General features: G+C 38.2%; 1 protein-coding gene and 1 pseudogene across 3 annotated transcripts; one reads left to right on the forward strand and one right to left on the reverse strand.

Moving 5' to 3' along the window:
• Nucleotides 1-849: 849 nt before the first annotated feature.
• VCAN (versican) lies at nt 850-116,297 on the forward strand. 3 transcript variants are annotated; one of them, XM_036846077.1, is made up of 15 exons: nt 850-1,346; nt 13,199-13,274; nt 27,810-28,187; nt 31,325-31,499; nt 31,584-31,711; nt 45,944-46,237; nt 53,095-56,079; nt 74,401-79,632; nt 82,974-83,087; nt 85,695-85,808; nt 90,698-90,856; nt 92,120-92,202; nt 109,573-109,717; nt 114,838-115,020; nt 115,167-116,297. In XM_036846077.1, the coding sequence occupies exons 2-15, from the start codon at nt 13,205-13,207 to the stop codon at nt 115,292-115,294; spliced, it is 10,188 nt and encodes a 3,395-aa protein (XP_036701972.1). In that variant the 5' UTR covers nt 850-1,346; nt 13,199-13,204; the 3' UTR covers nt 115,295-116,297. The 3 variants fall into 3 exon arrangements, with proteins under 3 accessions (XP_036701972.1, XP_036701974.1, XP_036701973.1); XM_036846078.1 differs by lacking the exon at nt 850-1,346 and adding an exon at nt 2,442-2,511; XM_036846079.1 differs by lacking the exon at nt 53,095-56,079 and having other exon boundaries at nt 863-1,346.
• A 14,656-nt stretch (nt 116,298-130,953) lies between these two features.
• On the reverse strand, nt 130,954-131,394 carry LOC118892495 (annotated as a pseudogene).
• Between the last annotated feature and the right edge of the window lie 7,970 nt (nt 131,395-139,364).

Genomic DNA, 139,364 nt, shown 5'->3' on the forward strand with positions numbered 1-139,364 from the left:
ACCCTTGCTCTGTCAGGTCCCATTGGAAGTCTTTTGTAACACAATGCAGGGGACTCTTCCATGTGTTGATGTTGTTTACATAGTCGGGTGGACCTGGCTAGATATAAAAATCACATAAACTCATGAAAGATTATGGTCCCGTTTCCTGACCACAAGGATGGTGATTGATATATCCAAGGAACCTCTGTTACTCAGAAAAATTGTTAAATGTTCTACCATGAGGGGCACTTTGAAACACTGAGGGAAAGAAAGAAAGAAGAAAGCCGAATCTAGACTTCTGTAGGTTTGTGGCAGGGGAAGAGGATCTGTTTGAATCCGGCAAGGGATTTGCTTCGGGGAATTTCCTGTCCAGCCCATTATTACCGGGGTCTTTGTAGATTGCGCAATGACGTTGGGTTCCCCATTGGGCAGCTCCCGGGGAAAGCAGTGGGGAATTCTTACACTCTCCCTCTAGGTCTCAGAAGGATCTCGTTTTCTCAGTGTCTCTTTCAGGTTGGCAGAAGCCAGGAGCCTGACACTTCCCTCAGATGGGACAGGCAGGCTCGCTGGCCGCGTAAACACGCTGTAACCAAGTTCTTTGCTGATTTTACAGAGTTTCATTTGCTCCCAAGAAGAACTGACGGTACTCAATTGTCTAGTGCTGGCCTGCCCCACAGGAGCCTGGGGGCTCCTTTCCCCTAACCCAGAACTAGCAGCACGGGGGGCGGGGAAGCGGGGGTGGGGAGGGGTGGGAAGGCAGTGGTTTCCTTGCGCACAGCGCGATGTTACTTAGTGAGTCGCTGAATGGGGAGCGCTGCTGTCCCCAAGCCGATTGGTACTTCTTGTCAGGAAGAAACGCCGAGAGGTGGGAGTGCCTGGGGAGGGAGGCAGGCGGTCCCTACCGCAAGCGCGGGGAGCTGCCTTTCCGCTCCTTTGCCTGCTTTCCAAGCCTGGGCTGTTAGGAGTGGCTGCAGCTGCGGAGCGCTCGAGGAGCCTGTGAATGAACCCTCCTCCTCTTCCTCCTCCTCCTCCTCGCTGAGTCTCCTCCTCGGTGCTGACGGTACTGTGATATAATGATGATGGGTGTCACAACCCGCATTTGAACTTGCAGGCGAGCTGCCCCGAGCCTTTCTGGGGAGGAACTCCAGGCGGGCGGGCGCAACAGCCGCGAACATTAGGTGCTGTGGACAGGCGCTGGGACCGGGCTCTGCGGTCAGCCCCGCATCCTCCCGCATCCTCCAGCACCATCCCGCACCCTTCCCCAGGCCACCGCGCTTCCTATGTGACCCGCCCCGGCAACGCCGAGCCCATTCGCGCAGCGCTGAGGTCAATTTTTCCCCTCAACTGCAGTAAAGCCGCCTTTCAAGGTAATCACGTTTCTTTTGTTCCCCCTTAAAAAAAAGAAAAGAAAAGAAAAAGAAAAACTTATAGGAAAAAAAAAATCGAGTTTAGAAAAAAAAGAAGTACGTTGTAATTGGTAGAAGGCTTTAATTAAGGCTAAGAGAACTAGCTCTGAGAAATTAAGAAAATATGTGCACTGTAAAAAATGCAGGTAACTTTCAGAAGGATGTTTGGAGAGAAGAATACAGAGGGACCTTGGTGCTGAAAAAGATCCAGACAAAAGAAGCCCGGGGTGGGGTGGGAGTAGAAGGACAAATGGAATTGGGGGAAGGGAGGGAAGGGAATGCAGAGAACCCCTAGAAACGTCGTGGGGTCTTGAGCTGGAGAGGAGGGACCCGTGGCACCTTGATCCTTTTTTCTTTTTTTTTTTTTTTTTAACCTGCTCGAGGCAAAAGTTTGAATGGGGACCACCGAGACTTGCCCACATGCAAGTCCCCGAAGCCGCCCTGGTGCAGGCCACCTGGTTCCCGGCCCCTGATGTGTGGTCAGTGCCCGGCGTTCCTGGAAAGCTGCTCCCAAGCAGCTTCTGACAGGGCGATCCGGGACCTGCGCGGACGTGACCCCTTCAGCCCGCGGGCGCTCTGGGAGGAGGTCCGGTCGGGGAGGTGCGGGGTCCCCGGTCCGCGTCTCTTCGGCGACGCGGGGGCTGTCAAGGCTCTCTCCGGTGCCCCTGGGTTCTTTTGTCCTACGCGCGGTGCGCCGGAGCCGGCCGGGAGGGGGCAGGGGATGGGGGTGGGGTGCTTGGAGCGCCGCGGAGGTCTGCGAGGCGCCAGGGCGGGAAAAGCTTGCCCCGAACCAGTAGGGATGTGCAAGAATTTTATCTCGCCCTGCGGAGCGAAGTGGAGGCTTTTGCTCTCAACGAGCAAACCAGCGCTCAGATCGCTCTTCAGACAAAGGTGGCGCGGGGACCCGAATCTGGGGCCTCTAGGACCAGCCCTCTCGCCCGGACTACTGCAGTCCTCCTTTTCCTTCCATTTCCCCACCCCCTCCCAGCCCGCGGCCCTAGTTGAGCAACTTTACTGGCGGGTCGTGCGGCGGCGGAGAGCGAGTGGCGGCAGCTCCGGGGGACGCCCTCGGCTGGAGCGCCCCACCGCCCTGCGGAGGCGTGGGCGCCGCCGGTCTACATCCCTGGTGCGTGAGGGCTGGGGGGCATCAGGGTTGTCCAGGCTCACTGTCTGTGTCACTGGGCGTGGAGCAGTCAGTGGGTTAGGCAGCGGAGAGCGAGGTAGAAAACTAGTGTCATAGCTTAAACTATTTGCTCTCGGATCCAGCTGCGCCGTAGCAAGTCCTGCAAGTCCCCGGGAGATGCTACGGGAGGGAGGAGAAATCTACGCGGCGCCTGGAGAGCTGTCCCGCGGTGCGCACACCCACAGGCGGAAAGACAGTCTCGCTATCTGTGTCCCGTTTCTCATCTTTGTCTCTCCCTCTCTGTCTCCATCTTCTCTGCCTCTCTTCCCCTCTTCCAGCCTCTGCTCGGTCTCTTTCGCTCCTGCGTCCCCTCCCCCCACGGCTGACAAATGAATGGCTAGTGTGAAATCCCTGCCTCCCCTGTCCGCGGAGGCTGGCAAGGAGGGAGGAGCGAGGGAGGCGGTGCGCTCCTTCGGATCTACCCCCACTTGCAGTGCTTCGAGCTTGCAGAACCCAGATGTCTAGGAATAGGGAGTTTCTTGGTGGGTGTGGGCGCCCCCTGATGGAGAAATGCAGCACATGTGGAGGACAACGAGCCCCCCGCCACCCCAAACCAAATGAGCCGCTTTCACAGCCATGTATTCAAGGATGGAGCACCCTAGCTTCCCCTTTAGTTGTTAGTTTTCTACTTCGGAATCTGCGACGTAAATCTAGGGGTTTGGAGGGCCCAGGAAGGAGACTTGTCTTTAAGGGCCGAAGCGCCTTCTCCCCAGTCAGCTGAGACATGCGCGGCACTCCGGGCCAAGCCTGCAGTTTGGTGGACTAACGCACGTGGCCAAGGGAGGATCCAGGTTTCGGGGGGCTTGGCGCTCAGTCTTTCTTGGGCGTCACTTTAAGAAAGATCATACAGAATGCCGTACTTTTGGAAATTTTATTATGGCCCACGACCACTCGAACCCAAAGCTAGGGCCCCGCCTCAGACCATTGCCTAATAAGGGACCCTAATCCAACGTTTAAATTTTCTCAATTTCACAACACTCGCCGAACGTGGAAATTTGGGAGGAGGGCGCCGGGAGGAAAAAGGAGAGAAAGGAAGGAAAGGGACGGTGGGGAGAAAGGAAAGAAGAAAGGAACAGAGACGGGGCACATGCACGCAAACAGCCGGGAGCGGACCGGCCGGGTTCCTTTCAAGGTTTTGGACTAAATTTCGCGTCTCCTTTTAAGCCATTGTTTAAATCCCCAAAGCGATAACAAACCCTACTGAAGCGGCGTGCTGGGAGGGATGGCGGAGGAACTAGCCCCTTAGAGAGGCTGGGGCTGGGGGCATCTCTCCACTCCCCAGCCCGCGCGAAGGGAAGAACCGCACCGGGCGCTTCCCGCAGCGCCGGGGCTCACCAGCCGCCGCCACGTGGGCTGGGGCTTCAGCTCCCGGCCCGAGACGGGTGTGACTTCTTGGGCTCGGAGACAGCTGCACTGCGGGACCGGCAGTCGCTCAGCGCAGAGGCTGGCGGGGCGCCGCCTGGGTCCCCGCCCAGAGGCCAGTGGGGGCGTGGCTTTAGTCCTTCCGCGGGACAGGGGCGGGGCGGGGAGAGCTGAGCCGCTGGGCGGGGAGAGCGCAGCGGCGGCGCACCCAGCGCTTAGGCTCCGGGACGGTGCTGGAGCCGACCAGACTTCTATCCTGACGGCGCTAAACACTCTTATTAAATAAAAAAACCATTTGAATTTTTTTTTGCCTTGCTTCTTGGGAGTGGTAGGAGGAGTTTTCCCCTTGCGACAGAAAAGAAGTAAAGATTTACTCCAAACAAACATTTTTGGCAGAAATATGAGACGAGTTTATTCTGTGATCCATATATTGACTTTAAAGATCACTTTTAGTCAATTACAGGATAATCACATTCCATACGTCCTAAAGAGTTCGTCTAGCATGGCAAACAATTGCCATTGACAGGACTGATAGATTCCATGAGCGCAAACCTTAGGGGCTGTGAGTGTAACCCTGGTCCCTTCGCATCAGGAGCTTTAGCTCGGGCCCGGCCCATAGTGGGAGCTCAGCTCATATTTATGAAATCACTGAGCGAGTGACTAGGGGGAATGCGGCTCAGAGTTGATGCTGCCACTTAGTGCTACATTTTAGACTCTCCTACTTCTTCGCTTTATCTTGGAAGAACAGAGCTTTAATGATCTATTCCATCTCCAATTCTGACATCTAATTGATCCCCTTTCCCTTCCTTTTTGACTCCTAAAAGCTGTGACCTAAATTCTTTTAAACACTGCTTGGCAATTGTGCCAACCCTAGAGTGAAAATATTCCTCTAAAGACCTAAAATGGGATGTTTTGAGTCTAATATAAAAATAGGAAGGCGTCAATGGAAGCAACAACTAGTTTTCTGAGATAAAATCTGTTCCAGTTTGGGGAATATGTAACTTGGGATGTGAGGGCATATCAAGCAGAAGGTCTCGGAGGCTGACTTCTGGTTCTGAGTTCTATGTAAAAAAAGGAAGATTTTACAATTGTATGTGCCTGTCCCAACTAAACTGCAAAAGGCATGGACTCCAAAGTGGCTGAACAATTACTTGCTCCAGCAGGAAGTCCACGGTCCTTCGTCTTGTGGGTGGTGGGAAGAAGGAGGAGATTCAAGACAGTCGCTAAAGATTTGTGTAAGAATTCAAAGTTTCGCTTTGTTTTCCTTAGTAGATTAAAAAAAAAGAAATATAAAGTTAGCCCTAAATTGTATTTCCTGCTTTTAGTTTAAAGTTTAAAAAGAATGTAAATTTAATTTTAACTTTAATTCAAATTTAAAGTTTGAAAAGAATCCCCCTAGATTTATATGTTTACAGACATAGGTTTCTTCTTTTTCTCTGTGCCTACAAACTGGAAGGAAATACCTGTGCTATCCTAAGATACCTATGTCTGCACCCTTGTGAATTGTTTGGAAAGGCCCTAAAAAGTTAATTTAAGGCTGAATATGATTAATGTTAAAGATATGGTCATTGTTCTTTCTTTCCTCACATTATTACTCTTAAATACTTTGTGGTTAATGATTGGTCAGTAATTGAACATGAGAGCCTTTGAGAGCACAAAGATCAACCAACACTGTCACCCAACAGCCATATAAATAAGCTCTTTTTGCCTAGTGGGATTCAAACATTTTTGTTGACTTTATTCATGGACAAACATCACTAGATACTGTATTTAAAATGAGATATTGCCCTGTGACTGAACAGAACTTCTCCAGACCCATAGTTCTTTTGAGGAAGAGAATGAATGACTGTAGTAGGCTATTATTCCACCACCCACCTAGAGAAACCAGTTAGGACTCACAAATACTCATTGTTGGGGGTTACTGGCTCTGGTATGAGAAAACATGCTGATTGTTGCATAGGTCTGTACTTTACCAGAAAACACAAGGCCCGTACTCTCTCTGATTTGGAATCAGAACAAGGAGAAGTAGAGATAAATGTCCTGGCCAAGCTCCACTTCAGTTAGTGAACGTTTGCCAGTTTCCTCTGGTAGCCTAAATGTGGTTAATTACATATATATACATTTATATGTTTATATTATGTATATGTTCTCCAGGGTATTTGACTGCCGTGTTCTTATCACTGAATGTGCCAGGGGTGGTTCTATTTCAGTGGTCAGTGCAAAGCATCCTTATGTAATGTGTTTGTTTGTTGTGTTTCCCTGAAATGCCTCTGGATAGATCTATCATCTTTAAAAGGGTGTAAATGCAGATCTACATTTAAGTTTACCTTTTTCTCTGTATACATCCTTCTTTTTTCTGTGTACATCCTACTTCATTCTTCTTAAGAATTTTAAGAGGTGTTTATGTCTATAAACATGAGATTACATAGTTTATGATAAACACATATATAATATGTAAGTTATAATGTTTTTATTATTAAATTACTGAGTTGGTATTACCTGTGGTGTAGTGGAAGGAGCATTAGGCTTAGAATCAGAAAGTTTGCGTTGCATTTCCTAGTTGAGAAAACCAGGTCAGACACAACTTTTAGACATTTGGTGTCAAAAATCTATTAAATGGATATGCAGTTATAAACATCAAAAGGGTGAATACCTGTGAAAGGGCTTTGATAAATGAGAACTCCACAAATAAATGGTGTTAAGATATATCCCTGGGGCTCATATTGATCTAATTCTATGATCTTAATAATAACAGCATTGCCCAAATCATGTATTTCCTACTAAACCTACAAAATGTATTAGAGAGGGACATACTGTTTTAAGAATTGTCTAGTTTCACACTTGTATGTGGAATCTAAAAAAAACAATACAAATGAACTTATTTACAAAACAGAAATAGACTCACAGACATAGAAAACAAATTTAGGGTCACCAGAGGGGAAAAGGGGAAAGGGATAAATTAAGAGTTTGGGATTAACAGATACACACAACAGTATATAAAAGAGATGAACAACAAGGACCTACTGTATAGCACAGGGAACTATATTCAATATCTTGTAATACCTGTAATGGAAAAGAATCTGAAAGAAGAATATATATATGTGTATATCTATATCTATATATCTGAATCACTGCTGTGCACCTGAAACTAACACAACATTTTAAGTCCACTATACTTCAATTTAAATAGAAAAAGAATTGTCTAGTTTCATTGAACAGAAGACAGAGTCCAGAAATAGGCTCAAACGAACACAGAAATTCAGTGGAAATGAAGAATTATTCAATAAAGGGATTGGGCACAGTGGATTGGTTCACTCAAAATACAAGTCAATCTTTACCTCATTTCTTATCCCAAAATAAAATTAAGATGGATCTAATATGAAATGTAGGGAATGACATTTAAAAAAATAACTAGAGGAAATTATAAGATTTTTAAAATAATAATCTAGGAGTAAGGAAACCCAGGCTAAGGAAAAGGTGAAACCCGTGCTAAGGAAAATGTAAAACCCAGAAGCCATACTAGAAAAGATTAATAAATCTGACTAATAACAATTAAATTATTTACATGAAAACAAATAACACATCTGGAAAATATTAGCAAAATATGAGAGACAAAGAGCTAACAACTATTTTGATATGCCAGGACCTTTTACAAAAACTAAACCACAATCTATCCAAAAGAAAAATTGGCAAATGTTTTATGCAGGCTGCTGGCAGAAAGAGAAAAATAAATGTTTTAAAATCATCTGAAAAATTGCTCAGTTTCATTCATAGTTAAAGAAATAGTAATTAAAACAACAATGATATTCTGCACCATTTTTTCATCAATAAGAGCCGTAAAGATAAAAAAGGTTCAATGAAAGTTTGTGTTGGTCAAGTTGTGGGGAAACTGGATCTCTCATATATGTAAATAGGTTCATCTTTTTTAGAAAGTGATTTGGTAATAGCTATCAAAAAAATTTTTAAATGCATATACCTTTTGACCCAGCAATTCCTCTTCTAGATATTGTCATATAGACATTGGTATGAATGTCACCCAAAACAAATGGCCAAGGATGCCCTTTGCAGCATTATTTCACAGCAAAAATTTGGAAACACCTTAAAGGCTCATCACAGGAACTGGTAAAATGAAAGATGCTACATTTATCTAGGGGAAAACTATGCAGCTGTTAAAAATGACACAGACACACTGTATTAGCTGATTCAGAATATTCTCTGAGATAAACTGTGTTTTAAGTGAAGAAAGTAATGTACCAAATAGTGTAAAATATGCACCCAATTATGTACAAAATGGGCATATTCATTCATTCAACAAATATTTACTGCGTGTCCTAGGCATTGTGGATACAGCAGTGAACAAAACATCAAAGGCTACGTTCCTGGAGCTTATATTATGGAGGGTAGAGAAAAGCAATTCCCAAATATTCATATACAATGGGGAGATGTGCTATGATGTAAATAGAGCATGAGAATGGGAATGGAGAGTGCAGTGTGTTTTAGATCGAGGAGGAACAGGTTCACCAGGCAGAGAACAGAGCAATACTAAGGAACAATGACATGAAAAAGCTTAGCCAAGTCCAGGTGCAGGAATCCAGTCACATGTTAGTGGTATATTCACATGGTGCCATTATTCCTGTGAAGCAGATTCATGACACTTCATGTTTAAACCATGATATCTCTCTCTGCATTACAGCGTTTCCTCCTTTGAGAAAGCACTCCGTAGCAACATGATAGACAATGCTCTTTACATCTACTTTGTGGCTGAGGTATCCTGGACAATTGGTTGTCTAGGGTAACTAATTCAAAAACTAGAAGACAAACCACTGTGTCTGCATCCTTAAGTCACCCTTTGCTCAGTGGAGCTTCCCCAAGATCAAGGGAGAATACTAAATATCTGTTTACTAGAACCTTGGATCTCTCTTTCTCTGAGGCAGCCCATCACCGGCCTGACCGTTATCCCCTCTGCAGACATCTCTTATGGATAGGAATCCTGTTGACCTTGTCTCTTGTGTCTCCCAGGCAATTAAACAGCTTCAGTCAGCTGTGACTTGATTGTTCAATGACTTTTTCCTCTTCTCATTGACTTCACTGGAATAGAAGACTAAATATAGGCACTGGCTGTCATATCTCCCAGGTCTTTCTGTGCAGACAGACTTGTTATCACTAACAAATAATGCTTACAAGACCCACACAGAAGAGCAGAAGAATAGAGATGGGGGTCGGAGTGGTGCTAAAAACAGAGAAGCTCCAGAAAGTTTCTCATTTAGTAAAATCAAAGAAGGCAAATGGTGTGCTTTAACAACCATGACCATGAACACAGTCTTATAAAAATTAGAGAAATGGAATGACATCCCTGGACTCTAAGGAAGAGGCAATGGAAATATAGTTCTGAGGTCAGAACTGTGGGCATTTGAGTTGCAAACTCTGGTGACTACAGGGAGCAGGCATGGAGTGGAAATGGATGAGAGGCCAAGTGGGGCCAGTGATAAGCTTGGATGCACGGAGCCAAGGCCAGAGGCTGCTGCTTGCTTAGTGCTAATGATTGGCCAGCTAGAATATGGACCTTGAGCTGCTAGGTCTGATTTTCCAAAAGAAGGCAGAGATCTGGGACTTAGTGTGAACTCTCCAATTTTTAAACGTTGGCAACTTATTTAAACATAGTTTTGCAAATGTATTTAAAACATGACTGGGCTTCCCTGGTGACGCAGTGGTTGAGAATCTGCCTGCCAATGCAGGGGACACGGGTTCGAGCCCTGGTCTGGGAAGATCCCACATGCTGTGGAGCAACTGGGCCCGTGAGCCACAACTACTGAGCCTGTGTGTCTGGAGCCTGTGCTCCGCAACAAGAGAGGCCGCAACAGTGAGAGGCCCGTGCACAGCGATGAAGAGTGGCCCCCGCTCGCCGCAACTAGAGGAAGCCCTTGCACAGAAACGAAGACCCAACACAGCCAAAAAAATTAAAAAAAATTAAATTAAAAAAAAATAAAAGTGCATTTCCATCACATTTAAAAAAAAAAAAAAGAGTTAAAAACATGACTGATCTCTCCCTTGCACTTTTAATGCACTGGCTCCTTCCCTAGCCTTGTCTTAGTGACAGTCTTACTTGAGCAAATGATGAGTATACTTGTTATATAGATGAAGAACTGTTTCCTCCCCTCCCTCAAAAAAAAGCCACTTTTATAAGGATGAAGTATGGCACAAAGAGTTAGACTTTTGAGTATCTGCCTTGGACAGGAGATCAGGAGGCAGAAGACCCATTCCTGGTCAGGATTACATCTTCCCCTCTGGTTTTGTTATAAGGGCCAACACTCCAGATATTGACAAACATCAGATATTATTGAGTCACAGTAAATATTAAATGTATTTCGGGTGTTAATTGGCCCACTCACCCATGTTTAAAGAGAGTGCTGACACTTCTCTTCAAAGTGTATTTCTGAATAGGAAATAGGGGCATTGGTCACACATTTGGTCAACAAACCTACCTCAAGGGTCTACTCTGAAGCTGGCACTGTGGGTGAAATATTGTGGGAATTAGTAAGCTGAATGTGATACCGGCTCTGCCTTCCAGAAGCCTACTGTTCTACATAGGAGATAAAACATGTTTCTAAATAATGATTCAGAACACATAGAAATAAGTTATAGGACAATTTACTGTGAGCATGAAGTTGTACACAGCTATAGTAGTAACCCAGGTTATAATTTTCAAATCTAAGAGCTTTAAATACTTTTCTTTTTACTACTAGTGATATGAAACCAGGAAGAGAACACTGGTAGAAAGCTTGAATTAGAAATTTTAATAATAAATATTGAGTACTGAATATGCTGTGTATCACTGAGCTATATTTTATATGCATTCTTTTATCAATTCTCATTGTACTGCTTTTCACTATTAAATAGCTACTGGAAATGAGAGAGTTAGTAACTTACCCAAAACCACAGAGTATAAGCAGAAGATTTGGAACTTGAATTCAGGGCTATTTGACAATGGAAATAGACTTTTAACATTAAGCTTATAAAAGTTTCCTGAAAAAAAAAAAAAGAAAAAAATTAAGAAAAATTTTTCTTGAAGGACAATAGGAGATTATTGTTTGTAAGCACAATTAAAGAAAAGTTTCTTATTTGGATTCAGTTAGTACTCATGGAATACACTGTCTTTAATAGCATTGTATGATACAATCTAAAATTTCATTTTGTTGAAAACTGTAGGGTATGTGAAATTGATATCTTAATTTTTCCCTGAAATATTGTTATAGTATTGAGATACAGGTATATACTTCCTGCTTGCTGTGGTATCTTATTTAAAAAAAAGAAATGTAGAAACCTAATTTCCCAGTTAGTGTGTAACAACATCTATTAGCATATCTCAGTAATTATATGATAAATAAACTTAATTATCAAGGTTACTTTAGGATTATCAACTGTATACTTTTCATTGTAAGTTGTCAAATGGCCTATTGATGGAAAATATGAGACATATAATGTATTAGGTAAAAAAATGGTCTTCAGGACATATCTAGAATTTTATAATTTTTTTTAGAAAGGTTCTAACACTTATTTCAATATATATAAAATAAAGCAATCAGTTAGAGAAGAATATCAAGAGTAAAGGTATAGCTGTCATAAATTATGAAATTGAATTTGAGCCCAAATTGGACTTGGATTCATTCTTATAGCACTTACTTCTTTTTAATCTAGGTTTTCTAAATCATACACAATTTAGATATTTTCTAAGGCAGTTATGCAGGGCACCAACTCAAATATGTGTCGGTTAGGATGCCTTCAGCAACAAGCAACAAAAATCCTTGATTTTATTGGTTTAAATAATAAAGGAATTTATTATCTACTATAAAGAAAGTTCAAGGTTATGGTTGGCTATAGGTCTAATGCCTGAGCACTTCAGCCCTGCCTCTCCTGATTCTTTCTCAGCTTCATCAGAGAGGGTATCTTATATACCCATGGGTGCAAGATAGATACAACAGTTTCACGAGATATATCCTATCCTGATAATGTCCAGTGAAGAAAAGCAACCATCGCTTCCTTTTTTCTCTTCTTAAAATGAATATACCTTTCCCAGGAGCAACCCCTCCACGCAAGATCCTCTCACATCTCATTGGCCAAAATTGCATCATATACTCATTCCAAAACCAGTCATTGGCAAAAGAAATGGGACCAATGTAATTGACATAGAATAATCAGGATCATCCCCTTGGGCTGGGGTTTGACCCAGGTTCCACTAAAGTATATGGCTGTGTGAAGGAGGGTAGATACTAGAATGGAATTAGAGTTTTGTTAGAAAAGAGAAAGAGGAATGGCTACAGGATAGCCAACCAACAATGGCTGTTATAGAACAGTCCTAAATGTAACTGAGAAGGGAATAACTGTGGAGATCAAATAGCCTTCTGCAGTTCTTCTGAGCTTAGCTCTTTGATTTCTAGATGGTCCCCAACAATGGTACTTATCCTCCTCATAATGATAGCTTCATAGATACTTGAACTGCAAGGGAACCATGCTGAGACCCAGATTTGTTAAATGTCTTCACACAATAAATTAATGGCAAAGCCAGGGCAGGGTTTCTTGACTCTCAGTACAGGGTGCTTTCTTTCATTCTTTACCCTTCAGACAGTTGGAACTGCTTTAAAACTCATGGCAAGCACTGGCTTTTTCTGTAATTAACAGCTTCTTATAATATATTTATTTTGTTTGTTCAGCCTCCTAGAAACTAAATTGAGTTTGTGCTTTAAAAAGCCTGCTGAGATCCTTGTTCTCTGTTCTGATACCATGTGCATGAACCACCAACGGGTTTCCTCCTATCTCACATTTGATGTGAATCCCTTTCTCTCAACATCTTTCTCAATTGCTTCCCCATCTTCTCTTGCTCCATCTATGACCAACTTCCTGTTTCTAAATAGATTTTGTGGTCGCCCCTCCCTCCTTGTGCCAGCTCCTAGCCACTAGTTACTTGGGCTGTGGTCTATATTGTTCTTCCAACAGCCTACCCTGTTGTGGTTGCCCCACACATCCACATTGTTATGTGTCCCCAGTTTGGGTTCTGGGATTATTTTGGTAACTACCACATTGGGTGAGAGTCAAACTAATAATTTAAGTGTTGGGACAACTTCTCCTATTGCAAGTCTCCTCCTGTTTTTACAATCCAAGAGGAGCTGCTTCTTGTACTCTTATTCCCTATAATGCACAAATAGAATGTGATGTATGGCCTCCCACAAACCTGAATGCTTATGATTTACTTTGTGTTTTTCTTCATTTCTAGGACAAGATGTTGATAAATATAAAGAGCATCTTATGGATGTGCTCTACCTTAATAGCAGCCCATGCACTACAGAAAGGTGAGTGTGGTAACAATTTTTTTAGGACTAATTGAAATAAAAATTGAAGTACTGGGGCATGGAATGGAATTATGGAATCATTAAAATAAAGGATGAATTTTTGATCTATTCATTGCTGAACACTTTTAGCTAAAATATTATTAGGTTGAAAACAGTGGTTTTAAATAAATCAATCATAACAAAATAATGAACCAGGTGCTAAAGAAGCAAGTGGGCTTTCAGTAACTTCCCAGGTTACTTTCAGACTGTGCAAAAAGGCTCACATGTGGGCCTGGGCATATTTTTAAGTTCTGCTTTCTTCAACACTGCTCAAAAATTTTCTATATTAAAAAAAAAGACTATTAAACATTCAGGAGGATAGAGTTTGAAAAAAGTAAAGAAGATAGAGAGAGGGCTGATAGCCAAGTTTTTCCCCCACCTCCGTTTCTTTTTTCCTTCCCTCCCTTCCCCTTCCCTTCCCTTCCCTTCCCTTCCCTTCCCTTCCCTTCCCTTCTCTTCTCCCCACCCCCTTTCTAGTAACTGGATAAGTACACATCCACTGTTTTTGTTAGCTGTAAATTATATATCCATCTAATGAGGGTTCTGTGATTCCAAATTTGTGGACTCTGGTCTATGAAAAAAGATACTGTGCTGAGTTTCAGTGATCTGCTCCCATCAAGGGTCTCTCCAGACTCAGCTTCCACTTCTTTCTCATACTCATTCTATGCTTCTGAGTCTCTGCAAGAATTTACAATTCCATTCATAGACCTTCTTATTCCCTTTTTTTTACATGCAGTTCCTTCTGCTTGACAGTCCCTTCTCTTGTTCTCTACAGTTCCACTTCAGTTCATTCTTAAGACTCAGAATTTAAGTATCATTCCATCTATTCATCCATCCATCCTTCCACCTATCCGTTCATTTTTCCATCCATTGACAGTATTGTTTGAATACATTCTATGTGCTACATGTTAGTCTGAGTCTCCAGGGATATATCAGTGGATGAGTCATACATTGTCTTGGATTTCTTTAAACCTAATCTCCTTAGTTACATGAGGTAAGCGATAAACAAGTAAACAAACAATCCAAGTACTTCCAAATAGATGAATATAAAGCAGAATGACATCATAGGAAATGGCATAGGGTGGGGGGCAGGGGGGTGATAAAGCGTCTTTGAGAAAGTCATACTTAAACTGATGTGGGAATGACGAGGAAAAGCCAACCAGCTAAGATCTGGCCCAAGTTAGGTAGTGTGTTTGAACAACAGAAAGTTCACTGTAGTTGGAGAGCAGTGATCAAGAAGAAAGTAGGAGATACAGACAGAGAGATAGTCAGAGGTCAGTTCATATAAGTAGTAACAATATCTAATACTTAGAAAAGAGCTTCCTATGAGCCAAGAACAGTTTTAATGCTTAACATTAACTTATTGAAACATTCATTATCTATAGAGGAAACTGAGAACCTAAGAGACTTGCTCAAAGCTACACAACCAGTAAGTAGCAGAACTGGGAGATAAACCAAGGCTGTCCCAGGAGTGTGTGAGCTTTACCTCTGTTACATTTCTCATCTATATAGGGCATTGTAGCTTTAGAAATGACTAGATTTTATTTCCAGGAAGCACTGAAGGAAGCGCTGAAGGGTTTCAGCAGGTGAAAGACATGAGTTGATGAATGTTTTCAAAGTTCCATGTTTGCTATTCTATGTAGATTTGATTGTAGGAGAGCAAGAGTGGCAGCAGGGAGATCATTTAGGAGGTTATTGTGGTCACCTGTGTGTGAAATGGGGCATGGCAGAAGAGCTGGAGAGAAGTGAATTTGATACATGGAGATGGAGGATTCAGACCAACAAATGGATTGGATGTGGTGTGGTGAGGGCAACAGAGAAATCAAGGATGAGCTGACTTCTGAGATGGTTCCCACCTCTCATTCCCCTTTCCAGCCAATTTAAAAGCCCTTTCTCTATGTTCCCGTTGTCCCCTGTGCTATGACATCTATTATAGCCCATAATAGATGGGCTATAATAGCTATGATAAGTTATTCTTCATTTTTCTTCCCAAGGGGAGTGTAGTTTCAAGAGAGCTGTTTTTTATTTTCTAGCAGAGTTCCTGACACACTGCTAGCACTTAATCAATTTATGTGTTGAGTGAATAAGTGAATGAATAAATAAACAATGTGTGAATACCACAGTGAATGACCTGGCTGGCCATCAGAGTCTAGGCTCCACCACTCCAAGAGCCCAGGAGCTGTCCTCTTCAGCATTTTCAGGAAGTAAACGTTGAAGGTCACAGAGAGGAAAGGACAACGGCATCCAGTGAAGAGGGAAGACATAGAAAGGAGATAGAGAAAAGGAGTTGGTTTGGGTGGGAAGTAATAGGAGGGAATTATAGAGAAAGTAGTGGGAGAACCTTGAGGAACAGGGCAACTATCCCTCCCCTTAAAACAAAGAAAGAACTCATACAAACAGTAGGGAAACAAACAAACACTTATGGTATAGCTCCTTGATGGTATTTTAAAATAGTAATAATAGCTAACAGTACTGAGTGATTTCTACGTTAGGCCTCGTTCTAAGTATTTTACTTTGTTAACCTTTTTTAATCTTAGCTCTCCGATGAGACAGATGCTTTTATTCTCCCCATTTGGCAAATGAGGAAACTGCAATACCAAAAGATTTAGAGACATAGCTAATGTAGAAGATCATACATCAATTTAGTGATTGAGCCTGGAGGTGAACCCAGGCAGTCTGGCTCCACAGTCCATGCTCTCAACCACTGTATTGTACTTTACCCCAAGCATCAAGTTCTTTGCAAATCTGTAATCACTGTTAAGAGATGTCATTAGTTTGGGGCTAATTTCAGAAGAATTTTTACTTTTTCATGTGAGGGGTAAAAATTGAAAATGTAAGATCCATATGAAACAGATTTGCCAAGTTCATAGTGAATCACAGAGCAGTAACTAGTTGAGTCAACACAAGTACTCTTATCTTAAGGTTTTCTCTGTTTATGTCTAGGCACGCAAAAGGTCAATAACTAATGAACACTCTGTCTATTGGTTTCTGGATTTATTTTAATGCATGAAGAGCTCTTTGCTTTAAAAATACCCTTTATATTGATTATCTAGCATTGACCCAGTTATTTGGATATTCCTCTAATATTAATAAATGGAGCCATGCACAGTTATTAGTGAATGAACAAGAGAGTGACATTAATACGTGAGAGGGTGATAAATTCCCCTATACTCACTCTGACATTTATTTGGCCAAGGTCTGTGTGTGTGTTTGATCAAATTGTGTAGATAGAATTTGCATCATCCTTGCTCTGCAGAATTTATTGGCAGAGAATGAAACATAACTGATCATTCATTGTTCAGAGATTTCTCCCTTACTGTATTCATTTAGACCACAAACTATCTGGTGGGAATAGTGAAATTTTTCTTTTAAAGCAATTATTATATATATTTTTTGAATTTTATTTTATTTTTTTATACAGCAGGTTCTTATTAGTCATCAATTTTATACACATCAGTGTATACATGTCAATCCCAATCTCCCAATTAATCACACCACCACCCCCACCCACTGCTGCTTTCCCCCCTTGGTGTCCATACGTTTGTTCTCTACATCTGTGTCTCTATTTCTGCCCTGCAAACCGGTTTATCTGTACCATTTTTCTAGGTTCCACATATATGCATTAATGTACGGTATTTGTTTTTCTCTTTCTGACTTACTTCACTCTGTATGACAGTCTCTAGATTCATCCATGTCTCTACAAATGACCCAATTTCGTTCCTTTTTATGGCTGAGTAATATTCCATTGCATATATGTACCACAACTTCTTTATCCATTCGTCCATCGATGGGCATTTAGGTTGCTTCCATGACCTGGCTATTGTAAATAGAGCAGCAATTGGGGTGCATGTGTCTTTTTGAATTATGGTTTTCTCTGGGTATATGCCCAGTAGTGGGATTGCTGGGTCATATGGTAATTCTATTTTTAGTTTTTTAAGGAACCTTCATACTGTTCTCCATAGTGGCTCTATCAATTTATATTCCCACCAACGGTGCAACAGGGTTCCCTTTTCTCCACACCCTCTCCAGCATTTGTTGGTTGCAGATATTCTGATGATGCCCATTCTAACCGGTGTGAGGTGATACCTCAATGTAGTTTTGATTTGCACTTCTCTAATAATTAGTGATGTTGAGCAGCTTTTCGTGTGCCTCTTGGCCATCTGTATGTCCTATTTGGAGAAATGTCTATTTAGGTCTTCTGCCCATTTTTTGATTGGGTTGTTTGTCTTTTTAATATTGAGCTGCATGAGCTGTTTATATATTTTGGAGATTAATCCTTTGTCTGTTGATTCATTTGCAAATATTTTCTCCCATTCTGAGGGTTGTCTTTTTGTCTTGTTTGTAGTTTCCTTTGCTTTGCAAAAGCTTTGAAGTTTCATTAGGTCCCATTTATTTATTTTTGTTTTTATTTCCATTACTCTAGGAGGTGGATCAAAAAAGATCTTGCTGAGATTTATGTCAAAGAGTGTTCTTCCTATGTTTTCCTCTAAGAGTTTTAAAGTGTCCGGTCTTACATTAAGGTCCTTAATCCATTTTGAGTTTATTTTTGTGTATGGTGTTAGGGAGTGTTCTCATTTCATTCTTTTACATGTTGCTGTCCAGTTTTCCCGGCACCACTTACTGAAGAGACTGTCTTTTCTCCATTGTATATCCCTGCCTCCTTTTTCATAGATTAGTTGACCATAGGTGCATGGGTTTCTCTCTGGGCTTTCTATCCTGTTCCATTGATCTATATTTCTGTTGTTGTGCCAGTACCATATTGTCTTGACTACTGTAGCTTTGTGGTATAGTCTGAAGTCAGGGAGCCTGATTCCTCCAGCTCTGTTTTTTTCCCTCAAGACTGCTTTGGCTATTTGGGGTCTTTTGTGTCTCCATACAAATTTTAAGATTTTTCTGTTCTAGTTCTGTAAAAAATGCCATGGGTAATTTGATAGGGATTGCATTGAATCTGTAGTTTGCTTTGGATAGTATAGTCATTTTCACAATATTGATTCTTCCTATCCAAAAACATGGAATATCTCTCCATCTGTTGGTATCATCTTTAATTTCTTTCAACAGTGTCTTATAGTTTTCTGCATACAGGTCTTTTGTCTCCCTAGGTAGGTTTATTCCTAGGTATTTTATTCTTTTTGTTGCAATGGTAAATGGGAGTGTTTCCTTAATTTCTCTTTCAGGTTTTTCATCGTTAGTGTATAGGAATGCAAGAGATTTCTGTGCATTAATTTTATATCCTGCAACTTTACCAAATTCATTGATTAGCTCTAGTAGTTTTCTGGTGGCATCCTTAGGATTCTCTATGTATAATATCATGTCATCTGCAAACAATGACAATTTTACTTCTTCTTTTCCAATTTGTATTCCATTTATTTCTATTTCTTCTCTGCTTGCCGTGGCTAGGACTTCCAAAACTATGTTGAATAATAGTGGCAAGAGTGGACATACTTGTCTTCTTCCTGATCTTAGAGGAAATGCTTTCAGTTTTTCACCATTGAGAATGATGTTTGCTGTGGGTGTGTCATATATGGCCTCTATTATGTTGAGGTAGGTTCCCTCTATGCCCACTTTCTGGAGAGTTTTTATCATAAATGGGTGTTGAATTTTGTCAGAAGCTTTTTCTGCCTGTATTGAGATGATCATATGGTTTTTCTTCTGCAATTTGTTAATATGGTGTATCACATTGATTGATTTGGTATACTGAAGAATCCTTGCATCCCTGGGATAAATCCCACTTGATCATGCTGTATGATCCTTTTAATGTGTTGTTGGATTCTGTTTGCTAGTATTTTGTTGAGGATTTTTGCATCTATATTCATCAGTGATATTGGTCTGTAATTGTCTTTTTTTCTGGTATCTTTGTCTGCTTTTGGTATCAGGGTGACGGTGGCCTCATAGAATGAGTTTGGGAGTGTTCCTCCCTCTGCAATTTTTTGGAAGAGTTTGAGTAGGATGGGTGTTAGCTCTTCTCTAAATGTTCGATAGTATTCACCTGTGAAGCCATCGGGTCCTGGACTTCTGTTCGTTGAAAGATTTTTAATCACAGTTTCAATTTCATTACTTGTGATTGGTCTGTTCATATTTTCTATTTTTCCTGGTTCAGTCTTGGAAGGTTATACCTTTCTAAGAATTTGTGCATTTCTTCCAGGTTTTCTATTTTAGTGGCATAGAGTTGCTTGTAGTAATCTCTTATAATCCTTTGTATTTCTGCAGTGTCAGTTGTGATTTCTCCTTTTTTATTTCTAATTTTATTGATTTGAGTCCTCTCCCTCTTTTTCTTGATAAGTCTGGCTAATGGTTTATCAATGTTGTTTATCTTCTCAAAGAACCAGCTTTTAGTTTTATTGATCTTTGCTATTGTTTTCTTTGTTTCTATTATTTCTGCTACAATCTTTAAGATTTCTTTCCTTCTGCTAACTTTGGGTTTTGTTTGTTCTTCTTTCTCTAGTTCCTTTAGGTGTAAGGTTAGATTGTTTATTTGAGGTTTTTCTTGTTTCTTGAGGTAGGCTTGTATTGCTGTAAACTTCCCTCTTAGAACTGCTTTTGCTGCATCCCGTAGGTTTTGGATCATCGTGTTTTCATTGTCATTTGTCTCTAGGTATTTTTTGATTTCCTCTTTGATTTCTTCAGTGATCTCTTGGTTATTTAGTAACGTATTGTTTAGCCTCCATGTGTTTGTGTTTTTTACGGTTTTTTTCCCCCTGTAATTGATTTCTAATATCATAGTGTTGTTGTCAGAAAAGATGCTTGATATGATTTCAATTTTCTTAAATTTACTGAGGCTTGATTTGTTACCCCAGATGTGATCTATCCTGGAGAATGTTCCATGCGCACTGGAGAAGAAAGTGTAAACTGCTGTTTTTGGATAGAATGTCCTATAAATATCAGTTAAATCTATCTGGCCTATTGTGCCATTTAAAGCTTGTGTTTCCTGATTAATTTTCTGCTTGGATGATCTGTCCATTGGTGTAAGTGAGGTGATAAAGTCCCCCACTATTATTGTGTTACTGTCGATTTCTTCTTTCTTTTTCTTTTTTTTTAACATCTTTATTGGAGTATAATTGCTTTACAATGGTGTGTTAGTTTCTGCTTTATAACAAAGTGAATCAGTTATACATATACATATGTTCCCATATCTCTTCCCTCTCACATCTCCCTCCCTCCCACCCTCCCTATCCCACCCCTCTAGGTGGTCACAAAGCACCGAGCTGATCTCCCTGTGCTATGCGGTTGCTTCCCACTAGCTATCTATTTTACATTTTGTAGTGTATATATGTCCATGCCACTCTCTCACTTTGTCACAGCTTACCCTTCCCCCTCCCCATATCCTCAAGTCCATTCTCTAGTGGGTCTCTGTCTTTATTCCCGTCTTACCACTAGGTTCTTCATGACCTTTTTTTTTTTTCCCCTTAGATTCCATATATATGTGTTAGCATACTGTTTTTGTTTTCCTCTTTCTGACTTACTTCACTCTGTATGACAGACTCTAACTCCATCCACCTCACTATAATAACTCAATTTCATTTCTCTTTATGGCTGAGTAATATTCCATTGTATATATGTGCCACATCTTCTTTATCGATTCATCCGATGATGGACACTTAGATTGCTTCCATGTCTTGGCTATTGTAAATAGAGCTGCAATGAACATTTTGGTACATGACTCTTTTTGAATTATGGTTTTCTCAGGGTATATGCCCAGTAGTGGGATTGCTGGGTCATATGGTAGTTCTATTTTTAGTTTTTTAAGGAACCTCCATACTGTTCTCCATAGTGGCTGTATCAATTTACATTCCCACCAACAGTGCAAGAGGGTTCCCTTTTCTCCACACCCTCTCCAGCATTTATTGTTTCTAGCTTTTTTGATGATGGCCATTCTGACCTGTGTGAGATGATATCTCATTGTAGTTTTGATTTGCCTTTCTCTAATGATTAATGATGTTGAGCATTCTTTCATGTGTCTGTTGGCAATCTGTATATCTTCTTTGGAGAAATGTCTATTTAGGTCTTCTGCCCATTTTTGGATTGGGTTGTTTGTTTTTTTGTTATTGAGCTGCATGAGCTGCTTGTAAATCTTGGAGATTAATCCTTTGTCAGTTGCTTCATTTGCAAATATTTTCTCCCATTCTTAGTGTTGCCTTTTTGTCTTGTTTATGGTTTCCTTTGCTGTGCAAAAGCTTTGAAGTTTCATTAGGTCCCACTTGTTTATTTTTGTTTTTATTTCCATTTCTCTAGGAGCTGGGTCAAAAAGGATCTTGCTGTGTGATTTATGTCATAGAGTGTTCTGCCTATGTTTTCTTCTAAGAGTTTGATAGTGTCTGCCCTTACATTAAGGTCCTTAATCCATTTTGAGTTTATTTTTGTGTATGGTGTTAGGGAGTGTTCTAATTTCATACTTTTACATGTACCTGTCCAGTTTTCCCAGCACCACTTATTGAAGAGGCTGTCTTTTCTCCACTGTATATGCTTGCCTCCTTTATCAAAGATAAGGTGGCCATATGTGTGTGGGTTTATCTCTGGGCTTTCTATCCTGTTCCATTGATCTATATTTCTGTTGTTGTGCCAGTACCATACTGTCTTGATTACTGTAGCTTTGTAGTATAGTCGGAAGCCAGGGATCCTGATTCCTCCAGCTCCATTTTTCTTTCTCAAGATTGCTTTGGCTATTCAGGGTCTTTTGTGTTTCCATGCAAATTGTGAAATTTTTTGTTCTAGTTCTGTGAAAAATGCCAGTGGTAGTTTGATAGGGATTGCATTGAATCTGTAGATTGCTTTGGGTAGTAGAGTCATTTTCACAATGTTGATTCTTCCAATCCAAGAACATGGTATATCTCTCCATCTGTTTGTATCATCTTTAATTTCTTTCATCAGTGTCTTATAATTTTCTTCATATAGATCTTTTGTCTCCTTAGGTAGGTTTATTCCTAGATATTTTATTCTTTTTGTTGCAATGGTAAATGGGAGTGTTTTCTTAATTTCTCTTTCAGATTTTTCATCATTCGTGTATAGGAATGCAAGAGATTTCTGTGCATTAATTTTGTATCCTGCTACTTTACCAAATTCATTGATTAGCTCTAGTAGTTTTCTGGTAGCATCTTTAGGATTCTCTATGTATAGTATCATGTCATCTGCAAACAGTGACAGCTTTACTTCTTCTTTTCCGATTTGGATTCCTTTTATTTCTATTTCTTCTCTGATTGCTGTGGCTAAAACTTCCAAAACTATGTTGAATAATAGTGGTGAGAATAGGCAACCTTGTCTTCTTCCTGATCTTAGTGGAAATGGTTTCAGTTTTCACCATTGAGGACGATGTTGGCTGTGGGTTTGTCATATATGGCCTTTATTATGTTGAGGAAAGTTCCCTCTATGCCTACTTTCTTCAGGGCTTTTATCATAAATGGGTGTTGAATTTTGTCGAAAGCTTTCTCTGCATCTATTGAGATGATCATATGGTTTTTCTCCTTCAATTTGTTAATATGGTGTATCACGTTGATTGATTTGCGTATATTGAAGAATCCTTGCATTCCTGGAATAAACCCCACTTGATCATGGTGTATGATCCTTTTAATGTGCTGTTGGATTCTGTTTGCTAGTATTTTGTTGAGGATTTTTGCATCTATGTTCATCAGTGATATTGGCCTGTAGTTTTCTTTCTTTGTGATGTCTTTGTCTGGTTTTGGTATCAGGGTGATGGTGGCCTCATAGAATGAGTTGTGGAGTGTTCCTCCCTCTGCAATATTTTGGAAGAGTTTGAGAAGGATAGGTGTTAGCTCTTCTCTAAATGTTTGATAGAATTCGCCTGTGAAGGCATCTGGTCCTGGGCTTTTGTTTGTTGGAAGATTTTTAATCACAGTTTCAATTTCAGTGCTTGTGATTGGTCTGTTCATATTTTCTATTTCTTCCTGGTTCAGTCTCGGCAGGTTGTGCATTTCTAAGAATCTGTCCATTTCTTCCAGGTTGTCCATTTTATTGGCATAGAGTTGCTTGTAGTAATCTCTCATGATCCTTTATATTTCTGCAGTGTCAGTTGTTACTTCTCCTTTTTCATTTCTAATTCTATTGATTTGAATCTTCTCCCTTTTTTTCTTGATGAGTCTGGCTAATGGTTTGTCAATTTTGTTTGTCTTCTCAAAGAATCAGCTTTTAGTTTTATTGATCTTTGCTATTGTTTCCTTCATTTCTTTTTCATTTATTTCTAATCTGATCTTTATGATTTCTTTCCTTCTGCTAACTTTGGGGTTTTTTGTTCTTCTTTCTCTAAGATTTCCTCTTTTAGAGCTGTTAGCAGTTGCCGTATGTATTGAGGTGCTCCTATGTTGTGTGCATGTATATTTATAATTGTTATAGCTTTTCTTGGCTTGATCCCTTGGTCATTATGTAGTGTCCTTCCTTGTCTCTTGTAACATTCTTTATTTTAAAGTCTATTTTATCTGATATGAGTATTGCTACTCCAGCTTTCTTTGGATTTCCATTTGCATGGAATATCTTTTTCCATTCCCTCACTTTCAGTCTGAATGTGTCCCTAGGTCTGTAGTGGGTCTCTTGTAGACAGCATATATATGGGTCTTGTTTTTGTATCCATTCGGCAAGCCTGTGTCTTTTGATTGGAGCATTTAATCCATTCACGTTTAAGGTAATTATCGATATGTATGTTCTTATTACCGTTTTCTTAATTGTTTTGGGTTTGTTTTTGTAGGTCCTTTTCTTCTCTTGTGTTTCCCACTTAGAGAAGTTCCTTTAGCATTTGTTGTAGAGCTGGTTTGGTAGTGCTGAATTCTCTTAGCTTTTGCTTGTCTGTAAAACTTTTGATTTCTCCATTGAATCTGAATGAGATCCTTGCTGGGTAGAGTAATCTTGGTTGTAGGTGCTTCCCTTTCATTACTTTAAGTATATCATGCCACTCCCTCCTGGCTTGTAGAGTTTCTGCTGAGAAATCGACTGTTAACCTTATGGGAGTTCCCTTGTATGTTGTCATTTTTCCCTTGCTGCTTTCAATAATTTTTCTTTGTCTTTAATTTTTGCCACTTTGATTACTATGTGTCTTGCCGTGTTTCTCCTTGGGTTTATCCTGTATGGGACTCTGCACTTCCTGGACTTGGGTGGCTATTTCCTTTTCCATGTTAGGGAAGTTTTCGACTATAATCTCTTCAGATATTTTCTCAGGTCATTTCTCTCTTCTCCTTCTGGGACCCCTATAATGAGAATGTTGTTGCGTTTAATGTTGTCCCAGAGGTCTCTTAGGCTGTCTTCATTTCTTTTCATTCTTTATTCTTTAATCTGTTCCGCAGCAGTGAATTCCACCATTCTGTCTTCCAGGTCACTTATCCGTTCTTCTGCCTCAGTTATTCTGCTATTGATTCCTTGTAGTGTATTTTTCATTTCAGTTGTGTTGTTCATCTCTGTTCATTTCTTCTTTAATTCTTCAGATCTTTGTTAAACATTTCTTGCATCTTCTCGATCTTTGCCTCCATTCTTTTTCCGAGGTCCTGGATCATCCTCACTATCATTATTCTGAATTCCTTTTCTGGAAGGTTGCCTATCTCCACTTCATTTAGTTGTTTTTCTTGAGTTTTATCTTTTTCCTTCATCTGGTACATAGCCCTCTGCCTTTGCATCTTATCTATCTTTCTGTGAATGTGGTTTTTGTTCCACAGGCTGCAGGATTGTAGTTCTTCTTGCTTCTGCTGTCTGCCGTCTGGTGGATGAAGCTATCTAAGAGGCTTGTGCAAGTTTCCTGATGGGAGGCACTGGTGGTGGGTAGAGCTGGCTGTAGCTTTGGTGGGCAGAGCTCAGTAAAACTTTAATCCACTCATCTGCTGATGGGTAGGGCTGGGTTCCCTGCCTGTTGGTTGTTTGGCCTATGGCAACCCAACACTGTATCCTACCCAGGCTCTTTGGTGGGGCTAATGGCAGACTCTGGGAGGGCTCACGCCAAGGAGTATTTCCCAGAACTTCTGCTGCCAGTGTCCTTGTCCTCACGGTAAGACACAGCCACCCCCCGCCTCTGCAGAAGACCCTCCAACACTAGCAGGTAGGTCTGGTTCAGTCTCCTATGGGGTCACTGCTCCTTCCCCTGGGTCCCGATGAGCACACTACTTTGTGTGTGCCCTCCAAGAGTGGAGTCTCTGTTTCCCCCAGTCCTGTCAAAGTCCTGCAATCAAATCCCACTAGCTTTCAAAGTCAGATTCTCTAGGAATTCCTCCTCCTGTTGCCGGATCCCCAGATTGGGAAGCCTGACGTGGGGCTCAGAACCTTCACTCCAGTGGGTGGACTTCTGTGGTATAAGTATTCTCCAGTTTGTGAGTCACCCACCCAGCAGTTATGGCATTTGATTTTATCGTGATTGCTCCCCTCCTACCATCTCATTGTGTCTTCTCCTTTGTCTTTGGAGTGGGGTATATTTTTTGGTGAGTTCCAGTGTCTTCCTGTTGATGATTGTTCAGCAGTTAGTTGTGATTCTGGTGTTCTTGTAAGAGGGAGTGAGAGCACGTCCTTCTACTCCGCCATCTTGAACCAATCTCTCCGGGAATAGTGAATTTTTGTTAGCATTCATTTTTATTTCTTGCATTGTCAGAGTTTCAGACAAGTTCTTGCAGGTAGCAGTTTTTTTTTTTTTTTTTTTTTAGCTTGCATAGTTGGTAAACATTATCCTGTGAACTAAATTTCTAAATTTCTACTAAATTTCTCTCTTAAAATATTTAGATTTGGTAAACTTAGTTCTTGTTACCCAGTGCATTATGACCCAAGATTTCATACACAAAAGTCTTGGCCACACAGCTTTTTGTTAATCCTGTTGTTAAGATGGGATTCTACATGAACATTTATTTACATCCAACTGAAGCTTTTAATTTTCTTGTTTAATTTTCTTGTATCTGTAAACATCCAGAACAATAAATAACCCTTGGGAAATTGCCTGCTGATGTAAGTTTGTTCTAATATATTTTTTCCTTACAGCACAGTTATTGAGTAATGCTCTAAGTGTCAGAAACCTCCCAATCAGATAGATAGAGGTGGATCTCATATCTGCCCCTATACCTCTAAAATTGTGAAAAGAACTGTAATTTAGTAATAAATATTAAGGAATTGAAAGTCACTTATCTTAAACTCATTTTAAAAGAAATCATAAAGGGTCTTATAATTTATATCATAATTGATGTTGATGGTAAAGATGTTTATTCTCCATTTAAAAAGCAATCTTTTATTTGTGAAGTTAATATTCTATAATTCTTCAGGAAGGAAAATGGGATTTCCTAGAACATATGATGAATATAAATTAGGAGATTTTTAGTTCATAAAATTTTCACCCCTTCATTTCTCAGGACCCCTTTTCTTGGCAAAAAAGTACAAAATATCTTTTTGTTGTCTTCATCTCCCTAATGGGATCTAATCTTTTTGAAGTTAAACTTCATTCCTTAGCATCTGTATCATTTCTAATGCATGTCCATTTTGAGATGTGTGTTACTAATGCCTTTAAGCACTAATACACCAAGTGTTAGATACATATCATTTTGTTGATTAACATTATTTCACTCCACCTAGAGGCTACTATTACTATTCATCATATTTGCATGAACTGGGAGTTCCTTGTGCACTAATGATAATTTCTATTCTTATTACCAACACATTGTCTACCCAACTAGTAGAGACTGGAAGATGGGGGAAAAAGGGAGAGGAGAGGTATAGATTCCTATAAGAGTGAAAGAATGTGGGTTTTTTGCATGTAATGGTATTAAATTGTAGTCAATGTGTTCTTTCTCATTAAAAGTTTAAGGGCTTAAACAGAAAGGCATTCTGTAGATGGATACTTTAGAAGGTTAGGTGAACAGACACTAACTTCCCCCCCCCACCCCGCCTAGGCCAGGATATAATCTAGAGGTAATGTTTCACTGCAAAGTGATTGCAGCTGGATTTCTCATTACAATGAAAGTCTTTGGTTCAAACACTGAACCAAAGAGCGTTCTTCAAGTGCTGGACTTCCCCCTGTTTTACTGAAGTATGTTTTAAAATTTTAAAGTCTACTGAAGTATGTTTTAAAATTTTCACTTCCCCTTTGAGTTGTTTTCATTTCCTCTAAGGTAATGTGGCAGTTAACTTAATCATTTTTCTTCTTCTGACCTGTAGACTTAAATTTGTTTTTTAACTGTTCTTCCTAACATTGGTCCAGTCTTTTAAATCTGCATTGCTTAAGTCTGGTCTTCTCTTGCCCTTGATTCCTTGTCTTCCTACACTTGCCTTATTTTATCACTTATTTTGTTCATGTTAAACAATAAGTTACAAATACTTTAAAATGAATACCATATTTTTAGCACATAAAAAAATAAGCATTATTAATCCCTGTCTTTGTTATAAAACATTACTGAAATTGTGTACTATTCTCTGTATGTAAAATCATTCTAATTATTTCACATATTGAGGATGTAACCAACCCCCTGTAATGGTTCTTATCCATTCACATATTTAATAGACTCAGTTTGTTAATTTAGTATTTTCTCTTTCCTCTAGTCAAAGTGGAAAAAAGCCCACCTGTTAAGGGCTCCCTCTCTGGAAAAGTCAACCTACCTTGTCATTTTTCAACCATGCCTACCTTACCACCCAGTTACAACACCACCAGCGAATTTCTCCGAATCAAATGGTCTAAGATTGAATTGGACAAGAGTGGAAAAGATTTAAAGGAGACTACTGTTCTAGTGGCCCAAAATGGGAATATCAAGATTGGTCAGGGCTACAAAGGGAGAGTGTCGGTGCCTACACATCCCGAGGACGTGGGCGATGCCTCACTCACCATGGTCAAACTGCTGGCCAGTGATGCAGGCCTCTACCGCTGCGACGTCATGTATGGGATTGAAGACACACAGGACACGGTGTCATTGGCTGTGGAGGGTAAGGCTTTGGGAATCTAGAAGAAGGTAGTATAACATGATACCTGGTTCAGAAGTGTGGTGAAACAATATTCAAAAGTAGCCATTGCTCAGGGTTTGGACAAGGGGAAAAACATCAATCAACCCAAAAGTCCATGTCTTTCACCAAAAATGAACTGTTATTTGTTCAGGAATCAAGGAAGGTGACTTTATACTAGATATAATGAATACCTCAAGACATGGTTTATAGCTCAAGAATCATTACTTCATTATTGAGACCTATCAGTGGTTATTTTTTAAGACTGTAAAGACTGTTCTACATTTTGTTTTAATTTTTACATATGTGTATATGTGCATATACATGCATACACATACACATACACACATACAGATATATACATACACACACACAGGAAAAAACCCCTTTCCTCCTTTTTCTCACTCTCCTAGGATGATTAGTAAAATCTTTGAATTTGCTTTTAAGAAATATAAATAATATCTTAACTTACATTGAAGAAATAAGGCACCTAATAAGTACCATGGTCTATATCATAGTGCTTTGAAAAGGCTAGGACTCAATAAACAGTTGAATTGGATCAAAACAAGAACTCAGTGAATTTTTTTTAAGGTCAATGCACTGGTTGTTATCCACTGTCTTGCAATGAGACATTTTAGTTTTAGCCCATGTTCAGTGGTGGTTTGTATGTCATTTGAATTTAAGTTAGGAGACAAAGCAAAGAAAAATTGCTTTAATTGGGTACACACATAATGCCATAGCTCTTGGAAGAAAAATATTTTGGCAAGTTATTAAGCAAAATTCTAATACCCAGACATGATGGAACAGATTTTTCTTCCAACCCTCCACTTCCCTATAAAATATTTACCTTACAGAAATATATACAAAGGGTTTTATTAAAACTCTTTCTTGTGTAGCCAAAAGGAAATATTTTGAATTTCAGATGTGACAGATTAATTTTCTGAACATCCTTTTCCATTCAGATTCTATCGCTCCCTTCTATAAATCTATTTTTATGTTTTCCAGGCATCCACTAAACACCCTGGGCTCTTTGCTCTTTTAACCTTTTTATCATTTACTTTGGTTTGTCTAGTATTGTTTTTTCTACTGATCTCTCTCTTCCTCTTTTTGTATAATGTAACATACTATATATATATATATATATATATATGGTGTTAGATACACATTGCATATAAATTTATATATACATATATGTTTTTAAAATCCCACAAGAAGTTTACAACTTCTTACAATTTTCATCATTAAAGAATTAGCAGTGGATTTGCCCCTTGCCCCCTTTGAAACAATGAAAATCCTCCACTTAATCTCCTTAGCCCCATGAGGTCTTCAAATTATCCCAGCAATTGCAGATACTTATACAGCCTGGTATTCCCTGCCTTGGTCATGGAGGCCCCTTTGTGCCCCCTTACTGCCAATCTTCAGTGCACATGGAAGATTTTTAATTACCAAGAAGGCTATTTGAAGCTTTGATCAACATAAGACTAATTTAAAACCATTCAAAGTCTGGCTTAAACTTTAGAGATCATTATAAACTATCTTTCATACTTACTAGATAGTACCATATATACTTCCTGGCAATTTTAGAGTCATTCTACAAAGCTACAGATTTTATGAAAGGCATTTGATCATTTTTTTCTTAGCAATATCAGAAATGGGAAAATGAATGTTAGTTGTCAGTGCATCTACTTGGTGCCTCTGCAGGTCTTTCTGTATTGACACTGATCAAAGGTGTTTATCTATGACATGGCTAGTCTGTTCCCTGTAGATACTTTATTGGCACATACCTGTTTTGGAAGAGAGAGACAATCTAAGGATAGGCATGTGGGAGACAGTCTTATAGCTAGAAGTCAGGCTGTAAGAGAGAGAGAAAGAGAGAGAGAGAGAAAGAGACTTGTTGTCTACTCCAGGAAATTACTAGGAATAAAAGGAGAGTGGAAGATACCTTGGAAACCAAAATTAATTCCGCCTAACAAAAAAGTGGTCTTAAATGATATGACTTAATAAAATCTCATCCATAAGACCCAGTTACCCCAATTTCTATTTTACAGTGACTTCCTAGGCACATTAGCTAGACTCACTTTGCTCTTTTATGAAAATGAGTCACCATATTTACTCCAGTTAAAAATGGAGATGCTCTTGCTAAAATAGGAGAAGAGGACCAAAGCTCCACCTCTTCAGCTGCTCTTTCCTCAGGGCTTTGACAATTCTTTGAGCCCTGAAACACAGTTCAAGAACCACTAGTTTATGTAACTCCTAAAATACAACAAAGTGGAATTTGAGGCACATATCTGGATGCCTGGCTTCTGCCCATGGGAGTCTGGAGAATTTTATTTCAGGCCTCCTTTGGGATAAAAATCATACATCTTACCTGTCAAAGTGGAGACCCTAAATTATAAATATGATAAACATTTATCACAGCAGCCTATCTGACATTTTAAAATTCTTTATCTCATTTGACCTTCCTATCAATCAAATAACCTAAGCAATATTAGTTATACTTTATGAAGGGGGAAATTAAGACTTATATATGATTAAGGAGCAAATTAGGAATTGGAACAGGCCTTCTCACTCATACCTAGTCCAGCGTCTTTTCCATTTTAGTATATTGTCTCTGGAAGTAAATATTACAATGTTTCATGTTTGTAGGAAGTGGTGCTGGTGAAGGCTCCATGTGCTTCTACTGAGTTGACCCTGTGTAAAAACATGAAGTAGGAGAAGTTGACCTTGTGGCCCCCTTAACTCTGTATCTCTTGCAGCACCTACTCCATTTAATTGTCCAAGGTTCCCATAATAGCCTGAATACCACCTGCAATTAGGACAACTAGTCACCATTTGGGATTTAGTGGCTTAAATCTTTTTTTTTTTTAGATTGTTTACATGGGAACAGAAAATTCTTGAAACTCTAATGGAGCAGAATAGGACACCTAAGTGAACAACATTTCTGGGGCTCCTCAGATCACCATAATTTTGCATAATGCTACATAAAATAAAGTAAAAATAAAGAAGTATCATGATGTTATTACCGAGTTAGCAAGTAATTTGACGTATTACTCCAACGAGAAACTGCACAGTATGGTGGGAGACTTGACCTTGCCCATAATTGTTTGCTGCTATCTTTGCAGGGGTTGTGTTTCACTACAGGGCAGCGACCAGCAGGTACAGTCTGAATTTTGAGATGGCACGGAAGGCTTGTTTGGATGTTGGGGCTGTCATAGCAACCCCAGAGCAGCTGTATGCCGCCTATGAAGATGGATTTGAGCAATGTGACGCAGGCTGGCTGTCTGATCAGAGTGTTAGGTGAGCGGTCTGGGGGCCACTAGCTTTAATTCATCTATTTGGAGCGAGAATAAAGTGCTACCTACTAGTCCTTTATTTCCCCAGGTATCCCATCCGGACTCCCCGAGAAGGCTGTTATGGAGATATGATGGGGAAGGAAGGAGTCAGGACCTACGGACTCCGTGCTACTCATGAAACTTATGATGTGTATTGTTACGTGGACCATCTGGATGGTAAGATGTTCAAATTTCTATAGCTTCATTTGACCTAAGAAAATTGAGGAAAGACTGGAAGCACATGGGGATAGAGCAAGTCTTCATGCTTGTTTGGATTCCAAACAGCAACATTTAGTTTAAATAACCGTATGATTCTGTGGTGAAATAAGCTTAAATTAAAGTGGAAAGAGAACGAGGGCTGTGTAAATGGTTATGTAGGTTTGAAATGTCTTTAGTTAATGGCAGGTTTGCTTTCAGTCATGCTGCCATTGGCCTGTTTCCAATACACTTTTAGAGCATTAAGAATAGAAACCCGTAAGGGTGGTACCTATTCTTGTAAGAACTTCAGGTAAAATCCTGTGATGACAAACCACTGTGAATCCAAGTGCTGATAAACACCCCGAAGTGCGGCTGAGTAAGGCAAACTAGCCCAGGAAGGATTTTCATGGTTTGCTTCTCCTTGTGTTCACTTTGCTACACTAATATTTAGAGCAATCATTCATTCATTCAACCAATGAACACATTAAAAGAAAACACCTACTGTGTGATAGTTACTCTGCTCGTGGTTAGGACTATGAAGCCAAGTAAGATATAAGCCTCGCTTTAGAGATGCTTAGAGTCTGATTGATTCTGGCACTATCATTTCTCACTTAGCATGAGTTAGATTCTTAGAGACAAGTTTGAGTTCTCTTGTGACGATGTTATCTAAGGACACAGTGCAGTTTTATTATAAGAATAGAAATTTCTGTGACTTTTGAAATGGAATTTCATTTGTAGCAACAGGTATCTTAGAAGCCTAAATATATAAATAGAAGTATTGCATTGAGTTATACTTTTAATTTTGGCTGGCTCCACAAGAAAAGAATGATCTCAATTTTCTTATGTGTAAGATAAGGAAGTAGGACTAGATAATTTCCATAGTCCCTTCCAACATTAAAATTCTATGATTCTATGAATTGAAAAAACAACCTCAGAGCCTGAAAGCTAGAAAATAAGCAGCTTATATTTGCCTAATGCCCTAAATTTGAATAGGATGGCCTGCTTCCAAGAAAGCTGCTAAGTGTGGTTCTCTAGCATCTTAACATTCTTATTATAACTATTATTTAAGACTGATAAATGTATTTTCTAAACCATAACTTTGATACTAACAATTTCCATTTTTTACAGGGACAAAGGGAAAAGATATGTAAAATCCATGCTATGAGATATAGATAGATATAGCTTAGCTCCTTCCTTTAAATTTAATTTTATTTTAAATTTAGTTAACTTTTTTCATAGAATAGGAGCTGGTTGGTAGGGGATGCTGGTTCTAGGAAATAAATTTGGTTACTGCTATCTCAGTAAGATGGAAATTTGTATTCAAATTCACTAAGATGGAATATGTTTTATCACTGTGGTTCTCCTTTGGAATAATATCTATTAGAGTGATAGTTATAAAAATTTCTGGAACACTGGTAATGCTGGAACTAAACCAGAGATAGTTTTTGAAAAAGTATACATAACTTCTAATTACCTAAAAGATCTTTACCAAATATAATTGAAATGTGGTTTTCAAGTATAAATCCGTGGCCAATTTGATCCCAGTATGAATAAGCATCACAAGCCAGACTCCTTGATGGAAAGACAGGCTTAAGTATTTACAATGCTACCGGAAGGAGCACCGAGGGGCCCCTCTGCATGTCTCTTCTTCAGTCTTACCCTGATGGAGCTACTGAAACCCCAGTCTCTAAGGCTGCAGAATCCCTAACTTCTTTGAAGGCCAGAGGACTTTCTGCTTCTGCAGAAGTTCCAGAAATTCCACGCCCTGTACAAATTCTGTGTGAGATACTTTTGACAGGTCTTGGTGGTAAAAGCCCTACCAAGGATTCCTAGCCACATTGTACCCATTGAGAGCTGGCTTCCCAAAATCTCTTCAGAGGATCATAACTAGTGTTCAGGGAAAATTGAACTCTGTCAGAAGAGTCATTCTGAGGATGTACGCGTACACCACAATGAGAAGGATTTATTAGTCATACAGGAATTCTTCTCCACCTCCATAAACATCGCCACTTCTAGGGCAACTGGTATTGTTCAAACCAGTCTCTCCTCCAGTGTAACCCAACTGTATTTCATACAGTTGTATATTCACTTGGGATAAATGTTCCACATATTTGATAACTGAAAACTTGTAATATGTAATATAGCATAACTTTAGTTGGATTATTTATACCAAAACAACAGAATTTGAACTTTTTTGTCTTATCACATAACAGCTGGAAGAAAAAGATAAAAGAATAAGTATAAATAGGAATTCAAGCACTGGCTGAAATTTGTGTCAGCAGAGTAACAAGACGCCCTGACATGGGCAACCTTGGTAACCTATTGCCTCTCCTTCTCTGGCCTATATTTTCCATGTTAGCCCTACCCTTTGGCTTTTCTTTCACCTGGAACAACTACCACCCTACTATTCCAATTCCCTGACCTTCACACAAGCTTCCCAGCACTTGGATGTGTCTGTACTATGGGCTCTCACACTGATCCCATATCCCCTTCCTAAGTCCTAGTTGGTCTCTCTCACCTTTACCATCTCCAATCTTTGAATGTGTGACTATAATCACCCTCCTGCAAATGTTTGCTTATTCCTCCATCTCTCCTACTAGACCATGGATTCTGGGAGGGAAGGAATCATGTGTATCCCCACTATGTCCTTGGCACATAGTAGGTGCTCCATAGATTGGGTTGAATAAAATGAGTGAATTAATAAATTAACCTCCAAACTAAGTGCCCACTCTACTCACATCGCTTTACACTTGCCCTTTGGATAACTTCACACAACTCCGGGCTTCATCACAATTCTACTTCCCAGTTTTTCATTGCTCCAATGCCCTTACTGGTTCATTTAATTTCACTTTTGCTCTTTTGTATGTAAATAAGTCAAATGCCTTGTGGGATGAACAGGGCACAAAGAGACACCAAGCAAACAAAAAAAATGAAAAATGATAGTTTTTAGTTTTGCATGTCTAGCCCTGAACTCTCTTCTGAATTCCATACCCACAGTTCTAGTTTGTGAATCATTTTTTTTAATAAATTTATTTATTTATTATTATTATTTTTTTTGGCTGCACTGGGTCTTCGTTGCCGCACAAGGGCTTTTCTCTAGTTGGGGCAAGCGGGGCTACTCTTCATTGCGGTGCGCGGGCTTCTCAACGCAGTGGCCTCTCTTGTTGCGGAGCACGGGCTCTAGGCGCACGGGCTTCAGTAGTTGTGGCACGCGGGCTCGGTGGTTGTGGCTCTGGGGCTCTAGAGCACAGGCTCAGTAGTTGTGGCGCAAGGGCTTAGTTGCTCCGTGGCATGTGGGATCTTCCCAGACCAGGGCTCGAACCTGTGTCCCCTGCATTGGCATGCAGATTCTTAACCACTGCGCCACCAGGGACGTCCCTGTGAATCATTTGTGTGTCTCATCTCTGGTTTTCTGTTTTATCTCACAAATAATCCCCAAGCCTTTAACAGTTCTTCAGGGGACCTGTTTTATGACCATCAAAGCATGTAAACACCATGGCCATATCATTCCCCTACTCAGCATTGTGTAGTGTGAATTTCCTGTTGCCTTCCTCCTCAGGCAAACTCTGCCTGACCTGCAAAGCCCCTCAGTCCTGGCTTGGGAGTAACCTATTCAACTGTGTTTCCCTCTCTTCAGTATGATGCTACATATGTGCACCAGTCATCCACAGACCCTCTGCTACCTCCTGCCAGCATTTCTGCTTTGATCCTCTCTGAAAACACAAGCCTCTCACCTTTCCAGCATTTTACTCTTCCCTCTGCCTATGAACAGACTGCCTCCAAGAGCCCATCTTTACCTCTTCCAGCTCACACTGACATTTCCTGATTCTGAACTCCCACTTTTCTTAGAGTTAGTTCCACATATCTGGTGCTTAATTCTTCTCTGGTTGCTTTATATTCATCAGACACAAACTATTACTTGTTATTTTTGTTTTGAAAAACTTCTGTAAGCTCCTGATAGAGATAAGGCCATAGTCATCTTCTGTAACTCTCCCAACCACAATGAAGAACCTATTCTAGTAATAGACACATAATAGTTACTCAAGAACTACTTGGTGGTAATTGCAGTATTTCTCCAGACTTTGTCTCTTTCAGAGGCTCTCTCCACCATTCTACCATTTCTACAGTACTTGAAAAAAATGCCAAGCTTTGTCCACCAAACTTACTAAAGATTTTTTTTTTTAATTGGATCACCATGATACTAGTTTTTTTCTCTTTGAATTTCTCCTCTCACTCTTTTCTGTGGTGTCTCTTAGAAATAATTCCTTCCTAGAGACACTCTTTTCTCCTTTCCAGCCTCTCACAGTCATTGCCTTTTCTTGCCTTCCCTGCCAATTGTCCTCTCTGGCACTGGTTCCTTTGTCCCTATTCACAAATTACAGGTTTATTTTTCTACTGCTTCCTCATGTCAAATCCATGATAGCTCTATCACCTCTATGACTTGTCTAATGCCTCCATGTCATGCTTGTGTCTGACCTAGAACCAAAAACAACCTTTCCTTTTTCTCTTAATGAGCTCCTTTAGATATGAAAAGCTAAAAATTTAGGTAAAAGCCTGAATGCCGTTAAACATGTCCTAGAGCAAGGCTTAGTTCCAGCTTCTTTAGAGTCTTTGATAGGATCAAAATCAGATATATCAAATCTGGAAACTGTGTGATTTCCTGCCTGTGGATGCTCAGATTGACTTAATTTTAATGGAATTTACAGCATGTAATCTACAGAGTGCTTCACTAATGGGAGTTATTTAAGAATTAGTGATAACTGGGTTTATTCAGTTAAAAAGCCCCATGTCAGCTAGAATAGCTTTCTGCACACTCTGGTTCAGCACACGGGTTCAAATATTGATTTTGGATTATAGAACCTCTCCACATTGGTTGAGGGTGGTGCTAGAAGATGCTGAAACTTTTTAGTTATTCTCTGTAGAACTCACAGAATCATAGATCACAGTTATGGCTGTGGGTTCCCAAATAGACTTTAGATATTAACGCACCTTGCTAAGGGTTTGAAACTGAACTTGGAGTTGTTTTTGTTTAAGTGTTTGAATGGTCTAGCTAAGAGCCACTGAGGAAGGTGACCAGGCATGGCACCCTGCAGCACCTGTGGAAAATGTGTCCTCATTCAGTATGGTGACTTGAATAGATTTACTGTGAGGTAGCTCCATAGGTAGGGTAAGGAAAGAAACTATTTATTGTATGGTTGCATTGCCATTTAACTTAATTCTCACAAAAACCTTGACAGGCATTTATTTAAAACCTTTATTTTTACACATAAGGAAACTAAGGCACAGAGGTTAAGTGACTGGATATACCCTTTTTCCTGTTCTACTGTAGTAACTTTTCAGGACCACCAAAGATTCCCCAGTAGAGCAACAGGCAGTCTTACAAACCAAGAGGATGTAAAGTGCTCTTAAAGCTCCCCCAAATCTCTGATTTCTCACATAAAAATATCCTAATTCTTATTTGAGTAATGATTGCATTCCTGTTTGGATTGCAGTGATTGGAATTGCTGGGTTAAATGATAACTCTATTTTTCACTTTTTGAGGAACTGTTTTAAAATTCTTACCAGCAGTACATTAGGATCCTGATTCTTTCATTCTTGCCAACATTTGTTTTCACCTGACTTTTTGATTATAACCATCCTAATGTGTGTACAATGCTATCTCATTGTGGTTTTGATTTGTATTTCCCTGATAGCTAATTATGTTGAGCAACTTTTCCTTTATGACTATTGGCTGTTTACATATTTTCTTGGAGAAATACCTATTCAGAACCTTTGCCCATTTTAAACTGGGTATTTGTCTTTGTCTTATTGGGTTGTAAGAGTTCTTTGTATACTCTAGATTCAAGAGAGTCTATTCAGATACATGATTTGTAAATATTTTCTCCCATTCACCGATCTGCATTTTTACTTTTTCAATGGGATCCTTTGACACACAAAGTTTTTAATTTTGATGAAGTCCAATATCTACTTTTTCTTTGATAGTTTGTGCCTTTGGTGCCATATCTAAGAATATATTACCAAATCCCAGGTCATGAAGACTTACTTCTGTGTTTGCTTCTAAGAATTGTAGAAGTTTTAAGTTTTACTTTTATTTTTATCTATTTTGAGTTATTTTTTGTATATGGCATAAGGTAAGAGTCCAAATCCATTCTTTGGTATGTGGATATTCAGTTATTCCAGAACTATTTGCTAAAAAGACTATTCTTTCCTCATTTAAGGGCCTTGGCACCCTGTTTAAAATCAGTTGATCATAGATATATGGTTTTATTTCTGGACTCTCATTGATCTATATGTCTATACTTATGTCAGTGCCACATTGTGTGGAATACTATTGCTTTGTAGTAAATTTTGAAATTGGAAAATATGAGACCTCCAACTGTGTTCTTCTTTTTCAAAATTGTTTTACCTCTTCTGGGCCCCTTGAGTTCCCATATGATTTTTAAGATCAGCTTGTCAATTTCTACAAAGAAGCCAGGTGAGAGTGAACTGAATCTCCAGATCAATTTGAGGTGTATTGTCATCTTAACAATATTAAGTCTTCTGATCCATAAACACATGATTTTTTTTCCATCTTTTTTTAGATTCTCTTTACTTTCAACAATGTTTTATAGATTTTATAGCTTTCAGAGTATAAGTTTTGCTGTACTTTTGTTAAATTTCATCCTAAATATTTTATTCTTTTTGATGCAAATGCAAATGGAATTTTCTTTATTTCTTTTTCTGATTGTTCATTGGAAGTGTATAGAAATACAATTGATTTTTGTATATTGGTCTTATATATTATATCCTACAACCTTGCTGAAATTGCTTATTAGTTCTAATAGTTTTTTTAATGGAATCCTTAGGATTTTCTATATACAGTCCCTTTTATTTTATAATGTTACCTTAAATAAGCAGAAAGTAGAAATGTCTTGACATAAAACCCTTGAAACATGTGACAGTCATTTGCTTTAAGGTTTTGATATCAATTTCTGGAATTCTAAATTGGAAGAGCTTCTTTGGAAATACAGTGGCCATTTAACTCTCAGCTGTGAAAAGTAAAAAAAAACTAGGCTGATTCTCCTGTGTTGACCTGCAGCCATACTGAGCCTGTCAAGCCAAATAACACATTCAATCTCATATATTTTGAAGACTCAGACATCCAGAAATGTTTTAGAACCTCCTTCTCACTCTAATTAAAATCTTACTGCTCTGTCATTGGGAAAGAATGAGATCCGACATCCTGCAAACCATAAAAATATGTTTAAATTTTAGTGGGATTTCCTGTGTCTTTAAACCTTTCAAATGACATATATAAGATCTTGTGTAATAACACATTGACAAATATGTGGATTCCCTTTCCCATGAATATGATCTGATTTAGAGAATGTTAACTGACTATCACAGCTGACTGATGACAATTCTCTAAAATTAATTAGAGGTTAAAATTTTCAAAACCCAGTGTCTATGCTTTAAGCCACATTATGCGTCTACTTCAGCCTAAAACAAGTGAGAAATTTGAAAGGTGCTGACCTGGCTTTCCAGTCTCATTACCCCTCAGATGAGAAACATTGCCTGCCTAACACTAGAATTGGATGAAGTTACCTTGGCAGCCCCAGAAGTTTTCTTGTCACTGTTAACAGAAGGTTTGTTTCTGTACAGGTTAAAGGATCAGATCTTAGGGGGAATTGACATGCTGTTGAATTACCTACAGATATTTTCTGTCAAGAGATTATACAGTAGTGTAGGTTAGCCGTTAACCAGCCATGTACAGCTGATGGATTTCGTGATCCAGGATAATGAGTATTAGTCTTTATTGCTTTGATCTTGTATATATAGACATGGGCAAAAAAGAGAGAGAAAGACAGAGAGAAAAGAGAAAAAGAAGCTTCCTTTGAAAAAAAATAAAAGTCCAAAACTTTAAACCTAGTAATAATTATGTTGAATTGTCTTTATCACCATAATACTTGCCATATACTCTAAGTGGTTTTATCCTATGGGCGTTTCATGTGACTGTTTCCAGTTCACACACCATATCTAATTTTGCACACATTTATTACTCACATACCATTTTGACCCAAATAGCAACGAAATGTAGTAACAATCACAAATCTTGAACTTCCTTACAGTGAACAAAAAATCAGGAAGTTCTGTTCTCAAATGGGCAAAGGGACTCATGATTAGTTTATAAGAATTGATTTTCAGACCAGACAGTTCAGGATAGAAAGATTATGAGCACAAATAAACAGAATAAATATAAACATTGATCACACTACCCAGAAAATAGACGCATCTAGATAACTGTGGTGATATATCAGCTTTGACTACCACAGACAGCGGCCCGTCAGCTGCAGTCCAGGAAAGAATTGAATAATTATCTGTGATCTGCTGATGCCAATTCCCCGTTTCACCTTGGTGATCTCAGGGAATTTTCAGTGGAAGAAAAATATCCTATCTTATCTTTGCTCTGGACCCAGGCTCTTTCCTAATTTTTCTGAGATACTCCTGAGTGTAAAGTCTAGCTTTTGAACAGTGTAGGTCATCTTAATGTTTTGATTTGTGTTCATCATTGCTTGCCATTTTAGTATGTGTTATTTTAAAGTCTGCTAAGAAATAGCTTTTCCATTTAGCAATCAGAAATGTGGAAAAATAACATGCATGGTCCACTTTCCAGGGAGTCTTTTAGCAGTTACTTGTCAAATTTAAGTATTTTTTTCTTAATATTTCTGATGATGTTAATTCCTATGATTAAGACGAATTTAGTTTGTAGAATGTCACCACATATTAAAGTCTCACCAGCAATGTCTTCCAGTTTCTTCTAGGAGATCCCTGGAAAGTTGGAATAACAGGAATAATTCAAAGCCAGATCATTTAACTTGAAATTTTGGAAAATTAGAGGTTATATATGTTTTCCATATGAACATGCAAATTATCCTGTGTGTGAAATCCTCTGTTCTGCATTATAGTTTATGTGTGTACTAATGCAAATATATATGTATACATGTCAGTAAATTCTTACTTACAACAACTTAAGTTAACTTGGCATTTTACCTTAAGTCATGCATCGTTTTGTGTATAAAGGATATTCTGTGTATTTCTTTCCTGACATTTTATTTGCTCTCCTTAATCAGAGAAAAATTGATAGATAATTTTTATTATTTAATTATATTATATCATAGATAATTATTTATTATCTATAATAATCTATGAGAGATACAATTATCTCATAGATAACATTTAGAAACATGTTTCAAATCTGTATTCTTGTTACAAATTTGATAATAAATGTCCTATAGATGTACCTGCTTTGATGAGGCAACTTCTGGAACTGAATAGTAGACTCCATGTTAACTTACAAAAGTGATGCTTGTCTTCCAGGAAGGCATATATCCAGTAAAGCTAAAATACATTCAATTGTTCCATCACAGTATTCAAGAGTAGAGCTAGAACACAGCCTTGTCCGACGCTAATAACAGGCGTTTTCTCCCTCAAGGAAGGCTTTGCTCTCTCCTCTCACTCTTAAGGTGATACTGTGATAAAATTCAGAAGGAACTTTTATTACTTACATCAGAGGCCAAAAGGTGCCTTTAAGATACCCTCAGGGTAGGAACTTATACAACCTGACCAATGAAGTCCTGTTGGAGAGAGAGAAGCTAAGCAAATGCACTGAGTTGCTTTGCTTGATTTCCCATGTTTGCTTTCTCTTTCTCTGTTCCTTTGGTTCCTGGTTTGGCTTTGCCTCTGGACTTTAGATTTTATCTCTAATCTTTTGCCTCTTATCTCTTGGTATATCGTCATATGGTCATTCATTTTTGGACCAAGCCTAGGTTTACATTCCTGTTACTGGCCCGAACTTAATTTCTGTCTAATGTCATTAATGCTATGAATGACTGATGTTAGAGTTTTGAACATATAATTTGACCTATAAATAATTCCTGACTATAGATTTTAAAACTGAGAGTAGATCAATAAAATCTTTGAAAATCTTAACATCTTGACTGCTTTTCTCAGTGTAAAAGTAGACAGTGTTTAGCCTAAAACCTGCATTTTTCTATGGGATATGGGATTGAAAGACTTGCACCTACAGTTAGTGACTAAGGAGAAAGACTGCTACTTTTGTCTGCTCTACCTTGCTTGACTTTTTGCAAAAGCTTCTTTTTAAGAAATGAGACACTTCTGTGTTCAGCTTAAATATGGTCTTGGATACTTTATCAGGGTCCCTGCTCTGCGCCAGATTCCTTTGCTCCCTTGCAGTCTCTGATACACCCCTGGGAGGCAATGGACTTCATATGCCCTTTGCTTTGTTTTTTGGCTCCTGCTTTGATTCTGTCTGATTACCTGGTCTACGCAGTCTGCTTCTATCTCGAGCAGGTTAACTCATAGGCTACCAGAAACTTAATACTAAGTTATCTTTGTTATGGCTCAATTGAGATTCCTTTTCCTGATTGAAACATACATGTCTCTAGAGCAGTGTTTTCCAAACTATCCCATGAAACAGATCCATGGACTGTTAATTAGTCTTCTATGAGAAAAGGAGATTACTCTGGTCAAATGGCTTAAAAATCCTAACTTCTTTGTGGGGATTCCCAAATAAATACTATAATATTAACTACTCTGAGAAGTCTTACAGAAACGAAGACCTGTCAGATGACTTGTATTTGTTTCCTAAATGCCAATGTCCACGAAACCTCTTTTCTTCGGAATACCTACTCGTGTCTCAGGGATCACCAGTTTTCTGTAGAAGACATTTTTGGAAATTATATTCTTAAGACTTGGACCATAAGTTAATAACCTTCCCAATCCACATCTTCAACAATAAGCTTTTAACAGGTTAATTCTGATTTAAACAGCAGATCTCCTTACATTTGTATTATGTTAGATAAAAAATATATAATGTCAAAGGATTATCTATTTAAAACCAGGCAACTAATGAATCAAAAAGTACTTGACAGGTGGTTATTTTAGTTTTGTCAATAAAATGTAAAAATAGATGTCTTAGAAATCAAGGCCACAGTAATATGAATTAGTTCAGTTATTGCTATCTGTGTATTACCTATTAATTCACTTTTTATTTTTTCTTTCTGGTTTTGGTTTTAGTATGAAACTGATGCCAGGATATTCTGGCATATTTGAGAAAAGTGGGAGATGTCTGGCCTTAATAATTTGAGGTTGAAACATAGGAAGGGCAAAGTTTAGACATTCAACGTATTGCTTTTGGTAGAGATTGAGTGTCAATTCTAAAAGCTTTAAGACTCAGTAAGAGAATTCCATAGTATGGATTTTTCACTATATCATTAGATTTTTGAAGTGGACAAGGTACTGTTTATGTTAAACAGTTATGATTTAGGAGGGCTTAGACTTTTTGGGGGGGGGAACAGAGTTAAAGTAAACGTTTTTCTTTTCCTTTTCTCATTATTTTGAAATGAAACAACAATTATGACATATATGATGACAGGCCACACATTATCTTTAGAGATGAATTGGTTTGATTCTCACCTTAGGGTAAACTCAATTAATGCCAGTTAAATCTTCCTTTCTTCATCTGAGTTACATGAAACCCAATGGTGATAACTCTTTCAATAAGCTTTTAAAATTTTATTTGCAATGTTTGATAAAATTTTACATATAAGTGAAAAGGAAAATAGGTGGCCTTGGGGATGACAGAATTTAGTTAAACAAGTAAAATCATTATTTTTTGGTGATTGGATAGATGGAAATTGTATCCTCCAAACAAGTGAATTAAATCACTGTTTTGATATAAAGTCAGATTTAACAAGAGTTTTTATATGAAAAGTTCTATAAGTAGTTCTTTATTGATTTAATAATAATAAGGGTACTCTCTTTTTAACCTGCCAGCACCTACTGAAGCCTTTCTTTCCTTTAATACCCCAAACATGTTTGCTATTTAAAACAGGGAAACCAGTTACCCAGAAAATCATGCCGTCATTTTTCTTCGTTAGCCCTTTGGTATGGCCGTATTTGGAGAAGTTGATTTCTTCCATCATATGGACTAAAATTGCTGTTCGGAGAAGCAGAGTTTTACTCAGTTAATTATATTTATTTCTCTGCCCTGCTCTGGTTGGCTGATCACTCTTGTTACTGAAAAGGAACAGTACTCTTGCCTCATTGTAGAAGTACCTCACAATGCAGAAAACGAAGGCAACAAAACTGACATTGCAGCTGTAATAACAAATCCAAGTGTTCCACCTTGGAAGGAAGCGTGCTGGTCTGCTGCCTTCTTTCACACTTACATTCCTTTCAGGCCAAATGCAAGTGTAATGCTGAGGTGAATGGGGCTGTTGAGGCTGCTTGGGGTGACGCAGTCTCTCTGTCTGCCTTTCCCCAGGTTGCTTTGAGCCAAATCCATAGGTGAGTGAATCGCCTGTCTCAGACAGCAGCTCCCCAAAGCTCTGCAGCAGAGTTAGTCCTCTTTAATGTGCTGCTTGGGAAGGATGGAAGAAAAAGGGCCTCTTGTTTCTGAACAAGAACTTGAAATGCCATTCATTTAACAAATTATTAAGTACATACTATGCAACTGGTCCTGTGACCCTTAAGCTTTTAAAACTTAGTGGGAAGGGAGACATTCTAGGAATGGGGAGGGGGAATCTTTGTTCTTATAGTATATTTTTGGATTTGAGATTACTGTCCTTTGCCAGCCTAGATAATTAAGGACAAAAACCCATTCTCACCTCTACCTTGCTTTTTTCAGTCAGGTGAAAATCATTTTTCTTTCTCTTCTTCAAATAGCTCTTATTGGGATTTGGCCTAGTTTCGTTGGTAGCATTTTTAGATTTGCAGTGAGAAGAGCTGATATGGGTGGTTTGGCCTTTTTCCCCTGACTGATTTTTCTTGTGTTATAAAGCTAGGACACACGCACAGAGAGTAATGGCTCTACTCATTTTAAACAATCCCTTGTTACATATGGATTTAGTTAGGTGAAGATACAAATCATGAGAGCTCTGCATCCCAGCTGTCTAATGTCTCATAGAATCAGACAGTGGCCTCAGTGAGATAGAAACAGGACCCACAGCTGCTGTAATAATGGGCTATCAATATTTTAGCTTCATCTCTACCTCATTTTATACTCCTCCTCCTGCCTGCTATATTTGCTTAGGTATTCTCTAATTCTGTCTCCTTTAGCCACTTATGTGCTCATGTGTAAAAAGCATCATTTAATTCACATTGCATTTATTTCAGCAAGTTGTTATGTTAGTTACCCAAGTAAAATTCCAATTTAACAAACTCTCTGGCATTTCCAGAATACTTTATTGTGACATGTTACATGATAATGAACATACTAATTGGGTCTAATTGAGCCTGGCGATGAACAAAGTAAATGTTCTGCCTTTCTTTGTTCATCAATAAGCAAATGTAAGAGTCTCTCCAACCTAGTTAGAGTCCCTGCTAGCACATACAGTAACTTTGTGAGAACCGCAAAGGGCGCCCCTTCTGGGCAGACAGATTGCAAAAGGTATCCACCCTGGGCAGAGCAAGCAGAAAAAGGGTGCCCCTTCCTCCAGGGAGGCTTTGGTACCTTTGGCTGGTTGAATGGGATACTGGCCCCCATACACTCTCAGCCCTGCCCAAGTGCAGGCCATGACCTGCATAACTATCAAGGCAGCCCTGTGCCTAGAACAGGAAGGCAGGAAACAGCATTCCATTCTGCCTCTTTCCCTTCCCCCCTCTTCAAACCCTGGAGGTCTTCTTGTTTTGTTGTTTGCTTTGATGGGAGTTAATCCATTTTGATGGTAGAGATAGATGAGAGAGTCAGATAATTACTATTTGATTTTAGGGTAGACGAAGAAAAATAACCTCAGTGACATTTCAATGCAACTTTCTCTTTCCAGCATGCAATGTTAATAAGTATATCACAGCCTTTTTCATTCAAGAGAAAACCCGTTTCCTGGCTGGTAAACCAAAGAAACAGTTGGAAAAGTTTGTTCATTTTTAAGAATTGATTGTAACTTTATTATCAAATGACTGCTTCTACGGCCTATGGGTATATATTTACATAAAATGAAACTTTCCTGGCGTGTGTTCTCTTTTTTTATTGTGTTATTTCTTATCATACACTAATAATAACAAAATGAGGTAACACTGAGTTTTCTGCTTTAAAGTATAGAAACTGCTACCTTGCCATGAAAAAAAGAATTACGTGCTTTTCCCCATCTCCCATAAACAGAAAGGGACTGAATAGTAAAATTTAGACCCTTTTTCCTCTTCTTATTGCAGGTGATGTGTTCCACATCACTGCTCCCAATAAATTCACCTTTGAGGAAGCTGGAGAAGAGTGTGAAAACCGAGATGCCCGCCTGGCGACAGTGGGGGAGATCCAAGCGGCGTGGAGGAGCGGCTTCGACCAGTGTGATTACGGGTGGCTGTCGGACGCCAGCGTTCGCCACCCTGTGACTGTGGCCAGGGCGCAGTGTGGAGGTGGTTTGCTTGGGGTGAGAACCCTGTATCGTTTTGAGAACCAGACAGGCTTCCCTCTCCCTGATAGCAGATTTGATGCCTACTGCTTTAAACGTAAGTGTTTGGTACCTTTTTAAACATTACAGATTTTTAAAAAAATACTTCGAAGCCATGCAATTGATGTTCAACGAGCCATTGGAATGATTCCATGTCTTGCAGTGTGTGCACGGAATGCAAACAGTTCAGTGACTTTCAAAAACAAGGAAATGCAACAGCAGTGATACGGTTAAAACAAGAAGTTTGACAAATGGTGTTTTTAGAGAGGATGAGGAAATGTCAGGTGAAGGCCTTAACCGTGATGCATTGCACTTAGAACCATAGAACATGTTTCTGCATACTTATTTTACATTAATTGCAGTCCTTCAGTGCAATTAGATTGTTGACGCTATAATGCTGGGACCAGCTGTGGCCGAGTTGAATCCTTGAATTCTGTTTATTTCGTCTTTGTTTGCTGTCACCCTTTCTTTTAAATGGCGGAGGATTTAAATTTCAGTAATTGCAGGTGAGTACTTGGAGCTGACGTGGGTAATACCTAAAAATGAACCATGCTATAAATAAAAATCGTATTTTATCTCATTTTATTTCAAATAATGGAAATATGTGCCTTCTAATGCTTAATTCTCTAGTATCACGTTGAAGTACAGTATATGTTTTTTGCAAGCTCTAACATAAATAGGCTATCTTCAGTCAGGTTTACTACTTAAAATGGATTTTAAGTAACATTTCTCAACATTCATGATATAATTATTTTAATTCTTCAGATGTCCTTAAATTATTTTAGCACTAGTAGTCACATGCTATAGTGCTTGTAGAATGCTTAATTAAACAAGCAAGTAATCCAGAGTCTCACTGTGATATTTAGTAGGATCTTAGGATCTATATTGTGCCAGCAAAACAAATATCTCCTAGAATTTTTGGTGACCTTGAGTATGTTCAAGATAGAGCCACGTTATATTGAAATACAGTGAGAACTTTTTACTAAGTTTCCAATATATATTGTAATAGCGATACATACAGTCATCCCTTGGTATCCATGGGAGATTGGTTCCAGGACCTTGGGAATACCAAAATCCGCAGATGCTCAAGTCCCTTATATACAGTAATAATTGCATATAACCTACACACACCCTCCTGTATACTTTAAATCATCTCTAGATTACTTATAATACCTATACTATGTAATAGTATATAATACCAACTATGTAAATAGTTGCTGGCACATAACAATTTCATGTCTTGCTTTTTGGAACTTTCTGGAGTTTTTGGAACTTTTTATTTTTTTTAATCAGAAGTTGGTTGAATCCTCGGATGTGGAACCCATGGATATGGAGGGTCAACTGTAACTGAAATGAGTAGGAAATACACTAACTTATTTTGTAATTGGTTTCTGAAGTGAAATATACAGACATTCTTCATCAACCAAAAAGACACAGAACTGGGATGTCTGAGTAGTCAGGAGAATAGATGTTTGTGCAACAGAAAGGTATGATTTCACATACTGCTATTTCCCAGCTAAGATACTTCTGTTTGGATCTCTTCCTGTAAACTCAACTTTCTGAGTGTTAAAGCCACGTGTCATGTATCAGTGTGATACAAGCTGGTCATGAAAAGCCATTGAAAATATTAGTTTTTGTTCCTAGGCCCTGAAACTACAGAAAAAGTCTTAATCATTTTTAGGAAAACAAACAAACATCAACAATAATAACAAAACCTTATCCCTAGAAGTAGAAAGAAGTAGAAAGATATCATTCCTTTAAGCCATATACCCATAATGGGTTATAGGTATATTTTCAAGTAGTTCAAGCTTTAAAATCAATTTTACATTAAGTGACTGATGTGATTAAGGAAGAAAATCAAATCTGTGTGTGTGTGTTGGAGAGGGGATGGGGACACGTGGGTTAGAGAGGTTAAATTAAGGAAGGAGTTGAATTATCCAGCATGACTACCTTGTTTGATTTTATTTTCTTGTGCTTTACAAACCTGGCACTAGAAAACTTTTAAACATTTTTGTTCTCCTTGAGAACAAATTTAAACCAAAGCCTGTCTGTAGTCGCAAAGAATTCATCCTGATGGGTTTTAAATGATTTATTTAAATAAGGAATTCACATGAATGTACAAAATAACAATGTAGTTAGATTCAAATAAAATAACCACCTACTAAAAATCTATATAAAATATGAATAAAATTTGAAAGTTTAGGTCCATTTTTTTTCTCCCTAATTCATTTGAATCTATATAACTTAGAAATGCATAACTGGCAAATATAATGGATTCAAATTTTCATTTTTCTCCCCACCTAAGCTAAAGGCTAGATTCTTATTTAGTTCTTCTGTAAGACTCTACCATACTCAAAATTTATTCAGCATATAAAAGTTTAAGAAAGTTTAGTCATACATAAAAGCCTTCCTTAAACCACACACAATGCCAACAGCCTCCCCAAATTTCCAATTCATTTTTCAAAGATTCTTTTAAAATATACATTTTTTTACTTTGAAAAATATTCTCAAAATGACTTGCCTGCTGTCCAGTTTCCCACATAGTTGAGTAGTGACTAAATTTATGGAGTTTAAGTTGGTAAGAGTTATGGCCTTAAGGACAATTCCAAAAGTGATTTCAGAGATGTACCGCTGGCTGGTTAAGTAGAAGAATTTAGAAATATAACCATATTTTTCTTGTTTGCTTTTACCAAATGTAGAAAGTGTTTTTAAAGCCACTTCATGGTGAATAAACAATACCAAATCTCACTTTGCTATATAATTCCCTTTTCCTTCTAAAATCACTGAATAGAACATTAACAATGGCTGATGATAAATATAATTAGAATCTGTTCTTGTCAAATAGATTTGAAAAACAAGTAAATTAATGTCCTTGTGAAATAAAGTTTTCCTGTACCTTTCCCTTTGATGATTAAATGGTGCACTTTTCATTTTTCTTTGACCTCAGAGTTAAGCAAGTTCTATGAAATAGAGTTACGCAGGGCTTTGAAGGATCATCCATACTTCCCAAATTTAAGTGAATCAAAACTATTGAAGACTCATAATAACCTCTCATTTAATATTATTAAAGATCTCCAGGAGAGGGAGATAGGGAATGTTTCCTAGAAAACCCATTCCAATATCCTATTACTATCACTTTCAGTTTTTCCAATTATCTAAATCCTTCGCATTAGAATTTGAGTCCATCTTTCCTTCTTAAGTTGGAGACCAAAATCTAAATAACAGCGTTTCTACTATTGAAAACAACTGTTCGGTTGTCCCTCAGTGCCTCTCTCAGTTGAAACAATTTCCTTGTTCTGAAATTTTAATTTCGAGGCCTCTATTCACCTATGCCATCTTGCTTTGAACCCTCATTGTTTTTCACATCCCTCTGTTGGATTAAACTTGGAGCTAGAGATAGTGGTATAGAGAAGGCTAAATAAGTACCCACCACTTCCTATGCTATCTTTCTTATATATCTGTTCATTTTTACAATTGACCTGCCCTTCTAACCTATGGTCAATATGTTATATTTTTTGTGCCCTAGATCATAATCTGACCATAGGTGTCAAAACTTATCCTTCCCAAATTGGTATTTTTTAAATGTCTCTGTTTATTGAATTTGAATTGGTTAGCATTCAATCACTCGTAAAACTTTAAAAATTAATTTGAATTCTAATCTCAGTGTTCCAAACTTTACTCTTTCCGCAACCATGAACCTGGAATCAACTTATTGAATATCCAGTGATTTCCCTATAATGTAGGCAGTATGGGTATAAGTTAAATCGACCATCATGCTGCTAATAGGGTTTTTATCTTTTATTAGGAAAATCTGCCTCATGTCTCACAACAGAAGCACTGGAGAAGATAGTCCATAGGATATAAAATACCATAAAGTACAGTGATGTGAAACATCTGTGTGGCAGACAGCTGCAAATGTTGGAAGGGAGCTTTTGTGGGAAAAGAATCCTGCTGCTTTCTGTTGGCTTCCTCGATAATGAAGTTGAAGGGACACTGGTAGTTTTCCAGGGCAAAAATTTCTCCACGTGAATCCTCCTTCTGGAGAGACACTTTTAGAATAATCTGGAGTTGTGCTTTCACCTTTGTAATAGTCATCATTAATACACTGGCATTTATTCTTAAGATATTTCTTTGTAGATATTTGTGTTTTTTAAAGTTAGTTCCTTTGTTTTGGAACAGTTGAAGCAAATGGCGCAGATGCTCAGATATACTGAGTTGTGATGGAAATCAGCTGTTAAGTTGATGAAAAAGCAACCCAACCCCAAAAGGAAGTCTGAGGTTTTCCATTCCAAATAGTAGAATTAATCAACTTAATTATAAGCAGGCTTTTAAACAGGGCTCTCAAATTATTGAAAACCCTTGTTTTTGAAAACAAAGTCACATAGATCCTAGCTTTGTAAAGGAGATTCTCTGAGACATACTACTGTCATATTACTGTGTTCCAGGCCTAGAGGAAGGCAACACCAAACAGTTCAGTAATAATTGATAATGACAGACAGTTACGTAGTTTTTGAAATCTGAGTCCTTCATCTTTAAAACGCTATAAAAGTATTTTCATAGCACTGTGGAAAGTTGCTAACGTAGAACTTGGGCTGGAGCATAGGAAGACCTGATTCACAGGCCCTCTTTTGGCCCTATTGCAGTTATCACCTCCTTTTAAGTGAATTTCATCAGCTATGGAACTACTCAGAGGGAAAAAGCAAAATTAGCTTTTTTGTTGCTGCTAATAATAATATGATTAAATTTTCTCTAATGTGCAGTGTGCTAAGTGTTTATATTATGTTTCCATGGGAACTTTCTCTGTATGTACATTTTACTGTTTCCCCAAAGAATGCAGTTATAAAACAAACATGATATTTGGCAGTTAAATGAGGTAACAGTTATGGAATTTCGGAGGATAGAGAATTGAATGAAAAGAAAAATAGTCAACCTCACTTAGGTTCCTTAAGTTGTTCATGTCAATCAAAATAACAAAAGCTTCTTCCAGGAAATGAATGCAGAAAAAACTTTCTTAAAAAAAAGTTATTTAACATGTTTTTGGAGAGTCCGATTCTTTTTTGTTCTGTTGTTTAGTTTTGTTTTAATACAGAGGGATAAAAAGTGGCAGACTAAAGAATTTTTAACTACATCATAATGAAATGGCCACCAAGTTTTTGTTATAAAATTGATGAATCTGGGCTTTAAAATGGTCTGGGGAATGACCACAGCTAATAACAGCTCATACCAGACAAAAAATAGGAATCTGTTACAGCTCAAGTCTGATTTACAGCAAAATCACATCATTTTATCATTAAATTTTTAAAATAGACTTTATTTATTAGAGCAGTTTTAGGTTCACAGTAAAATTGAGGAGAAGATGCAGAGATTTCCCATATATTCCCTGCCCCCATTCACGCGCAGCCGCCCCCATTATCAACATCCCGCATCAGAGTGGTACGTTTGTTACAACTGAGGAACCCACGTGGACACAACATAATCACTCGAAGTCCATAGTTTACACTAGGGTTCACTCTTCGTGTTGTACATTCTGAGTTCGGACAAATATATAATGACATGTATTTGCCATTCTAGTATCATACAGAGCAGTTTCAGTGCCCTAATATCATTAAGTTTTGATGGAGTAGCTGGAGCTCAAAAGTATCCAGTTTTGTTTTCCAACGACTCTGGTTTGGGGATTATTAAGAGTAAGCCACAAGATATTACAGATACTACAGATATTACAACTTTTATCAGGGGAACAGGCATTACCCATACAACTAGTTTTAAATCATATAGGATGTAGCAAAACAATGACTACAGATTTCCTCAGATCAGTTCCTTCTGAGTCTAGTGGCAATCAGTTTTTGATTTTTGAAAATCTGAATTTTAAAAAAAGAACAACAAAATCTTTATGTGCTAAGCTGCTGCATTTTCTTTATGTTGAGATGGAATCTTATCTACAACACTCTCACTTTTATACACAACTTAAATTTCTTTAAGCAGGCCAGGCCATTCTCTGTAAATCTGGAGGCATTATAATGTAGCATTTTATGATGACATGTTACTTTTTATTGCCTGAGCCCATTCTTTCTGATGCTCAGGGTTGTTTCCAGTGATTTGTAATTACAGAGCTAAAATATATCATGTGGGTACTTTACTTCCTGTTCTATGTTTGCATTTCCTGCTAAAAGTAAGGCTGGTACCAAGACCCTTAAGAGTTACAAACATAATAGGTAGAACATAGAACAAGAGGTAGAACTACAACAAATGCCAAGCAGCCTCGGCCAGAGGCATTTTATTATTTATTATAAACAAGGCTACTCTGAAGACTTGAAAGGAATATGAAGACAAATGTCCAACACCTGGGATCAAGTGAATAGTGGTGTTAATATCCTGTTATTATGAAAGCCTCCACATTATGGACAATGTAATCATTGATATGTAACTCGGGTACATTTGATGTGGCTTTTTTGTTGTTTTGCAATCTGAGGCACTCCCTCTCCCCAGAGACATTATGTAGCTAGAGACAGAAGCCTCCAGAATAGTAGCACTAAGTCCTCCTACTAGACTTCAAGTTGCTGCGGTAGTTTCTGATAAATAACATACCTACTGTTTCCAAACTCTGCATTTATTTATTTATTTATGTTTAACTTCTCCTTATCTTAAAACTACATAGTATTCACTTCCCTTAGCCAAGAACAGTCATTCATACCTATGGGTAAAGCCCTTTCAGTATAAAACAAGTGATCAATTTGTGATGATTAAATGTCCAATTGTCTGTCTTCGGATTAATTTAAGTATAGTTTTTAGACTCCTCTCCATCAGAAAACACTTTGGGGTCACCCCAAAGTACACAGCAGCACTTAACAAACACACTGGACGTACAACTTTTTCTTAGTGACTTGTCTAATCAACTCTTTGAAATTATTTTTCTAGCTAAACAGAATATATCAGAGGCTACAACCATCGAACTGAATATGCTTGCAGAAACTGCCTCACTCACTTTATCGGAAGAACTACAAACGGGACCCGACAGAACTACACCAATCGTCCCTTTAATCACCGAATTACCTGTCATTACAACAAAGTTCCCTCCTGTGGGAAATATAGCCAATTTTGAACAGAAAGCCACAGTTCAACCTCTAACTATCACACACAGAATAGCCACGGAATCACCCGCGCCTGATGGGAGTACTAAGAAGCCTTGGGATATGGACTATTACTCACCTTCTGCTTCAGGACCTCTTGGAAAGCCAGACATATCTGAAATTAAGGAGGAAATGCCCCAAAGTACAACTGTCATCTTCCATCATGCTACTGATTCATGGGATGGTGTCAAGGAAGATATACAAATACAAGAGTCAGTTACACAAGTTGAACAAATAGAAGTGGGTCCCTTGGTAACATCAATGGAAATCTCAAAGCACATTCCTTCCAAGGAATTCACTGTACCTGAAATGCCATTTGTATCTACAACAATGACCCCGGAATCCAAAACTAAAAAGAGAGCAGTAAGCACAGTCTCTGAATCAGTGACCACAAGCCACTATGGGTTCACCTTGGGAGAAGATGATGGTGAAGACAGAACATCTACAGTTAGATCTGGTCAGAGTACCTCGGTCTTTAGCCAAATACCTGAGGTCATTACAGTGTCAAAGACTTCAGAAGACACCACCCACACTCAACTAGAGGAGGTGGAGTCAGTCTCAGCACCGACGATTTTTTCACCTGTAACTATGCCCGACAGTGATGGGTCATCCATGGACCACTGGGAAGAGAAACAAACTAATGGTAGGATAACTGAAGATTTTCTTGACCAGTATATGTCCACCACACCTTTCCCATCACAGCATCATACTGAAGTAGAAATGTTTCCTTATTCTGGTGATAAAAGATTAGTTGAGGGAACATCCACAGTTATTTATCCCTCTCCACAAACAGGAAGAGAAAGAACAGAAACACTAAGACCAGAGATGAGAACAGTTACTTATACAGATGATGAAATACAGGAAAAGATCACCGAAGATTCATTTATAGGAAAAATAGAGGAAGAAGGCTTCTCTGGAATGAAGTTCCCTACAGCTTCTTCAGAGCAAATTCATCATACAGAGTATTCAGTGGGAATGACCAAATCTTTTGATTCCCCAGCACTGACAACAACAAAGCTAAGTGTGGCACCGGCAGAGGCAACAGATGTGGAGAAAGACTTTACGACAACTCCAAATGGATTAGAAACAGATGGCTATCAAGATACCACAAAGTATGATGAGGGTATTACAAGAGTGCATTTGACCCAAAGCACTTTAAATGTGGAGGTGGTTACTGTATCAAAATGGTCATTGGATGAAGATAATACAGCATCAAAGCCTTTAGGGTCCACAGAACATGCAGGCTCTCCAAAATTGCCCCCTGCCTTACTCACCACTACGGGAGTGAGTGGAAAGGGTAAAGAAATCCCAGGTTTTACTGAAGATGGAAGAGATGAATTCGCTCGTATCCCAGATAGTACTCAAAAGCCATTAGAGGAGTTTACTGAGGAAGACACAACAGACCACAAAAAATTCACAGTTAGATTTCGGCCAACTACATCAATTGGCATCACAGAAAAGTCAACTTTGAGAGATTCTACGACTGAAGAAAGAGTTTCTCCTATCACAAGCACGGAAGGCCGAGTTGTTCATGCAACCATAGAGGGAAGTGCTTTGGATGAAGGAGAAGATATGGATGTCTCTAAGCCTGTATTTACTGTCCCCCAGTTTACACACACTTCAGATGTGGAAGGATCGGCATTTTTTAATTATAGTAGCACCCAGGAACCTACTACTTATGTAGACACTTCCCATACCATTCCTCTTTCTGTAATTCCCAAGGCAGAATGGGGAGTGTTGGTACCTTCCATTCCGTCAGAAGGTGAAGTTCTAGGTGAACCCTCTCAAGACATACATGTCATTGATCAGACTCACTTTGAGGCTACTATTTATCCTGAAACTATAAGAACAACAACAGAAATTACACAGGAAACAACTCAGGAAGAGTTTCCATGGAAAGAAGAGACTCCGGAGAAACCAGTTCCTCCTCCCAGTTCTACAGTTGACACAGCCAAGGAGACAACAACGCCCTTGGATGAACAAGAGAGCGATGGGTCAGCATACACAGTCTTTGAAGACAGATTTGTGATAGGTTCTGAGAGAGTCCCAGTTTTAGAAACAACTCCAACTGGAAAAATTGAGCAGAGTATGTCTTATCCACCTGGTGCTGTCACTGAGCCCAAAGCAAAAACAGATGGAGTGGTAACACTAATACCAAGCATGGGGCCAAAAGTATCTTTAAGCCCAGGGCCTGAACAAAAATATGAAACAGAAGGTACCAGTCCAAGGGGATTTGTATCACCTTTTAGCACCGGTGTTACCCAGCTTATAGAAGAAACCACTACTGAGAAAAGAGAGAAAACATCCCTAGATTATACTGATTTAGGCTCAGGATTATTCGAAAAGCCCAAGGCCACAGAACTCCCAGAATTTTCAACAATTAAAGCCACGGTTCCAAGTGATATCACTACTGCTTTCAGTTCAGTAGACAGACTTCACACATCTTCAGCATCTACTGAGAAGCCGCCTCTCATTGACAGAGAACCTGATGAAGAAACAACCAGTGACATGGTAATCATTGGAGAATCAACATCTCGTGTTCCTCCCACTACCCTTGAGGATATTGTAGCCAAGGAAACAGAAACAGATATTGATAGAGAATATTTCACAACTTCAAGTACTCCTTCCGCCACACAGCCAACAAGACCACCCACTGTGGAAGGCAAAGAAGCCTTCAGACCACAGGCACTTTCCACTCCAGAACCCTCAGCAGGGACAAAATTCCACCCTGACATAAATGTTTATATTATAGAGGTCAGAGAAAACAAGACAGGTAAGTCTTTGCTTTCTAGACATACCAGTCAAGGCAACCAGCATTTTATCTTGAAAATTACTTTTGGAAAAAAAATATCAACATGCCAAATGCTGCCATTAGAAGATAACTGGAGTGTGAAAAAATTCTGTTTTAGCTTCATGTATTTGTACAAGAATTGGAAGAATATGTTAAACAATTTGGAAGAATGTTAGATATTATTTTATTTAAAAAGTCATAAGAAGCCCTGCTTTGTCATCTAATATAACCAAATCATCACTGTTACATCACTTCAGAACATGCAGAACAAAATGTTTTAATTTCAGTGTCTTTCCATGTGTTACTACTCAAGTGTAGTACTAGACTGTGTTAACATTCCATTGGTCTTTAACTATTAACCTTCAGTACTTACACTGTGGACAGCTAAAACCGTATTGCATATCCCTAGGGCTGATAAAAAGACATCTAAAGGTTTGTTTTGGGTTTTCTCTTCCATGATTTGCAGGTTTATTATACAATTTTTAGGGTGGGTGATGTGGGTCTGTAGTTTAAATGTTATTTTAAAGAAAGTTCAACATATTTTCAAGCTGTTGTCCTTGGGTATTTTAATGAGGCTTTACATATTTAGAACAAATACAGTCTAGCTCAGTTCTAGGAAATGCTGTCATCTATTGTGTCAAATATAATTTCAGAAAGTGGATATGTCAGCATTACCTCTGTTCCCTAAAAACCAGGCTGTAATTTTATTTATTTTATGATTTAGTTATTTTATCTCTAGGAATATTCACAGTGCCTTCTGTTCTGTTCAAATATTTTATATATCTCTCTGGAAAAATTCTTAAAAGCTGTTTCTTTACGTTGACTAATACTTGCAATTTTTATCGTCAAACATAACTTATTCCTTCCTAAAGGTCAGTCCCCTGTATCTTCTAAATTCGGTAAGCTGAATTGCGAATACATAGCATATGCAATTCAATAGATCTATTCAGCTTTGTTTGTCTTTTTTTAATTTAGAAGTTAAGATCATTGATTTTAGTTAAGTTGCTGTGTTTTAGTTTTAATATGTGGATTAAAGGAATAAATACTCATTTTTTCCTTGACCTGGCTCTGAGAAGTCAGGCTAGAAGAATGATCTTGAGCAGGTTTTCTCTCTTAATGTTGGGCTATACCCCTCAAGGTGTCGTTTTTCTTAAGAGGGATGCTACCCTCATTAGCCCGCTCAGGGGCACACCTGTTGGGAACACAGGTGGCTCTAATGTCAAGTCAGCTGGCTTCCAGTGCTGTTAGATGGTAACTTGGCTTCTATCACCCAGAACTTTCTCCGTGTAAAAGTTCGTGTGGGGCAGTGGACAGTAGAGAAGAGAATACACTCCCAGAATATTGACGTTAATCTCCACTTCCCAATACCGTTGAACGAGACCAGGATTGGAGCATTATTTTCCTGCTAATAATGCTGTTTCTTGGAAACCATAACATATTTCTTCTCTCTTACATTCCTCTTCCGCCTCTTGGAGCTGGAGTTGGAGAGAGAAGGCGAGCTGCCAAGTAGTGGGAATGAGGATTCCTGTTAGTAGGGTTGGAAAAGTGACAAGAAGATATTACTGTGAAAAAGAAAGAATTGAAGAGAAGCATAGGGATTACTATGAACGCTTAATTTGAGAATTAAAAAGAAATACTTGAATGACTAACTATACAGAAGTTTTTCCCAATTTAGATTACTCTCTTGTTAGTGTAGATACTACACTGAATCAAATGATATAGAAAACAGTAAAAAAAAATGTTCTGCATTTAAAAATTCTTCTAAATGGGAAACTGTGCGTTCAGGTGAGGATGATCAAATTACAAAGTGGAAAAAGTGAAAGTCAATCTCCGTGGAAGAATTGGCAGTCATCAGGGAAAAACAAAATCTAAGTTTATAAATGGTTACTTGAAATGGAGGGTCTGAGTAACCTAACTCAGAAACCATTTATACAAAGCGTGTATTTTTTATCTGAATTGTCAACTTAATTCAGCTGGGTCTGGGAAACACAACTGGGTGTTTCCTCCTCTTTCTTCCACTTTTAAAACATGTGACCATGATTTCCCTTCAAACTAATTTTTGTTCAGCATTTATAACAATGGGTCAGAAAACTCTGTGGAAAGGGAATACTTGGTTATCTCCTTCGGCACCGGGTTCCAGTGAGTGGGGCGGGGTCTGGGGGTGAGGATAGGACATGCCTCTATCTAGTTCCCTCCCTCCATCTCTCTCTCTTTCCCACCACCCCGGCCCCCTCATCTATCTGGCTTTTTTGTGTGCTTTATATATGCCATTCTCCTTAAGAATAAAAACACTGTTTATTGTCTTGATAAGACAATGAGGTTGACTCAGATCCAACTGCTTTACTTATACTCATTTGTTTCCTGTGAGAAATTTAATTTTTCAAGGATTTTTCATTTTGACAAGGGCAAACCCTAAAGCAGATGTTAAATTAATGAGTTTTAGGGCAGGTGTACATTAATAAGGAAAAATACATATGTGCCTGGAAAACCAACCTTTTTATGTATTAAGGCACATTTTTCCAAACTGGAAAATCCTTGGTACATGTACAAATTTATATAAATCTATTCATAAACATAAAATTGAACTCTACACATACTGTATATTCAAGTAAGCAAAAATACCATGCATGCTACACTAAACCAAGGCATTCATAATTTTTTTGCTGCACTCAGCAAGTCATATAAATCTTGATTTTTTAGAAAAAAGTTTTACTATTATGAAACAAAACATGCTATGCAGGACATGTTTATGTTATATTCGTTCCAATGGATCTTAATAGCAACTTAGGGTGCTATTGCTAGAGGGCAACTGTAGTTAGCAGTTAAACAAAATCTGAAGGAACTTTTCAGCTCATAAAACTTTTATGAGCTGAAAAATGCTATAGGGTGGGTTTAACAGTGGTTCAGGGGATACTGAAAATATGACTCCTGTCTGTTTCAGGAGTAATTTGCACACCTGCGTTTGAAAAATTATTGAAAGGTTTTCTTTGTGAATATGTATGATGTCTATAGAGTTTAAAGGCATAGGAAGAGTTTTATCAATTCTGGACTTTTTTTCCTTTTTTTTAAAGAATGTTCCTCGAAATCATCTGAAATGTCACAAGTTAGTGTAACAGGATTCTGAATGTTTTTAAAAACTGATATACTGTACCTTTAACTCAGAGAATAATGTGGAAGTGTACAGATGTTAAATTTAACATTATTATGCAAATGTTCAGGGTTATAACCTTAAAATAGGTGGCTTATTAGTTTTTTTAAACAAATTCGTGTATACTACATACTATTTGTCAGGCCTGCTTGTTATTATTTTCTTGCCAGGTGTTCCTTTTTGCTAGTTTTATAATTTATATCTATCCAAATCTAAGTGTAAGACAGGTATTAAGCCAATATTAAACTAAAATTATATATATATATTACATGTTGATAAAATTATTAATGAAATGGCATTAAAGATTAATGTGGTTTTGAGAAGAATAATTTTGGCCTCAAAATTAGAGTTCATTTGGCTCTGTTTCCTTATTGAGAATTATGGTACTTTATTGCTGACATCATTCAGAAATAATTCCCATATGATTAATCCCATCTGCATTTTTGTTTGTACATTCGAGAAATGTACATAGAGATAAAGATTTCTTTTCTGAATATGATGCTGTTGAGGAGAGGGGAAAGAATAAGGGACGTTAGTTCTGAGAACGGGATATCTGGGTAAACACCAATATTTATACCATTGATTGCACAGTCATCATTTTTTGAAAGGTAATATTAGCCCAAGATAGCCTCATATAATTTTTTAAAATCACATTTTTCATTTTTATAGAATTTATTATATAGGAAAATTATTTTCAGAGTTTTAATTCTAGGATCAGATTCCTTTCTTCAAATAAAATGTTATTCAGGGCCTCTATATTTTGAGTAGATAAAAAGAGTGGCTGCTCTGGTTAGTGTTTGAGGGGGGTATCAGGAGGCCCGCTTTCTTGGGACCTCTCCCTCACCCCCAGTGACAGTTTCTAAAGTAACATGTACCTCAGAACACAGCTAGAAAGAGAATGATAACATGTAGGTAATTCAAAATAAGCAGCAACATTTAATTCCTGAATGAATTGAGTTTTGTAAGTAAAAACGTTTTCTAAATTGGCCTAATTATCTATCTATCTATCACTATAATGATACACATTTATTAACTTTGACCATTGAATAACTCTGTATGATCCCGAATAAAACAAATTAAGCAAATCTAGCTTCAGTCTTATTGATACCTATGTGTAATCAAAGTCATAGATAATTACATTTCAGAGTATGTGCAGAGCAAAGTCATCAAGCACACACTTAGAGTCTGATACTTTCAGACCACTTTTTATATATTTTATCATGTTTAAACCTCAGAGATAATTTGTGGGGCAAGTAGGGAAAGTATCGCAGATGGGCGAACGGAGGCACACTGGGTCTGACACTTTGGCACTGGTCTATGCCTTGGCGCTCCTTGGAGCATTTTTGCAGTGAGGCAATTCTCTCCCCTGATGAACTCACAGGAATAATGACTCTCTATTGGCTCAGGTGCCCCCCTGTCCATCAATTTCTGAAAGAACATAGACTCTGGAAAGACTGGCTTCTCGTTGGCATTCTATTGGTTTAAAAGCAGATGGCTTATATTTAGTTTGCTGCTAATATGGGACACTGTGTGTGCTATTCAGATACCTGCTATGGCAAAAGAACAGCATGCTGAAATCAGTAGCTCTGATTCTGGGCTGTTTCTCTCCTGCAGAATTTTGGAGCACTTCCCTGAAAGTGGATGGGGCGGGTGCCTGCACATTTGAGTGGTTCCCTTTGCTGGGCTCCAGCTGTGGCTTCCTTCCAGAGAAGCACATTTTTTTCTGCAGGGAATTAGGATGGCTTCCCCCATTTCTTCTTGGCTGTCTAGAAAAGGATTGAGTTCTTCTATTAGTCAAATAGTGAAAAAAGAAGAGACTGTCTATCTTCCTTTCGCTTCTATAGTAGGAAAAACAGAATTGACCTTAATGTTTCTAAATTATTAATGAGCTTAACACTGCACTACAGACCAAAAGTTACCTTTTTACAAAGTCCTCCTAAGTGAAATATTTTGTACGTATAACACATACGGTCCCATAGAGACACACATACAAACATACATAGAGTCTCAATTTTTTAAAGCTTTTTTTTTTTCTAATTTATTTTATTTAATTTATTTTTGGCTGTGTTGGGTCTTTGTTGCTGCACCCGGGCTTTTCTCTAGTTGCCGCGAGCAGGGGCTACTCTTTGTTGCAGTGCGCAGGCTTCTCATTGTGGTGGCTTCTCTTGTTGCGGAGCACGGGCTCTAGGTGTGCAAGCTTCAGTAGTTGTGGCACGTGGGCTCAGTAGTTGTGGCTCTCGAGCTCTAGAGTGCAGGCTCAGTAGTTGTGGTGCATGGGCTTAGTTGCTCCGCAGCATGTGGGATCTTCCCAGACCAGGGCTCGAACCCGTGTCCCCTGCATTGGCAGGCGGATTCTTAACCACTGAACCACCAGGGAAGCCCTACTCTCAAATTTTTAAATGCTCTATAAATATTTTATTAACCCACTAATCTCAAGGAAAAATTTAAGAAATTGAAATTGTATTTCTCACAGGTTGAGTTTTACTAATAAAAGAGATGTTCCATAGATAGCTAAAAGGAACTTGTTGTCTTCTTCCTAACATGAACCAATGCCTATTCTTTCTGAAAATGGCATTTGCAATTACAAGTTGCTGTTATCAAAACTACTACTGAGGTGGTGCGTTAACCAAAGGCAGATACCACTTAGTTCTTATTGGCAGTGACATCTAGAGAAAGGCATACACTGTCTTCCAACAGAGTACAGTCAATCAAGGGTTCTCTTCAGGTAAAGCTACAACATGCCTTGTTCTTTAACAGAATTAAAAGGGGCAAAAAATAAACATAAACCATAGGCCCTGCTCCCAAGGATTTGAAATGTATTTTGGGGAGCCAATATTAAGACAATCAAATATAATTGCAGTACAGAAACACATAATTACACACTTGGTATGAGGTACTAATTGTGAATGACAGATGAGGTCAGCAAAGAAGGGATCAATGAATGCAGGGGATTCAGAGAATAGTTCATGAGGAGGAAGATATATAAGTTAGTCCTTGTTGGAGGGGTAGATCAAAAAGAAATTACCAGAAACTAGTTATTAGCCAATTGCTTCCCAACAGAGGCTCACCAGTGGGGCTAAGGAGCACCAAGTACAATCAGGCATTTTTCCAGATAGGGCTGGGATGACAGAGCGGGCATCCCTCCTTCAGAAGATGAATGCCTTCTTAGGATTCACCTAGAAACCTATACAGATTCATGGATACCAGAGATATTCAGGCAACTTCCTCAGGAGGGATTGTTCTCACATTTTTCTGTTTTTTAATGACTGATACTTTTTGATAAAGATAGTATCTTCTGTAAGTTAAATATGTTGAACTTTTCAAAATACATCCCTATGAAGTATCATGGTTCAGAGTTACACACTTGAAAAGTTAAATGACAGAAAACTACTTTTTAAAGAGTGGGCTGCATGTTCTAAATGGTGATCTATAGGTTTATGACATCTTAATTCAAGTGAAATTTGAATCACTAATATTACAGAAGCAAGTGCTGGGGAATCTAGAGTCAGTCTCTCCTTTGATTCTCGGCAATGTGGGCCCAGGAATTTCTTAAATTTTCTGTCAGAATTTTTTGCCAGTAAAATGGATGTAGTGGTGATTATTGTGTAAAAAGAATAATATTTCCTAAATTCTGACCCATATTCTTTTTTCCAAACCACAGGGATTATGAAATAAAAAGATGATTATATATATATAAACACATATATGTATCCAAACATATATATAATATACACGTATTCAACAAATAGTCAAATAATTGCCATGCACTAAGTACTACACTAGAACTGGATTTCTGAAGCACACACTGTCTGATATTCTGAACGACCATGGATAAATAGTTGGTTTGCTCCATGGGATACATGGAAGAGGCAGTTGATGTAGTGGAAAGAACCTTTGGAAACAGACCTGGGTTCATGGTCAACATTGTTATTTGCGATCTGTTTGGTCTTGAGTAAATTGCTTGATCTCCATAGACCTCAGTTGTTATACCATTAAAAATACATGCTAATACTACAAACTCACCAGATTGCTTAAAGGAGAAAGGATCTCTTCCAGGCCTTGCCAGTCATGGTGGCAGACACATCGCACATTTAACACTCCTTAAGTGACTAGAAAGCACCAAGCACAGTGCCTGGCACATGGCAATGACTTAGTACAAATTAATTCCCTCTCAGCTTTAGCACTTATTTCATTCTGAACTTCTAAATGTAGGAAGATTTAGACTGGTTTGTATTAAATAGGTTAAAAATGGAATTATCTTAAAATTCGAGATGATTTATACCAGGGAGCCAAATATAATTATACTATAGTATCTGCTTAACTGCAAGAGCTTGTTAAAATTTTAGTCTTCTATGGATCGTGTTTGTCTAGGGTGATGCCATTTTGGGTGCAAATCAGAAGCAGCTGCAGCCCTTATTTAAAATTTAAATATAGTTATAGTATTGATTCTATAGTATCTACATGTAGAATTCATTAGCTTTCTGCTCTTTTTCATGTGTGAAAATTGGGCTTGTGATTTTTGATAACTACCAATTTAATTTTGTTTCAAAGAAAAGATCTTTTTACGAATTCTTTATAAATTTTTCCAGGTGCTGGGCCAGGCCTCTTCTTGCATATTCATAGAAAACATGGGCATTCCCTGCTGTCTTTTTGTTGTTGTCAAGGAAACCCCCCAGTTCTCTACACAGGGATTACATTCTTCTTTCTTAATAGCTCTTAGATCATTCATTTGTGCAATGAATAAAAAATGTATTCACGGGCCCAGACAGTGTTCAGAACTTTTGGGGGGTGAGGGGGAGGGGCGTAGCCAAGGGGAGAGACGTGTGGTGAGAGGAGCAATAGGGATAAAAGGAATGGAAAAAGAAATGCTTTGTAAGGTTCCATTTTAATGAGGTAAAGTGAACATTTTATTTTGAAAAAGGCATTACCTATTTTTGTCAGTTTACAAAATTTATAACATTGCACCTCATGAGGCCAGTTTGTCACGTACAAATAGAAAAGCTGGTTAATAAGTGGCTTTATTGATAGAAGGATTCCAAGAATGGGGCCCTGGTTGAGGGCGTGGGGATGTGTTTTAGTGAAAACTGTTGTATATTTTTTTTCATTTGTATGGAAGTACTTTGATTTTTTTTTTTTAATAACACAATTGAGGCAATAGAAAAGGTAGAATATTCTTTCAACCTAGGGCATCATGTGGACAATTGAGAACCTATTTTATTGCATTAGAAACTGTGCTCCTTAGAGAGATATGCCAGTGTTTAGACTTTGAGTATGGATCAGGAAGGAAACATTGATCTATTGGCATGAAGGCTACAATTATTCTTAAAAAGAGTGGTTTGATTTGGGGGAGGAACATAAATTATGGTGAACCTTCTAAATACTTGCTAGAATTATTGTGATACTATATAAAGCATTTTTCCATAAATAATTTGAAGTCTAAGTAGGAGATCTGAAACTGGAAAGAAAGAATCTGTGGAGTGAGAGGAAAAGTTTAGTTGTATATCAGCATCCGTGTCTATGAAAATTTGACGTATTGTGTCACAGTACTATACCCGGACTTGCTTGCACCCAGTATATAATCAGCACACACTACCTTGACTGGCTTCTAGTGACTTTATCTTTTCATTTTAATACCACAGTATTCCTGGCGTCTCACAGGGTGAGTTCGTTTCTTTGGCCGTATGCTGCGCATAGTAGGTTTTGGTTTTTCTAAGTTGAGAAAGGGAAAAGAAAATATACTAATGTATGCTTTTGTAGAGTACAATGGAATCTACTAAAATTATCATTTTTTATTGTCTTGCTCTGCTCTGCTCTATAGGGGAACCATTTTACTCTCTGCAGATAGAACATTCTCTGCCCATCTCTTCACACTCACCTCCAGGAAATATTTTAAAGGCTTGTTGAAATAAAGTCATTCAATCAAGCTACTCTGCGGCTGGGGGAAAGAAAATAATGTCATCCATAGCTTAGTTGGGAAGGCAACTTGAAATAATTAGTAAGCAACAAGAGTATGCAATAAAGGCTAGTTGGTTGCTTTAATAAAAGGAAAAATAGAGGTAATATGAAGTAAGTTAATATAAGTGGCACCTTTTAGCAGGCAAAGTCTCAGAATTGAGCTCACAGGGAACTCTGGGCATTTATCCCCTCACTGAGCAGCTGTCCAGTTTACTCAGGAGGACCCAGAGTAGCACCGACCACGTGTCAGCCAGCTGACCAACAATGATGCCATTCTGTACAGGGGCTTGAGGAGCACCAAGAAATCCCCCAGGGCATAAATACTGCTCACACTGCTTCTCAACCTTGGCTCTATATCAGAATCACCAGGGAGCCTCCAGATAAAAATATCCACTACCCCATCCTCCACCAGATAATTTGAATCTGAATTTCTAGTGATAAGGCTCAGGCCTTTGTACTTTTTTTGTTTGTTTGTTTCTTTTCTTAAATTTGCTTTATTTAATTTTTTTTAATATTAGGTGTCTGTATTGTTAAATGCATGTGATTTTGATGCCTAGAGAATGTTGAACTCTACTGGTAAAGTAAAGGCTTTCTGACCTCAGACAGAGGCTGAACTATAGACATTCCTGGGGAAGGGGCTGCTTTAAGCCTCTGCAAGTTTAAGTTGTATTTTACCATTTTTAAGGAGGAAAAATAATATGCTTAATTTAGTCTCCCCTGAGTGAAACTGTGGCCTTTGATCATGTTTTGGGAAGTGCAGCTTTTCTCACAAATGTTAAATGAACCTTGGCATCTGTAAGTAAGGAAGAAAGTAGAATTAACTATCATTGAAATATATGTTTTTTAAAGTCTCAGAACAATTGTAATTGAATCAAAAGTGATAGTGAAGAGTGGAGAATACATCTGGAATTACCCGGAACTGCATACCTCACTTTGCTGTACCCATATTACCTTCTCTCTATCAACATGGAAATTAAAAGGAAATAAATATGCTTATAGCTTAAGGACTCTTTTGGCTATACTGCCAAAGTGAATTTGTTCATTATATATTTACATTTGAGAAAAACAGTGTGATAAGCCTATACAGCTTCTAGATTTGGAAAGAAAAAGAATGATAAAAAGAATATTGAGACTGTGCCTGCATATTTACATTATCTGATTTTTATAACCATAGAAGTCTTTAGTATTTGAGTTATCTGTATGCTCTTTTAGTTGTATCTCAGAATTTGAGCTATTATTGCAGCCAAAAAACAACAATTTTCAGTCCAAAAAAAAAGGCAAGTCTTTCAAAGGAAGTATCAAAGTAGTAAATGTAAACTTTTCCATTCTTTTTTTTAAATTAATTTATTTATTTTTGGCTGCGTTGGGTCTTCGTTGCTGCACACGGGCTTTCTCTAGCTGCAGCGAGCGGGGCCCACTCTTTCTTGTGGTGCACAGGCTTCTCATTGCAGAGCACGGGCTCTAGGCATGCAGGCTTCAGCAGTTGTGGCGCATAGGCTTCAGTAGTTGTGGTGCGCAGGCTTCAGTAGTTGTGGCGCGAGGGCTTCAGTAGTTGTGGCTCATGGGCTCTAGAGTGCAGGCTCAGTAGTTGTGGCGCACGGGCTTAGTTGCTCTGCAGCATGTGGGATCTTCCCGGACCAGGGCTCGAACCCGTGTCCCCTGCATTGGCAGGCGGATTCTTAACCACTGCACCACCAGGGAAGCCCCAACTTTTCCATTCTTGATGATAAATAAATGTGTAGGCATTCATCCAACTAAATTCCCAAAAGAAGGGCTAAGTGGCTAGTGTAAGGAGAGCATTACATGTTTAAAGGATCCCTTCACTTTAATTATGGAATATAGAAGTTAGTAAGGAAGGTGAAACAAGTATATAATAACAACTGGGGAAGTTATAAATAAGAATAATATGACATAAGTCCTATGGCATACAAATTAAAGATACAGCCAATTTGGGCTGATGAGTTTTAGTGAAGAGGTGTCTAGGGGCTTCAGCTGGATCATTCATAAATACAGGGATAAAGTTCAAAGGAGGGTTTATGAAGATTCCAAGTTGGGGGCAGGAGTGTTCTTGTTGAACAGAAGTGTGAGTTGGGAATGAGGAGGACCTTGAGATGGGGGCTTGGATTCTCTGCATCCAACTTAGAGATGCAGAGAATAAGAACAGAGAATAAAAGGCAGAGGATAAATGTGGGTACAGTGATGCAGCTGTTTGAACACCCTACTGAAGAGGTCAGGTAGCAGAGATGACTTTTGAAGAAGGGGTGGTGTAATTAAAATAAAATGGTGTTTGGTAAGTTTAGTTTAGTAGCTATAATTTGGAGGCTTAGAAGGAAGTATATATATATATATATATATATATATATATATACACACACATATATATATATGTATATATGTATGTATGTATGTATTTATGAGAGGCATTTGTTTTACTTTAGTCAAAGCTTTTTTACTCAAATTTTAAATCCTTGATTTTGACCAAAGTACTTTTCTGGTGTTAGGACATCTGGTAATTATTTGTCTATTATCTATCTCTCTAGCATCTACTTATCTATGAAAAGCTTTGACAATCTTAGAGAACTAACATGAAAAAGATAAGAAAAGTACTGCGGTATGGTTGGTTTTTGTTTATTTGTTCTGCTTTCAAAGAAACACTTAGAAACCAAAATAACCTGGATTTTCTTTCATATAGCTCTTTATCTTATTGTTCAAAAATGCTTGAAGGGCCCAAAATTCCTTGATTAAGCTCTCCAGGAAAGCCCTTACTCTTTAAAAGTTGGAAGTTAGGAAGTCCCTTGAGCCTCGTCTATAAGCAAGAAAAGCCCACACTCAGTGATAACTCCTTAAGCGCACTTAGACCAGATGACTGTATCTAAACACATTCTTTCCACTTGAAAGAACAGCATTATTAGAGGATTATCTGAATTTGGGAAAAGAGATGATTCCCATTTATCATCCCCATATCATGTCTGCCTCAAAAGTGAGGCCATCAGAAACACTTATCTTGTTTATTACCCTTTCTGGGTGCAAAATTCATGAATTGAAAAATATGGAGCTCCTTGCTCAGCAAGAGGGAGCTGTCAGTAAGATAGCATGCTTGGGTGGTCCACCAAATGAACCTCAGCTAGCAGAGCTAATAGGGAGATGCAGGTCACAGAATCCAATCTTGATCTCCCAGCCTCTAGCGTAATCTCTCACCTCTGGAGGAATTGGGTATTGATATAAATATTACGTGATTTTCAATTATTAATGTAATTAAGTATGCAAAAACAACTGACAAGATTTGGGGAGGATGTTTATATCTTGATCACTAATGTCAATTCTTTTTTCAACATCCTGAGTTGGCACCATTTTTAGTGCCTCAAATTTTGAAAATGATGGGGAATTTAGGATGTCTGAGACAATCTAGTTGAAATGCACATTAGGTGGTTTTCTTTGCTTTATAAGGTGCCAGTTAGCATTTTACTTTAATTAAGAACATATCAAAGGTGAATGAAATTGAAGCATTTGCTTATGTCTGGTTATTAGATTCATAGGTATGTGTCAGAAAGCTTAAACGTCTTAGAGAACTTCAAGTTTTCTCTATTTTAGTTCTATAAGTGTTTCTTAAGTACTTCAGTATGGCTGTCTATTGTACTTTTTAAATAAAGAACCAAAATCTTTTTTGATGCACGTTAAGATGAAATCTATTTTAATAAAGAAATGTGATCCTAATATCTCTCTGCTGAGTAGATTTGTATATAATTACATTTAATTAAAAGCTCTTAAATTGTAAAATTCCCTATAGAGAACATGAACTTTAGCCAGCTGCCTCTGCATCTTAGCAACTATGTTTTGTGTCTGCTAACAGTTAAGACTGGAAGACTTGTGCTATGTCTACAAAACTCTGCCATGAAGTACTTAAAAATACTTGGTGAATAATTTGAGGTCAGCTAGCAGTAAAGCTTTGTGTGAAATGCCATTAAAAAAAAATCTATTAACCGTGGTACCAGTATATTCAAGTCAAGCTGTTAAAATACATTCATGTAAACATAGAAAAGATTATACATACACCTTGTGGAGTTTTGTGGTTTGACTCTTGCAATCCAAATAAAAGTTATATCACCCTTAGAATAAAATTCTAAAATAGAGCCGTCTTTTATAAGGACTTGTTCATCTAAGAGCTGGGAATATTAATTACTCCCTGAGGTTGCACTGTTGGCACAAAGTAGAGCAGATCACAACTTTGTAATGAAATACCTGCTTTCACAATAGCACAGGTGTCCCCCTGCCACACCCTACAAAGAAACTTTTCTGGTTTGCAATAATTATAGCTCTTGCAACTCTCTCATAGCATGCGTGGTGGGTGATGGTGGTGACAAGAAAGGGGGATGAAGAAGTAATTTCAGAAACTAAATAAACAAAGAGGAGCAAATAGGAATATGGGTGAGATGTAGGTGGCAGCGGTAGGAAAGAATTCACCTATCTATACTAGGTAGGTTTCATGAAATTTTTAAAATATGGAAACAAACTAGCCACGCTGAGAATGAAATGTAGATTTATCTGTAGAGAATCTGTTGGCAGAAAAAAATTATCTTCAAAGCCCTGGGCAATGAATATTTTTGTTACCCTCAAACCAATACTAAGAAAACGGAAGAAACCATTTGGAACACAACTTATTTTAATAATAAATACCAGTAACTTAATTGTGAGAAGATTCCTTGGGAATCTTCCTTCAGAAAAAGGAAACAAAATAATTCCAACTCACATTTCATATCTTCATTTTATTTAATAATTCTCATTTAGTGAAATATTTTTACAGTACATATCCAGTGAGCACTTTTTTTTTTTTTTTCCAATGAGCACTTTTAAAATCACTGTTTATTACGATGTGCTGATAGTTCTTTGGTCAGAGCCAGCTTCAAGGTACCATGAGAAGTATAAGATGAAACAGCTTAAAGTATTTCTGTGTTTTCTACCATTCTGAGGCAAGTCAGATCAGATGCTTATAAGGCAAGTGGAAAAAGGAATCCTAATTTAAATTTAATGATTGGTACATTCGCAATATGTACACTGAAAAAGTGTCCTTTTTTAAAAAAAAATAGGGAGAAAAGAGTTATAGTAAGGTCATTTCTCTAACCTATTGGCAAGAGCATTTGTTTCAGAGAGAGAGAGATTTGGAAGATACCCTTGGAGGTCTTAGGTCTCTGTAAAGTTGGTAAACATGTGTCTGCCATATAGTCTCATAGATAATAGGTACTCAGTAAATTTTGTGCAATCAGTTGGTCCTGGGGAGATAACATGTTTGGGTGCCATGCATGTTTGTGGTGGTACGTTTAATTTTGCGTGCAAAAACCAGTATGATGCCGAGCTGTGTTGTGAAGTATATGCAAAGACCACTCTCTGCTGTGTTTGTATGGCTGTGATTGAAATATTGTGATATTTATTTAGGTTAGAAAATATATTCCATCTAATATTTGAGTCTTTTGGTGAAATTTTCTAATACAATGGTCTAAAATACTAAGAAGTCCTCATAGATTTATGAGCAATAAGAAATGTCAGAGTTCCTTACCCAAGTGGAAAATGGACTAAAAGAATATTATCCTTTGTTCATTGAACTAAAACTAGAGAATATAAAGTGAATGTCAGGGACACTAATTAATTGAATTAAGTAGACAATAAGAGTTGATAGTCAATGAAATTACTATATAAATTGTTGATTTACAATGACTTCTTTGTTTTCTTTGCTAGAAAAACATTTTATTTTAAATTATTCATTCCTTTGTGAAAAATGTAAGTGAGCATCAGGGTGTCAGTTCCTTTGACATGCTGACATTTGACACACTGACATGCCTCTGTGTCTTTTCTCTTTCTGCTTTATTCCACCCCACTTATTTTTAGAGCTACCAACATGATACTTAATGAAACCTCTATCTATAATTATTCACTAAGAAGATCGTGGGATATGTTTATATCAGTTTTGTTTTCTAAAAAAGTAAGGAATTTATTTAGAAATCCATACAAATCTATAATAACATTGAGTATTTTTACCCTATTCCTAGCCTAGGAGTTTATAAATAAAGAATACCAAGCAGTTATTTCCTTATTTATCCTTGTGTTTGGCTGGAGAAGCTTGGCTGAATGGTTAGTTTAATCTCAACTACTTGTAAAAAGGTACAAAATGTGGTGGGGATTTTTTATATGCTTGACACAGACCCATGCTTCTTATTGAAATTCTTTCTGTATTTAAATATAAGATGCTGTGGGAATTTAGCAACTGTATGTGTGATAATTCTTAATAGTGAATTCTCATTTACACCCAGTGAAACCTAATGAAAAGGGTTGTATGTAAAATGACACTATAAGCAATATAAGATAGGCGTATTTTTGAAGTTCCTGTTAAACCCTACAGAGTTGAACAGAATAGTTTAACTGAGTGTGGCTTAATTCTACTATGTTCAAATAGTATTAACAATGAGAGACTACTTGATTTGGTGATTAGATAAGATTCTCAATGTGACATTTCAAGAGATTCATTTGTACAGAAGGCATTTAAAGATGTATTCTCTCATATACCTATATATGCACATGCATGTATAGTCTCTCACATTCTTTTTTCTTAGTGAAAGGTAGCCTTCAACACAAGCCATATTAAAAGGTGTTTATCATCTGAAGATGTTTTCTTTTAAAATGTATACACCATGAGGCAATATAAGATCACAGTATCAACTTCAGTGATCTAATATTGAACGAACTTATTCTTTTTGGGAAAAAAAGGTAAGGCATTTAGCCATTTCCTTAAGTTTGGCAGTTAGGAGTAGTTGTAACATCTGTGGCAGAAATCATCTGTATTAATTTTATATTTTTATAATATACTGGAGTTATGTATTGACCTCATTTCTCTTTATGGTAGAAATATTTTTCATTCATTTGAATACCTATACTCCTTTGTTTACATAGTTGAAAGGCTGAACGTATGGGGTGGAGATATAAGGAATGATTTGTAGTGTGTGAAAGTTAAATAGGATGGACATATATATGTATATATATATATATTTAGGGAAGAGTATCCCACTCCAACACAAATAGTGTTTTATGGAGACAATACAGTGAAAATGGGATACAGAAAAAAAAAGTTTTCTTTTTTGTTTTTATTAGAGTGAAAGGGATAAATGTAAATATGGTATATGTTCCAGTTACATAAAAGTCTTATGGTCTTTGGGGGTTTTTTTAGCAAACCATAGTTAAAAACAGAAGGAGCTCCGTAAAGTTTCTGTTTTTTTTTTTTTTTTTTTTAGTTACCTTTTTTTTTTGGCTGTGTTGCGTCTTCGTTGCTGTGTGCAGGCTTTCTCTAGTTGTGGTGAGCGGGGGCTACTCTTCCTTGCGGTGCGTGGGCTTCTTATTGCAGTGGCTTCTCTTGTTGTGGAGCACGGGTTCTAGGCACGTGGGCTCAGTAGTTGTGGCACACGGGCTCTAGATCTCAGGATCAGTAGCTGTGGTGCACAGGCTTAGTTGCTCCGCGGCATGTGGGATCTTTCCGGACCAGGGATCGAACCTGTGTCCCCTGCATTGGCAGGCGGATTCTTAACCACTGCGCCACCAGGGAAGCCCCGTAAAGTTTTTATTGGTAGTTCATATACTTCTTATGTATTTATGTTGACATAAAGAATATAAACAATATTGCTACCTTCTCAATAGAGTATTTTTCTTTTTTGACATCGGTAAATGCTAGATACTGATCCTTTCATGCGTGGAAGGGTGTGGCTTTTTAATTAATTAATTAATTTGTCTGCCCCCAGTCTTTGTTGCGGCGGCATGCCCCATCTTTCGTCGTGGCATGTGGGCTCTAGTTCCCTGACCAGGGATGGAACCCAGGCCCCTGCCTTGGGAGCGCCGAGTCTTGACTGCTGGCCCACAAGGAGCATCCCGGGAGCAGCTTCTTACAACAGGAGCCATCTCCCTACCGATGGGGGGCAGGGGTGACTCCATCGTAATTATTCCCCCTCTAAATTCTCAGGTTCAGCCTAAGTGTGTGTGGCGTGGGTCAGGGCTAGGCTGAAAGTTAACTCTGCGACAGTGTTCCTGGGGCCAGAGGAGGAGACACGGGGCCATCCCCCGTGCTTCTCTTTGTCTTCTTCCTGGGTTAGCACACCCGCAGGTACCTTTTTGCACTGCCGTGACACTGAGACTAGGACAGCTGCAGTGACAGGACCCTCTCCTAGGATGACTGAACTCCTCTCTGATGAAAGTGAGGGTGCAGAATGGCCTCCCTCCTGGCATTTGGACAAGGAGCTTTGCTGGTGGATATCTGGAGACAGAAAAGGCAGTTGGGCTTAGTGGTTGGTACCCTGTGGCAATCTACAATCTAGGAAATGTTCTGAGGATAAGTGTTATTTAAAGTATGCTAGTTCTAATGTTTGGCTGTGACTCCTGAACTTCCTTTGGAGAAAAGGCTAATAAAAAGAAGGATAACTGACTGAATCCAGGTCACCTCTCATGAAGGATAAAGGTGTAAAGGTGTGGAGGGCTCTTCTTTCCTGGTGCTTTCAGTGAGCCATCCCTGCATGGAGACCCCCCTCTCCCTCCAGGGCTTCCTGCCCTCGTGTATGGGATGTGCCTGCAGCCTACGCAGCTAAGTCTTGTCTCACTGTTGCCTTGGGGTGGGGTTGTCATCACACTGTGAAAGGGCTATAAAGAAATCTCTCTTTTGCTTTTCTAAAAACAGTCTTCTCTAGGACAAATTATGACAAAAGGCCAGAAGGACTCGCTTCTCATTTCCTTATTGAATACAGGGCATCTAAGCGTCCTCCTACATTAAGGACAGCAATCAGTTACTTTTTCTGTATGATCTGGTGAAGTGGTCTTAACTTTTAACTTTTTTTCAGGTCACACAAAGATCAATTCCTATATTTCATGATTACAATGTGTGTATGTGATTCCTTGTTCCATTTTAAGGACGTTGCTGTGTTAAACATGTTGAAGACTTTTCATAACCCGTTGCTACAATCTTAAATTGGATTTATTTTTCCCATTGTTAATATCAAAGAGCAAATTTGAAGACTGAGAACCATGTATAGAAGGGTGATTGCTCTTAATGTGAAAAGATTTGAATCCTTCTTTGTGTGTGAGAGTGTGATCACCCAGCCTTGCTATCGATTTCTTCTGTCGTACACTGCCAAATCTTCTATTTAAGTATTGTGAAAACTCTTTGTTTTTTTCAGGTCGAATGAGTGATTTGAGTGTAATTGGTCATCCAATAGATTCAGAATCTAAAGAAGATGAGCCTTGTAGTGAAGAAACAGATCCAGAGCATGATCTAATTGCTGAAATATTACCTGAGCTAATTGAAATTGATCTATACCACAGTGAAGAGGATGAAGGGGAAGACGAGGAGTGTGCCAATGCCACTGAAGTCACGACCACCCCATCTGTGCAGTACATAAATGGAAAGCATCTGGTTACCACTGTGCCCAAGGACCCAGAAGCGGCAGAAGCTAGGCGTGGCCAGTTCGAAAGTGTTGCACCTTCTCAAAATTTTTCAGACAGCAGTGAAAGTGATAGTCATCAGTTTGTAATCACCAAAACTGGAATGCCTACTGCCATGCAACCTAATGAGTCTAAAGAAACAACTGAATCCCTTGAAATTACATGGAGACCTGAGATTTACCCTGAAGCACCAGAGCATTTTTCAAGTGGTGAGCCTGATATTTTCACCGCAGCCCCAGGCCGTGAGGGAGAAGCCACAGAGGGGCCAGAATCAATCACAGAGAAAAGTCCTGACCTTGATAATCTGGTATATGAACATACTGAATCGGTACCTCTGTTTCCTGAAGAGTCTTCAGGAGATGCTGCCATTGACCAAGAATCTCAAAAAATGGTCTTTTCAAGGGCTACAGAAGGAACATTTGGTGAAGAGGCAGAAAAAAGTACTTCTACCACATATACTCCAAGTATAGTTGCAAGTTCTGTATCAGCGCATGTTTCAGAGGATGTATCATTTACCTTAACAGGGACTCCACGGCCTGATGAGCCATTGTCCACAGTAGAAAGCTGGGTGGAAATAACCCCTAGACAAATTGTAGAGTTCTCAGGAAGTCCTTCAATTCCAATTCCAGAAGGCTCTGGGGAAGCAGAAGAAGATAAAGATCAAATGTTTGCCATGGTAACTGATTTATCACAGAAAAATATTACAGATTCTCTCGTTACTTTAGACACTAGCAAGATAATGATCACAGAGAGCCTTTTGGATGTCCCTGCAACCACCGTATATTCGGTTTCTGAACAATCTTCTGCAGTAGTGCCTACCAAATTTGCAAGGGAGACAGACACTTCTGAGTGGCCTTTCAGTACATCTCTTGAGGGAAAGACAAGGAAAGATGAGGAGAAGGGAACTACAGGTACGGCTTCTACAGTTGAGGTACATGCGCCCACACAGAGATCAGATCAATTAACTTTACCCTCTGAATTAGAAAGCTCAAATGAAGCTACATCTAGTGATTCAGTATCTGCTACCAGGAAGAGTTTTATGTCCTGGATGACACCCACAGAGTCTGAAACGGAAACAGCAAATTCTACTCTTGTCTTTACAGAAACTAATGTTTTAGACCATCTGGGGGCACAGACTGCTGAGCCCAGCCTTAGCAGTCAACCTGGGGTTCGGGAAGTGCCGCCCACTGTCCCAGGTAGCCCCGTCTCTGTCTTTATGGAGCAGGGTTCTGGAGAAGCTGCTGCTGACCCAGAAACCACCACTGTTTCTTCATTTGCATTAAATTTAGAGCCTGAAATTCAAGCCAGAAAGGAAGCATCTGGCACTTTGTCTCCACACGTGGAAATTGTATTCCCTTTTGAGCCAACTGGACTAGTTTTGAGTACTGTAATGGACAGAGAGGTTGCTGAAATTAAAAGCCAAACATCCAAGGAAAACATGATTTCAGAGATCTCAGGAGAGCCAACTCCTGGGGCAGAAATAAAAGGCTTTTCTACAGATTTTCCTTTGGAGGAAGATTTCAGTGGTGACTTCAGAGAATACTCAACAGTATCTCATCCCATAACAAAAGAAGAAACGGTAATGACGGAAGGCTCTGGGGATGCAGCATTTAAGGATACCCAGATGTCACCATCTGTAATACCTACTTCAGACCACAGTAATCACACAGCTGACTCAGAAGAGCCTGGTAGCACCTTGGTCAGCACTTCAGCCTTCCTTTGGGAAGAGTTCACAGCCTCAGCTGAGGGCTCAGGTGAGCAATTGGTCTCAGTAAGCAGCTCTGTTGACCAAGTGTTTCCCAGGGCTGTGGGAAAAGTCTCTGGGACAGATTCCCCATTTATTGACCAAAGATTGGGTGAAGAAGGTGCTATCAATGAAACTGATAAAAGATCCACCATCGTGCCAACAGCAGAAGCTGAAAGTACTAAAGCTTCAAAGGAAAAGGAGGAAGTGAAGGTCAATGGCACAGTTTCAATGGACTTTCCTCCAACTATGGAGCCGGACAAATTATGGCCCAGGAAAGAAGTCAACCCTGTAAGGCAAGGAATTGAAAGTGAAATAGTGTCAGAGGAAAAGATTCAAGAACAAAAATCTTCTGAACCCCCTCAAAGCTCTGTTGCACCAGAACAAACAACTTTCGATTCCCAAACATTTCCTGAAACTGGACTCCGAACCACAGATTATTCTACACTAACAACAAAGAAAACTTACAGTAACAATAAGAACATGGAGGGGGAAGGCATTTCCTCAGTTGACGTGTCTACTCCAAACCTAGATTCAGAGAGCTTAGAGTCGTATACTACTCTCCCTGAAGTTACCGAAAGATCCCATATTTTCTTAGCTACTGCCTCAGTGACCGAATCAATACCAGCTGAAAGTGTAATTACAGGTTCAACAATCAAAGAGAAAGAAAGTATAAAACCCTTTCCCAAAGTTATGAGACCAACAATTGAAGAGTCAGATACGGATCTTTTATTCTCTGGACTGGGATCAGGAGAAGTTCCGCCCACTACAGGATCTGTGAACTTTACTGAAATAGAACAAGTCATTAGCACATTATATCCCCAGACTTCTCAAGTGCAAAGTTTAGCAACCAGCATCTTAAATGACACAACTGGAGACGATGAGGGAATGGGAAATGTGGCAAATGAAATCAGACCACTCATTTCCAAAATAGACAGCATCTTCGAAGCCAGTGAGACAGCACCCAGCACAGCCTTACTAGAAATTTTAAGTGACACCACAACAGAAGGACCCTTCACGGCAACTCTCACTTTCTCTACAGACACAGAACATCCTCAAAATCAGACACACAGTTGGGCAGAAGAAATCCAGACTAGGAGACCACAGACTATGACTGATCAAGTCTCTAACGAGAACACTTCAACAGCAGAAACTAAAGAAACAGCAACCCCTTCCACTGATTTTCTGACTAGAACTTATGGTCCTGAAACGGCCAAAGGATTTGTTACATCAACACCAAAACCATCTGACTGGTTTTATGAACATTCTGGAGAAGGATCTGGGGAATTGGATGTGGTTGATTTAGTCCACGCTTCTGGAACTACTCAGGCAACTAGGCAAGGCAGCACCACATTTGTTCCTGATAGATACCTGGAAAAACATCCTGAGGCTCCAAGTGCTGAAGCTGTTACTCTTGATGGATTCCCAACAGTTTCAGTGGCACTGCCTCTAGATTCAGAGCAGAATGAAAGCTCCCCTCGTCCAACTAGCACACTGTCAAGTACAGTGTCATATGAAACGTCCACAGAAGGTGCTGCAGACAGTTTCCAAGACCACTTTGGGGGATTCGAGGATTCCACATTAAAACCTGACAGAAGAAAAGCCACTGAAAATATTATTATAGATCTGGATAAAGAGGACAAGGATTTAATATTGACAATCACAGAGAGTACCATCCTTGAAATTCTACCTGAGCTGACATCAGATAAAAATACTATCATAGATATTGATCACACTAAACCTATATATGAAGACATCCTTGGAATGCAAACGGACTTAGATACAGAGGTACCCTCAGGACCACCTGGCAGCAATGAAGACAGCACTCAAGTTCTAGAGAAGTATGAGGCAGCTGTTAACCTCTCTTCAACCGAGGAAAACTTTGAGGCCTCTGGTGATACTCTTCTGGCTAATTATACTCAGGCAACACATAACGAATCGATGCCTCCTGAAAACAGAAGTCAGTTAGATCACACAGGCTTTATCTTCACACCTGGGATACCCATCCCTAGCCCAGAAACAGAATTAGATGTTTTGCTTCCCACAGCAACATCCCTGCCCATTCCTAGTAAGTCTGCCACAGTTAATCCAGAGATTGAAGAACCAAAAATTGAAGCAAAAACCCTGGATGACATCTTTGAATCAAGCACCTTGTCTGACAGTCAAGCTATTGCAGACCAAAGTGAAATAATATCAACATTGGGCCATTTGGAAAGGACACAGAATGAGGATGAAGAAAAGAAACATGTAGGTCCCTCTCTTCAACCAGAATTCTCTTCCGGGGCTGAGGAGGCACTGATAGATCCTACCCCCTATGTAAGTATTGGTACTACCTACCTTACGGCTCAGAGTTTAACAGAGGCACCTGATGTGATGGAAGGATCCAATCCCCCAGCTTCCACGGATACATCAACAGTTTTAGCTGTTGCAAAGCTGTTGTCTCAGACACCATCATCTCCTCCACTCAGTGTCCACTTAGGCAGCGGGGCCTCTGAGCACTCAGAGGACCCCCAGCCAAGAGCTCTGCCAAGTACAGATGCCAGCACGTCCCCAATACCCCCAGGAAAACTTGCAAATATTGAAGTGACTTTTAAACCCTCAAGTGAAGAGGACTTTCACATAACTGAGCCTCCATCCATATCTCCTGACACAGAGCCTTCAGAAGATGGAAGTAAACCTAAATTATTAGAACAAATGGAGGCTTCTGCCACAGAACTAATTGCTCAAGAAGAAACTGAGATTTTCCAAGACTCTCAAAACAAAACCAGTGTTCAACTTTCTGGAGACACAGTCAAGATATTTCCCAGTATTGAAACACCTGAGGCTGGGACTGTTGTCACAGCTGCAAGTGAAATGAAGTTAGAAGGTGCTACACTGTGGCCACATTCTACTTCTGCTTCTGTGATTTATGGGGTCGAGGCAGGTGTGGTGCCTCAGGCCAGCCCACAGACTTCTGAGAGGCCCACCATCCCTTCTCCTCTGGAAATAAACCCTGAAACACAAGCAGCTTTGATCAGAGGGGAGGATGCCACAGTAGCAGCACCAGAACAGCAAGTATCGGTGAGGATTCTTGATTCTAATAATCAGGCAACACTAAGCACCGCAGAGTTAAATACTGAGCTTGCAACACCATCATTTTCCCTTCTGGAAACTTCTAATGAAACCAGTTTCCTGATTGGCATTAATGAAGAGTCAGTGGAAGGCACAGCAATCTATTTACCAGGTAAGGGCACAACACTGATAAATCTGTTTCCAAGCTTGGAAACAGTCCCTTGGTCCTAACATAGATGTGTATATAATTTTTGTTGTGATGTTAAAATCAGTGAAGGTTTTTGTATTGTTCATATAACAGCAGGACAGGCCATAGTATTGATTCCATAATGAGATACAAAGAAAGTAAGTATAGACTATTTGGGGGCTTTAAAGATATGCTTTGTATTTTTCTGGGTGTAAGAAACAACACACAATTGCAACATGGAAAAATTGAAATTGTTAATGGTATAAAAATTCAATTTGGTTTTACCCACAACTAAAGTATTGCTTTGTCTTATGTCCCATAGTTATACATCTTAGTTTTAAAAACAGGAAAAACATCTTATTTTTAAAATATCTCTCATGAATGGGTGCAATTATGGCAATATCAAGATCTGTCAGGTCTTTAAAAATGAGAATAGTAAATAACTTTAATAAACACTTCACATAGTTCATGCAATATTGGTTATCAGTTCATACTTTTGTGTAATTCCCTTACTCCAGATAGTCTACATAATGCTTTTAACACAATGCCTAGCCATAAGGAGAATTCATCCAGTATATATTCAAGCTCTGCCTGTTGAGAGAAGATTTCTGTTTTTTTACTGAATGGACAGAAAGCACGAATTTGATGCTGGTTCATATAGACTGTGTCATTTAAGCTTCACAAAAAGGCTACAATGCACACGTTATTATCCCCATTTAAAAGGGTAGGACGTGGAGGTTCAGAGAAGTTCTGTAATTTGCCCGGGGTTGTAACCACACACATCGTGGCAAAAGTGGGATTTGAACCCAAATCAGCCCCACTCCAAAGTAGGTGGTTTTTTCTACTAGTTTTTGGTGGTTTCCTACTAATATAGTATAAAAATGAATAATTGATATTTAATGATATGTAAGTCAGAAATCTTGGACTGTTTACTGTGTAGAATTTACTTTCCTTTTAATCTAGCTTGATAATGTTGAAAAGTTCACTTTAATGGTGTTTTCCAAGAACAATGGAAATAACAATGTCAGTGGAAACCACAAGTAGCTATCACCACCTAGTTGCTACCTAGAAAAAGAAAAAGAAATCAGTACTTCTAGGACTGTGTTGGTTGAAAATATGATATTTTGATATCATATTTATATGATATCAAATATATGAAAATATTTTCATGAATATGTTTTACAGCATGGCTGTACTTAGAATTATTCTTCTGATCGTTTCAAACTTATCTTTTGCGCTACCAATGCTTCAGTTTGGCTTCAGATAGAGTGAAATAGTCATAAAGTGTAACTTTCATAAATGACTTGAAGTATTTCGTGAATAAAATTGATCAAAGGTGGCTGATGGATTTTTTTGTTGTCACTCTTTACTTAATCTGTAAATGATAACCTAGTAATCTGGCCAATATTTATTCTTTTGTAATTTAGTTGAAATATACTTCAGGTTAGAGAAAATATGATCTAGAAATCACTGGTAATAACTATATATAGAGAGAGAGTTGGATTTGACAAACGAATGAGAAATGTGTACCAGTTATCCAGTCCACAATGTTTACCTAGAATCAGAGCTTGCATCTTCATTGCAAAACACATTGTCACTTTAGGCTAATTCAGTAAACAGTAGCTCCTGTTGGATTGCCTGGTCTATCTGTTGCAGTTTCAGCTTTCAGAGATGACTACAAAGTGTTTAGGGGAGAATAAAATGCACAAAAACAAAACTATTCTAATCTAAACTACTTTAAGTTCACAGCCCCCTTCCTTGTCAAGTCCTTGTCCCATACTCTCGCATGGTTTCTCGTGTCTGTGGTGGGAATAATGCTGTACTTCACATTTGTGTGGCACGTCGCACTTTACCAAGCCCTTTCACTTAAATGTCATTTTGATTTTGCACTAAGAGCAGCATGTAGATGTGCTGTTGACCATAGCCTTGTCATCTAGGCAGTGTGCTTTCAAAAGCAGAAGGCTAAAATGGCTAGGGTGATTTTAAATATCTTTAGAACTATAGGAGAGTCTTAGCAAAATTGGGGTCGCTTTTGAAGAAATAGTTGCAACCATCTGAGTTAACCTAATTATCATGTTGAACCCACACACACGAATGTGTATCTATCAAGTCTTTCTAGTAGTCCAGAATTTTCTTAACACTCAGAAAGCGTGAGTTTGACTTTCCTGGGTGGGAAAGGCTCAGTTATCTTCTATAGCAGTACCTGTTTATCCAAATATTCATGTTTCATAAGTAGACATCTTTTCTTCGTGTACATTATTTCAGACTTTCAGGACTTCAATTTTTGACAATATGGTTTTTATTCCATATATGACCTATTTATTTCAATTCTTTTGTAAAACATTTAACTCTCATTTGGATTCTTAAACATTTGAAACAAGCAATTCTGGAAAAGTATTCAAATAATATATATAAGCTATTAATGTAAATAAAGTTATCCATGCAATATTACAGAATAATATAATATATATATTACAGAATAACATATGTAATAATATATATATTACAGAATAATAATAATATATTACAGAATAATACATAGTGTAAAAGTACTTGCATTTAGAAAATACGTATTAAACTGTTTTCTCCTCATAAATTTGTATCTCTGGCCTTTATATTGATCCGCTAGGAGTGTCAATTTTGTGTTTTAATAAGAAAATTGTAATAAACATTTGGGGTTTCATTTAAGGTGAGGTTTTTGTATTTGGGTTTGTTTTTATACAGTAGAGTTTAATCCATGTGTTGCTTTTCTTCAAGTATAGTTTAAAGGAGTACATTTGGAACGTGTTTTTGGAAAAAGCATATTAATGTAGCAGAAGAGACTTCAGTGCACACTTTCGAAGAAAAAGTTTCTGAGCATTAAGTGGTAAAAGGCAATAATAATTCAAATGATGGTAACAAGCCAATGCTAAAAAGAATGCATGTTCTGTGTATCCAGCCATTTCACATGAACTAACCTCGTTTAAAAGAATACATTTTCCATTCACTGTGCACATACGTGTAATCATTTTGACTAAAATCAATTGCCATTATCATGCCAACTAAATCTGCAGTAGAATGTATTAGTTGCCAGATACCATACAAAATATTGTTTAAAATAATGATGATTGAATCCCAGAAATGAATAGATGCAATTTGTAATAATTAGTTATAATGCCAAGAAACACTCCAGAGAGAAAAGTTAATGTTAATTTTTAATGTGTAGTATCTCTAAATTGCTATGGTAAAGCTTATGTTATGGTAGCAAGAAGTGGCATTTTATGCTAAAATATGTTGAAACTTAGAGATGAGCCTAATTGCTTTTCTTTCTTTCCTGAACATGGTAGGACCTGATCGTTGCAAAACAAACCCGTGCCTTAACGGGGGCACCTGTTATCCTACTGAAACTTCCTATGTGTGCACCTGTGTGCCAGGATACAGTGGAGACCAGTGTGAACTTGGTAAGATGTTCTCACGTGAAAGACCGTAGTGCTTTTCCAGAAGATGTACTGGGGGAGAATTTATATTGCTTGAATCAATCAGAGGATTTCGGAGAAACCTATGTGTAGATGAATTACATGTTAAGTGAAATTAAAATCATAGAGTAAGTTAAGTAGGGTGTGGGAAAGAGGGATAGATATTTACTGAATTTTGTTGATATACCCAAGACTCAGTGAAGCTTACTGGGATCAGCTGTGTCTTTGTGTGTTTTTTACACAGAGGCTTTACAAATGTAAAGTTGCGTTAAGTATTGACAAAAAATTTTTATCTGTCCCCACATCTGCACATCAATAAATTATCAATTTCAATACAAATTTTTTAAGAAAGCTCTTTTAAAAAATAGGGAGTTTTTATGTTTTGAGATAACTTGTTGCTCTGATGTGGAATGGGAAAGCTCCTTCTCTGGCTGTCCCTAGAGTCCAGCCTCAAGGGCTTGTGACATTGGTGTCTTCCTCCTCTCTTTTGGGTTCCAAAGAATATCACTGTCTCTTTACTAAATCAGTTCCTTTTACTCCCATTCTTACTTAAGTTTCCTTTTCCTTAAAAAAATTTTTAAAAAGGACCCCAGTTTTGATTTGGCTGAATATAGATGTTCACTCTAGGAGAGAAATGATGGGATCTACTGACTAGGTGCTCCTTTTAGCAGCACCATAATGGTTTACTCATAATGATCGAGTAAGGAAGGCCCATGGATTACACTTCAGATTACCCAGCAATATGGAGATAAAACCCCCAGCATTTATGTTAAAAGAATACTTATCTTTAAAAAAAAACAAAAGTCAACAGAGCTAGTAAGCTCTATTTGTGTGCTAATCAGTGAGGATATAGAGGTCGCAATAGATAACATTTAAGAAGTAATTATATTTTAAATATCAAATTTACATATATATGTATAAAAACATTTCTGTGGCCCCCATTCTTTTTCACATTACAATCAGTTAAAAATAATGAGTTATTATATGTGAAGCTGTTAGATCAGTAGTGGGCACTTAGCAAACACTATAAAAGTATTTGCCATCATTATTATATAATATTTTCCCTAAGGCCATTTCTTTAGGGAAGAATACAGTATATACCTCTTAGAAATTTAATTTACTTTGTATATTCATTTTTAATACTTAATATAAACATGAATTAAATTTTTAGTGGGGCTTCCCTGGTGGCGCAGTGGTTGAGAGTCTGCCTGCTAGTGCAGGGGACACGGGTTCGAGCCCTGGTCTGGGAGGATCCCACATGCCGCGGAGCGGCTGGGCCCGTGAGCCACAACTGCTGAGCCTGCGCGTCTGGAGCCTGTGCCCCGCAGCGGGAGGGGCCGCGATGGTGAGGGGCCCACGCACCGCGATGAAGAGCGGTCCCCGCACCGCGATGAAGAGTGGCCCCCACTTGCCGCAACTAGAGAGAGCCCTCGCGCGAACCGAAGACCCAGCACAACCAAAAATAAATAAATAAATAAAAATAAAAGTAGCTAAAAGGAGGAGGAAATTATAAAAAAAAAAAAAAAAAAAAAATTTTTAGTGGAATTACAAAATGCTATGGAATAAAGGCATTCATTTCATCACAAGAGATCATAGAGGTCTATGTTAGAAAGGTTGCATTTGATATAGATAAAAGTTGGGGAAGCTTTTGATAAGTGGGAGAGGGAGACTCAACACAGCAAACAAAAGCACAGAGACCACAAACTGCAGAATGCATCCTAGGGGCTACGAGTATTCAGGATGCCTACTTAGGGGTTTGTGAGAGGGAAACATTGGGAAAGAATATTGGAAAACTGGTTGGATCTAGATAGGTCTAAGAAGTCTTGGGTCCAATGTACTGAAGAGGTTTACTTCATACTCTAGTCAAGTGATTCTGAGACTTTAGCATGCGTGAGAATCCCTTATAGGGCTTGGTAAACTACAGTTTGTTGTTCCCATCCTCCACAATATCGGATTCAGTAGGTCTGGGGTGGGCCTGGGAACATGCATTTCTAATCTCAGGTGATGCCAATACTGCTGGTCCAGGGACCACACTTTGAGGACCACTGCCCTGGATAATTGGGGCCCTTGGAATGTTTAGAAGCCAATGAGTAAAATTATCTTGATTGTGTCTAAAGAAGATGACAATCAGCAGAGTGAAGGATATATTGGAGAGGGAAGAGCCCAGAGGCTATGCTCAGTTAAGTATTTTCAGTGTTTCACATGTGAGGTCATCAGAGTGTGAGCTGGGATAGGGGGTGGGAAGGCTAGGGGGATTCTTTTTTGGTTTTAGGACTCATGTGACTCATCTAAAAGCAGTGTAGATAATGACCCTACTCTGAATATATTTGAAATTTTCTTTGGGTTGCCAGATTTAGCAAATAAAAATATTAGAAGATCAGTTAAATTTGAATTTCGGATAAAAAAAGATAATTTTTTTTAGTATAAGTATGCACTAAATATAGCATGTGACATACTAAAGTTTCTCCTTTTTTTAATCTGAAATTAAAATTTAACTGGCTATCCTGTATTTCACCTGGCAATCTTACACTAAATAAGATCCTTTGACCTGTTTTGAAAGTACTTTTGTGACCTTTTACGATTTTATTTCAGATTTTGATGAATGTCACTCTAATCCTTGTCGCAATGGAGCCACGTGTGTCGATGGGTTTAATACCTTCAGGTGTCTCTGCCTTCCAAGCTATGTTGGTGCACTTTGCGAGCAAGGTAAGAGCTCTTGCAACATTTGTATGATGAACAGGTTGATACTTCAACTGTTAGTTCTAGACAGCCCCTTTTTTTTTTTTGAGCAATTTTGGCCATGCTGCAAATTCTTTTTTGCAGAGGAAATTCAGAGGTTGCCTAAATACATTAGGTTTCCTGATGTGTTCGTAGCTCACAACATATGAACAACAGTGTTGATTTGATCATTGTTGTTTTACTGATAGAATGGAATTGCAGACAGGCACACTGAGCTGAAGTTAAGGACATCTGTCCACCTAAAGGAATGTTGTTGTATGTATTCTTCCTGGGGACAAACTAGGCATTGATCTTAATCCATGTGTGTGGCTTGTACCAAGGAGTATTGAATTCAATGTTAGTTGCCTTTATTTTCTCCCCCTAAGCACATGAGACTCAATGGACTTATTGTTCATAGTCAATCATCTCTGGAGAATGAGTTAATACAGTTGTGCGAATACGTTCGCCTTGGCTTGGCAAATACTACAGAAAAGATATTGTGAACCAGGTTTCTTTCCTACTGAAGAAACATCTACTTTTTCTGAATGAAAGAAAGGCTTAAATTCATGATGGCTTGAATCGCGTGATCCCTGTCATTTGCATTTTATGGCCAACATGAGAGTGTATTTTGGGTGGTTAATGGTAACATTTCTGAACCCATCAATCAGAAACAGATTGCATACTCAGCACACTCAGTTTTGGACCATCGATTTCCTCTACTTAAAGTCATACGGTGGTTTGGCTTTGACAAAAGCTCTTAATGCCAAACTTCCATCCCACCCGACAAAATGAAAATGAGTGTCTGATAACTCAGGCACATTGGGTCTGGCCTCACATTTGGTTTTTCAGAATTAATCTGGATGGCACCACAATTAAAGCAAAACTAAAAGGAGCATGCATTGAATTGCCAGTGGAAGGGGATGGGTGATGCTTGGGTTTTTTAGGGTTTTTTTTTTTTCTTTTTCTTTATTGCATAGGATGGGTCTGTTTCAGAATTTTAAAAGGTAAATATGATAACTGACCAGCCAAGATCCTCTTCTTTAAGAAAAACAGTAAGAAAGATGCTATTTGTTGAAGAAAACAAAAGGGTGAGATACTTGAGACATTCATATATCTTATTGATAAAAACGATTCTGGCTTCGCTTAGTTCCAAGTACAAGGAGTGATTCAAAAAATCATTTGTTCAACAAGTGTTTATTGAGAACCTACTGTCTTCCAGGCACTGTTCTGGACACTGGAGATAGAGCTCTGAATAAAACAATGTCTCTGATCTTCCTAACCCAGCATAATTCTTGGCAGGGGATAAAAAGAGATAGTATTTGTTGGATACTTTTTAATTTACCATATGCCTCCAGGGTACACCATTTCCTTTGGTTGACAGCAGTATTTCTGTGGGTTAAGTGGGCCAGAAATTGAGGCTCAGGAAGGAAAAGTGATGTGTTCAAGGTCACAGAGCTAGTAAATTAGACAGTGGGCAAAATGAACCTAAGTGGCCTTGGAAAGCCCAGGTTTTTCTCAGTATCTTCACTCTTCTAAAGTAACTTTTAAATATAAGCATTTTATTTATATGTGAATCTGATAGATTCAGCAGTAACATCCTTGGAAGGGAGTTTGGGACCAATTACCTTTTTCTTCTCTTTAAAAGAATATTAAAAAGGAAAAGTTTTAATTTTTTTCCCATTTCTGGTACCACCTAACTGTCAGGTATATTCTATTTTATCTTAAAGCAAGTTTAACTTTCATCCACATTATTTGCTGAGAAACAGCTATCCCAGCCTGTTTACCAGATGCAGCTGTGCTCTTGTGATTTCTTGCCAGGACACTGAAAGGGTTTTTTTTCCTCTTTTCAGGTTGCCTAAGAACAAATGTTTTCTTCATTCACAGCACCATTGTTGTCTAAACAGTTTTCTATCCAAATTTCGGAGATGACCGTGTGGTTGTTTCTTCAGCTGACCTATTCTGTTCTCTGCTTTAGAAACTTCACAACTGCCAATACCTCTGAAATAGGGGACACATTTGGTGGAATGATAACAGATCTTAAAATCTAGAAGAAGGTCTTAGAACATTGGCGAGACAGTTCTGTACACACAGTTTGCCCCCAAAGTCAAAATACAGCTTGCCAGCCAGAAGTGCTGAAATGTTGACAGATTCTTAAGGCTTGAGGGCTATATGTCAGAAGTGTTGAAAACATTACCTATATAGCATAAAGAGAAGAGATTTTTAGGGAGATTGTTTAAGAGTGACAGTTTCAGCTTCTGTGGTCATGAACAAGCGTTGTCGTACCCTTCCCGCCTCCCCCGAAACACACAGGCAAAACTAAATCTGGGACTTTGTAATGTAACCTATGCACTATGGGAGTTTTAAAGTATAAGAAATATTTCCCAGTGTAGGATAACGCTTAAGAAAACATCAATCCAAAAGAGTTGCCTTTTAATAGATGATATGTATGTCACATTATTTTTAGGTAAGATTGAAAAAAACAGACTGCTTCTGAAATTCTCCTTTCAGAATAGCCTCCTAGAAGATGCTGCTTTACACATAGTCCTTAATTACATATGTGATGAATTCATGAGTAGTAAAAATTAGGTGAATCAGTGTGGATATTTGGCTTTTTAAAAAATAAAAACTCGTCTGTTAAGTGTGATTTGCACATTATTTACAATCATTGGGAAGTTATGAGAGTACAGATAAATAATCTGTCCCTATTTGCTTTTAGCAGAACCACTGCCTCTATGTTTTGGACCCCTGTCCTGATAGGAATATACACACCTGCTAATTGAGGAAGGCATTATAACAATGTCGTTGTCATGCATCTAAATTTTAGGATCCTTTGGTTTTTTTGTGTGTGAGAGGAAAAATACTTAATTTATCTTAGTGATCAAAGACAAAGAAAGAAAACCAGACTAAAACCATTTGGGTTAATAGAGGATAAGAGTGTATAGAATAATTTTTTTTCTGATATATTATTCAGTAAGTTATGGCTCCTCTAGAATTTTAAACTGCGTGTCTTCAAACAAATGATAATTTCCAAGGTTAAGGGAAGCTATGCTATTACAATATCATATCATTGACTTTGTCAGTAAGGGTAGTCTAAAAAATTTTCCAACTCTCCTCCCCTATAAACTAACCGCTTCATATGTGAAGATCTGTTTCCTCCCCACCCTTCCTACCTCACTTCTGAAATCTTCCATGTGAACTTCCCCCCCCAAAAATCACTACATCCAAGTAGCCAAAATATGCTTCACTCTTGGGTGCCAAGTGCTACTGTTATACCAAACCACCTAACTGTGTCTTGAGTCCTTTCCTGTGAAATTTGGTGGTGTCCAAACAACTCTGTAATATAACTCAAAACTTCCGGTGCACATTGTTTAAATCAATTAGTCAGCTGGCTCTAACTAAGCAACAGGCCTGATAGACTAAACTGAAATAAAGACTGCTCTCAGAGATAAGCTGCATCTGTTGTATGATTATGGTCTAAATCACTGAAGCCAGGAAAAAATTAACTCTGTCACCATGCAAGCTTTCCCAGAATTACAGGACGAGGAGGAAATGCAGTGAGAATCAGGAGACAATCTGACTTTCAACTTGACCACCAAGTCAGACATATAAAACGAGCATTCATTTCATCTAGTAGAGTTTTATCTTCATCAATCAGTAAAATTAGGGGAGGGGAGGATGATCATTAGATAATCTGGAGTTTTCACAGTGTCTCCAATTTCATAAACTTTGCAGTTTTGTTAGTTTTTACACGTAACTAGTTCAGTATCTTTGTGAGATGTTTTGTGAAAGTTAAAATTATTTCTATTGATTGGTCAATACATACAGTTTAATCTCACCTGTGAGTGGGCAAGTCTGAGGGAAGATTGCCAATGAGAATGCAGTTCTAGGGACTTCCCTGGCGGTCCAGTGGTTAAGACTCCACGCTTCAGGGAACTAAGATCCTGCATGCCGTGTGGCACGGCAAAAAAAAAGAAAAAAGAGAGAATGCAGTTTTATGAGCAAGACTGCTTTCCTATGAAATACTTAAAAACTGGCAATCTAGAAAGTATAGCTGAAGCTTACTGCCAGTGTAAAATTTAGACATATTTGCAAAGTGTTTTCATCTCACCAGGATACTGGTTACAGTGTGTGCTTGTTGCAAAAGAGAAAAAAATATATGCATATACACATACACATATGCGTATGTGTATATGGCGTGATGGAATGAGGGGTACTAAATTAAAGTCATTCTTGATAAACTTCAAATCCCGATGCTTCGGCACTGGGAGTTACCTATATTCCCTCTCATTTTGGGAAAAAGTCTCACAGTCCTTAGCTATAGCCCAGAAGCTGCCGACTGATGAAGAATTTTTTTCTCTTAGTAAATCTTACAAGAGCCTGTGGCCATCCAGCTCTCTCTTCGGGAAGTGGGAAAGGACTATTTCCAGAGCCTTTGAAGTCCTTAAGCAAATAGAGCATTCATAATCCTTTTAACCAGAATTCTTATCTTATCACTTGAATGATGCTCTTTAGAAAAGTTGTGTTGGTAAGGAATTAGCCCCAATTGCTTCACAAGTGAGTCAGTAGACACTGCAGTCTAAGGAGGTTTTGAATGGCCCCTTTTCCAGTTTTTCTCCTGCTGAAACTGACTTTCATCAAGGAGAGAGCAGTTCGATAGTGCCTTTCCAGTCCTAAGATGTATTGCCACCCACTTGGCAGGAATCATTAGGGCTCTCTTTATCATAATTTTTTTGTCATCATGACCAAAATTTGTGAATCCCTTGCTTCGAGGACATTGCGTTGATATTGGCTTGGGTCTTGTATGAACTTTTGGATGGGTGAACCAAGTCTGAATGACATAGATGAGTTTAATAAGCCCCTGCCTTGTTTCTTCCCAGACACGGAGACATGTGACTATGGCTGGCACAAATTTCAAGGGCAGTGCTACAAGTACTTTGCCCATCGACGTACGTGGGATGCAGCTGAACGGGAATGCCGTCTGCAGGGCGCCCATCTCACAAGCATTCTGTCTCATGAAGAACAAATGTTTGTGAATCGTATGTACCAAATATACATGGGTTTTCTGAAGCTTCATTCATTCTTACCACCTTCTTAGTTTTTCCTGTATCTAACTGAAAACAAATAGCTTTCTCAGTTGTGACTCAACTTATTAAATCCTTCATCTGTGAACTAAAATCATCTCTACTACATGAGCCCCCTACTTTGAAAAACATTCAACTGTAACATAGGAAGGCATTCCATGGTTTGCCAGCAGTAATAGTTGAAACAGCATGCTATAGGTCAAATCATATGAAATTACTATTTGATCATATTTTGACTTACAGAAATGACCACCTCTTATGTTTCCAATCTAATTCTTCCCAGGCTTTTGGTCTCTATTTTGAATATGTACATATGCTGTCTAAAGTAAAAGAGAAAATTGCTTTCAGTTATTTTTATCCCACTAATTAAAATTGAATTATAAATAGCACCCTAATCTTATCCTCTGTGCATAATTGGTTCTCATCCAAGTTTCTAATTATTTTAGACCATAGAAAGTGGACGTCATATTAAGAACATGAATTGACGGAGACTGAAAGCTAATGAAACTTATTACCAGAGCTGTTTAATAACTCCTTAGACTACAGCAAAGAGGAAGACAGCTAGCTTTTATGTAGAAAATATGTAGAAATTTTTTGCTCATGAAGCATTTTTTGATGCTCTATTAAATATGTTCTCGTGATTCCTGCTATCTCTTAGAAGTTTGTTAATTTGCAATCTGAGTAGAGGTTCATTTAACTTTTTTTCATGGTGTCTTTGCCTGTGACTCATTTCATGGTGAAAGTAATTATTTTTGAGGAAGTTTTGCAGATCTGTCCAGTCTAGGTGTTCACTATTAAAAATGCTTTGAGAAGAAACATGTGGCTTCCAAAATGAGGCTAGCATGGGTGAGATCTGTCACATTTTATTGGTTCAGTGAATTTTTGCCAATTGCACAGTTTAATAAAAAAGTAAGTGGAAAGTTTGTATCATGAGTAAAGATGGAAAAAAATACTTAATTGTAGTGCACTGCTAGGGAAATAATTGTCCATGTCTGATATTTTAATGTTTCACGATATTCGCAAACTAGCTTTTTGGTTTAAAACACATTGGGCAGAAGAACAAAAGATAGTTAGACCATGAAAGATTTTTATGAGCAACTAAACAGAAATCCAGCCAGAAAAGAGGATGCATGATTCATGCCAAAAATAGTTTGCTTTGATACATTTCGTCCATATGTGGGAAAGATAATAAAATGTCTGTGTTGTTCCCCTTCTCAGGTGTGGGCCATGATTATCAGTGGATAGGCCTCAATGACAAGATGTTTGAACATGACTTCCGTTGGACCGATGGCAGCACACTGGTAAGTTACTGATGAAAATGATACTGATTCTAGAACTTGGTACTGTGGGTTGATTGCAGAGGCACATTAGACTGGAGACCAGTTAAACATCTTGCTCAGGGTCACGCGGTGAACTAGACGGGGGTTAAAAATAGAGGTAGTTCCCTGAGAAATGATCCATCTACCAGTACTCCAATCAAGGTGGCTCTCTTAAAAGAAGAGTGTATCCGATTTCCATTGAACCCGTAAACCGCAGGCTCAGCAGAATTGCCTCAGGTCTGTATTTCAGATGGTTATCTTTGTTTTTTATAGCTTCAAAGCAAAAAGGAAAATAATACATATAAGAGAAAAGGTCCTTTAAAAAATATCTTTTCTTCTTACATAATTGCACTGGAAATCTGCTATAAGGCATGGCTCATTTTTATCCAAGCAAACATGCTCATTTTTTACATCTTAAAAAAGATTGTTGAATTATGATCTTGTAAATTTCTTTCCATTCACTCTGCTGACTAATTATATGGTTTTTTAGCTTTTTCTACTTCTTGAAGAAAGGAGTGATTTGATACCCACATCCTTGAGTAAGCTGCAATAAGGTTCTTAAGTCAGGATGGGTGAAGCTATTTTGAGTCACTACTAGTAAATACACAAGTCTAATTCTTTATAACTAGTTCAAGTGTGGTTACCTATAGTGGTGGTTCTGGGCGCTGGCTGTTCATTAGAATCACCTGGGGAGCATAATTTAAAAACTGGTGTCTAGGTCTCAGCTCAAATTCATTAAAGCAAAACCTCTGGCAGCTATATTTTCTAAGTGTTCCCTGGGTGACTCTAAAATGCAGACAGAGTTGGGATCCACTGGGCTAGACAGTTAAGTGTAAATTCAATTCTAACTTAGATAAACAAGAGGAAGACTTGAAAATTAAGCACACACAAAAAGAGTTTAAAAATTAAGTTTCATTCATTACTGCCATTCATCTGGATTTAATGAGTTTGGCAAAACGTAAAGTTCATTCTAGAACAGAGGCCAAACGAATAATTGTTTTCAGAAGTTCTGCTCTGCCTGTTCAGGAAAGCTTCTCTGTGCTCTCCTGGACGTGCCCCTCAGTTTATGTCTGTGTCACTCATTGTACTCAGTGCTTTGCACTCATTTATTCTCCACAGTAACCTATAAGAGAGGCATTAAGTGTTTTATAGGTAAGGCAAGGGACGGTCAGTTAGGCTAAGCTATTTGCCCACAGTCACAATGCTATTAAGTGGTGAAGCCATAGGCTTTCTCCTAGCTGGCACCTCCTTGACTTTAAAAAGGGTATCCCTTATCACATGTTGCCTTTAGGAACCCTAAAATAAAGCCTGGCTTGCCATCTCTCTGTCATCACTCCTTATGTTTAATCAGCACTGTTTGTCACTTGTGTGCATAAGTAGATTCTTTGGCAAGATGCAGAAAAAGTAGGGAAAGTAGATTGTTCATAAAATATGTTCCCCGTAAGGTATAGGATTACATCTTCTACATCAATAGTCTCATTTTCTTCTAATTGTCCTAGGTGGATGGTATATCTGCAATTGTTGTATCTGTATGTTTTCATTTTGCTGAAATGAATAATAATTTCAGGGAGATAATTTTGGTCAGATTAATAGTGGTTGGTATAGCATGACTTCTTATGTATTCATTTTAATTGAAGATAGACTATTTTGTTTTTACTAGTTTAATTTATAAGTGAACATAAAAATTAGAAGGATTTTTTCCTTTATATTACAGATAGTTAAGACTTTTTATAATTTTGTTAATGTATATTATAAAGTATAGGCATGTAGTAAGTTTTCCCTTGTTGAACGTAGGCTTCATTCCTGTGGGAGAAATTAGGTCTAGGATACCCACTATTAAGTCTTCCTCCCAAAGACTTTCCCTTATAAGTGGTCCAGTAAAAGTACAGGTTCTTGTGAGCTGTAGTGCAGAAGCTAGAATGCCAAGGACTCAGGAGGCCAGTTGCGGTTGCTACTTCCTTGTGCCTTGCAGACCTGGACCACGACTTATCTCAAAGTGTAACTGTTGGCTGGGTGCCTGTATGGTCCTGCCCTGAGCCTAAAATAGTTGCATTTGCCGCAGTGAAGTGAATGTAAAGTCTGTCATTTGCAACATACTGACCTGATAGGCCAAGTCCCTGACCGTTTCCAGTCTGTTGTTGGTTATATAGAATTGATTTGTATATTTTCATTCTCAGCATTTTTCTGTTTTACTAGATGTTTATTCTGGTCTCTCCATTAGCAATTCAGCTCTTTAAAGAAGTGGTTCTCTTGCCTGCTTTTTATTTCTGAAGGTGTGTAGGATAAGGCCCTATGCTCCCTGTGAGCTTGGTTAATGGGACTGAATATTGGCTTATAGCTGGCAGATGAGTGAGGTCTGTAAATTATCTTAGGGAATTTATCTTGCCTGGCAGGTGCCATCCAGGTGTGCTTGATTTAATCAGATGTCATTATTCCACTATGCTGAAGCAAGCCAACTCAACTCATTTTTTGTCTGTGTCCATTAATTTTTAATGGACCGTGCTGTGAAATATACTGTGAAAAAAATAACTTAATTACAATTTCCATAGTCTAGACTGGTCCTAAATTTGGTAAATAAGTGGGCCTTGCACTTTGTCGAAGGAGAAATATTGATCTTCCTATGAAATTTTCAGAGGAAGATAACATAACCTAAGATAGACAACTATACAACATAAACAAGAAACTTACCCTTAATTAATTCACATTTTCTAATTGGAACCTAAGGGTTATGGAGAGAGCACCAAGGAAGGGCCTCAATTTGAAGAGGGTAGCAAATGAATTACATACACAAGGCGAAGTTTATCAAAGAAAGGACACAAGTAAATCCAGGAAAAACTCTGACAGACCCTTGGTTTCTTCTTAATTCACTCTTTGTGTAAAATAAAAGTGTGCTAAGGAGTGTCCTTAACTTTGAATATTTTGGAACAGAAGAGACCATCTGCCCAACAGCCTGTCTCCCTCCCATTTGACTGATCTCTGGCCCACTGTCTGCTTTTCTAACCACCCTTGCCTCCATCCCTTCCTTTCAGAGGCAGCCTAGGTGTCTCTTAAACTTGTTTGTAGTTCTCTCTACAGCCACCATCCCCTTAACAGGTTCCATATGTGCTCAGGCCTTTGAATAAAATAGTTCTCCTTTGTTTCGCTGTTTACTCCAAGTGTCTTGCTTTTGAAAATATCCCTAATAGTAAACTCTTCATCGGGAAAAGCAGTATCTGCTTACAGTTGGGAATGGTGTTAACTTGACTGTGTGCAATTTCAAGAACTTTGTTTATGTTTTAGAGTGATTTCTCCCCTCTCCCCTCCACCCCCAGTTTTTGTTTGAAAGGTTTATTAGAGCTTATCCTTCTTGGGAGGTAGAGCAGTATTAATACAAAAAGAACCTTTGATATTTACTGTATATTATCTTTTGTTATTCAGTCTTAGAGTAAAAACAAATAAGTTTATATTAGGTCTCAATTTCAATCATTTCTTTTCTTGAAATAATTAAACTTTGCTTCTAATAAACTTGTAGTGTATCGTATTTAATATGATTATCCTTTATAGCTAGACTAATTCAATTTATATGCTTTTACTAAATTAATAATTTTATTTGGCCAAGTTATCTACTTTGCCCTTATTCTTCAGATTCTGATGGATTCATCCCACATTATTGGTTTCTATAATAGGATGTTGATATCACTAATAAAATGCCAAATTCTTGATTTTATTGGATCTTTAAAATCTTTTTTATTATTTATTTGGGGTGTTTACCCAGTAAATTTCACAAAAGTGTACTCATGAACAAAATTGGTTCTAGCCTTACCCTTGTGATTTCTATTAAGGTTATTTTCTCTTAACACATTTCAGTTTTCACTTTGTCACTTGGTTTCCTACTAAGCAGTCACATTTCAGTTTGTCCTTTGGTTTTCTACTCACCGGTCATTCTTTAACTTGACTATAGATTTCTAACAGCAAAATGCCCCAAGTGCTTATTAGAAACCCTGACAAATAACTTCAATAATGAATTACTTTACTTGTCACCCAAGTGATGTCTTCAAAGACACTAAGTTAAACCATCCAAGTTAAATACACATTAAAGCTGGCGAACTTAAACAAACATTTCTTATCTAGCTTCTGTACTATTAGCTGACTTTTAAGTTCTTTCTTTAACCTATTGTTAAATGAATGACTAGTCTGAAGTGTTTTCCCCTAGATCTGTTTTCCAGTGCCTGTGACCTTCCTCTCCCCTTGCTCTGAACTCTTGTTACTCCCTTTTTAATTCTGCAAATGTCTTCCTCTTGACTTCAGTAGAAAATTCTGTAATTATTATCAAGGCATACCAAGCCCACTTATTCCATCTGCTACTTCCTAAGCTGTCTCATCTCAAAATACCCACAGTTCCAGGAATAAGCCATGACATCTCACTTCTGCTGGTCTTTGCGTCCACTTGCCCTCGTGCTTAGAATGTCCTCACCTCTTGCCCTAATTTCATTTGATAAATGTTTGAATACATTGCTTAGCCAAGAGTCACCTTCTTCCAGGAAGCCTTTCTAGCTGGGTGTGACTAAGAGCTCCTCCTCTGTGTTCTAGAAGCCCTTTGTACCCTCTTCCCATCCTGCCACTGGCCTCTGTGGTGTTAATTTCCTGACACTGAGCTTTCTGAGGCAGGGATTAATTGTCATCTCTATTTTTTCTGCACCTAGCAGAGTGCTTGACAAAAATAGATATTTGAATGATAATCAATATCCATACATTGCTCAACCAATTCACTTTGTTATCTTTTCAATCCTGAAAGGACCAATTAAGTCTTTTGGCTGAATCTCTATATGACAATTCTTGTTTATCTAAATTAAATATTTTATTTAAAGTCGTATCAGTATGAAAAACATTAAAACATAATAGGTGGTACTTCAGATATGACGAAAAGAAAACAAATGTTTCTCAGAAACAGAAGTATGTAGCTGAGCATAATGCATCTTACAAAAGTTATTAACCCAAAGGAAAACAGATGTTCCTACTGGAAATGATGACGATTTTGTCCATGGTTGTCCCAAGAATACATAAGCTTTGGGAAGAGAAGACGGAAAGCAAACTTTTCGAAGGATTAAGTTATATCAGGGCAGATTTTCCATGAAGTTTTAGGAAACTGACAATTACTCAAAACTTTGACTTTAAAAAACCTTATTATCCAAATCCAAAATGTAGTGAAACAAGCAAAAGGAAATCTCACTCCTAAGTGTTATCAGCTCATTTCATTTTTTTATAGGTTGCTTGACCAAGGATGACTTGGTTGCCTAAGGTTGGACAGGGCTTCCTTTACTTATCCACTATCTGAGTCTGTTCTTTCAAGCACAGAAGGAGCCAGACATCAGGGAACACCATGGAATCATTTATGTTTCTCCACCTATATACATCCTGGCAAAATCATTTTTACAACTTGCTTTTCAACTACAGACTGTAGTGTGTCCATGGACAGCACAGTTAGGGAGATACTGGAAACCGGTAGATGCCTTAATCACACTACTTTTTATAACATGACTCCCTAGCCAATGGTTTAAAATCAAACTGTGGACCTCAGAGATTTAAAGCTGTTACCGTCTTGCCCCCTCCTCTCTCCCTGAGCCCCAGGAATAAGATTCTCGCAGGAGCAATTCTCCCGAGGTCTGTATTGCTCCCTTCTGTCTTCTCTTTAGTGAGCTCCTGCAGCACCCCAAAGCTCAGCCCTCACCACTGGGGATCGGATGCTTCAGTGGATCAGATGCAGTTACTTCAAAGGAAAATGTCACCTTAGGTTGCGTTGTCCAGAGGTTAAGGACTGAGTAGAACTGACAATCCAGTTCTCTTTTAAAAATGTTGAGGAGCTTTAGGAAAGTTTGATTTGTAAGGAAAAAAAAACAACCAAAAAAACCTCTGACTTTATCCTTATACATTAAGAAGAACATTTTCTACATCTCTTTTACATTTTCCATCTGTCAGCTCTATTTTGTCAGCACTCAGTGTCAACCCATGCAAGGCTGCTGGCTTGTCAGCTTCCTGGGAAGTAGTCACGGCCTCCTTCTCACTCTCCAGTGTCCTGTTTGGAGAAAACAGAGACCTCCTTTCCTCTGCACTTTCTGGATCTAGTCAGAAAGTTCCCAAACAAGTTACTAACTCACAGATCCATAAATGTCTTATTTTCTAGCTCTAACCAACTTATCTTGCCCCTTGTTAGTTATGATATAGATTCCAAAAGGCTAATTGATAGCCTTTTGTGCTTAAAAAATGTTACTTGAAAAAAATATTTCTGGAAGATAACTGAATTTGGCTTTTTTTTTTTTTTCATTTTGATAAACATGGTCCAGCATTGGCAAACTGGCACACCTAGAATTTGGGACACCCACTTGCCCTCCTGGTTATGCTGCAGAGTTAGTGAAGGAAAATAGCCAAATTGGATGTGAAATTGACTTTAAATCCAGAGACCCCTTTTCTTCTTTCATAAATAAACATGTCAGTCTGTCAAGCAAAGTATGGTGAGAAAAAAAACAGCTTTTAAAAAGGTAGAAACAATAAAGAAATAGCCCTTAACCCAGGAAGAGACACCTAAAAAGGAGTAACTCGCAGGCCATAAACCATTATTCTTTTTTCTGCAGGAATGTATTATTATTACCCTTTTATAGACACAAAGGTTCATATCCTCCTCCCTCGCCCAGATGTCTTGGACATTGAAAAGAGAATCAAGAGTATTAACTAATTCCTTGTGTTTTCTAAGCTGGTTTGTAGGTTTGAAGGATTGCGAATGATTTGGCAGAAAACAATGATGCAAAACAAAACCCCCAAACCAAAACCTTAAGTCTTACTTTTTCTACCTGAAAATCTTAGAAGACTTCCTGTAAAATGTTTGCAGATGGGTGTGTGTTGGCTGTGCTGTGGTTTTAGCTCCAAGTCAAATGCCACTTCTCTGTGAGCAAGTCACACCGCATATCAACATTAATTTAATTATGTTAAATCTCACAGGCTTCATTAGATTAATCTAAAAGCCAAGGAAAACATATGCTGTTTCTTCATCCTTTCACACATTACTCACCAGTAGAAGAATTTTCAGTTTCTTTTCTGAAAGACCATTGAGCTCTTAGTGAAAATTTTTACTTGTGTTGCAGTTCAGTTTGATTTGAAACCAAGAACTGGTTCTTCTGATTCTTCACATAAAATATATCGAGCCACAGAGCAGTTCTAGAACACAAAACCCTCATCTCCGCCTTTCCCTTCCTTGAGTGCAGATGGCTCCTGACGGGCAAACAGCTGGAAGAACAATATTTACCCAGCACTGGAAAATCATTTCATATTTGACAAGATTCTCCTTGAAAAAAAGAAGAATTTATCAACGTGGTAGTTCCTTTTCGCAGATGCTTTTCCAACAGTGTTCTGTGAAACCTTAAAAATCACACACAGTTATTTAAATTTAATTGCTAATTAGTTTAAGGCAACGCATAACCATGGAAAAGGCCAAAAAAATGTTGAATGGGTTTGGCAGTTTCAAGTTGCATTTGGATCGTGAGCACTTCCTGACTGAAGACCTGTACAAACAAACTTGGGGCGAAGGAACCCACTGGCACCATTCACGGTGGGGATTAAATGCAAGTGGCTTAGTGGGGCTGTGCCTGGGACCCCGTCTCGAGGGGTCTCACAGTGGGAGGAACTCACATCCTTTGGAAACTGCTGTGGATAATTACTACTTTGTAGGGCAGTGAGCTCACGCTATTACTATTACACAAGATGAGTGCTGTGCTCCAGAGCTGGCAGATCGTCTCTCCCGCACAGAGATTTGCCAGCTAGGAAAATAGTGGGCATATTGCCACTTGAACGACTATCAGGAGACCCCGAGTTAGTTTTTTTCCCTTCGACATATTCATGTTTGTAGGATCCCACTCCAGGCTGCCAGCCTTGGGCAGTGACACCAAAACAAACGTCTCTTTCTCCTTTAAAACAAAGCTGCTCTTTTCCTTTTGGTTGTTCAACTAAAAGACAACAGCCAAACCATAACCTCCTTTAAAACATAAATAAACAAGGACCCAGACCAGAGTAACCTGCAGCAAGTACGCGGAGCAGAGGAGGGTGTATTTCTACCTTGCAGTGAGGTCATTTGCCCCAACAATTTAAAGAAAACAAAATTAAATATAATCCCCCACAGACTGCAAACAAATGCCTCTTGTGACCACAGCCATCTAGGGAAAAAAGACATTTTAAAGTTAACACATGTTTTGATTTCTCTAATAAGCAGTCCTTCTAAGCTCCCGGCAGATAACTGTTTGACCTGTGTTCTGAAAGGTGAGGGCCAGGGGATAAACCCAGAGTGGTTATTCTGAGTTCTTTATTTAGTGCAAAGGTGGTTTCTTATCAGCATATGTTTCAAAAGGGTAAGCCGTCCTCTAGGGGCTGTGTTTTCTATTTGGAGTTTGCTTTTATCCTTTGGTGGTTATCTGCTTACCCCTGGCATCGACTGCATTTGGATGTTATTTGTGGCCATGTGAGTACAGCAGTGGCGCTACCGGTTCCAGGTGATAAAAGGAGTTTGAACACAGAGAAGTCAGCTTTTAGTACAGGTGTCATGTTTTTATAGCTAATCTACATAAGGTTTTACCTAAAAACAGACTAAATCACATGCAGACATTAATTGTGTGCGTTGGTGTTTATTTATGATCTGCCCTGTCCTAAGGATTTTAGGTGTCTATTATAGATTTGGCTTTGCTTCTGATGCAGCTTCACTGTTGATGTAAATCATCTGACAATTTTAAAAGGACAAATAGAAAAAAATAAATATTGTAGTTGAACGTTTTAGTCAACTAGAAAATTCAGATTATAGCTACATTGGCCTGTAGCTAAATGGAATGGGATTGGTAAATACTGTTTAGCTGAGGTCTATCTTTTAGCAAAGTGTTCTCTTCTTACTTTTCCTCACAAAACTGAGGGGACGTATCACAGATAATCCTTTAATCTTTTTTTCCATACGGAGGAAATAATCATGGTTTGGGGCGGGGCGGGGGTGGGGGGATATCTACATTGCTTTGTTAACAGTGACTTAGTTGGTAATTCAAAATCTAATGATGGATGGATATCGCCGCCTAGTGGCCATATAGTATTTTGCGTTTCAAAACTTCACATTCAAAAAAAAAAAAAAAAACTTCACATTCCCAGAACTCCACTTAGGTCTCTGCAGGAATAATATTCTCTGTGAATTAAGTCCCTATAGCTTTGGGTTTTAAAATTCTAGTATGAATTGCATTATATCATGAACCAGAAAGTTAAACGTGAAATGAGATGATTTTTCAAATGCAGCGTAAAGCTAATACATGGAGTCACATGCTTAGTAAAATCCTAGCAACTGAGGCAAGCATTAGGACCAATCTTTCCCGTATCTTCACTTTATACACAGTAATAGCAGTGGAAAGTTTTCCTTGGCTGGTTCCCTTGGCATGTGAACCTAGAGGACATTTTTGGTTTTCTTATGAAAATTTTTTTACAGTGAATTAAATCAGCAGTGTTTGGGGGAATAGAGAGTAGGTAGAAAGCAGAGACTGGACTGTTCATGGAAAAAAACTCTAAATTATAGCTTGAAGCCTTAAATTCTCCCAACAATTACCATAATATATTATGTCAGAGCATGGCTTTACTGGACAAATGTCAAGAGCGGTTTTTATCAATTGGAATGTGTGTGGCTAATTGTTTAAACATACTTGGCAAAACTCATAATAGTTCTAAAACATAAAGCCTTTAATTGGCCGTTTAAGATAATCTAAATTACAGTGAATTTTAAAGAATAAAAGGTGATTCAATCTAAGCTGAAAAACTATAGGTAAATATGTGGGTAGGTACAAGGTCGATGATAGAGTAGGCCCTTGGCAGATGCAGATTCAAGATTTGTAGTTTCAAATATACATGAGAGACCCTGAAGATCCACAATATGAAATAATTCATACTTTTTGCTCAGGCACAAATTTGAACTGTACCCAATGGCTGGCTAGTATGTAAAAATCGTTCAATTAGCTAGCAAGTTTGTCCAATGGACAGCTCAGTTTTCCCATCTCTAGGGGTCTGTTGATGTTTATTCTACTAACTGTTTAACCATTTTGGACCTTCTCTATTGTGTTTATGGTGGGGACCTCTCTGCTACACAGGTCTGTGTGAACAGGGGCATTCCCAAAGGTCTATCCTAGATATATCCTTCCCTGCTGCCAAGAAATACTGTATTTGTAGGGGTGTGTGTATGTGTGTGTGATGGTAGTAAATCTCAGATTTGTGTCCCACAAAAAGATGAACTTTAATTTTATCTAGTGTGTGAAAATTCCATGTTCTTGTTATTAGAGAGGAAAAGAAACCAAGAGGTTCTAAACAGAGTGTCTAACTGTTTAGGAGAACTAGTTAATGGCCATCAATTATCCTTTATAGCTATTTGACCAAATTAAATCGTAAAATCTCAATGAAAAGAATTTGAAATGGGTCAAATATTATGGAGAAGGGCTAGTTATCAACTAAGTTTTGATAAGCCCAGTTGCTTTGAAAACGTCTTAATTTTAAATTCTGATAAAAGGGATTTAAAAACAAAACTCTTTCATGTTCCGGGAATTCTTTCTCTACTAGAGGTTGAAGCATGACCTTATTATCTTCAGGGTTTTGAATTTTGAATTGACATTATCTTTTAAAGGCAAAAAAAATCTTGATGTGGAAAAACAAATACTATTTTGGAATGTTGCATGAAGGGTAAGTCATTCTACGGTTCAAGAGCCTTCCCTGATCCAGCCCTTTCTTTTCACCATCCAGCTGCTTGCATATTTCCTCATAAATCGATTTGCTTATATATGTATCATATAAAGGACCAGCTGGGACGTGACTGTCACAGCAGTTAACTGACTAATACTGGATGGTCTTGTTTCCTTTCTTGAACTGAAAGCAGTGCTCAAAGCTGAACCAAGCAAACTCCTTTTGTAAAGCAAAGCAAAGCACCTGATTTATTTTTAAATCTTGTGTATTTCTGAAATAATGCTTTTTAAAAAACTGAAGTATAGTTGATTTACAATGTTGTGTTACTTTCAAGTGTACAGCAAAGTAACTCAGTTATATGTGTGTGTGTGTGTGTGTGTGTGTGTGTATGTGTGTGTATTCTTTTTCAGATTCTTTTCCATTATAGGTTATTACAAGATAGTGAACATAGTACCCTGTGCTATACAGTAGGTCCTTGCTGTTTATTTTATATACAGTAATGTATATCTCTTAATCCCAAACTCCTAATTTATCCCTCCCCGCCCTTTCCCCTTCGGTAACCATAAGTTTCTTTTGTATGTCTGTGAGTCTATGAAATAACACTTTTTTAACCTTAGAAAAAGAGACAGTGATCCATCTCTAGTTCAATTACGTTACAGTTTTATCTTCCATTTATTTTGTACATGCTTGTGATACTAGTTATCTGCTGAGATTTCAGGGCCATTGATCATGGTGGTGTGTATTTTAAAGACAAAAGATCATCTGGTATCTCTGAATGACAGTTGGGACTCCTAGATACTATATAATCAGAGAGTCACCTTGAAAGGATATAAACCCTGTCTGACTTTAGTAGACTGCTGGTAACTCAAAAGCAGAGACCCTACCCCCATCCCCAAACACAACACACACCTTTTCCCTCCCCGCATGTTGATTGAATTAAGTTGGAGACTTTGCAAAGAGCTGGGAAGGAGAGAATAACTCTTCAGCCATTCTGCTTGAGAAACCTAAGTCAAGTTTGTCTTAGATCTGTGGAATTGAGGTCACTCTCCGAGAGTGGAGAATATTGGCAGGCAGGGGAGTCCCGTATGCTCCAGAAGACCTACAGGATAATTCTCCACTTTTACGTTAATATAAGACAGAAGTAAATTTTTGACAATAAAATACAGATTATTTGGAATAAAATAATCTAAGCATTTGTAAAGTTTGATAGATTGTAATGAATAACTTCAGTCTGCTCTGACTTTGTCCTCTCAATATTAGGATTGGTTCAAAATGAATTCTCTGGTTTGTGGAGACAATTGTCATTCAAGAGAATGGTACTTAGCTGTTAGATTTTGGCCAGGATTTTTAGAATCATTTTATGCCTTTGGCAGCTAACTTGCTTGAATCTGATTGGGGGGAAAGGAAAGAGAAAACAATAATTGAAAAGTTAATAAATCCAGTTTAGTTGAAATGGTTGTCTTTTGGGGCACTTTTTTTTTTTTTTTTTTTTTGGTTCTACACATACAGAGAGGTAATCATTTAATTGGAACACTACAAGTAACTTTTTTCATATAGTGTACAGCATTAAGCAGTTCATACTAGGTATAAAAAATTAGCTCTTAATAAAATGCATGTTTGTTATAGAACATGTAGAAAAGTTTACATCTGAGCTGGCTTTCCTTTACATCAACTATGTGACTTTTATGTCATAATTTTCTCTGCCATCAGAAGAGAACAAAAATGCACAGTAATTTAGGGGTTTCTTTTCAGACATGGGATTGAGCTAATTCTGGTCTCTGGGGGAAACAACGAGAGTTCAAGGTTTGGAATGGAGAACATGAGTCTCTAAGACAAAAACAGGCTGAGGTCTGATCAGCATTTATTTTTGTCAACAGTGTTAAAATGAATTCTCCCCAAGCCATGCTGGCTTTTTGGAATAATTTTAGTTTGCCCATCCAGCCCTAGAAGAGGGTCGACCTGGGCTAGATCACCCAGGATGTTTGCTTATAATCCCAGCGAGGAGAAAAAAATCCAGATGGGAGCAGAGAATTTTTCTCTGCTCATTCCAAGAGTCTACATTTCTGTATGTATGAGACACCGTCTATGTGAGAGAGGCTCGATTACATTCTTATAGCTCAGAATTGATTTCCTGAGGAGAGATCTCTTCCTAACATTTAGCTTTAGTGAAAAAAATACATTATTGAACCTAAAATCAATGATTTATTTTTTCTACTCTTTTTCTCTGCAAGTGATATTAAATAAGGCTATAAGAATTCAGGAGGAAACAAAGAAAGTTGTTCAGAAAACTGGAGTTTCCTTTGCTAAGTCAGTTTGGCAGTAACATGGAGCAAAATCAAAGCATCCTAGCCAAAATAAATCTGCACAATGGAGCAATCAGATATGAGGTAATAGTGTGACATGCCTGTGGGTATCAAACATTCTTGTAAAAACCACAGACTTAAAATTTGGTCCTGCACCATTAAGCCACAGTTCTGCCAAGCAACAACACAGAACACGGGTTTTAAATCACTGCGGCCAGCCAAATGCAATTCCCACCCAAAACAATTAAATCTTTTACCAGAGGTCTGAGCCTGGGAAGCTTAAGGCCTGAGAATTACTTTGGTGGCATGGAATCAGAATCTCATTTCAGTGTGAAAATGAGATGGTTATTGTTCAGATCAGGAGGAAATGTCAGCTGCAAAATACATGGCAGTCGAGGGACTTGGATGGCTTGAAGTGATGTTTGTTGAGGTTAGATTAAAAAAGGTTAGCTAAGAAATTGGTAAGTTCTTTCTGATCACTGCATAGCTCATGTTATAATGTTCATTTTTACTGATTAGAAAAATAATTCATGCTCATTCAAGGGAAGTTGGAAAATCTGTAAGAATATATAGAATAAAGTATTACCTTAGTCTCATATCACTAGATATAAACTTTATAACATTTTACTGCATTTTCTTTTGGTCTTTTGCATACACACACACACACACACACACAGCTGCATCTTGAGAGTATGCGTAAAATTTGGATTATTGTACATTTTTAGGACTTTACTTTTTATTTAACTTAACACTTCCTTTAGTATCTTCCATCTCCTTGTATAGTGCTCAAAGACAAGATATTTGATGGTTATATACTGTCCCATTTGTCTGGCTATACCATGATTTATTGAATATGTATTTGCTCTATAGATTTTTCCCACTTACCGCTAGTATAATAGTTTAGATAAAATGTTGTTCACACCTCTGATTATTTTTTAGGGTAGCATTTTAGAAGTAGAATTATGAGGTCCAAGGGTAGGAACTTTTTAAGGCTCTTGGTATGTATTGCCAACTGTTTTCCAGACCGGTTATTTACTTCTGCTGACTTTGCGATTGTCTTGCTTGCTGTTTGCCAGCAGCAAACAACATCTTCGATCAGGGGCAGGTATGGGTAGGGAGGAACACAGCACACTCTGTGGTTCATTATTTCTAAATATGAAATTATTTATTAAACAACACCAGTATGTGCCAGGCATAGCTCCTGGCACTGAGGATACAGGAGTAAACAAAAGAAGCCAAAATCCCTGTCCTCAATGAGCTTACACTCTACTAAGGAGAAAAAATATAATAAGTAAGTAAAATGCATAGGATATTAGAAGGTAATAAGTGTTATGAAGAAAAATAAAGCAAAGAAGGGAGCTGAATAGTGCGGTAAGGACAAGGAAAGGGGAGCACTGCACAGTTTACACGTGGTATTGGGATGCTGGAAAATTTTCCACCTTTGAGGACATTCACTGGTTTCCTGAAAGAGGTTAGTTAGAAAGTAAACTAGAAAGTACTGAGCTCCAAAATCCAAATTAAGTATATGAGGAACTCTGGGATCTTTCACCATAAAAAGTATTAAATGTAGATCTTTGTTAGTTTTAAGGAATTCTTATTCTTTTATTAATTTAATTTTTAATTTTATCCTGCTTTAATTCATCTGTTAAAGACAGCTTAGTTATACAGCAGCAGCAGGCTGAATGTGACGTTTATATCTGCATTGTTACTCCATTTCCTTTTCTGTTATCTATTAAAGGAGGGTAGCCGGAAAGAAAAAAAAAAAGGCAAAAAATAAGGCTTGGTGGGTGGAGGGTAAGAGATGATAAGAAAAGGGAAATAGGCAAAGAAAAGGAAAATAAAGAAATAATTAGAAACCCAGGTCAGATCAAATGTCAGTTCCCGGTCGCAGGAAGACCTGCCAGACAGAGTGCTTTGGTGAGTATGGTCCTCTCAGCATCTTTCCCAGGGCCACCTAGGGGGTAACTCAGTGGTACCATTCAGGCTACTAGAGTTGAATTTAAATCCATATAATTTCTGGATTTCCACCAGAGAAATAAAAACACCCTTAATTCTGTGTTTTGGAAAAAAAGTCTTTATTAATCTTCCCTTGGTTCTTTGAAGTTTTATCACTTTTCAGAGACTCTTCTTTACATAGCAGAGGTCTCTTGTCTCCTCTCTTAATTTTGGCATGATTGAGGTGTATTTCAAAACAAAGCTAAGCAAAGAGATTGAAGGAAAAGTAGAAGGTCTCTTAATCCTGAGGTTTTCAAACTTTAGGTCTTCTTCTCACAAATTATTTTATCAAAGATCTAGGTTTTTACCATATTTTAAAGCTTTAAAAACTGCATTATTTTCTGAGAAGAAAGAAAAATTAGAGCCATTCTGTAATATATTTATTATACCTTTTTAAAGGACATAAAGATAGCCATGGTGCTTTTGGGAGTAACTAGGAGGACCGTTTTTTGGCATGCTCTGAATTGGAAACAATTACCTTATCTCATATACAGTTCTTTCTTCTCTGACTTTGTCTTTTTCAAATAAAATCTCTTAACTCACTGTTTCAGCCACAGACTTATTTTTTTTCCCCCCTTGGTTTTTTTTTTTTTTTTAATTTTTATTGGAGTATAGTTGATTTACAATGTTGTGTTAGTTTCAGGTGTACAGCAAAGTGAATCAGTTATACATACACATATATCCACTCTTTTAGATTCTTTTCCCATATAGGTCATTACAGAGTATTGAGTAGGGTTCCCTGTGCTATACAGTAGGTCCTTATTAGTTATCTATTTTATATATAGTAGTGTGTATATGTCCATCCCAACCTCCCAATTTATCCCTCCTCCCCCTTTCCCCCTTGGTAACCGTAAGTTTGTTTTCTACACACAGACTTATTTTAAATTTAATTCAAGGAAAGACTAATAGATCTGTAGGCCCAGAAGAAACAGTCACATTTGCCATTGTCACATAAATCTGAATACGTATTTCTTTCATATGAAGGAAATTTGTCTCCACCAGTCTGGTCAGCATTAGATGTGATTTAAATGTGACAGTAGGCAAAGCATTTTGGGAAAGCGATACCCAAGTTGAGCCAGAGAGACAATGAACAAACATGTCCCATATCACATTCTAGTTAAGAGACCGGAGGCTAGAAAGCTTCTCTCTCATTTATGGTTCAATATTATCTTCATCTCACTAAAGTTTGTTATTTTTGAATAGGCATAAGGACTGTGTTTTTCATATAATTATTGGTTGATATGGAGGTCACATTTTAAGGTAACAAAAAATTGAATGTAAACCTAAAAGTCCTGGGTGTTTAACATTGCTAAGTTTCAAGTTATTCCCAGTCTTGCTGGATTACTGTAAGAGATAATGCATACCAAGTACCAGAAGAGGGCTTCATTCATTACTGGTGCTGAATAAAAGACATGTATTACTGTGATGGAAGGCAAAAGATATTTCTGGTTATATGTCATTGCTCAAACTAGGGAATCAAGAGGTATCATCTGAAGATGTAGATATAAAGGTAACCAGTGGAAAAACATCAGGTCAATAAAATTCCTTTTAATTATCTGAACACACATTAAAGAAAAGCAAACATATATTTATAGTAAGACATATTTTTTAAAGCATTATCTTGTATATTAATATGCATAAATGTGATAAATGTTCCTATTAAAACAACTTCCAGATTAGATCATAAAGCAAAACACAACTGGATGATGCACATAAGAATCATATCTAAAACAGAATTACTCAGAAAGGTTGAATATAAAATGATGGGCATAGGTATATCGGGTAAACAAAAAAATAAATATAGCAAATATATCAATTTATATGTATATCGACATAACAAAGAATTTGGATGAAAACAATTACATTCAATAAGACAAAGGTACTTTATAGTGGTAAAAATATAAAAGAAGGAATGACCATTTTATTGCACTATAATCACCTCTACATAAAATTATATGTGCACATAGGGTTTGGAAGAAAACATGACAGATTAGAGTGACGAGATTATGAATTTTTTTCTCTGGTTGTTCCACTTCCATTAATGCTGTTACAATTAATAATAATGACGTGGTTAAAATTCTTAAATTGAGCATTGATTCCTTAGATATATCTCATCGCCAAAGGAAAAAAATATGTATTTGTTGAAGAGAGACTTTGAGATATATACATTTTCCACTCAGTGTAAAAATCTTTTTCTTTACCACCAGAATTATCTCAGCTAGATGGTTCAACAGAAATTGTTGAGTCCATTCTAATTTAATCGTGCAGTAATGGCACTGTCGCTTTTATAATATGCTTCTCTTTGACTGTCAATAGTTATCTTCTCCCTCCATTTTTACAGCAATATGAGAACTGGAGGCCCAATCAGCCAGATAGTTTCTTTTCTGCTGGAGAAGATTGTGTTGTAATTATATGGCATGAGAATGGCCAGTGGAATGATGTTCCCTGCAATTACCATCTCACCTATACCTGCAAGAAAGGAACAGGTAATGATTACCCCATTAATAATGTATACTTAATCTGCATTTCAATTATCAAGTAAATTCAGGAAGAATAAATGTCATTCTTTAAGACATAAGCTGGATGTCACATATGGCATCTCTTATTGCTCTGGAATGTTTTACTTTTTCAATATAATTGAAAAGTTTGTTTTCAGTAATGTGTTCACCTTAGATTTCAAGTGCTTAAGATAACAATGTAGCATTTATGTAGAAAAACTACCTGGCAGTATTTTTAAGAAAAACAATTGCCAGCCCGAGGGCCTATAAACCTGTTTATTTTGATGAGGAGAGCATTAAAAAAAAAAAAAAAAAAAAATTAGTTGTAGAATAAATAAATAAATAAAAATGTTAAAGAAACAAAAAAATTTTTAATTAGTTGGCAACAATAAAAATCTGGTATGTATCATAAAATAATGTGAAGTTTTTACTTAAGAAAAAAAAAGAACACCTGGTGCCATCTGGCCCATGTTCAAATTTATCAGTGGTTTAAATACTGCAGCTGAAAACTACCGCCCTCCCTTGGTGGGACTGTGGTCTCCAATTCATTGCAGTCCTCATTCAGACCTTTCCTCCTTTTTGGTTAAGTTCCTGGTCTTTATAGACATTTGAGTTTTTCACTCATTCCCTTAGAAGCTCCATCTATACACATAAACCATAGAACAAAAATGCCATCTCTATATCTATCGTTGAATACCTTCAAAATATGATACAATAAAAACATTTATAATATGTTTATAAGTTAATAATATAATGAGAATTGCTTAGTTGATATTAAACAGATAAAATTAAGAAAGCTGATTTTTGAAAGTGTTTATCATTGACCAATATGTTTGAATTCTAAGGCACACTGTATAGACTTCTTCCTTTAAAAAATAGGAATTCCATAAAAATTTATAAACCTATTTGCAATTGATAATGGTGTTAGAACATGAGTGTTTAATCTCTATACCCAGATTTTACCCACCTCAATTAAACATACAAAGTACAAACGCAAAATACAAAATCCATTTGACTTATTTTTGAATATAAAAATAATAAAACTAATAATACACTCTATAGATATTTTAGGAAAGACAAGCACCACTAGAGAAATTCTATCAAAAGAAAGAGAACAGTAAGATACACAAAGCTGAGATGAAACTCAGCTGTTATCCATGACTACTATACTCTGCCATTCTCTTGTCTAAAGCAGAATTCATTCTGAATATCTTTTATGTGTGAGCAGCTTTCCTGACTATGTACGTTACTTCCGCACTTATGCGATGGAACTTGTGAAAAGAGCAAATCAAGTTATTTGCTCTTTTCCCTGTTTCTAGTGTAAGAAGTCTTTAAAGAACTGTTTGTCTTTATCCAAATGTCATGTTTGCCCTCTTAGATCTCCAAATGTTCCCTGGAGTCATGCTTTTCATTTTGTGATCCAAACATTCTTTTATTTCCGGTGTTATTTTTTCCTATGCCAGGGTTTATTAGCAGCAGCACTATTAACATTTTGGGCCAGACAGTTCTTACTTGTGGGAGCTGCCCTGTGCGTTGCAGAATGTTTAGCGTCATCTCTGCCCTCTATGCACTGAATGCCAGTAACATTCTCCTCCACTCCACATCCTCCTTTGCTTTGTGACAACCATCCATGTCTCTAGCCATCGCCAACTATCCCTGGGAAAGGAGGGAGAGGAGGAAAACTGCCCCAGGTTGAGAACCACTGCCTTATCTAAAAAGGATTCACAAAAGTAATATCATGGTAGACATTTCCCAATGGGGAAAGATTTACAAAACATTAGGTCTACCTCATCAAAGGAGAAAAATAAAACAAAACAAAATGATTCATATATTTTATCTCCCTACTGTCTGATTTTTATTTGTGTAGACTTAATTCTTTGTTAATCAGTACTCTGGGGAATGTTATGAATTTTATAAATGTCTGTAAACTTTTATAAATGACACTTATTTTTCCTTTCAGATATTTTAGACATCTTTAAACATACAGACCTAGGTCGTTTTAATTAAATACTTGCAAAGAAGGATTATATTATATATAAAAGACTTTTTTTTAAAAAAAAAACACCACCTCGTTTCATTACTATCTACACATCTTTGGGGCATCCTGCAGGTTCCTTCCAATCCCATCCATCTACTTCCCAAATCCAGCCATAGATAATGACTTAATACCCTTTCTTTTCTCATTAGAATTATCACATATGCTTGTATCTGTAAACAAATTGTTTAGTTTTGCACATTTTTGAACTTTAAGTAGAATCATACTGTTTGTATTTTGTGCATTGCTTTTTTTGTTCAGCATTATGTTCGTGAGATTTATCCATGTTGATGCATGTAGCTGTATTTCTTCATTTTGGCTGCTGTGTAGTATTACAGTATATGACTATATAACATCTTATTTATCAGTTCTCCTGCCAGTGGACATTTGGGTTACATTCAGTGTTTTCACTATTATAAACAATGTTTCTACGAATATTCTTGAACTTGTTTGTGGTAGATCTCTGCAAGTTTCCATAGGGTGTTTTTCCAGGAGTGAAGTGCAGAGTCATAGGATAAATGCACCATCAAATTCACTAGAAAATGCCAAATTATTTTCCAAAGTGGTTGTACCAATTGTCACTCCCACCAGCAATGTGTGAAAGGTCCCGTTACTCCACATCTTCTCCAACATTTGATATTAATGGACTTTGAAATTTTTGCCAATCTGGTGGGTATAAAATGTTATCTCTTGTGATTTAATTTGCGTTGTCTTGGATACTTCTCCCTGGATATCTTTTCATATACTTTTATTTATAGCTCTTCTTTTTGTAAGGTTTCTGTTCATGTCTATTGTGTATTTTTAAAAATTGATTGCTTCTCTTTTATATATTGATTTGTGAGAGTTTTTTAAAATGTCCTGTTTATTAATCCCTTGAAAATTATATGTTGCAAATATCTACTCCCAGTTTGTAGCTCGTCTTTCCCCATGGCATTTTTTAATGAACAGAGTTCTTCATTTTGTTGAATTTTCCTTTACGGTTTAAACCTTTTTGTGTCTTAAGAAATCTTTACCTATCCTAAAGTCAGAAAGCTATCCTATGTTGTTTTTAAATGTTTTATAGTTTGTCTTTTACATTTATATATTTAAACCATCTAGAATTGATCTGCCATGGATTCTCTGAGGTAGGGAACCAAATACATATTTTTTTCCATATGAATACCCAATTGTCCAAGTGAAAAAACTACCTTTTCCCCACTGCTCTGCCATGTTGCTTCTGTCAAATATCAAGCATATGTATGTGGATCTATTTCTGGTCTGTTTGCCTGTCCTTGCCAGTACCACACTCCCTGAATTATTTTAACTTTATAATAAGTCTTCATTTATAGTTTTGGAAGAAATCTGTATATTGCTTTCCTCTCAAATTTAAAGACAACTTTTAATTTGTCAGAATCAAGTATAATGAGTTATCTAATTGATAATTTTTAACCTTCCGTATCACTTCCATCTCATTCTACCTGATACTTGCTAGTATCTGGACCCTAGTATAGACTTTCCATATTACAATAAAAGAAGTGTAGATATCCAGATGGGGGTTTTCATTGAACTATATACATAGTGTAGATTATTAAGTGAAAATGACATATTATTATAGAAATCTCAGTTTATCTTCTACGAATTTGTAAAAATCAAATACATACACAAATGTTTCTAATTTCTTAGTTATAGATAGTAGGACTTTATAATCTATTTTTAGGTTATGTCTATCTGAGTGACAATTTCTTATGTGAACGAAAATATATGCTTGGATTGTGTTTCATTAAAGACAGTTTTGTTTGCTATGGGTCAGTACATTCTAAGCTGTTTTGTCAGGCAGAAGTAAATTAAAGGAACTAAATATTTAAGTTAAACCTACATTTGTCATTGCAAAAGAATATGGTTATAAACAGCCTTTTGAATATATAAATAAATTTAATATTCGTGAACTTTTGACATCCAAACATCTTGGTACCAAGGTTTCTGGTAATCATCCTCCCATTGAAGATTTGCATTATTTCATGAGAGAATATGACATGCTTATCAGGTGGGCCTCATGATGGCATTCTTAAAGTAAACTATTGATAGGAAATGTCATTTAGGGAAATTATATTGAAGTTAAGTTATATTTTTATTAGAGATATATAGCAAAACACAATCACTTAATAAAAGTTAATTTTTAAAATATATCATTTAAAACAAGTACACTAATATTGAATAAAATTACAAATTAATACAAATTCAGTTGAACCAATTTTCCCAGCTTCTTGAATTTCAAAATTGTGAAGTTTCTTTTACTACTATTTCCTTTTTACTATTTCTACCATCACTAAGTTTGTTGATATACAGAATTTTTTATTGTGGGTTAAAAATGATGGTTATATATTCCAAGATTTACCTTTACTTACCCTGCTTAAGAGTTGAAATTTATATTTATAAGGTAATTACAAAATTGAAGCATGAATACTATGTCCTGACTTGCTCCCTGTCTCTGTACAGAAGACAGAAAAGAGCAAATAAACATAATTGAACCTGGAGATATTTTATTTATACTGAAGAGTCCGTATTTTATCCATATTTTGGACATATTTTGTCCGCATTTTGAAGCTATGATGTTATTATAGATTGTAAGTTTTTTTCAGGGAAGTGACAATAATAGTTAATTATTACAAATCTATTATTATTTGAAGTGAAGGTGGGTAATAAATAAAAACATTGGGATGGTGATGAAGATAACATCAACAGGCCACATGGTGGCATGAGACAGGAAATTCCAAATTCCTTTTAATTTGGAATTTTTTTCAGAAAAGTAGCACCTCCAAACGGACAGATGAATGTATGACCATATGCCCTATGGTTCTTTAAAAAAAAAAAAAAAAAAAGCACAATTCAAGATGACAGAATCTGAGATTCAAACTAGGCCCAGAGCCTTACTATTTAGTTTTGTCTTGAAAATTTTCAATTTCTTAATCTAAATGACTGCTGAAGGTGCTTGATTGGGTATAATAAAGAAGGAAAGAGAGAAAAAAAAAAGAGAAACTCATGCCAATAGAAATATTTAGATTATTTGGAAATAACCCAATTTACTTTTCTTTAGTTGCTTGCGGCCAGCCCCCTGTTGTAGAAAATGCCAAGACCTTTGGAAAGATGAAACCTCGTTATGAAATCAACTCCCTGATTAGATATCACTGCAAAGATGGTTTCATTCAACGCCACCTTCCAACCATCCGTTGCCTAGGAAATGGAAGATGGGCTATGCCTAAAATTACCTGCCTGAACCGTAAGTGGTCCTTTAGAAAGAATGGACAACCATGCTATAACAACTACTAGACACCCTCATTTTACGGCTACGGTATTGGTAGTTTAGGGTATGGAGCAAGTAATATTGTTGTGTTTTCTTTTCTTTCTTTCTTTCCTTCCATGTAGCATCTGCATACCAAAGGACTTATTCTAAGAAATACTTTAAAAATTCCTCATCAGCAAAGGACAATTCAATAAATACATCAAAACATGATCACCGTTGGAGCAGGAGGTGGCAAGAAACAAGGCGCTGATCCCTAAAATGGCGAACATGTGTTTTCATCATTTCAGCCAAAGTCCTAACTTCCTGTGCCTTTCCTATCACCTCGAGAAGTATTATCAGTTGGTTTGGATTTTTGGACCACCATCCAGTCATTTTGGGTTGCTGTGCTCGAAAACATTTTAAATGAAAGTATTGGCATTCAAAAAGAAAGCAAACAAAAGGAAAGAAAATAAGGGCAGAATGTAACCATTTCCAGACTATCTAATTTCTTTAGTTTTCTATTTGCCTCCAGTGCAGACCATTTTATAATGTATACCAGCCTACTGTACTATTTAAAAAGCTCCATTTCAGCACCAATGGCAATGTAAATAAGATGATTTAATGTTGATTTTAATCCTGTATATAAAATAAAAAGTCACACTGAGTTCGGGCATATTTAATGATGATTATGGAGCCTTACAGGTCTTTAATCATTTGTTGGGCTGCTTTTGGTAGTTTGTTTAGGCTGGAAATGGTTTCCCTTGCCCTTTGTCAGCAAGATGGAGGATGGCTTTTCCTGGACAATTAACAAACACAAAGTTTTGTAGGTCACCGCACCATTTCCGCCCTAGGTACAGCCGGCTTCCATGTGATGCTGAAGCCTGGCTGGCTAATGGGATCCCAACGGAACTAGAGACTGCAACGTGGAACTCTTTTTTTGCTGCATTCCTTTTTCTTCACTTACAAGAAAGGCCTGAATGGAGGACTTTTCTATGACTAGGAGCATTTTTTAGGGGTCAAAGTGCTAATTATTAACTCAACTGGGTCTCCTTTTTAATGGCTTTTATAACAATAACTTGCAAGATTACAGATCAACAACATTTCAAATGGATATAGACCTAGGGTTCTGGAGGGAGGGGGGTTTGTTAAAACAACACACATTCAAAGAAAGAAATTTTGTATATATAACCATTTTAATCTTTTATAAAGTTTTGAATGTTCATGTATGAATGCTGCAGCTGTGAAGCATACATAAATAAATGAAGTAAGCCATACTGATTTAATTTATTGGATGTTATTTTACCCCAAACCTGAACATTGACATAGTATGCTAGTTATTTTTCAGTGTTAGCCTTTATACTTCCCTCACACAGTTTGGAACAATATAATCTAGGTACTCTGTCCCTGATTAAATAATGTGACGGATAGAATGCATCAAGTGTTTATTATAAAAAGAGTGGAAAAGTGTATAGCTTTCAGCAAATGATGTTTGCCCATTCTAAGCAAGGAGCATATATATAGAAATAGTGTGGGCGTTGCTTCCTATTAGGTGGAGTGTATGTGGTAAAATTTCTCCCTATCTCTTCCCACTCTGTTTTCTCCCCTTAATTTGAATAAAATGACTGCTGAAGATGACTCTGAATCATTATCCACTTAATTTAATGTTTAAAGAAAACCCTGTAATGGAAAGAAAGCATTTAGGAATCTTTTCCTAATTTTAGTTAGAATGATCTTGAGAAGACAACAAATAAAATGCAAATAGAAGAAGAGCAGACGCGACATGGATTCTTTTTCACAGAACCTCTTTTGACTTAGAAGGAACCACAGTAGGCACAATCATACACACTGTCTTTAGGCAAGTTCTCTTGGTTGCTGCATTAAATGTGATCCACCTTTGGGTGTTCTAGAGCACAGAACAGTTCTGTGTCTACCTATTAGGTTTTAATTTTTCCTCTTTCATTACAATGCACATAATACGTTCCTGTATTTATATTATAACGTGTATAGTGTAAAATGTGAATGACTTTTTTTTTTTTTTTTTTTGTGTGAATGAAAATCTAAAAATCTTTGTAACTTTTTATACCTGCTTTTGTTTCACCAAAGAAACCTAAAATCCTTCTTTTACTATACTGTGACTGGTCTGGTTATTTACAACTTTAAACCCTAATGTGCACCAACATTTTTACATTCTAGATCTATCATGAAGTACAAGCTGCTGGCTTGGATGAAATGATTTTATGGCTAGCAGAGAGGTGATTATAAATGTCCCTGCAAAAACTGAGATAGTAATTCTGATAATGTTTACATATACATTCTTAGGCATTAATCTCAAATATGAAGGAAACATGCAATAGGAAAAGTGATAGGTCACACTTACAGAATTCTTCCTATTAACCAGGCCATGTGTTTTATGTGCATCGTCTTTCAACAAGCCTAAGAAAGAGGCTGTTAATGTCTGATTGATGAGGGATCAAGCATAGAGAATACAAGTCATTTGTCCCAAGTTACATAGTTTGTTTGTAGTGGATGCAGGTAATCTCCAGAACCTGCATAATACTCTCAATAAAAACATAAAATATTATGTTCTCAATTGTTATACGTTTAGGAGGTTAATTTACTGGCTAGAAGATCATATCTAAAAAAAAGATCAGAAGATGTCAAAAACACCAAGTTCCTATCCATCCAGATACTCATCCATCCCTTTATTTTCATTCATTCACTATTACTAAATACTTACTATGTATTAGGCACTGTACTAGGCCCTGGATATTCAGCAGTAAATGAGCTAGACAGGTCTGTGCCAATGTAAGATTTTTATACTGGATGCATCCCATGGGAGTTATTTTACAGCCCATTCTATTCAATATCTTTATTGATAATTTGGAAGAACAAATCCATTATATATTCTGCAGTGGTATAGAAGATATCATAAAGGACAAAGGTGAGTGGAAAATTATTCTGAGGTTTCTTTCTTGGAATGTCAAAAATATATGGGAAGTTAGGCATGAATAGATACAGAAGAGATTCTTTTCCTTGCTTAGCTTGTCCTTTTAACGTGCAATCTGTCATATCTTTATACAGAACTTTAAATAGAAATTACCCAAGGGAGTATATAAGAATTTGTATTACGTGTGCATATACACCCTTATTAGATGTTTATAAATCCATCAGATAAATTTTTATTGATCTAGGTGCAAATAATAGAGTCTATGGGATGTTCCATTACCCACAATGCTGGAACAGAGTGAGAAGTTTAAGGAGACTCAACACTAAAAGTCAGCCAGAGGTGGTTTTCTATTCATCTCTAAAAGCTAGGTTGCATATCAGGGGAAGAAGAGGTGGTCTTCTGGGGTAGCTGAAATGGAAAAGAGGTATGAGAGATTATATCGGGAGGAATACATCATTTTAATGTGATAGCAAGTAGAACTTTGCTGATCTTAAGTGAATTTTCAATTACAGTACAGGAATTAGGAACTGGATTAGCCTTGAGCTAATTGTGCAGGAGTCATATATCATGCAAAATAAAGTTGTGGAGTTTGAAAATGGACAGAAAAAATATAATAGGTTTCAAAAAAGTTCAGAGTTGATTTTGTGCATGCCTGTGCAAGACTGTCTCCCAAGAAAAGAATCTCCAAGAGAAAATATATCTTAGATAAAAGCAAAAGATGTTATTATCAAGAAGCTAAAGACTCAGTGATGACTTCAACATTTTTTAATGTATTTCTTTTTATGTTTCCCAGTATTACAAATTCAGTGAAGTGGTTTTTGAAGGAAAAGGCCTGCAGTGATGGTTTTGTACCATTTGTGCATCCTTTCTTTTTTTCTTTTAACTGTGCTGCAATTCCCATTTGCTAAACAAACCAGAATTCACCCAAATGATTCTTTTCTAAAACAAGTCTATATACAAAGTTTATAAAGGTCTTTGAATGAGTCATTCAAGAGTGTATAATCTTTTCCCATTATTACTCATTTCTGAGTGTTTGGATCCCATCTGGACAAGAAAGAGAAAATGCCAAACAAGAACAAGAATGGTTTTTGTTGAGATGTTTACAGAATAGGCGAAGCCTGGGTTTTCATTGGAATTTAAATTCACAGTTCTGTCTGAGTCCATCAAATGATCCCTGCTGAAGATTAAAAGTTGATTGCCTTAAGGCAGTAAGTCGTGATTTTTTGATAGTGTGTACTCTAAAATAAAATTTTAAACTATGTATCCATCACATTTTAAGTTGTCAACCAAAATGTTTTTCATCATAAAGCAAAACAATTGTAAAGGATTTTAGTTTTGGCATATTCTAAATATTGCCGTTCTAAAATAAACATGTAACATCACTCTCTTAAATATATTCAGTGGATTCTAAATACCATAATAGTTTGATTCCCACTATCATCCATCTAAAAAATACTTGAAGAAAAATACTCTTTTGATAGTCAGACATTTTATGTTTTTATTTTTGGACTTGCTTTTTTATTTCAGTTCCCCCATGGAATTGTATCTAAATATTATACATTTATGTGCTTGAAAGTCTTCTATTGATTAAGCTATCAACATATATACATCAAAATTTGTACTTTCAAGTGGAAAATTAATTTTGTCTTATGAACATAAACATAAAGGTATAAAAGTTAAAAATCCTCTCCTGGATTAAGTTATCATTGTAATTTACAGATATACAATTGATCCAAACAATATTACACTCTTACAAAATTTGAAAGCTAATTACACAAATTGTAACATTTTATTAGAAATGTATCTCAATGAGATGATTAGGGCTGTTTTTCCCAATTCACATTTCCACGAGTAAATATTACCTAAAACTGGAATGTGTCATGGCTTAGCATCAATTCTATTCCTATTTTATTCTTACAGATTTAAACATTGAGAAAACTTTCTCACTTAAATAAGTAAATGGAAATGATAGTTTTATTATGCAGAGCTACTCAATATTTTTAAACTTCTTTCTGAATTATATGCCAAAAATCATACAGTGGTCTGTCAAAAATTACTTTCAATTACCTTTCAGTTGACATCTCAATGAAGTCCTTCTTAAATTTTTTTGGTAAACACCTGACTTAAAAAAGGTTTTGATTTGTACACTGTCACCAGAGTCATTCATTTTGATTCATCCTTTCCTCTGTTCATAATTTTTGCATCCCGTGTCAATGCATCCTAAGACTCAGGATGGATGAAAGGTGTGTTCGATGTGGTGGTTGTTTTTTATGAAGTCGGAGTCTAAAGCCTTTGGTTTTCAAAGCTTGTTTCCTGAAACAACAACATTAACATCACCTAGGAACTTGTAAGAAATGCAAATCCTCAGGCCCTGCCGTACTGAAATAGAAATTTTGGGGAATGAGGAGAGCAACCTGGGTTTTCACAAGCACCCGGGATGAGTCTGATGAGTTCTAAAGTTTATGAGAACTGGTATAAAGATGATATCAAAAAAGTTGAAGTTCTGGAAATTTCTTCCTTTTGTGTGCCCATGTATGCCACCCGCCCACCCCACCCCACCCCACCCCCGAGTCTTTATTTTGCATGATACATGACTTCTGGACAATTATCTCAAGGCTAATCCGGTTCCTACTTCCTGTCCTGTATTAAATATTCACTTAAGATCAGCAAAGTTCTGATCAAGCAACCCTGATTTGGAGACCACTGCTTTAAGATACACAGTCCTTAAAGTATTTTTAGATTTTTAGTACATTATCTATCTGTACTTGTGAGCATGTTTGGTGATTGCTTTCCAAATATTGAATGGGCCTCTGGTTATGCAAGAAAAAAGTGAGAAAAGCTTTCTCTACAGGGAAAGCTGAATAAAGAGGCATGGTTAAAAATAATCATTTCTTAAAAGACAGACCTGAAACAAAGCTTGAAATGAAAGAATTAAGACAAATTTAAAAACTGAGAAATAGAAGCAAAAAAGGTAAGACTTCCTAACAATAGCTAGCCAAGAAAAGGAACTTCAAATTCAGTGGGGAGCCCTAAAAGAGGTCTAGATGGGAGAGTCCTTCAGAGTGAATTGATCTATAAGTAACTCCAGTTCCTAAATCAGATGACCCTCTCCAATGCCCATTAGCCAGATTGAACTCATCATTCATTCAATAATGTATATTGAGACTTACCATGTGCCAAGCACTCTGCTAGATATCGGGGATACTGTTATAAACAAGATAGGCCAAGTCCCTGTCCTCACTGGAATTTACTGTCTGTTAGGAAAGATTATCAATGGCACTAAAGCAGGAAGAGATCTGAATTCTCAAAATGTTGTTGCTAAAGTCTCCATTCTTGGCCATCTCTTTGCTCTGCTCTCCATCTTCACCTGATTCCAACCATAACCATAGGCCTTAACTCACTCCTACATTATAACTTCCATATCTCTTTCTTCTGTGGGAAAGGTATGTATCCAGCTGGTTGGGTTTCAGAGGTACATTAAGTTCTATATGTCCCAAATTGAAACATTATCCACCCATCCTACTATTTGTCTACACATTTTTTTTTAAACTAGGAGTCTAAGAGTCATCCTGGACTCCTAAGTTATGCCCATATTCAGTCAAGAACCAAATTCTATTAATTCCACCTCCAAAAGTTTCTCATATTATCATCTTCTCTCTATCCCAACTGTCCACAATATCTCATATAGTATCACTGTCTCTAGATGCATCACTTTCAAAATGATCTTTTAAACTACAGAGTATTTTTTCAAATGTGCAATCAGAGCTTGGTGTTCTACAGCTCAAAATTCTCCAGAAGCTATTGTTTACAAAATAAAATTAATTTTACATGCATAGCAAAATGCTTTGGGGGGAAAAAACTGTTATAGGTATTATGTGCTTGAGAATGGAGGAACTGATTTAGAAATCTTAAGTAAATCAACAATTAAATTTAAATAATTTAAGTTTTAATCAATTAAATTTAAATTTTAGGGTTTTTTTCTAATTAGATCAGTTTGGCTTCCTGTTCAGTCTCTGATGAAAAGTCAGGTTCCCCTTGTAGCGACTGTGTACAAGGTAAAAATGGAAGACCAGAAATGTTCTCTAACTTAATGGGACAGAGGGTTTACCAGTCCAGATACACTCTCCACACTTCTCCTCCAGCTTTGTGCCCTGGGAGATTGACACCCATCTCCACATAGCCCTCTCTACCTCTTATTCCCTACTGCTCTCTCACGTTGACCCTTCAGGACTGAGGGAGTAAGAGCTCTCCACTATTACTGGTCCATGGGTACTGCACTATAAATTGTGATTTCTTTAAGCTGCCCATCTGTGTATTAAATAGTCCTTTTGTTAAACTCTCTTCATTTTACCCAGTTTGATTGTGTCGTTTCCTACTGCATTCCTGACTAAGTGTTTTTAGATGCAGCGCTTCAGGGAAATTATGGAAGTAACCCAGTCCTTATCAATCACAGGATGGGCATGCTACATTACAGTCTGGAAGCGACCACGTTGGTTCTCTTGGTTTCTTTTTTTTTTTTTTTTAATTTATTTATTTATTTATTTATGGCTGTGTTGGGTCTTCCTTTCTGTGCGAGGGCTTTCTCTAGTTGTGGCAAGCGGGGACCACTCTTCATCGCGGTGTGCGGGCCTCTCACTATCACGGCCTCTCTTGTTACGGAGCACAGGCTCCAGACACGCAGGCTCAGTAATTGTGGCTAACGGGCCTAGTTGCTCCGCGGCATGTGGGATCTTCCCAGACCAGGGCTCGAACCCGTGTCCCCTGCATTGGCAGGCAAATTCTCAACCACTGCGCCACCAGGGAAGCCCCTCTTGGTTTCTTTCATAGCATCTTACTGTGGGCTTTTATGAGGTTATATCTTTAGTCCTTCCTTACAGCTACTAAAAGCTAAACATGTGATTGTTGCAACTGCCAGCCATTTTTCTGCCTCAGCTATGCATAAACATAGCCACGCTGCAGACTGCTTGGTCCTAAGGCTGTGTTCTCTGGCTTGATTTCCAAAATTAAATGTGATACTTCTCAGCTTGAAATCACAGTCAAGTTCAGTAATCAATGCTTGTCTTATAATAAGGAGCAAAGAAAAGAGTAGGTGTCAAGGTTTACATGCGCATAGCTTTCTCTGAGATTAAACCCCCAATATTTTTGAAGTTTTATGACCACACATGGGGAAAGTGGGAAGAGAAAGGAAGGGAGACTGGTATTTTAAAGCTGCCAGACCATTTTGCTTCTCTGGATAGAGGTCTGCTTCTGTCTTTCAGAGAAGTTTTTTTCTCCCTTTGTTTTTGGAGGAGCCATTCCAGGGGGGTCTGTAAGTTATACAAGTTTAAGACCAAGCTCCTACTTTGGAATGAATTGGTAAAAGGAGAAGCTGAGTTGCTCTGCATTAAAAAGTGGATGTTATCTTCTCATGCAAAGTGTTGTATTTTTAGAGTAAATTTTTACTTTGAGAAATATTCTGTTTACCTTCTCTAGGGTCTTGATTCCAAGGAGTGGAAAATTATTGCAGAAGGGCCTTCCTGTGTCGAGGAGGGAAGCTAGTTTCAGCAACCTTGTAGTAGATGTGCTGAAATTAAGAAAAACAGGTCTCCACCTGTGGAGGGGCCTGTAAACTCTGGAAGTAGTCGATAAACTGCACAGTTCTGAGTTATTTAGCTGTGTTAGAGTTCTTTACATTTCCTCACGTCCTCAGCATAGTTTTCTTAAGTTAGGGCTTAACTGAGCTTTTCAGAATTAAGGGATAGGCCATCCCCTCCTATGGGAAGAGTGGAGAGGTAAAGGGATCAACAGCAGCCTTAGAAAGCCAAGTACAGATGGCGTGATGGGATCTAGAGTCATGTGCCTGGTACCAGAAGGCTGGCTGGGGTCAGAATGACATGCCAGGTGGATTTATGGGATTGGGCAGTGTGCCGGGAACATCTGGTGGAAGGAATCTGCTAAAATGTTTAAATTTTTTGTCAAATAGCAAGTGGTCTTGGAAATATTGTTTGAGCACTAAAGGGAAGTACAATTTCTTAAAACTAAATGTGGGAACATCTGTTTACATAGGCTTTTTCATAAGTAATATCATTGTGTAATATGTGGCGATACTTATACTTTTACCATGGAGTCTCTTCTACCTTAAGATGTGAGGTGAATTAACAGATTCTTTGATTTTGCATAACGATATGTAGGGCAAAATGAGTAATTTGGGAATTTAAAAATGAACACATATGCAAGAAAAAAAAGTAACCCAGTAAAATGAATAGAAGAAAATTAGCTAAGTAATTCCAGAAGAATGAGAGTAATAAAACAATACTATGCTTTTGGATAAGGATTTAGGAAAGGAAGAAGACTTGCTGGGAGTTTGGAGGTTGTACTAATCTAGGCAGAGACAAAACATGTCATTAAAAAGCAGGCATTGGGATTTGGTGATGCTCTGATTATGAAAGAGGATAAAAGAAAAATATTAATTATAGCATTTTGAGTACAGCATTAGGGAAAATAGAAATGCTACAAAGCATTCACGCTAAAGAGAGAAGACAGTTTACCTGGAAAACCAAGCAATATTTGAAGCTCACTAACAATGGGCAAATATCAGTTGCTTGGGGGTTTCTGATTGTATAAGAATGAAAAATGAAATCATTTAGAATGATTTTTAATTAACTGAGGCCTTGAACACAAAGATACCAGTCCTGTCCATCCAAAGGAGGAGGCTCAGGATGGAGACTAGACCAAAGGATGAGAGATGCTGAAGTTACCCAGCATAAATGGACCACTGTGCAAAAGCTGGAAAATATGCATCCAAGCCGAAAACCGTGTGGGCAAGTAATGTTTGTTGAATCATTTCCTGAATCGTAATTCTCATTTTTAGATGCCATGAAAACACTTTTAGGTATTTGTTGAATTATGTCATTGCTCTTTTATTGTTCTTAATTTATTACCTAAGTAATCCCTGCTCATTGTAAATGCATTGGAGAATTCAGAAAAGCACAAATAGGAAAATAAATGTTCAAGAGAATATTTGCTTGAGGTCACTATTTTTTACCCATACCGCCCCAAAGAGTGCTCAATAACTATGTGTTGAAGGCACTATTTACTGGGTGCCAGTCACTCTCATAAGCGAATTGCCATCTGTCTTCTTTCATGGGAATGTAAGCTCCGTAAGTACAGGGACTCCTCTGTCTTGATCATCACCATGTTCCTAACACCTGCAATAGTGCCTGGCATGCAGCAGGCACTCAATAAATATTTGCTAAATGAATGACTAAATCACCTCTCTTAATATTCATGTCGATTTTACTGTCATTCCTATTTCCTGGTGGAGATACAGAGGCCCAGGGAGATTATACTGGCAGCCCCAAGTCTCCTAGTGCATACTCTCGGATGTGTACCCAGAAAGCCTGACTCAGGAACTCATTAATACGTTTGGCCGATACGCCTCAGATAGAGGGGGAGCCTGTTGAAACTAAGGTCAGTGGGATGAGTTAACAACGCCATACTGAAACCAAGACAGAAATCCCTTGTCTCCTTGCCTCAGGTACCACCAAGAGCCTGTTATATTCATTGAGCAGTTCTATTAACCAGCAGCATCAGAAGCTAAGGACAGAAAAAGAAAAATGTGAAGCCGTTTCTCTCTGTCTCTCACCACTCTTTGCTCCAGAAATATGCCATCCACTGTTGTCTGTCACCTAAGTTAGTGGCTGGCTAAATGGTTTAGCAGATGAGAAACTGTTGGGATTTCTAGAAAATCACGTGAATGTTTGGAAAAATGCAGCTGCAATTTGTGTCTGTCTAAGTCTGCAGAGTCATGCAGAGTCAGAGGGAATGTCAGTGTCATTTCATGCTAGATGTCAGTCTGTTGTGACCTTCACTATTGCCTCTTTAACCAAAGTAAATATTTGCCGTTAGAACAGAACCAGAAGTTGCTTTCCAGCAATATGTGAACAAATCTCCATGCAGCCATTTAACTTGATCCTGGAGATCAAGAAATTATTGCATGAAATTTGCAGATACAGCCATGTTACAGCATTCACAGTAGTCACTGATATGTTTTATCATGTGTCCTGAGAATGTTTATGTATGTGAATATGTGAATTTTTGAAGTGAATGTCGAGATTAAATAAAATACCCAACTTACTGCTTCAAAGAGGATGTAGCAGAAAAAATATGAAAATAATGTGCTCCAAATTTTCATAACCCTTAAAAATTTACTAAGATTTAGGGTACAGATTTAAAAGTACACATTTATTCATTTGTGCACTCACTTTTACATTCATTCAACAGATATTTTTTTGAGCAGGAACTGTACTCCAGGAACTATTCTATTTAATTTCTTAGATTCATTTCAGACTTTATTATGTTGTTCTGACAATAGCACAAGGCTCTTCTGGTTTTTAGAAGTTACTCCCGACAAATGAAAATTTTCAGCTTTCCAGAAATAAATTGAGAACATCCTACACCTATACTGACACACTGAAAATATATATGATCGGCCTCAGGATTAAAGACGTTTCAGAGTAAAGCAAGCTGTGTTGGCAGCAAGAAATAGCCTGTGAGTTCAGAATGGAAATAAATGTTTGGGGCTAGGGAGGAAGATTTGTATCTAAGCAACAAGTAGTTTCTAATAATTCCGTGATAAATAAGGACCTTCGTCTTGAATACGTTGCTTCAAATATTTCTTTTAAACTCATGTCTTCTGCCATATTGTAAGGAGATTTACAGTGTACTGACATGGTGCCAAACAATGTTTTGGCTGAACTTTCTGTTCTTATGTCTCCCAGTTCATTGTTTGGGAGTTGGGAACTGAATACTTATGCTCCAAGTGGATGGCAGAGCCCCCTGCATATCCTGAAAGCCACTGAAAGGTCCTGAGTTGACCCTGCAGAGGGTGCCTTCAGGGGGAGGAGTCATTATCAGACCACAGGCACTAGAGGCAGATTAGGTGTGGTAGAAAGTAGATCTGCCTGAAATCAGAAGGTGTAGGATCAAGCCCCAGCACCTCCATCTACCATCTACGAGGCTTCTTGAGACTTGGTCCTTATGGGACTCATTTTGCTCACACAGTGTTGCTGGCTCCTAACTGGTGTTTAGGTTTGGTGATGTCCGATACACCATGAAGAGATTATTCTTAGGAATCAAGTTTTATGAATACATTTCTACGGGGAATTTTGGTTTAGCTGAAAACTGAGGCAAAGGTTTTTTCTTTGTTTTTTCCAGGTGAGGAAGTGAGAGGACAGGGACCTACCCCATCCATGTCTACCCCATGAGGCATAAGCTGAAGGCTCTGTTTTTATTAGAGACTCTGACATCAAGGCTTATGCAGTGCTGTGCTTTAGGGACAAAACAAGCCCATAGTTAGGGGGAGAAAAGCAGAGAAAGTTGAGTGGCTGCAGGCCAGGCAGCAGTAGGAATGTTGAGACACGTCAAAAGAACCAGAGGCAACTTTGGGAGCTAGGGATGTTGTGAGGCCCTCTGAGCACAGCCAGAAGCAGGAGTCAGACAATTTTAGTTATTTCAGCCAATGTGATTCCCTCTGAAGCTGTTCTAGTGAAAAGGGCAGGAGGGGAGGCCACTGGTAGCAGAAGAGCCTTTCTTACTGTGAAAGCTTATTCCAAACCATGACAGAAGAGCTCTCTGTGTTAAGAGGGGGAGAACCAGGAGCTGCCTGCTCAGCACACCAGGTATCTATATATATTTTTTTACAGCTCCTCCAAGTGGTTCCGATTTGCAGCCGAGGCTGGAACCAGTGTCTTAGAGTAGCGCTTCTCAAACTTGAATGCGCCTGCAAATCACCTGGGGACTTTGTTAAAATGCAGATTCTGCTTCGGAAGGTCCAAGATGGGTCTGGGGTTCTAACAAGCTCCTAAGTGATGTTGATTTTGCTGGAAGATAAAACACACTTTTAATAGTAAGAGCTTGGAGCGCTGGTTCTCATACTTTAGCGGGCATCAAAGTCTGCCAGAGTCCTTATTAAAACACAGATAGTCGTGCCCAGCTCCCAGTTTCCAATTCAGTTGATCCAGGGTAGGGCCTGATAATTTGCATTCCTAATAAGTTCACAGGCAACGTAGCTCTGGACATGATCATGTACGGCAGTGGTTCTCAAACCTGCCATAGCTGGGAAACTTACAAAGCATACTCAGGCGAGGCCCTCCACCCTTCCCAAGCCTCCCCACCTCCCCAAACCCTGCTCTCACAGAATCTGTTCTAAAGCCCCCTGGGTGATCCTAACGTGCCCTCAGGTTGGAGAACCGTTGATAGAAGGCTTCATGGGTCACATAAAGGCTTCAGATTTTATTCTAAATATAATACCATGTACTAGTTGGCTCTGCTTTTAGAAATAATTTGTGACTGGATATAAAGGTGTTTGAAGGCAGATCACTGATGAAATCCTGACAACTGAACTACATGCCTTTATCTCGAAAGGTGAATGAGTAATCTCTGTGAGGCAGACACTGTCTTCACTATCTCTTTTATTACAAATAAGGGAGACTCAGAAAGGTTAATCAGGTGACTCTTTAATTCCTGTGGAGATATATATTAAAAGGTACACAAATTGGTTAATTTTGAAATCTACTCATGCCAAACTGGCTCAGTAGATTTGCTCCCACTTTCTATTAACTTTGGTCTATTCCATTATGTGTTATGTGGCAGAAGCTAATTACTGGGGGCCTGTAATTTGAAGTGACAGGTAATTGAAACTTGGGTTCTGTAGGAATATCTGTGTAATGCATTATTAAACACGAATTATTTAAAGCACAAGTGAAGCCAGTTGAAGTCATCTCCAGCAGTTGGTGGTTCATAATAAAATCGAAACTACAAATAATTAGCATGGGTCCAAAAAAACTCATTTCAAGTTGGCCTGCAAAAATTATTTTTCATCATTTGATATTAATTATGACATGCTAATATGTCTAATTTTATTTGGCCCATCTACATTCACCTCATGTACTCAGAATGAAAAGCAGAACAAAGCTCTAAATCCAAGAAAGAAAGAAAATGATCTATCCCACACTTCTATTAATATTTAATCTTCTTTACTGGATTAATACTCTGAGGTTGCCAACACAAACCTCAGTGGAAATGGTGATTCTTTTGAAAGAATATGAAATCAGATTTTAGCTTCAAATGGAATATTATTATCTTATAAAATTTGATCACTTGATTTTTTTCTAAATGGAGAAAAGCCTGATTAGAACAATGGGATGTGTATCACCAGTAGTTCATATATTACACAGTAAATATAATAAATATGTAACATATAAATAATATATAACATAATATATAATAAATAGGTACATATAATATAAAATACCTAGCTCTACATGTATCTATATAATTTCCTTCCTGGTCTTTGCTTCTGAAATTGTCCATCTGAAGCTCTGGATCCTGCAGTAGCATCACTTATAATGATGCTTGTAAAAGAGTAGACAAAATGTGCCGATTTCAAAAAGTATAGTCAAAGTAATAGCTATTGATGAACGTACCACTGTGCACTGCAGAAAAGCCTCCAGAATCATGCAGTGTGCATTTCTCCAGTACAAATAATGCCATACTGCTATGAAAATAACAGCTCTGACTTCCTCTGCCACCTGTCTGCAACTTGGGGCATTGGCAATAATATCCACTTCTAGCCCATTTTACCATCTTTGTGGGATCTTTAAAACCCTAACCATCAGTATTTAGTTTTCTACAAGAGCAGCAATCTCTAAGGCTAGTTATCTTTGTAATGAAAACAAACTTACCATCGGTGTAAATATTTATAGTTATAAATATAGCTAGAAACTACAGACCTTTCTGACCCCAGGTCTTTCTTGCTGGCGATCCATAAATAAATAAATAAATAACAAAATCTCTTCCTAGTCCAATCCTTACAAAAAAAAAGGCAAGATTTTCCTAAGGTCCTCTGGCCACGGAAGACACAACGGCTGTGTTTTATGCCAGGTACATTTGATCCAGCTGATCAGTCATTTAAACTCCTCCTGTAAACACTTCATTCACTTGACTTCCAGGAATCACATTAACTTGGTTTTCTTCTACTCCTTGGGCATCTCTCTTGCTGGTCCCTCCACATCTTTTCTATTTATACTCTTTCTCTTGTTGATCTCATCCAGTCTTGTGACTGTAAAGGCCATATACGTTTATGACTCAGCCTGGATATTTCCCTTGAATTCCAGACTTATATGGCCAATTGCCTACCCTACATCTCCACTTAAATGTCAACAGATATCTCAAATTTAACATGTCCAAATACAAATCCCTGTTCTTCCCTCCTTCTTCATCCAAGGAAGAAACAGAGCACTGTAAGGAAGAGTAACAGAGGGGGGAGGGTATTTACTTTTGATGGAATGGGAAGACCACCCTAAGGAGGTGACATTTAAGCTGAGGGGAGGTCTGAAGGATGAGAAAAAAAACCAGGAAAGCAAAATATAAATCTGGGGTGGGGAGGGCATTTCAGGGAAAGAAAATATTATGTGAAGACCCTGAAGGAGTAAAGAACATGGCATATTTGAGAAACCAAAAGAAAGCCCATGTGACTGAAGTGAGAGATTGGCAGTTATTTTCTGTAGGTTCTACAGTATCTGTAATGGTTAAGAGAGGAGTCCTAGAGCTGGATTCCTGAGGTCAAATCCAGGTTTTGCCTCTTAACAGCTTGTAATATTTGACAAGTTACTTTACTCTGTGCCTTAGTTTCCTCATCTCCTAAAATGGGGATATTTATAGTGCCTACCTTATATGGTAGTTGTGTTATCAATGAGCCATTGCATGAAAGTACTTAGAACAGCATCTGCAATGTAGCCTATATTTTAGTATAAATGGGAACATCTATTTTGAATTCAATTACTTCTCCCCACATCTAGAACTGCCACTCTGGTCCACCATCATTTCTGGCCCTCCTCCTAAAACTGCCTTCCATTTGGCCTCTAGGTATTTACTCTTAACCCAATACAATCCATTCTCCAACAGAAGTCAGGGTGATCTTTCTTTAAGGGGAGTCTGTGTCTTTATTGGCCCGCAGGCTGCGTGAGGGGGATGAAGGGGGAGGAGTGGGGGGCCCTGATGCCAGGCAGCCGTGTTTCACGGGCTTGTACGTGATGGAGAACTCGCCTAGGTAGAAGCGGATCATCTCAGGGTTGATTTCCACCTGGCTGAAGGTCCGGCCGTTGTGAACCCACCACGCTGCCCCGCATCTCGGGCGAGATAATCACCTCGAGCAGGGGCGTCTTCTCCACCTGGGGCTTCTCCGTGGGCGGTGCCTCCTCCCCGGCCTGCGCAGGCGCGGCAGCAGCAAGTGCGGCTTCCTCCTCAGGCCAGGTCTCAGCGGCGCGCGCTGTGCAGCTGCAGCCGCCGCTCCTAGGACGGATGTCCGGCAACTGGTCGAGGTCCACGCCGAGGCAGGTGAACTTGCGGGAGGTCCGCTTCTTCTTCGGTTCCACTTCGGCCATTTTGTTGGTGTTGCGATAAGCCAGGGTGAGTTATTTTTTATAGAAATGTAATCGTGTCGCTTACCTGCTCAAAACTTTCCTAGATTTAAAGCAGATTCATTGAGAATAAAATACGAAGGTTTTCCATGGCCCTCAAGGCTTTCCGTGCTCTGACTCTTCCCTGCCATCCCTAGACTCATTTTCTGCCAGGTTCCCTTCACTCTCTCTGTTTTCTGTCTCGTTCTCATTCTCATCTCCTGGCCTTTATATGTCATGTTTTCTGTATCTAGAATGTTCTTTCTCTAGCTCTCCACGCCTTATTTTTCAGGTCTCTGCTCAAATGTCCTCTTAAAAATGACTTTCCTGATTATCACATCTACACAGGCACATGCTTTGTCTTCGGTCCCTATGAAGCATTTACTATTTTATCTTTTACTTTATACTCTTCATCAGCTGAAATTTTATTACTTATTTCGTTGTTACTTGTTTCTTGCTTGTCTCCCTTACTTAGCCCTCAGTGTTTGTAACTGTAACATACTGGAGACTCAGTACCTATTTGTTGAATGAGGGGATGCTTTTCCATATTCTGGAAAATTAAAGAAGAATGAGGATATTTGCTTGGAGTTTGTGAATTAGTTCCACTTGTCAGAGATTCAGATGGAAAGGCATTTTTTTTTTTTTTTTTTTTAGTTGCCTCACCTGTTTCTCTATCAAGGATTGTGGTCTGGTGCTGCCTGTTGTTCAGTATCTGAAAACCATTGTTTTTCTATAGCTTATCTGTTTGTTTGTTGTTGTTTAAAACAAAAAAAGTAAATCTGGTCTCCATTTCTCTATCTTGGCGGGAACTAAACAATTGCACGTATATGATTTTTATGACTCCAAATGGTTGTTTGTACTTTGTATGGACTTTTACAAATGGAGAGCATTTTACATAAAGGCAATTCATGCAGATCATTGTGTCCTTTCTCCATTTGTCTCCAGGTTCTTAATACCTAAGTCACTGTGCTGCCATCTTGGGACACCACGCATGATAATGGAAGTTCTATGAATACAAGTTTAGAAGGGTCTGATAGCATTTCCTTAGTTTTTTTCCCTAGAGCTTATCTCTGTATGTCATATCTAGTTGGTTGAAGAGCCAGGGCAGATCCCAGAGGAGATGTTTCTGGGAGACCCATAATCCGAGATGTGACTGAACCCTACATGGTGCTTTGAACAATTCTTGCTTATTTTTCACTAAACCAGATAGGTTGTTTCAAATCTGAATGCTAAAAAAGGGAACACGCTAAGCTAATATCTGCAAGAATTTAGTTGTTCTAAGAGTCAACCCAAGACTTTTATTGTAAGAAGAGGTCCCGCCTCCCCATCTTGGAGATATGTTTAAATAATAAAATTGAATGTATGTGGAAATTTATTCAATAGGTCTATACTTGGAAATCTGGATTACGATTCAAAACAATAAGAAATATTTTCTATAGAAAAATCAGGCTTCTATTACATGGATTTCTAGGCAGAATATTTCAACTTAAATATCCTGGGATTGCCTTTCTACAAACTGAGAAGTGGATAATTAGATATGAATTAATCAACTCACACTTATAATTTCTATTTTCATTTCAAACAAAACAAATTTTCTCCATCAGTTAAAAGGCTGAAAATGGGTGATTTTATTACAGCATAGAAAATTCTGTGTTATTTAATCCTTTGTGTAGTGAAAGGGAAACACGAAAAAGAACTTTGAAAATGACTTTGCTGTTGGTAATTGTTCTGATGTGTGGTGCCAATTTCTGTATTCAGACCTGGTGTGAAGCCCAGAAGTTGTGTATGGTTACTCTTAATGTATTTTTATTATAATAGAAATAAGGCATGAAGAACATAATGATACCCTGGAAGGAGGGAAAAAACTAATTTAGAATGAACAACCAGTTCTGACACAAATGAGGGATATCAAGTAGTGAATTTTTTATAATGTAACTTGAGTTTAGATGTAAATATAGCATTGAAAGTTAGTGTTCCACACTACTAGGTTAACCCTAAGGGCTTGACATCAATGTCTAGCTTTTAGGGGCTAACTTTTAACTTGGATTAAAAGCTTTGTTGAAGTATTGATATTTTGGTTAATGAGTTGTTTGGAACACTTTACTTATGAAAATCTCATTCACCAGAAGTCTCTGGGAGACACTTGCTATTTGTTGGGTAGGAAAGAGAGGGACGATTATGACAAGGAAGGAAAGGAAAAATGATTTTCTCAGTCAGACTTACCTGGACCAGTCCCCAAATGATAGGTCCAAATTGCCCTGAAAATATTTCCATGACACTGGAACAAAATGTGAATTACGTGCATTTATTCAAGAAATGTATAAATATATGATATGCAGGAACTATGCTTCAGTCTTTCTTCTAGATATTTTGGAAACATCAGTGAACAACAAAAAATCCCCATAATTCCTGCCCTCTTAGAGCTTAGGCCCTATTAGGGGACAGACACACAATAAAAATAAACATAACTGAATATATTACAAAGTAGAGAAAGTGAAAACAACTTTGGGAAAAGTAATAGTAAGTGGAGTGGGGGCAGGCAAACTGAATGCGTTGTCAATGATGTCTGAGTAGGTCTCACGCAAAACGTAATATTTGATCAAAAACTTGGAGGAGATGAGGTCCTCGGCTAAAATGATATCAGAATAAATAGTGGTTCCAAGGGAGGGGTCAGTACAAAGGCTCTAAGATGGGAGATTCCTTGAAGTCGGTAGGAAACAGCAAGAATGGTGTGCACAGAGTAGAATGAGCAGAGGGGAGGAAAAGATATTATCTCAGAGAGATAACAGGGAGCTAGACCTTTGGGATTTACTCTGAGGAACGAGATCCACTGTGTGAGTCTACTCACCTACCCGTTCTTAAAAGATTCTAGGGCTTCCCTGGTGGTGCAGTGGTTGAGAATCTGCCTGCTAATGCAGGGGACACGGGTTCGAGCCCTGGTCTGGGAGGATCCCACGTGCCGCGGAGCAGCTGGGCCCGTGAGCCACAGCTACTGAGCCTGCGCGTCTGGAGCCTGTGCTCCACAACAAGAGAGGCCGCGATAGTGAGAGGCCCGCGCACCGCGATGAAGAGTGGCCCCCGCTCGCCACAACTGGAGAAAGCCCTCGCACAGAAACGAAGACCCAACACAGCCAAAAATAAATATAAAAATAAATAAATAAATAAGACCCGGTGCAACCAAATAAATAAATAAATATTAAAAAAAAAAAAAAAGAAGATTCTATCCCAGGAGACCCATTTTGTTCTGCAGGTCTAAAATTAATTATGTACATCGGTCACTATGACTGAAGCTGGACTGCTTCCGATTCCAAGCACCAACCACTGTCTTCCCTCCCAGAGCATCAGCATCGTCACTTACTTTACATTAAGGAGCGATAAGTCAACAGTACTTAACCAGTTGATGAAGAAGTCAGTAGCAAAGAGAGCTTCATAAATTGCCACAGTCAAATTTCTTTTTGCAATGAGCTAGGATGTGGGTCAGCAAACTTCTTCCTGTAAAGGGGCAAATTGTAAATACTTTTGGCTTTGCTGGCCATATGGTGTCTGTTGCACATACTCAGCTCTGCCCCGCTGGTGCAAAAGCAGCAATAGATAATGTGTAAACAAATATGCACAGCTGGGTTCCATAAAACATTTATTTACAAAACCAAGTGGTGGGCTAGATTTGGGCTGCAGGCTCTAGTTTGTTTTCCCTTATGATAGAGCACAGGGAATGTATTAGCTTTGGAGGGCAGGGCATTAGCTGAGGGGGGATGCAGCATGGTGCAGGAGAAAGAGCAGTCATTAAACTCTGGACTCATATAGACCTGTCCTTCAAGCTCAACTCTTCTACTTACCCAGTGCATGTAGCAGGTGTTATGGGGTGAATGTTTGTGTCCCACCCCATGCAGGGCTCCTTTTCTGAATTTCTGTCTCAGAAATCTGTTTCTGGAGTGTCCTGCCCTTGCAAGACAGCCACTGTCTACTTAGGCCCTATTTCCCCATGCTTGAATATGGAAAACTACCTCAGAGGAAAATCCAGGGGGGACGTGGAGCTCACCTTCTATGCTTCCTTCTCTCAAGGATTCCAGCACCTATATTGCTGGTTCTTCAGTGTCAAGCAGTTGTTTGGTATATTTTATCCAGTTCTCATAATGGCCTCAGCCGTAGCATTAATCCAGTACAAGATACTCTGCCATGGCCAGAACTGGCTCCCCTTTATGCTTCAACTTACTGTAATATAATTTCCATCCCACTACCCCGTTGGAACTGCTCTTGCTAGAGTCACCAATGACTTCCATGGTCCTACTCCAGTGGATTCTTTTTAGGCCTTATCCTGTTCCATCTCTTAGTAGCATTTGACACAGTTGACCACTTTCTGTCTTTGGCTTTCATACCATACACTCTTGGTATTCCTTCTACCTCTGTGGCCATTTTTTCTCAGTCTCCTTCATTGACTTAATTCTCCTTTACTTAGCCTTTAATGTTGGAGTTCCCCAGGCCCTCTGATAGGATGAGTCTTAAGGGCTTTTTTCTCCTCACTGTACGCCCCCTGTGTAGGTGATCTCATTCAAATCTGATGATTGCCATAATATGCTGGAAACTTTAAAATTCATATTTCCAGCCCAGGCCCCACTTCTAAGCTTCACAACTTAGATCTAATGGCAAACTTGAGAGCTCCACTTGGATGCCTTACAAGGTTTCCAAATTTAGTATGTCTAAAATGGAACTATTTTTGTGCTGTATGCTGACCTCCCTCTCCCGAGTTCACCATCTTAGCACAGGGCATCCTTCTCCCCTCTCCACCCTGTAACTCTTGCCAGGCACTTGGGAATAACCCTTGATTCTTCCCTTTCACTTTAATGCACCAGGTTTCAGTAGCTCATCTTTTGATGAAACTTCCAACGTTATGAGAATCCATCTCTTTGCTGGCTGATGACCTTAGTTTGCTTTGTCCTGGGCCAAGTGCATTGTTCTGGAGCCGTCGGAGTCTTTTTTTATTAAGGTATGTGAGGGTATAGGGGCTGCAAACCCTGAAATCTCACTGTATGGCAGCATGGGATACATACAGATATTCATAGGCAAGACCAAAGTCATCAAATAAAGACTAATGTATGTTCTCTATGCTTTGTTTAAGACATTTAGCACATTTATGGTTAGTTTTTAAATAATCTGTAGGAAATTTTAGAAATTTGGATGCTAATTTTCTGTAGATTCTGGGCTCGCCTTATGGAAAATAGTCTTCATCTAACAGAACTGTATTTACAATTTGTGGAACTGCTGCTAGCTAGATTGGCTTTCAATTTATGTTACACAGGCTGAAGTTTTAGGGTTTTTTTAGTTGTGGATAACTGGGGGTTTTAGATGTCTGCAGGCCATGTAGTCTATTAAATGTCTTGAAAATTAAAATGCGTATTAGAAAGAACAATATGTTTTAACTAATGAGAAATGGTCTAAGTAAAATGGTACTCATATTTTATATATTTTCTTCAGAACCCCTAGTCACAGCACAGTACCCACTGACCGTGAGTGACCTTGGGTATGTCACTTACCTCACGTATAAAATGGTGATGGTAATAGTGTCTGTCTCATCGGTTGCTATGAAGCTTAAGGGACTTAGTGTTTATAAAGTGCCTAGAACAGTGCCTGGCCTAGGACAAACATGATAACCACTTGTTCAAGTAAATTAAATAAAGTATTCCTAGCTTCTCCTTTTTAGTTTCTCTATAGTTTTGTGAAAGAACTAAGGAGTCAGGAACCCTGGATTCTTACCTCAGAGGTGTTATTGCTTAGCCTTGTGGCCTATGTGCCGCTTAGTGTCCCTTAGCTTTGATTCTGCATCTGTAACATGATAAGTAACACTTACTGGGTACTATTTTTGTGCCAAGTACTCCATGAAGCACTTGACCTACATCATCTCATTTAATTCTCACAACTACCTCAAGATAGGTGGTAAAATAATAACTTTCATTTCATCTGAGACTTGGAAAAGATAACAACTTGCCTGAAGTCGCACAGCTGGTAAATGTGGCATCGGGCAGCTTGTCCATTTCCAGAGCACAAAGCTCTGACCTCCGCTCTGAGATCCTGCCTCGCTCCTCATTCTCCCCCCGTGGCTGCTTGTTTCTTACAGAGCTTTTAGGCATTGAAAAGCAGCCCAGGTTTCATCCAGGCCTCTGCCTCTGCAAACTGTCTGCAGTTTTGTCCATGGGAGGAGTCCTGGAGATTGTCTCCGTGTCGGAGCGAGACTTACCCCTTGTCTCCTGGAGCAGGCTGGGGTCCAGCCCACTTCAGCAGCTCACTAATTCTCTCCGGAGATGAATAGTGGGAGCCTGGCTGGGCCTTTGTTCCCTGGCTTTTGGTTCTTCTCTGTCATTGCTTTCTTTCCAGGATGCATTTGCAGTTATAACAAAGAAATCATGCAGGCCCGAAGCCCTGTGCTGCTTCTTTGGCGTTTTTCTTCTCTGAACCAGGTCCTGGTTTCCATTGGCAACCGTGTAACTTGATCCCCCACAAAGCAGTTCTCCCTGTAGTGTTAGCATTTCCAAACTGAATCCCTTGTCAATATAATTGTTTGTGGTCCAGAGTCCAGATCGTCCTTACAGTGGCCTTCAGGAGACAACATGTATGTCTGTTTGTTGTTTAATACTTTTGTGACCCTAATGGTCAGAGGAGCGGGCCAGGAAGGAAGGAGGCATCACAAGGGTAGAGTGTCCTCAGACCAGCAGAATCTTGCGATTCCTCTTAAGCCACACTGTGTGTAGGGGGATGGGGGAAGGCTTCATCTGTTCCTCCACTCAGGACCAGTAGAATCATTAAATGTCACCACTAGAAAGGATCATAGACCATATCCCAGCCACCGTGCAGATGAAGAAATCAAGACCATTATTAGTGGCTACTTGCCTTGCTCAAGGTCTCACGTCACCTTAACATCGGACTGGGACCAGCCTTCCTGACACCAGTGCTCTTAACCCTGTGTGGTGTCACCTCCTCCACACCAAACTCGTGTGTAGCAGGGACGGATCCCAGACCACAGATTCAGGTGTGCAGTGGGTTGAATTGTGTCTCCTCAAAGAGAAGGGACCCTGGTATCTGTGAATATAAATGTATTTAGAAATAAGGTCTTTTCAGATGTAATCAAGTTAAGATAAGTTCCTATTGATTAGTGTGGATCCTGAATCCAGTGGCTGATATCCTTAGAAGAATAAGAGAGGGCACCCAGGGAAACGCACCAAGAGTAGGCCACGTGAAGACGGAGGCAGAGACTGGAGTGACGCAGGACTGCCAAGGCCTGTCAGCAAGCACTAGAAGCTGGGAAGAGGCAAGGGCCGGCGTCTCCCCTAGAGTCTTGGTGGGGAGGACGGGCCTGCTGCCACCTTCATTTCGTGCTTCTAGCCTCCAGAACGGAGAGATTAAATTTCTGTTTCTGCAAGCCACCCATTTTGTGGTAACTCGTTGTGGCAGTCCTAGGAAACTACTACAAGGTGACTATTAAATATAATTTTATTTTTCTGTAATTCAGCATGACGTTTATTTTGTCCTTCAGTTCTGCCAGGGGGTAAACACTTAAACCCAGGCAATTGAGGTTCCTCCCACCTCCCAGGGTTGTGCCTAAACTACAAGTTGGGCCCATCTGCCCAACCCAGTTGTCTGGGAACATGCCTTGTTTCCGTGCCCATGGCCTCTACAGCTCTGATGGCTCCAGCAGCTTCCAGAACACCGCAAGGCACAACAGTCTCAGACAGGCAGTGTGCACTCATGTAAGCCTGGTTGAGGTGGTCTGGACATTTCTGCAGGAGTGCTTCTTTGTCGTGACTCAGCCAGGGTAAAAAGCTTTAGGGCCCCTCTTTCCAAGACCCACCTGTTTCTGTTCTCTCATCTGTACCCCAGCTCTGCAGTCATGGAAAAATAATTATACCCACTTCGCTCTACCTCATTTCTTGGCACTCTTGCTATGCTCATTATCGATGCCTCGA

Source organism: Balaenoptera musculus, chromosome 3, assembly GCF_009873245.2.
Source record: "Balaenoptera musculus isolate JJ_BM4_2016_0621 chromosome 3, mBalMus1.pri.v3, whole genome shotgun sequence".
NCBI classification, from domain to species: domain Eukaryota; kingdom Metazoa; phylum Chordata; class Mammalia; order Artiodactyla; family Balaenopteridae; genus Balaenoptera; species Balaenoptera musculus.

Bases quoted from the DNA above. Each gene is read 5' to 3' on its own strand.
- VCAN (XM_036846077.1), top strand. From the start codon at position 13,205: ATGTTGATAAATATAAAGAGCATCTTATGGATGTGCTCTACCTTAATA. The intron at 31,500-31,583 runs GTGAGCGGTCTG...TTATTTCCCCAG, and splicing joins CTGTCTGATCAGAGTGTTAG to GTATCCCATCCGGACTCCCC. The intron at 92,203-109,572 runs GTAAGTTACTGA...CCATTTTTACAG, and splicing joins GGACCGATGGCAGCACACTG to CAATATGAGAACTGGAGGCC.